The 139,733-nt window shown below is 49.7% G+C and overlaps 5 protein-coding genes, 2 non-coding genes and 2 pseudogenes across 11 annotated transcripts; 3 read left to right on the plus strand and 6 right to left on the minus strand.

The window, feature by feature from the left end:
- Window positions 1-16,134: 16,134 nt before the first annotated feature.
- Window positions 16,135-29,702, minus strand: ACRBP (acrosin binding protein). The gene is made up of 10 exons (XM_049772036.1): window positions 29,482-29,702; window positions 28,961-29,176; window positions 28,717-28,811; window positions 28,187-28,301; window positions 23,629-24,082; window positions 22,295-22,427; window positions 18,437-18,616; window positions 18,164-18,331; window positions 16,987-17,070; window positions 16,135-16,257 (listed from the first exon to the last, which is right to left on the minus strand). Exons 1-10 carry the CDS (start codon window positions 29,522-29,524, stop codon window positions 16,135-16,137), a joined length of 1,611 nt encoding a protein of 536 aa, XP_049627993.1. The 5' UTR covers window positions 29,525-29,702.
- A 625-nt stretch (window positions 29,703-30,327) lies between these two features.
- Window positions 30,328-44,730, minus strand: ING4 (inhibitor of growth family member 4). 3 transcript variants are annotated; one of them, XM_049772082.1, is made up of 8 exons: window positions 44,674-44,730; window positions 35,703-35,774; window positions 32,609-32,775; window positions 32,309-32,423; window positions 31,999-32,104; window positions 31,414-31,561; window positions 31,097-31,158; window positions 30,328-30,986 (listed from the first exon to the last, which is right to left on the minus strand). In XM_049772082.1, exons 1-8 carry the CDS (start codon window positions 44,708-44,710, stop codon window positions 30,947-30,949), a joined length of 747 nt encoding a protein of 248 aa, XP_049628039.1. In that variant the 5' UTR covers window positions 44,711-44,730; the 3' UTR covers window positions 30,328-30,946. The 3 variants fall into 3 exon arrangements, 2 of the variants coding, with proteins under 2 accessions (XP_049628039.1, XP_049628038.1); XR_007494866.1 differs by having other exon boundaries at window positions 31,414-31,452; window positions 31,999-32,423; XM_049772081.1 differs by having other exon boundaries at window positions 31,999-32,423.
- Window positions 39,856-39,962, plus strand: LOC126008359 (U6 spliceosomal RNA). The gene has a single exon (XR_007495693.1). It is a non-coding gene; the product is annotated as a U6 spliceosomal RNA (small nuclear RNA).
- Window positions 44,731-49,098: 4,368 nt separating the features above from the next.
- Window positions 49,099-73,817, minus strand: ZNF384 (zinc finger protein 384). Of its 3 annotated transcripts, XM_049772015.1 has the most exons (11): window positions 73,081-73,817; window positions 62,142-62,212; window positions 61,280-61,517; window positions 60,936-60,983; window positions 60,338-60,704; window positions 59,382-59,474; window positions 55,476-55,700; window positions 54,547-54,729; window positions 53,127-53,205; window positions 51,495-51,653; window positions 49,099-49,542 (listed from the first exon to the last, which is right to left on the minus strand). In XM_049772015.1, exons 2-11 carry the CDS (start codon window positions 62,205-62,207, stop codon window positions 49,144-49,146), a joined length of 1,857 nt encoding a protein of 618 aa, XP_049627972.1. In that variant the 5' UTR covers window positions 62,208-62,212; window positions 73,081-73,817; the 3' UTR covers window positions 49,099-49,143. The 3 variants fall into 3 exon arrangements, with proteins under 3 accessions (XP_049627972.1, XP_049627970.1, XP_049627971.1); XM_049772013.1 differs by lacking the exon at window positions 59,382-59,474 and having other exon boundaries at window positions 73,081-73,814; XM_049772014.1 differs by lacking the exons at window positions 54,547-54,729; window positions 59,382-59,474 and having other exon boundaries at window positions 73,081-73,814.
- Window positions 73,818-83,824: 10,007 nt separating this feature from the next.
- PIANP (PILR alpha associated neural protein) lies at window positions 83,825-90,904 on the minus strand. Its single transcript, XM_049772096.1, has 6 exons — window positions 90,668-90,904; window positions 88,443-88,510; window positions 87,667-88,178; window positions 86,489-86,570; window positions 84,634-84,855; window positions 83,825-84,445 (listed from the first exon to the last, which is right to left on the minus strand). Exons 2-6 carry the CDS (start codon window positions 88,463-88,465, stop codon window positions 84,424-84,426), a joined length of 861 nt encoding a protein of 286 aa, XP_049628053.1. The 5' UTR covers window positions 88,466-88,510; window positions 90,668-90,904; the 3' UTR covers window positions 83,825-84,423.
- Window positions 90,905-100,883: 9,979 nt separating this feature from the next.
- LOC126008117 (uncharacterized) lies at window positions 100,884-101,001 on the minus strand (annotated as a pseudogene).
- A 17,394-nt stretch (window positions 101,002-118,395) lies between these two features.
- On the plus strand, window positions 118,396-118,797 carry LOC126006654 (protein transport protein Sec61 subunit gamma-like; annotated as a pseudogene).
- A 2,537-nt stretch (window positions 118,798-121,334) lies between these two features.
- On the plus strand, window positions 121,335-131,062 carry COPS7A (COP9 signalosome subunit 7A). The gene is made up of 8 exons (XM_049772104.1): window positions 121,335-121,444; window positions 121,980-122,197; window positions 125,705-125,780; window positions 126,118-126,206; window positions 128,355-128,557; window positions 130,369-130,474; window positions 130,644-130,795; window positions 130,953-131,062. The coding sequence occupies exons 2-8, from the start codon at window positions 122,036-122,038 to the stop codon at window positions 130,990-130,992; spliced, it is 828 nt and encodes a 275-aa protein (XP_049628061.1). The 5' UTR covers window positions 121,335-121,444; window positions 121,980-122,035; the 3' UTR covers window positions 130,993-131,062.
- Window positions 127,550-127,656, minus strand: LOC126008309 (U6 spliceosomal RNA). The gene has a single exon (XR_007495646.1). It is a non-coding gene; the product is annotated as a U6 spliceosomal RNA (small nuclear RNA).
- Window positions 131,063-139,733: the final 8,671 nt, after the last annotated feature.

Here is a 139,733-nt window from a genome sequence, read left to right on the forward strand (position 1 = left end):
TATTATATGCATATAATTTATATATGCATAATATCCATCTTGCATTGTGACCTACAAAGCTCCTTTCTGATACTGACCTACAAAGCTCATTTCTAATCATTTACTGCCTCAGTCCCAACCATTATTTCCCCCATTTACCCATGTAGGTGCAGCTCATGACATGAAGCTCATCACATAGAGTGATGAGTGCAGTTAGAGAAATAACAACACTGAAAACTATCATAACAATGTGAATGAGGGGCCGGGCGGTGGCGCTAAAGGTAAGGTGCCTGCCTTGCCTGCGCTAGCCTTGGACAGACCGCGGTTCGATCCCCCAGTGTCCCATATGGTCCCCCAAGAAGCCAGGAGCAACTTCTGAGCGCATAGCCAGGAGTAACCCCTGAGCGTTCACCGGGTGTGGCCCAAAAACCAAAAAAAAAAAAACGTGAATGAATGAGGGAAATAGAAAGCCTGTCTTGAGTACAGGTGTGGGTGGGGTGGGGAGGAGGGAGATCTGGGAAATTGGTGGTGGGAATCTTGCACTGGTGAAGGGGGGTGTTCTTTTTTTTTTTTTTTTTTTTGGTTTTTGGGCCACACCCTGTGACGCTCAGGGGTTACTCCTGGCTATGCGCTCAGAAGTTGCTCCTGGCTTCTTGGGGGACCATATGGGACGCCGGGGGATCGAACCGCGGTCCGTCCTAGGCTAGCGCAGGCAAGGCAGGCACCTTACCTCCAGCGCCACCGCCCGGCCCCAGAAGGGGGGTGTTCTTTACATGACTGTAATCATACAATTACAATCATATTTGTAATCATGGTGTTTAAATAAAGATAATTTATTAAAAAAAAAGAAAAATATCTTCATGCAGATGCTTCCCTAAACAAATGGGGACAGGAACAGAGTGGGAGGCTCTTCTAGTCCCCCCGCCCCCAACAGTTTTCTTGTCCAGCCACAATCTAGCCAGGTTCTGCCAGGCAAATGGAGACTCTAGACTGAACCTTCTCAAGTAGTAATTTGTGATTCTTTTTTTTAGTTTTGTTTCTTTTTTGCCAGAGGCCACACCTAGCAGTGCTCAAGAGTTACTCCTGGGGTTGGAGAGATGGCACAGAGGTAGGGTGTTTGCCTTGCATGCAGAAGGATGATGGTTCGAATCCCGGCATCCCATATGGTTCCCTGAGCCTGCCTGGAGTGATTTTTGAATGTAGAGCCAGGAGGAACCCCTGAGCACTGCTGGTGTGACCCCTCCCCAAAAAAGGAGTTACTCCTGGCTCTGCACTCAGAAATCACTCTTGGTGGTCTTGGGAGACCATATGGGATGCCAGGGATTGAACCCAGGTTGGCCATGTGCAAGGCAAATGCTGTACTATTATTGCTCTGGCCCCAAGTTATTTGTTAGATTTTTGTTTGTTTGTTTTGGTTATTCCTGTGATGCTCAAGTGTTATTCCTAGTTCTACAGGAATTACTTATTTCTGGTGGGTTCAGGGGATCATATGGGATGCCATGCTTATGCGCAAGTCCAAAGCCCTACCTCCTCACTGTATCACTATCAATTACCCCACTATCACTCCAGCCCCTTACCTCCTGTAATTATCTCTCTGGCCCCTTACTGCTATGGCTTCCTTGTATTTGTTGGTCTACAACTGGGTTTCATCCAAAATAAAGATTTTTCTCTACTTACCCTCTTGTTCTACATGTCAAAAGCCTACCTGGGTAGGACTGGCTCAAGGGAGGTCTTTTGTCCTTGCTTCCCTGCAGGATGCTTAATAAAAACTGCGTTCTGTGGGAAGCTTGCACTCTCTTGATCCATGAAGCTGAAAGCTTCTCGACCACATGTGCTTCACTCTCTCAAGCTTGTCCTAGTTTATTTTCTGTGGCAACCCTCTGCTCCAGACCCATTTTTCCAGGGTGGAATTACAGTGTGTCGAGCCCAATACCATAACTCAGTTCTTTGGTTTGTTCGTTTGTTTTTGTTTTGGGGTCACACCCAGCAATGACACTCCTGGCTCTGTGCTCAGAAATCATTTCTGGCAGGCTTGGGGGACCATATGGGATGCCGGGGATCGAACGTGGGGTCCATCCAGACTTTGCCATTTGCAAGGCAAATGCCCTACCACTGTGCTATTGCTCTGGCCCCCGTAACTCAGTTTTTATCCCACAAAACAACTTCACACTCATTAGGCAGTAGCTAATGAGTACCAAGTAAGGTGCCCATTCATCTCCTGATCCCTGGTAACCTCTATTCAAGTCTCTGTCGCTCTGAATGTCTCTCTGTGACCACTTCTGACTGAACTCAGATGTCAACCTTCCTTTTGTGCTTGGCCAGTTTCACTTAGCATGAAATTTTCAAGGGGATCAGAGTGATTGAATAGTGGTAGGGCGCTTGCCTTGCACACAGCTGATCTGGGTTTGATCTCCAGCATTATGTTTTTGTTTTGTTTTGTTTTTTTGTTTTTTTGGGCCACACCCTGTGACGCTCAGGGGTTACTCCTGGCTATGCGCTCAGAAGTTGCTCCTGGCTTCTTGGGGGACCATATGGGACGCCAGGGGATCGAACCGCAGTCCGTCCTAGGCTAGCGCAGGCAAGGCAGGCACCTTACCTCCAGCGCCACCGCCCGGCCCCTATCTCCAGCATTATGTATGGTCCCCTAAACCCTTTCAGAAGTAATCCGAGTGCAGAGCCCTGAATAAACCCCAAGTACATCCATGTGTGTCCTAAAAAAAAAAAAAAAAAAAAAAAGCTGAGCAAATATTTTAGCAAGTACCAGATCTGCATTCTCTTTATGGCTGATTAATATAATACCTCGTCTATCTTCACTGCTTTTTCTTGACTCATACATACGTCAATGGCTACTAGGCCAGTCTACCTTTTGGCCATTGGGAATAAAGCTATAAACATGGTATCCAGGGACCAGAGAGAGAGAGAAAGATAGTATGGCAGGTAGGGTGCTTATCTTGCATACAGCTGACCTGTTTAAATCTCTAGCATCACATCTCAGGAACAACTTGGTTCTTCAAGTCAGGAGTAATTTGTTTATTTATTCATTTATTTTTTTGGTTTTGGGATCACACCCGGCAGTGCTCACGGGTTACTCCTGGCTCTACACTCAGGAATTGCTCCTGGCAGGCTCGGGGGACCATGCGGGATGCCGGGATTTGAACCATCGTCCTTCTACATGCAAGGCAAATGCCTTACCTCCATGCTATCTCTCCAGCCCCAGGAGTAATTTCTGAGCACAGAGTCAGGAGCTGGCCCTGAGCATCCCCAAGTTGAATCCAAAACAAAACTAATAACTCCAACAATGTAGTATTCCAAAGCATCTTTGCATAAGTGCTGTCCAAAAAACATGACTCAAGGATCTTGATGTCTCAGTACTGCCTGCAGAACCAAGTTAAAGTTCTGGAATTCTATCAGAGGGTGTCTTGAGTGTCTGGGTGTTTTGTTTGTTTGTTTGGAGACCACACCTAGCTGTGCTCAGAGCTTACTCCTAGCCCTGCACTCAGGAATCACTCTTGGCCATGCTCAGGGGTGCCAGGGATCAAATTCAATTTGGCTGTGAACAAGGCAAACAACCTCCCTGCTGTCCTATCTCTCCAGACCCTCTTGAATATCCGTTGTGTTGGTGGTTTATATTCCCTTCAGCCACAGCTATAGATAGCAAAGAGGCATTAGAGAACGTTCTGTGGGAATGAAAACCATTTCCTCTGCATGTTTCAACAGCAAGAATGGTCTGAGATGGGCTTCTGCATGTTGAGAAGCGAGTGAATCAGGTTTTCTTCCTGACACATACTTGGCCTCCCATTTGGTCCTTTTGCTCCAGCTGCATAGATTGACCCCATTTGTGCACATATGTGGCCTGGCATGACTCTGCTTTTGCATGAGCTGCTTCTGCAGCATAGATTATCCTTTGTCTCCTTCCCCAGGGCCACATTCTGAATGTCAAAGGACCCTGGGAAACATTTTCTTGTCCCTACTTCTTCTTCTTCTTCTTCTTTTTTTTTTTTTTTTTGGTTTTGGTTTTGGGCCACATCCGGTGACAGCACTCAGAGGTTACTTCTGGCTCTGTGCTCAGAAATTGCTCCTGGCAGGTTCGGAGGAGCATAGGGGATGTCGGGTTTCTGTCCTGGATTGGCTGCGTTCAAGGCAAATGACCGGCCCCTGATTATCATTTTAAACAGAAAAGAAACAGAAGCTTGAGCACCCAGAGTGTGAGGATGCACACAGGACTTCTGGGCTCAGAAATCTAAGATATCCTGGGTGGCTTTTCCAGAGTAAGGAGAAGGCTTTGAAAGGGCTGCTGAATGGGTTTTATCATCTCTCCCAGATACCTGATAGAGAGGTTTTGCTTCATTGGTCCAGTTAACACATCTTTGGGTAATCCATTTTTTTTTTTAATTTTTTGGGCTCAAGGGTTCCTCCTGGCTCTGTACTCAGAAATCAGGCATGGTACTGCTCAGGAGACCATATGGGATGTCAGGAATGGAACCTAGGTTGGCCACACGCAAGGTTAGTGCCCTACCGGCTGTGCTATCACTTCAGCCCAAGTAATCCATTTTCTTCTCCCTTTCCAAATTTCCCCTTTTATAGTAGGAGAGACCAAACCTGACGATACTCAGTGGCTACTCCAAGCTTGGTGCTTGGGGGCTGCCTCTGGTGGTGACCAGGGACCATACAGTGCCTGGAAAGAAAACAGGGTCCCGCCCTTTGAGCCATCTCACCAACCTTTCCTTTCCCTTTTTGGGTTTCTTTTTGAGCCACACTTGGCTATGCTCAGGATTTACTTCTGGTGGAGCTCGGGGCACTATATGGGGTGCTGGAGATTGAAACCGAGGTCAGCTGAGTGCAAGGCAAGCTCCTACACTCTGTCCTACCTCTGGCCCCTTCCTTTCCTATTTTGAATGGAAGTGGCAATGCCTGATAACATCATGGATGTTTCCTTGTGCATCCCTGGAAATTGTAACACTGGCAGGAGCAGCTCCTCAGTGAGAGGCCCCAGCCTTGAGCAAACTGACCTACACAGCCAATAAGTAAGTATTGATGCCAGTGAAACCCTGGCTGCTCTGAGCACTGCTTTGGAGCCCCTATATAATAATTGATTAATTATGCTAAAAATGCAAGGCTCATCAATTCTAGGGGGCCAGGAACAATTCTAGGGGACTCAGCAAACAGGAGCACATGCTTTTTATGTAGGAACCCTGAATTCACATGGGCCCCTGCTGCCACAGTCCCCAGCACGGTGCCAGGAATAGCCCCCCAAGCAGTGTCTTCTGTGGCCCCCAAACATATGAGTAAAAGCTCATCCACCCATTACCATTCAATTGCTTCCTTTAACTCCACACCCACATACTTCCTCCCAACTATTAACCACAAATTGGTTTATCTCCAAGTTAGTTTCTTTTTCTTTTCTTTCTTTCTTTCTTTCTTTCTTTCTTTCTTTCTTTCTTTCATTCTTTTCTTTCTTTCTTCTCTTTCTTTCTTTCTTTCTTTCTTTCTTTCTTTCTTTCTTTCTTTCTTTCTTTCTTTCTCTTTCTTTCTTTCTTTCTTTCTTTCTTTCTTTCTTTCTTCCTTCTTCTTTCTTCTTTCTTTCTTCTTTCTTTCTTTCCTTTCTTTCTTTCTTTCTTTCTTTCTTTCTTTCTTTCTTTCTTTCTTTTCTTTCTTTCTTTCTTTCTTTCTTCTTTCTTTCTTTCTTTCTTTCTCTTTCTTCTTCTTTTCTTTTCTTTCTTTCTTCTTTCTTTCTTTCTTTCTTCTTTCTTTTTCTTTTTTTTTTGTGGTTTTTGGGTCACACCCGGCAGTGCTCAGGGGTTACTCCTGGCTCCATGCTCAGAAATTGCTCCTGGCAGGCACGGGGGACCATATGGGACGCTGGGATTCGAACCGGTGACCTCTTGCATGAAAGGCAAACGCCTTACCTCCATGCTATCTCTCCAGCCCCTCTTTCTTTTTCTTTCTTTCTTTCTTTCTTTCTTCTTCTTTCTTTCTTTCTTTCTTCTTTCTTTCTTCTTTTTCTTTTCTTCTTTTTCTTTCTTTCTTTCTTTCTTTCTTTCTTTCTTCTTTCTTCTTTCTTCTCTTTCTTTCTTTCTTTCTTTTTCTTTCTTCTTTCTTCTCTTTCTTTCTTCTTCTTTCTTTTTTCTTTCTTTCTTTTCTTTCTTTCTTTCTTTTCTTTCTTTTTCTTTCTTTCTTTCTTTCTTTCTTTCTTTCTTTCTTTCTTTCTTTTCTTTTTCTTTCTTTCTTCTTTCTTTCTCTTTCTTTCTTTCTTTCTTTCTTTCTTTCTTTCTTTCTTCTTTCTTTCTTCTTCTCTTCTGTCTTTCTTTCTCTCTCTCTTTCTTTCTTTCTCTCTCTTTCTTTCTCTCTCTCTCTCTTTCTTTCTTTCTTCTCTTTCTTTTCTTTCTTTCTTTTTTCTTCTTTCTTTCTTTCTTTCTTTCTTTCTTCTTTCTTTCTTTTTCTTTCTCTCTCTCTTTCTCTCTCTTTCTTTCTTTCGTTCTTTCTTCTTTCTTTCTTTCTTTCTTTCTTTCTTTCTTTCTTTCTTTCTTTCTTTTCTTTCTTCTTTCTTTCTTTTCTTTCTTTCTTTCTTTCTTTCTTTCTTTTTTTTTTTGTTTGTTTTTGGGCCACACCCGGTGAACGCTCAGGGGTTACTCCTGGCTATGCGCTCAGAAGTCGCTCCTGGCTTGGGGGGGACCATATGGGACGCTGGGGGGATCGAATCGCAGTCCATCCAAGGCTAGCGCAGGCAAGGCAGGCACCTTACCCTCTAGCGCCACCAGCCGCGGCCCCCATCTTTCTTTCTTTCTTTTGGTGTTTGGGCCACACCTGCTGACACTCAGGGGTTACTCTTAGCTATGCGCTCAGAAATTGCTCCTGGCTTTGGGGACCATATGGGATGCCAGGGATTGAACCCGGGTCTGTCCTAGGTCAGCTGCGTGCAAGGCAAACGCTCTACTGCTGTGCTATCGCTCCGGTCCCTTCTTTTCGTTTTGTTTTTTTTTCACTAGTTCCTGTTTTCTCTCTAGACCACATAGGACTGAGATCCTTTGAGGCTAGTCTTTCTCCACCTAACTTAACTCAATGCTCTCCAGCTCTGCTGACCATGTTGCAGCCAATTTTCTCCTCTTTCAAACAGTGGGGACACCAGATCTTACCCACCACGATGCCCTTCTTCCGATGTTCCCTGTTGGGGTGGAAGATAGCACAGTACTTCGGATCATGTCTGCAATCATCTGACCTGGATTCGATTTCTGGCATTAATTTTGGTCTCCTGAGTACCACTGAGTGTGGCCCTGGAGACCCCCCATGCTGCCAGGATGACCCGATATCTCCAGATTGCTGAGCCCAAACTTCAGGCCACATCCTGAAGCACATTGAACAAGACCACACAACTGCCCAAGAATTGCTGATGGATGGGGCCGGAGCGGTGGCACTAGAGGTAAGGCATCTGCCTTGCAAGTGCTAGCTTAGGACTGACCACAGTTGGATCCCAGTGTCCCATATGATCCCCCCCCCAAGCCAGGAGTGATTTCTAAGCACATAGCCAGGAGTAACCCTGAATGTCAATGGGTGTGCCCCAAAACAAACAAAAAAAGAATTGCTGATGGAGCTCACACACTTCCTGAGCACACACTTGGGATGTCCGTAAACCCTCGAAAATGAGGATTTTTTCCATTGCTGACACCAGAGATAGTATGGGGACTAAGGCTCTTGCCTTTCCTTGTGTGCAGCTGACCCCAGTTTGATCCCTGGCACCAACTTCTGGTTCCTCTAACAGTTGCCAGGAATGACCCTGAGTCACTCACAGTAAGACCCAAGCACCACTGGATGTGACCCCAAACATATAAACACACCCCAAATTTCCTCTTGTGTGCTTATAGTCTGTGGCTTTGAAATCCTCAGGCAGGGAGTTGAGGTTTAATAGCTGGGCATCCACCAGGCAAGCAAGAAAGGGGCATTTTGAGGCCATTCCAGTGACTACGTGTGGGGAATCTGTGCACATGTAGCCAATAAGGGAGCACCGCCAGGAAGTAGGTAACCCCCCCATAAACTCTGTTATAAACGGGGATTCCATTTCAACAGAGAAACCACAGTGGGGGAGAAACCATTATTGCTACGGGGGCTGCTGATTTTTTTATTCCATCTCCCCACCTTGGATGGGAGCTTCCGGCACGTGGACCCCTCACTCTGCCACTATTTTCTACCCTAGCAACTCAACATTCGTAGTCAAGACTCTGGTCTTGACTGTGACCTCCTGTGGCCTCCTGGCAGAAATCTCCATGTCCATCCTTACCTCCCTGCCAAGCCCCCACATATCCTGTAACTATTATGTAACCTCTCTGCCATCACTCCAATCTCTACCCGTCACATTCCTGTCCTGTTCCCATGTCTACCTATTTTTATTTCTTTTTAATTTCTTTTTTTTCCAGTTAATCCTAAATTGTAGTGCATCTTTTATACTTTTTCTTTTTTTTTTTTAACACCACCCATCACCAGTGCAATATTCCCATCACCAATGTCCCAAGTCTCCCTCCTCCCCACCCGACCCCCGCCTGTACTCTAAACAGGTTCTCAATTTCCCTCATACATTCTCATTATTAGGACAGTTCAAATGTAGTTATTTATCCAACTAAACTCATCACTCTTTGTGATGAGCTTCCTGAGGTGAGCTGGAACTTCCAGCTCTTTTCTCTTTTGTGTCTGAAAGTTATTATTGCAAGAATGTCTTTCATTTTTCTTAAAACCCATAAATGTGTGAGACCATTCTGCGTTTTTCTCTCTCTCTCTGACTTATGTCTAGCTTTGTTCGTAAAACACCATGTATGTCCCTTATGCGGCCACTCTAGAAACAGGTAGCATAAATGTTTCAGAAAAGATTCACGTCACCACCCACATCTTTTTTTTTTTTTTTTGGTTTTTGGGCCACACCCAGTAATGCTCAGGGGTTACTCCTGGCTATGTGCTCAGAAGTTACTCCTGGCTTGGGGGACCATATGGGACACCGGGGGATCGAACCGCGGTCCGTCCAAGGTTAGCGCAGGCAAGGCAGGCACCTTACCTTTAGCGCCACCGCCCGGCCCCGTCACCCCCAATCTTAAGGTCTATCCATCATTCCATCCAGTTAGAAGGCACAGACTGGACACTTAAAGAGGGACATCTTCCAAGACTCCTCCCCACCCCCCAAGTCTTTCAGTCACCAAAGTTTCTATGGCTGACAAACCCACAACTCACCATGCTTCTGCCCAAGTGCCCCAAAGCGACCTGTCTCCCATGGCTTCCTTGAGAGTGGCCCAAGCTGAACACTCAGAGCTCCAGGCCCGGGCTCTGCTCCCCACTCCTTCTGGCTGCCCCCTGGGGGGGAGTCTCTGTCACTGGAGCTGCTTGGGCATGGTGCCAGGACAGATGGCAAGGATAGGGACAACTGCTAAGAAGGAGGCGAAGAGGAATCTGAAGGAGGGACTCAGGGCATGAGGGAAGGGTGGATTCCCAATTGGCGGGGTCCCCTTTCCCCCTAATCCTGGAGGAAAAGTTTAGGCTGGGAGTAGGGGGAGGATTTAGGCAATTTAGGAAGCAAAGGAACACTAGTTGCCCCTCCCCACAAAATAACCAAACACAAATGCCACTTTGCCACTTTTTCCCTCCTTGGCAGGGAGAAAATCAAATGGGACAGTAGCTCACAACAGTGTCTCCGACAAGAGCAAGTGACCCTGTGTTAGGGGCCCTTTTGGGGATAGGGCACTGTCCCTACCCTCTGCACTCATCTGTGGGAATGAAGAGCCTAAGGGACACAGAGCCAAGAAACTGATGTGTGTGCACAGTTCCCAGCCTCAGCACACCCAGGACAGAGAACTTACCGCTCCCAGCAGCTCCAGGCCTGCCCGCCAATGGGCCCTACAGAGGCTCTGGGTGTCTGTGTCTGAAATGCCCGAGCCAGGATTCTCATGATATGGGGCCTGGCCGACCTGTCCCATTGCCCTCTGAGCTGGGCTGGGTGCTGCTCAGTGCTGAGATAAGCTCAGATCTATTTCCTGCCACCCTCAAGAAGACAGAACGAGACAGAACGGTGGAGCCCATGATCCCCACCACAGGGCCTGCTCCTGGCACCTTCCCTCTGCTAAACATGCCTTGGGGAATAGTAGAGACAAGAACAGGTGATCTGGGACCGGAACAGGCTGGAGTGGGGACAGGGACCGAAGAAGAATCACTTCCTCCTTGTTTACTTTCCCTGCTCCCTGGATGCTTATGTCCCAGCCTTGCTTGCCCATTCATCCAGTGCCTTACTCTGTTTCCTTCTTCTCTGTCATCATCTTGCAGGCTTTAGGAGTGGAAGAAAAGCCCTTCAAATCTCTTCATCATCCTCACCCGGAAAAATCAGTTTTAGAACAGTGCCAGGTTCTTGTAGCTCTAAGCATGTGCCCCTGCACATGTGATGAGGTGCGGACTTCCCATGTGGCCCAAGTGCTAACAGCAGTGTGGCTGGGACAGGATGTGCCTCAGCCCACGGGCTGCTTCCTTCTACGGTCTCAGCCACCCTCAAACCCACTGTCAAGCCTCGGGAGCCGCCATTGAAAGCTGTGTGAGCTTTTCATGCCTTTCATGCAGCTGCCATGCGCTGCAGCCAGATCCAGGCTCAGCAGCTTCCCCTGAGTCTGGGCTGGCACAGGAGGGTCCCCCTGGTGATGAGGCCTCTCCTGGGCCTGAACCCAGCAGGGGAAAATGAGGGTGAGGCAACTCCAACACAGACCCCTGCTCACCACCTCCTGCAGGCCTGCCCCGCTTTCAGCCACCCAGATGCTACCAACCTCCTCCTTCCCCCACCTGGGGCCTGTCACTTCTGCTTTCCCAGCAGTCTCCTCCTCAGCCATCTCTCTCCCTCCCCTGCTATTGGGAACCTGTTGGCTCCTGACATTTCTTTCTGGGAAAAAGGCCAAACCGGGGGTGCTGAGAGATAGTAGAGCAGGCAGGCACTGGCCACGCTAACCCACATACAGTCCTTGAGTCCCACTAGATGCAGAGCCTTAAACATAACCAGGTGTGCCCCCAAACCAAATAAATAAAATAAAACCAAGCCAGACCCAAAGGGGCTTCCAGCTGGTTTCTCCCTTGGCCTCTATGGCCATCTACTGCCTGTGACTCCCCCATCCTCAGAGAACAGAGCCCATGAGATCAAGTCTCCTTAGGAGAAGGTGGCATCAGACCCACCCATAGACATGCAGGAGCCTTCCCTGGTTCTGAGAGTTCTGCTGCCTCAAAGAATCCCAGGGGCCTTCTGACCTCAGTGACCTCACTCTGAACTTGGGTGTCACTGGTACACCCCGACTCGACCCGGACCGCACCCTTTCTGCTGTCAGTTCGACCAAGGTGTGGCCTGTGTGACATCTGAGTTATGGGGTTTTGTTAGGAGGTGACCTGCAGGGTGGAGGCAGCTGAGGGCATGAGAGAGGCACCAAGCTGGGCTCCTGACTGGAGGGTTCCATTTCCCCTGAGTTGACCCTTTTTCCTCATTCTTTCCCCTATCACAGTTGATTGTGATCTCAGCCTGGATGAAAAGGGACTTTCAGGGGCCCGGAGAGAAAGCACAGCGGCGTTTGCCTTACAAGCAGCCGATCCAGGACCAAAGGTGGTTGGTTCGAATCCCGGTGTCCCATATGGTTCCCTGCTGCCGGGAAGCTATTTCTGAGCAGACAGCCAGGAGTAACCCCTGAGCATCGCCAGTGTGGCCCAAAAACCAAAAAAAAAAAAAAAAAGGGACTTTCATCCCATCAACAGTCCCCCAAACAAATGTGATACATGAGCCCTCATGGCTAGGATCTGGGGTCTCAGGCCTGCCAGCCTGTAAAACCATTTCCCCCTGGAGCCCCAGTTTTTGAAAGGCCAGGCCCTTCCTATCACTCAGGCCACATTCAAACCCAAGGGTCCTGAGCCAAGTCGAATCCTCTGAGCAGAACTTCCTAGGCGAGAATAAGGGTCTGGGAAACCCCTTCCTTGACACCTTGGCTCTTGTGACAGTGTAGCAGGGAGAATGCCCAGTGCCAGGAAGCTGGAGCTAAACCTCACTCCCTCCCTCCAGCGGAGAACCTGTTGGGGGGCTTCTTTGAGGCTGCCCCAAAAGGACCCTCCATGTGGCCCTGAAAAGCCCAGGCCTTGACATCATGACAGACACCAGGATGCTCAAGCATGAAACCCAGAATCTCTCTAAACACCTAGCATGGGGGTCCACATTTCTAAGAGGCCCTCTGGGGTACCTGCCACTGGGCTACCCTCAGGTGCTGGCTGTCTGTCTCCATAGCTCCATCTGAGACAGCAGATCTGCTTCAGGCTGCCCTTTGAACTTTAGACTACAGGCAAAGTTGCCAACTCCTAGACCCATTGTTCTCTCTCCACCCACACCCACCCCCCTAGCCTGGTCCCCCATTTCTAAATCAGGGCTCCTGTAAAAACCACCCACCTGTGAATTTCAAACCCTCCTCTGCCACCCGGTACCTGGGCTCTGTAGGCTCTGCCACAAGTGGAGTGCAGCTTCCTTATGCCAACTGCTCAGGGCTCAGGCTGGGTTGGTAGGACAAACTCTGGGTGTGGAGACACACCCCCAGGCTCCCAACAGGAAGTAGTGCCCGCTGTGGACGTCCCAGGCCAGCTGAGGAGGAACCTCAACAGATGATGACACTGACTCCAGGGCCCCCAGCCCAGCCAGCTCAGGATCCCGCCCCACTCACCCCTCAAGACTCAAACGCTCCCCAGTTTCCCCGGAAGCCACACCGGCACACCCACTGCTACTAGATGACTAAACTGCCCGTCCCAGATATTCTCACTAGTTCCCCCTGGGGGTCTCTTTGGGGTTCGGGCAGTTACGGGCGGTGGTTCTTTGTCTGCCACTCTGTGGTGTGTGGGCTTTCTGCCCACATCACAGCAGGCACGACTATGTGTTTCCTCTTTGTTCAGTCTAGTTCCCCTAGAACCTAGACTGGGATCTTGGGGCGGGATGGAGGAGAGTTGGGGAGAAAGCTAAGGGGTATCCCCTGCCTCCGGGGCCCTGGATGAGACACCTCGACTTGGCATCCGTGGGGCTGGCTCACTGTCTGGGCTTGGTTGGCCAAAGCGAGTTTCTGAGTGCTAAGTGAAAATAGTTAACAGATAATGTAGTCAAGTGAGTTCTGGAGCATTCCAGGACTTCTTGGAACATAAACTGACTTTCAAATACATATCACGGGGCCGGAGAGATAGCATGGAGGTAGGGCAAAGTTTGCCTTGCATGCAGAAGGACGGTGGTTCGAATCCCGGCATCCCATATGGTCCCCCGAACCTGCCAGGAGCAATTTCTGAGTGTAGAGCTAGGAGTAACCCCTGAGCGCTGCTGGGTGTGACCCAAAAACCAAAAAAAAAAAAATATATATATATATATATATATATATTACATTCCTATGGGCAATAAACACAGGAGTGCTTCTAGACTATTGATTTCTCTCTTTGAATTATTGTTGGGTTTGTTTGGGAGCCACACCCAGCAGTACTGTTTTGGGGTGTGGCCTGTTCCTGGCTCTGTGCCAGACAGTACTTAGGGGACCATATAAAGTGGTAGAGGTTGAACCAGGACCAGCTGTGTGAAAGCGCCTATGCCCTATTCGCGCTCTCTCTCTCTCTCTCTCTCTCTCTCTCTCTCTCTCTCTCTCTCGCCTCTCTCTCTCTTCTCTCTCTCTCTCTCATCGCCTCTCTCTCTCTCTCTCTCTCTCTCTCTCTCTCTCTCTCTCTCTCTCTCTCTCTCTCTCTCTCTCCCCCCCACCTAAATATATTGTGATTAAGGCTCAACTTTTCCTTAATACACTTAAAAAAAAAGAATCATGAACTTGATAGCACAGAGGTAGGACATTTGCCTTGCAAGCATCTGATGGACGGTGGTTAAAATCCATATGGTATCCCATATGGTCCCCTGAGCCTGCCAGGAGCGATTTCTGAGTGACACCGGTATGACCCAAAAATCAACCAAAAAATATGAATCAGCCAGAGTGATAGCACAGCGGTAGGGTGTTTGCCTTACAGGCAGCCAACCTGGGTTCGATTCCCAGCATCCCACATATGGTCCCCTGAGTCTGGCAGGAGTGATTTCTGAGCGCAGAGCCAGGAGTAACGCCAGAGCGCCACTGGGTGTGACTCAAAATTAAAAAAAAAAAAAGAATCATGCCTTGCATTCAGCATTCAGTTCGATTTGCAGCCCCCCCATATGGTCCTCAGTTTACTGCTAGGAATAATTCCTGAGTGAAGAGCTAAGAGCATTGCCTTGTGTGGTTTCAAAACAAATCAACAGGGGCCGGGAAGGTGGCGCTAGAGGTAAGGTGTCTGCCTTGCAAGCGCTAGCGTAGGACAGACCACGGTTCGATCCCCCGTGTCCCATATGGTCCCCCCAAGCCAGGGGCAACTTCTGAGCGCATAGCCAGGAGTAACCCCTGAGCGTCAAACAGGTGTGGCCCGAAAAAAAAGAAAACAAAAACAAACAAAAAAATCAAAAAAAATCAACAAATCAACAAAAAAATGTGAATCACTGTGAAAAGGCAGAGACAGGGGCCAGAGTGATAGCACAACAGTAGGTAGGGTGTTTGCCTCACATGCAGCTGACCCGTATTGTCCCCCAAACCTGCCAGGAGTAATTTCTGAGCGTAGAGCTAGGAGTAACCCTTGAACATTGCCGGGTGTGGCCCAAACACCAAAAAAGGAAAAGAAAAAGACACAGGCTAGAAAAATAATTGAGTAGGTGAGTACTTGGCCAAGTACAGTCTGATTCCCAGCATTCCAAGTGGTCCCCCAATAACTGCCAGGTGTAATTCCTAAGTTCAGAGCCAAGAGCAATCCCCTAGCACCACCAAAACATAAACAAAAGGCAGATATAGGAGCTGGAGAGGTAGTATAGGGCCTTTACCTTTCATACATTTGACCCATGTTCAACTCCAAGTAATCCCCCCATAGGGTCATCTGAGTGTCTACCTGGAGTGATGAGTGATGCCTTAGCTAGCTCTCTCTCTCTCTCTCTCTCTCTTTCTCTCTCTCTCCCTCTCTCTCTCTCTCTCTCTCTCTCTCTCTCCTCTCTCTCTCTCCCTCTCCTCTCTCTCTCTCTCTCTCTCTCTCTCTCTCACACACACACACACACACACACACACACACACACAAACACAGATGGGGTCCAGAACTATAGCATAGCAGTAAGGCGTTTTTGCCTTACTGACAGACCCAGGTCTGTCCTGGGTCCGATCCCTGGCATTCCATATGGTTCCCTGATTTCTGAGTGCATAGCCAGGAGTAACCCCTGAGCACCGCCAGGTGTGGCCCCCAAAACCGAAAACCAAAGGTAGAGATGATCCAGTTTTTCCATTTGTGCCCCAGAACACTTTTGGGACCTTCCCCAGAATTATTCAAGGACAGTGCTGATTGAGATTAAGGACAACCCTTGGAGCCGCCAGCCAAGTCATCTAGTGTGTAACAGGTTAGATGGAAATGTCCTGGCCTAGGCTTCCATCACTTGTTTTTCTGATAAAGTGAAAATTCTGGGCTTTTTTTTGGGGGGTGGGGTGGGGAGGAGGAAAAACAGGGCACATTTGATAGTACTCAAGACTTATTGTTGGCTCTGTGCTCAGGGTCATTTCTGGCAGTGCTTGGGGAGTCTCCATATGGAGTACCAGGGATTTGAAGTGGGGTTGATCACATACAAGGAAACACCATAGCCTCTGTCCTCTCACCCTTAAAATGCCAATTCTGCCCCATTTCCCTGGGCCTGTTCTTAGACATCAACTCCATCAGACTCTGGCCATTGTTCCCTAAAGAAGAACCATATGAGGTCTTCTCTCAAGCTACCTCTGAGTACGGCTGGATCTAGATAGAACCTAGATCAGGGGGAGCTCTGGAGGAAGCAGGTAGAGTCTCATGGGGCAGGGGGTGCTGCATGGCAAACCCAAGTAGGCCACATGAATTTAAAAAAAAATTTTTTTATATATATATAAAGATAGCCATTAGAAAAGATGGCCTTCCCATCCTTGATCTGGGGGCCAGGGGGGTTCTGCGGCTGCCTCTTGATCGAGGAAACATGGAGGCCCCCTCCCCAAGCAGGGTCAGCCCAGGAGCGAAGTGACAGATGAGGTCTCAGCTCGAAGGTGGAAAGGTGGGGTTTGGGGGCACCAGACGGAGCGCAGCTCATCCGGACTGGCCTAGCGTCAAGGTGCTGAACTCCTGGCTCCACCGCAGCACGATGTCCTCGCTCTTGTCTTGTGTCAGGACGCTATATGTCTCGTTCTGCAAACATCTCATGCGGGACACCTGCTCGGGGACAATTGTGGGCTTTGTCACGGGGAGAGAGCAGTTCCCAGTACCAGCGACCCAGGGGGCCTTGAGGGGAGCAGGAAACAGAGAAAGTGCATTGGGTAAAGGAAGAGGAGGAGGAAGAAGAGACCAGCCTGAGACTTCCAACCTCCTCTTCCCTCCACCCCAACACACTCTGAAGCTCAAGGTTATTCCTGAGGTGCTCTTTTTTTTGTTTGTTTATTTTTAGGCCACACCCCGGCGATGCTCGGGTGTTACTCCTGGCTCTGTGCTCTGAAATTGCTCCTGGCAGGCTCAGGGGACCATATGGGTTGCCGGGGATCAAACCAGGGTCCATCCTGAGTCAGCAGCGTGCAAAGCAAACGCCCTAACGCTGTGCTATCACTCTGCCCCTCCTGAAGTGCTCTTGAGGGTCCCTGTAAGTGCTCTTGAGGGTCCCTGTAATCTGCAGTACCCCTTGCTGGCCTCAAGAGTGGGAAAGTCTGTCCTGAGAAGCATCCAGAGAATTGCTCTGGCCCCAAACCCTGAAGCCCTTGCAGAAGGTTTTCGTTGGGAACTCATACCCTCTGGTGCTCAGGAGCTATTGCTAGTTCTGTGCTCAGGAGTAGCCCTTGTTAGGGCTCCAGGATTATATCCAGTGCCCTGCTCTGGTGTGCAGTGGGGATTTAATGTAGACCAGCCTGCCCTTTCCCCATAGAGGGTGGTGAGTAAGAAGAGGGATCTCACCTTTCTGTCCCGGTTTCTCATCAGACACTGTTGACTTTTAAAGGTGCAGAAGTTTGGGTACTGTATATAGTCTGTGTCACAGATCTAAGACAGGGGGAATGGACAGGGGGTCAGGAGCTGGCCTCGTACCAGGCTGACCCCAGTAGGATTCCTGGCTGTGCGGTGGATCCTATGAACTCCTCCAGGAGTGATCCCTGAGTTGTGACCACTTCTAGGGCAAAATGCTAATCTTACCTGATGGTCAGACCAGCCCACATCTGAGAGGGGTCTATGAAAGGTAACAAAGGGGTTGCTTGAGGGGTGTACGAGGGATTCAGCAAGAGATTCAGGAGGGCCTTCACCAGGGCAGCTGAAGGAGGCTGCTTAAAAGGTTAGCTTTGAAGCCATGTAAGACACACACCTGGTGGTTAGAGCCACACCTGGCCATGCTCAAGGGCTTACTCCTGGCATGCTCAAGGCTCTGTGCTCAAAAATCGCTCCTGGGGGCCGGAGTGATAGCATAGAGGGTACGATATTGGCCTTTCATGCAGCTGACCTGGATTCGATCCCCAGCATCCCATATGGTCTCGCAAACCTGCCAGGAGCAATTTCTTTTTTTTTTTTTTTTCCAGGCCACACCCGTTTGATGCTCAGGGGTTACTCCTGGCTATCTGCTCAGAAATCGCTCCGGGCAGGCTCTGGGGACCATATGGGATGCCAGGATACGAACCACCTACCGTCTGCATGCAAGGCAAACACCTTACCTCCATGCTATCTCTCCGGCCCCTGGAGGTCTTTCTTAAGCTGTGTACCCCATTCCTACTTGATTTCTCCTTGAGAAATCTAAGGGATGAGCCTGGCTCAGTAACACCAGGGAGTTTTGTGGGGAAGGGGGGATCAGGGGAGGGAGGGCAGTCATTTGGGGGCAAGGAGGAATAAAGTCGATTCCCGTAAGGAGGAAAAGTACTAGAAGATTCAGGCCAGGCAGAATTTTCTAGAATCTTTTCTCCCCTTCCAGGGCAGGCGAGCATGACATATTTTCTTTCTAGAAATGAGGTGAGGTGGCAGATGCTGCCTCATTGGCAAAGGCAAAAAGAAGACTTGGGGCAAAGGTGTTAGAAGTCAAGGCCTTTGCCCCAGCCTAGAGCCAAGGACTCAAATGAGGTATGTGTGTGTGGAGAGGGGGAAAGGCTCTGACCTTGGTGGGGAAATCCCCATCTTGGAAACTCAGGAACTCAGACTTGAGCCAGCCAGCCACTCGGGCATCTTCACAGCCCTTGGTGGCCAGCCGGGCGCACCAGAAGTCCATGCGGAGCCCACCATACATGTCCATCCCATAGAAGCGGCCGGACTGGGAGCTCCCAACCTGTGACACGGAGGATGGGGCCACAGGAGGGGATCAGAGGAGGGGGCCGTGCCTCTCTTGCTGCAGAATCCCTTTCCCTCTGCCCAGTCCTGCCCGGCTGCATACCTGGGTGCCGATGGACATGCTCTGTGACGTCAGCAAGGGGCTGATGAAGGGCGTCTTGTGGGACCTGTCACACTGCTGCCGCTGCAGGTTGGCCTCCGAGAGGCACTGCTCCAGCTTCAGGGAGCAGAAGGCGCAGAGGTCGCAGGAGGAGATGTGCCGCCGGCCAAGGTTGTCACAGACCTGTGCCAGGTGTGGGTAGAAAAGCCCAAATTGAGACATCTAGATGGCTTTGCAGGAAGAGTGGTTGAAAGCTCCCAGTCCTCCTCCCCAAAGGTGCCTCCAGACTTATTTTTATTTTTATTTTTGGGCCACACCCGCTGATGCTCAGGGGTTACTCCTGGCTCTGCACTCAGAAATTGCTCCTAGCAGGCTCGGGGACCATATGGGACTCCGGGGATCAAACCACGGTCTCCCCTAGGTCAGCCACGTGCAAGACAAATGCCCTACTGCCTGCACCACTGCTCCGGCCCTGCCTTCAGACTCTTACACACTTCTCTCTTCCTAGCTGACTTCTCTATTCCTGTTTGAACACCAACTCTCTGCAGGTGAAGCCCACATATATTTTTTGGGGGGTTGGGATAAGTTGGGGCCATACCCAGTAGTGCTCAAGGGCTCCTCCTGGCTCTGTATTCAGGAATCACTCCTGGCAGGACTTAGGGGACCATAGGTAGTGTGGGGGTCAAAAACGAGTTCAGCTGCATGCAAGAAAAATGCCTTCCCCACTGTACTACAATCTCTCTGGTACCTAAAGCCCACCTCTTTTTTGGTTTTGGTTTTGGTGTTTGGGACACACTGGTGATGCTTAGAAATCCCTGGCTCTTGGGGCCAGAGCAGTAGTGCAAGCAATAAGGCATCTGCCTTGTGCATGCTAGCCTAAGACGGACCACGGTTCGATCCCCTGGAGTTTCATATGGTCCCCCAAGCCAGGAGTGATTTCTGAGCACGTAGCCAGGAGTAACCCCTGAACGTCACTGGGTGTGGCCCCAAAACAAAAACAAAAATAGAAATCCCTGGCTCTGTGCTCAGGGATCACACTCCTGGCAGTGCTTGGGAAACCATATGGGATGCCTGAGATAGAACTGAGTTTTGCTGTGTGCAAGGCAAGTGCCCTACCAGGTATACTCTTCCTCTGGTCTCTTTTGATTTCCAAATTCTCAAGGCTAAGTCTCTGGTGGAGGCCTACCATGACCCTTGAGACTCTTTTTTTTTTTTTTTTTTTTGGTTTTTGGGCAGTGCTCAGGGTTGACTCCTGGCTATCTGCTCAGAAATAGCTCCTGGCAGGCACAGGGGACCATATGGGACACCAGGATTCAAACCAACCACCTTTGGTCCTGAATCGGCTGCTTGCAAGGCAAACGCCGCTGTGCTATCTCTCCGGGCCCGACCCTTGAGACTCTTGGAATGAAGATTCTTTTAGTCATTCCTCTCTAAGACCAAGGCTAATCTTGACAAAGAGCTGGTGTGGTGCTACAGAGTTGCCTAAGAGAACTGAGGTACTACCAAATCATACCACCTCATCTTTGTGATATGGAAACTTAAGACTGTGAGGCAAGAAAGTTTCTCCAAGGCATGTGCCCAAATCTCAATCAGGGAGCAGTCACACAGACCTTGACTGAACTTTCATTTTGGGGGGGGGGAGGGGGTCAATCTGGTGGCACTCAGGGGTTACTCCTGGCTCTGTGCTTAGAAATCACTCCTGGCAGGCTTGGGACCATATGGGATGCCAGGAATGGAACCCAGGTCTGTCCTGAGTTGGCCGCATGCAAGGCAAATGCCCTACCACTGTACTCTCTCTCTCTCTCTCTCTCCAGCCCCTGACTGAACTTTCTAAGTCCAAAATCTATACTCATCCTAAGTACCTGAGGGTGGAAATCCCCCAGGATCTAAGATGCTCAGCATGGAGAGACTATCACCAAAGAAGTTTTTTTTTTGGGGGGGGCACACCCAGTGATGTTCAGGGGTTACTCCTGGCTATGCACTAAGAAATTGTTCTTGGCTAGGGGGATCATAAGGGACAACAGGGATCGAACCCGGGTCTGTCCTGGGTCAGCCGCATGCAAGGCAAATGCCCTACTGCTATGCTATCACTCTGGCCCCACCAGAAAAGATCTTTTTTTTGTTTGTTTGTTTTGTTTTTGGGTCATACCCGGCAGTGCTCAGTGTTTACTCCTGGCTCTACGCTCAGAAATCGCTTCTGGCAGGCTCAGGGAACCATATGGAATGACGGGGTTCGAACCACCATCCTTCTGCATGCAAGGCAAACACCTTATCTCCATGCTATCTCTCTGGCCTCATTTTTTTTTTTTTGGCAGAAAAGACTTTGATGCGACAGCTCAATTCCATCTTCTTCACCCTAAGCTACAGCAGCACCTCACAACAGCCAAAATCTCTTACATCATCTTTTGTTCTTCTCCCAACAGCACATTCAATTGAATCATCACCATGCCTCAGGACCATAACTTGCTACTGAAACTCTTTTTCTTCCCAAATGAGCTACAAATGCTTCTGGCTATCCTTTGAAGTCCTCCCATGAGGACACTTACTTAGTTTGGGGTTTTTTTTTGGGGGGGTTCACATCCAGCAGTGCTCAGGAGTTACTCCTGGCTCTGCGCTCAGAAATCGCTCCTGGCAGGTTCAGGGACCATATGGAATGCCGGGATTTGAACCACCATCCACCCTGGTTGGCCATGTGTAGGCAAACAACCTACCACTGTGCTATCTCTCCCAACCCTGTTAGTTCTTTAGTTTGTTTTGTTTTGTTCTGTTTTTTTTTTTTTTTAGGCCACACACAGCAGAACTCAGGTATCACTCTTGGCAGGTTTGAGGAAACATATGGGATGTTGGGGATCAAGTCTGGGTGGGTGACATGCAAATGCCCTATATGCTATTTATTGCTCTGGCCCATATATATTATATATAATATAAATATATATATAAACTTTATTTATTGATTGGTTTTGGGGCCATACCCAGCAGCACTCAGAGGTCACTCCTGGCTCTACAGGCAGAAATAGCCCCTAGCAGGCTGGGGGGCCATATGGGATGCCAGAAATCAAACTGGGTCCCTCCTGGGTCAGCCAAATGCAAGGCAAATGCCCTATCACTGTGCTATCTCTCTGGCCCCACTGGCCCTTATAAGTTTTTTGACTTTAGTGCTCTTATTGCTCTACTTCAGGTAAAATAGGTTCCTTATTCCTTCGTTCAGGGGTTACTTCTGGTTCTGCACTCAGAAATTAGTCCTGGCAGGCTTGACCACATGGGATGCTGAGGACTGAATTGGGTGGGTCGCATGCAAGGCAAATGCCCTACCCACTGTGCTATCACTTCAGGCCCTGTTTTTTTTGTTTTGTTTTTGATTTTTGGGTCACACCAGGCAGCACTCAGAGGTTACTCCTGGCTCTATGCTCATAAATCACTCCTGGCAGGCTCAGGGGACCATATGGGATGCCGGGATTCAAACCACCGACCTAAGTAACACCCTATCGCTGTGCTATCTCTCCGGCTCCTGAGCCCTGTTCTTTTTTTTTTTGCAGGGGGAGGCCACTCCCGGTGGTGCTCAGGGGTTACTCCTGGCTGTCTGCTCAGAAATAGCTCCTGGCAGGCATGGGGGACCATATGGGACACCAACCACCTTTGATCCTGGATTGGCTGCTTGCAAGGCAAACGCCGCTGTGCTATCTCTCTGGGCCAGCCCTGTTCTTAATGGACTTAAAAATAAATCTCTCCAAGCCAGATAAATAGTAGAGGTATACATCTCAGGTTTTCTGTATCCTTAGCACACTGCCCACCAAGGTCTTCGCAGAGTTCTAGAGAAGGACCAAGAGAATCTGGACTGATTGAACAGCATGACAGGCATACCAGCTTTCCAAAACCAAGGTTCTCATCTTCCAAGTACCGCCAGGCCTTGGCTGTGGGGGTTATGATGCAGGTGTTCTCCATAATAGAATAGCACAAAGCCATCATCGAGTCCGAGTGGGGCATCTGCAGGAGGCTGCAAGAAGAGAGCACTGGCTGGGGGGTGGGCACAGCCAAAAGCCACATAAACTCCATCTCCTCTTTGCTTCTGGTCTAGATGCAGACTGGGCCTCTAAGGCCTCTACCCCTGATCCCCTCCTTTTCACAATTAGGTACTAAGGTCCTGAAAGAGGCAGCCACTCACTCAAAGTTGCCAGGACTTGGACAAACCATTCTTTTTTTTTTTTTTTTTGGTTTTTGGGCCACACCCGGTAATGCTCAGGGGTTACTCCTGGCTATGTGCTCAGAAGTTGCTCCTGGCTTGGGGGACCATATGGGACACTGGGGGATCGAACCGCGGTCCGTCCAAGGCTAGCGCAGGCAAGGCAGGCACCTTACCTTTAGTGCCACCGCCCGGCCCCACAAACCATTCTTTTTTTTGGGCCACACCTGGTGATGCTCAGGAGTTACTCCTGGCTATGCACTCAGAATTTGATCCTGGCTTGGGGGACCATATGGGATGCCAAGGGATGGAACTACGGTCTGTCCTAGGCCATTAGTGTGCAAGGAAAATGTCCTACTGTTGCATCACTGATCCAGCCCAAGCCATTCTTTTTTTTTTTTGGGTTTTAGGGCCACACCCAGCAGTGCTCAGAAGTTACTCCAGGCTCTGCACTCAGAAATCACTCCTGGCTCTGCACTCAGAAATCGCTCCTGGCAGGCACAGGGGATTATATGGGATGCTGGGATTCAAGCCACCATCTGTCCTGGGTTGGCTGTGTGCAAGGCAAATGCCCTATCACCCTCCAGCCCTAACAAGCCATTCTTACTTTTTTGTTTGTTTTGGGTCACACCCAGCAGCACTCAGGGGTTACTCCTGGTTCTTTGCTCAGAAATCACCCCTGGCCGGCTCAGGGAACCATATGGGATACCAGGATTCGAATCACTGTCCTTCTGCATGCAAGCCAAACGCGCTACCTCCATGCTATCTCTCCGGCCCCTAACATGCCATTCTTAATCTCAGGGAAATGGCTAATGCCAGATCCTTAAAGGAAAGAACAAATGCTTGGACAGGGCTTGTGCTAATGTTGGCACGGTCCCAGGAGGCAGGTAGCTGTGCCTGGAGCCAAGCACATCTGAGCAGAACCAGAGCCCAGAGCTGGGCCAGGGGGTGAATCCTCCACCCCACCTCCTGAGAAGCTGCAGGGGCATGTGGAAGTGGAGAGAACTGCCCATACCTGCCAGGGCTCTGGTTTTTCCAGATGGACTCCTCATCGTACAGTTCGCTCATTTCATCCAAGCCCTGAGCGGACCGAATGAGCTCCTGGATGTTCTCCATCATCAACGGGGTGGAGTCCACTTCCCGCGCCTGGGGTGTGAAGGTGAAAAGGTTGGAGGAGAGAGATTTGCTCAGGAGCCGGGCTTTGGTCTCTTCGTCTGTCTGTAGCCCATCCAGAGCAGCAATTCCAGCCTCTCCTGTCCCCATTCCTTCCTCCTCATATTCTTCTTCTTCCTGCTCCTCTTCCTCTTCTTGCTCCTGAGCCTTCTCCTGCTTGTACTTCTCTGTCGGGGTCTTCTGCTTATCCTCATGCCCTCCGTCCTTGCCTCCCAAGGACAAAGAGGACTGTAGCAACTCTTCCACATTGTTGTGGAGTCTCTCGGGCCACGGCTGGAAGACCTGGCGCTCGGTACCTACAGCATGGTTTGAGAAGGATCGAGAAAGATAATGCCAGGGGACATGCAGGCTTCTGACCCTGAATGGCTTTATACACACACACACACACACACACACACACACACACACACACGAAAGATAATGCCAGGGGACATGCAGGCTTCTGACCCTGAATGGCTTTATACACACACACACACACACACACACACACACACACACACACACACACACACACACACACACCCTCCAATGAGACCTATTCATATAGTCAAGTAGGAAAAACAGATATTAGGCTCAACTTTAACAACCAAACATTTTTAGGGCCACACCCATTGGTACTCAGGGGTTACTCCTGGTTCGGCACTCAGAAATTGCTCCTGGCAGGATAGGGGGACCATATGGGATGCCGGAGATCGATTCGGGTCCATCCGGGGTTGGCTGCATGCAAGGCAAACAACCTACCGGTGCGCTATCACTCTGGCCCCTTTTAACAACCAACTTAAAAAGGTTCCTGTTGGGGCCGGGTAGGTGGCGCTGGAGGTAAGGTGTCTGCCTTGCAAGCGCTAGCCAAGGAAGGACCGCGGTTCGATCCCCCGGCGTCCCATATGGTCCCCCCAAGCCAGGGGCGATTTCTGAGCACATAGCCAGGAGTAACCCCTGAGCGTCAAACGGGTGTGGCCCAAAAACCAAAAAAAAAAAAAAAAAAAAAAAAAAAAAAAAAAAAAAAAAGGTTCCTGTTGGGGCCGGGAGAGATAGCACAGTGGTGTTTGCCTTGCAAGCAGCCAATCCAGGACCTAAGGTGGTTGGTTCGAATCCCGGTGTCCCATATGGTCCCCCGTGCCTGCCAGGAGCGATTTCTGAGCAGACAGTCAGGAGTAACCCCTGAGCACTGCCGGGTGTGGCCCAAAAACCAAAAAAAAAAAAAAAAAAAAGGTTCCTGTTGGGTCAGAAAGATAGCATGGTGGTAAGGCGTTTGCCTGCGTGCAGGAGATCGGTGGTTCAAATCCCATATGGTCCCCTGAGCCTGCCAGGAGCGATTTCTGAGTGTAGAGCCAGGAGTATCCCGAGTGCTGCCGGGTGTGATCCAAAAACTAAAAACTAAAAAAAATAAATCTTTGAATTTTATTCAAATGAAACAATAAAAGAGAGTACGGAGAGATAGCATGGAGGGTAGGGCATTTGACCCCAAAAACCAAAACAAACAAACAAAATGAAGTTAAAAGATAAAAGTTATGGGGCCGAAGAGATAGCATGGAGTTGTAAGGCGTTTGCCTTACATAAAGGTCAGTGGGTTTAAATCCCAGCATCCCATATGGTCCTCCGAGCCTGCCAGGGAGTGATTTCTGAGCATAGAGCCAGGAGTAAACCCTGAGCGCTGACTGGTGTGACCCAAAAACCATAAAAATAAAAAAAAATAATAAAGTTATATTGGGGGCCGGGGAGATAGCTATGGAGATAAAGCGTTTGCCTTGCATGCAAAAGGACAGTGGTTCAAATCCCGCCATCCCATATGGTTCCCTGAGCCTGCCAGGAGTGATTTTCTGAGCGTAGAGGCCAAGAGTAACTCCTGAGCACTGCTGGGTGTAACCCAAAAACCAAAAAATAAAAAAAAAGTGGGGAGGCCGGAGAGATTAGCATGGAGGTAAGGTCTTTGCCTTGCATGCAGAAGGTTGGTGAGTTCGATCCCAGCATCCCATGTGGTCCCCCAAGCCTGCCAGAAGGTGATTTCTGAGCGAACGAGACCCCTCTCCCCAAGAAAAGTTATATTGGAGCCAGAGTACTAGGCACAGTATGTAGAGCATTTGCCTTGTACATGGCGTGACCCAGGATAAATGCAGGTTTGATCCCTAAGCATCCTATATGGGTCCCCTGAACCTGCCAGGAGGTGATTTCTGAGGGCAGAGCTGAGTAACCTCTAAGCACTGCCAGGTCTGACCCAAAAACAAAAAAAATCTAAGAAGGAAGAGAAAGAAAGAAAAGAAAGAAAGAAAGAGAGAGAGAGAGAAAGAAAGAGAGAAGAAAGAAAGAAAGAAAGAAAGAAAGAAAGGAAAGAAAGAAAGAAAGAAAGAAAGAAAAAAGAAGAAAGAAGAAAGAAAGATGAAAGAAAGAGAGAAAGAGAGAAAGAAAAAGAAAGAGAGAAAGAAAGAAAGAGAAGGTAAAAAAGAAGAGAAAGAGGGGGCCGGGAAGGTGGGCGCTAGAGGTTAAGGTGTCCTGCCTTGCAAGCGCTAGCGGACCGTGTGGTTCGATCCCCCGGCATCCCATATGGTCACCCCAAGCCAGGAGCGACTTCTGAGCACATAGCCAGGAGTAGCCCCTTCTGCGCATCAAACGGGGTGTGGCCCAAAAACCAAAAAAAAAAAAAGAAAGAGAAGGTAAAAAGAAAGAAAGCAGGTAAAAAGAAAGAAGGAAAGAAGCGGCTGGAAGGTGGTGCTAGAGGTAAGGTGTCTGCCCTTGCAAGCGGCTAGTGTAGGACGGACCACAGTTTGATCCCCTGGCCTCCCATATGGTCCCCCAAAGCCAGGGGCGATTCTGAGTGCATAGCCAGGAGTAACCCGCTGAGCGTCAAACGGGTGGTGGCCCAAAAACCAAAAAAAAAGAAAGAAGGAAAGAAGGAATGAAAAAAGAAAGAAAGAAAAGGTAAAAAGGAAGGGAAAGAAAAAGGAAAGAAAGAAAGAAAGAAAGAAAAGAAAGAAAGAAAGAGAAGAAAGAAAGAAAGAAAGAGAAAGAAAGAAAGAAAGAAAGAAAGAGAAAGGAAGGAAAGGAAGTGAAGGAAGGAAGGGAAGGAAGGAAGGAAGGAAAGAGATGGAAGGAAGGAAGAGGAAGGAAGGGAAGGAAGGAAGGAAGGAGGGGCGGGAGAGATAGCATGGAGGTAAAGCATTTCCCTTGCATGTAGAAGGTCGGTGGTTCAAATCCCGGCATCCCATATGGTCCACTGAGCCTGTCAGGAGCGATTTCTGAGCATAGAGTCAGGAATAACTCCTGAGCGCTGCCAGGTTTGACCCCCCCCAAAAAAAGGGGGGGGGCCAGAGAGATAGTATGGAGGTAAGGCATTTGACTTTAATGTAGAAGGTCATTGGTTCAAATCCCGGCATCCTATATGCTCCCCTGAGCCTGCCAGGACCAATTTCTTAGCGTGGAGCCAGGAGTAACCCCCTGAGCACTGCTGGATGTGACCCTCCCCCCAAAAATAATAAAATAAAATAAAAATAAAATAAAAAAGGAAAGGGGACTCTGCTGAATTGTGAGTCATGTCAGCGAATACTGGGGACAGGACCCCTAACTTGGCCTCAGAGAAGGTGGTTTTCCCCTCCAAGGACACAGCAAGCCCTCAAATATCCATCCATTCCTCATGCTGCTGGATGCCAAAGTTCCGAGGATCAATTTCCTAGGATTCTCTCCAAAGTCCTGAGGATCTCAAGGATCCCTAAAGGGTCAATTCCCCACTGGACTATTGTCCCTGCAGGGCTGAGATGCTCTCCCCATGTCTACCTGGGCTATCTCTGGGATTCCCCATTCCCCCACCCCTGAGATGTGCAGGAGAGGTTCAGGGGGCATGTCAGGGTCCCAGTAGGTGTGAGTGTGGAGTTGAGTGTGGGTAGTAATATGGGTGCAGGGGTGCCCTGTTTTGGAGGGCATCTGTCCTCTTCTGGGTCAATCAACCCGCTGCCGGGTGGGCTTCGCACCTTGGGATCCAAATTTCAATGGGAGGAACATGAATAAATACCATTTTCTTATTGCTAAGGGTGTCTGGCCTTTCTGGAAGCTTAGCAGTATTGGGGTACAGGTCCTTGCTCATTTCTTGCCATTAGTCAGTGGTCATGTGGTTTAATTATAGACAGCTCTGCACTTTTTTGGGAGGGGGGTACACAGGGATTACTCCTGGCTCTGCGTTCAGCAATCACTCCTGACAGGCCTCAAGAGACCACATGGGATTGAACCCAGGTTGATCGTGTTTAAGGCAAATGTCTTCCCTGCTGTGACCACTTCGTGAGGACGCACAGTCATTTCAGGCCCTGCTCACACCACAGTCCTTCCCGCTTTTCATCCATGGCTGCTTTAAGTCTTGGCTCTGGGGACTGAGGAAAGGGATACTGGGGAGGGGCCGATGGGGGGAGTGTTACCTGTGGTAAGGGAGGACGCAGTGGAAGACCCCATGGTGGTGGAAGCTTCAGCAGGGTCGGGCTCTTTACCAGAGTTAGGTGAGAGAATTGAGACAGGCTGGGAGCAGCGGACTCTCTGAGGAGAGAGGGCCAGAGTCACTCCCCCACTGGCGACTTCTCCAACTCAGTCCTCAATCCCCTATCCTGCCTGTCTCCTCTCTCAGGTTCGGGGCAGAAATGAAGGGACGTGGCCATTTGGTGGAATGCTCTAGACTAAAATAGGCCTTCCCTGCCAGCAAAATTCCATTTGTCTGGGCCACAAATGTGTGTCTCTTGTTTGGACTTGAAAGAAATCCCTGCCATGTTAGAAGTGGAAGTTTCTCGCTTCACTCAATGCCCAGTGGGTCCGGGTTTGAATGCAGGTCACTGAAGGGCACATGGCAGGTAGGGGTTTCTAAGGTTGGTCTTTCTAGAAGCTTCCCCGACTCCAATGCCATCTGCTTTCCCTCCGCCCTAAAGGCACCACATGTAGCCTCTGTCCTGGGCCTCACCTTGGCATAGTACTGGTGATTGGAGCAACGATACTGACAAAACTGACAGAAGGACTCAAACCAGGAGGCGTAAGGAAGGTCAGAGCAGACGGCTCCTGGCAAAGGGGAGGGTGGGGGAGAAAAGTGAATGCACCAGGCTGCATCTTCTCAGACGCTGGCTGGAAGGCTCCTGTGTCTGCAGAGGCCGCATGGGCCCAGCTCCAGGTGCCACCCACGCCTTCATCAGCCTCTCATCAGGCCTCACCATCAGGCACCAGGCCGTGGTTTTCATATTGGTCCAACTGGACGATGGTGGGGTTCCGGCAGCCCAGGGTGGCTCGGAGCCGGCACATGGTCTCTGCCTTCCAGCGGGGCTTAAACAGGTCGAAGAACTTTTCATACTCCGGATCGGAGAGAGGACTGCCTGGGGTAGCCGCAGGGGTCGAATCCTCGGCAGGCAGCGGAGGCAGGAGCAGTGCTGCTGGGGAGGGGGTACAGGGGGTGGACGTGTGGGTACAGAGGAATGGATGGACCTGACCAGCTCCATAACCGAAGCAGGCCTGGCCCACCCGGGGCTGGTGGGGAATTGGGTGTGTGCGAGGTGTGAGACCCAGGGATGCCGTGGGCTAGAAGTGGGGAGGCCAGGCCAGGCCAGGCCAGGTCTAAAGCAGGAGCAGAGGCGGGCCAAGTCCGAAGGGAGCCAGCCTAAGGGTCCAGGGCGGTCTCGGAAACTGCAAAGGCCCCGGGGAGGAAGGAGGAGCTGCTTTTGGGGGGAAACCGTCTCACCGGAGAGGAAGGAGAGAAGGAAGCTCGTAGCCTGCCTCCCCATGGCCCCGGACTGATCTGCCTGGCTTTGGCGTTTTCTCGACCGGAGCGGCCTCCAACGGGCCAAAGCCGCAGAGAGCCGGGGTGCCCGGCACGGGCTATGGGGGTGCAGCGGGGCGCGGGGCAACGTCACAAAGGGCAAAGGGCGTGGCCTCGAGCCTCGGGGGCGGGGCTCGAGAACTGTCATGGTCCCCAAGCCTCCTACCACTCAGCCCTGAGTTCATCGACCTTCATCACAGCTAGCCCAGTGCCACTGCCTGGCACCCCCGGGCGGTGCCCCTGCAAAGAGGGCCTTGTGCCTCCTGTAGACACCTCTTTTCCTGCCCGAGGGACCATCCTTCTGTGCTGTTTAGAGACTAGGGGTTCCTGGTGCTTGAGGGGGGGCTTCTGAAGCGGGCAGGCAGGTGGAGTTGTGGGGAACAAGGAGGGGCAACCTCTGGCTGAAAGGCCCAAAGGGAGGTCAGGTGAGGTGTGCCCCGGGTGCCAGGAAAAGGTTTGCACGTTTCCATGGGCGGCAAGCGGGACCCTCCATTGGCAATGGGGGAAAAAGACCGAGAACTCCAACTGCCTTCAACAGCTTCACGCTCCGTGTGAGACGAAACAGTGCGTATTTATGGGCAATGTTGCACCTGTGGTTCGTGGACAGACCCAATCGGGGTCCAACTGGGAAAACCTGGTCTGAAAAGTGCCCCGCAGCCTGCCCTGGATTTGCGAAGTAGGGTGCAGAGGGGGCCATCCTGGCTCCACAGCCTGCTCTCACTCTTGAGACCCCTAGTCTGAGAGTCTCCACAATAAACACAACAGGCCAACACGGATAGCTTTTATTCACCCTCTCCAACCCTCTCACGAGAGCCCAGCATCCCCTGTGGCCCCCCTCCCACTCGCTCACAAGGTCCTATCAACCTTTTGGCATGGGGATGGGGGTGGGGTGCCCCTTCTACTAAGATCGAAGCCCAGACAATCTGGGGGAGCCTCATGGAAAATGCAGGAAGTAATGAAGAAACTTGATCACATCAAAACCCCTTTCCTAGGGGCTGGAGGGTGGGGAGAAGGCTGGGGAGCGCCCGCTGGCCCGTATATACTACTGCCCCCTTTGTCCTTAAGTACAAAGCAGAGGGAGGAAAGAGGACCATCCCATCCCTTCAGGATACAGCACCAACCTCGGCATGGAGGCAGAAGGTCAGTGGACAAGACCACTTCCCTCTCAAGGGGTGAACTGAATGAGAGCACAAACTTAGTGGCTGGGGCACCCCCTGTGTTGGGGTGTGGCCGCAGCCTCAGCACCAGGAGTGGGGAGAGGGGCCAAGGCAGCACAGCCAGCGCTGTCCATCTCTCCCTGGACCACCTAGTCCAGCACAGGCTTTCCGCTCCCCGATAGCCAGGTGAGGGGATATGGAAGAGCTGTGGTGGAGTCCAAGGCCCTGATTTATTTCTTCTTTCTTTCTTGGGAGCAGCGTGGGCAAAACCTGAAACAGAGCAAGCCATACAGAAGAGGGAGGAAGTGAGTGGGTGGGAGAAAGTCCTGGGCTGGGGCTCCCGGTGGTCTGCTCAGATGCTCCCGCAGCTGCTCACTCACCATTTCCCCCGAGGCTTGGTTGTCAGCCCCACACAGGCAAAGTGGAACCACTCGATGGAACACTGGGAAAAGGAAAAGCCGAAGTCAGGCACTGGACTGGTAGAGGGAGGGTCGGGAGAGAAGGAAAGACCCTCCCTGCTCCCCAGGACTCCTTGCCCCAGATCTCTAGAGAATTCTCATATTCTGTCTCTCTGGAGAAACTGTGGCAGTGTGGAGGCAGCCGCTATGACCCTCATGCTCTTGTAGTGGGCCTCCAGAACAACCCTTCAGCAGAACGACCTCCCCCGCCCCCCAATTAAGGCAAAGTGGTTTCTCACATCAGGGTTGTCACAGCCAATCATCTCTCCATAGGAGACCTGGTGACAAAGGCAATAGGTGGGTTCGTTGGGATCCACAGGCATATCCAACACATCAGAGGGATGGACACTGCCAAAGGTCACTGAGGGCATCCCATACTCAGGACTTCTGCATGCCAAGAGGAAGAGAAATGTCATCTGCAGGAAGGGCGGCTGCCACTCTGCTTTGGGTTTTTCTCTCGGCTTGGGGGTCACACCTGGTGATGCTCAGGGTCTACTCCTGGCTCAGTACTCGGGGTCATTCCCAGCAGTGCTCAAGGGACCATGTGGTGCTGGGACTTGAACCCTGGGTCTCCTGCATGCAAGGCCTCCTCGCCAGCACTGGGAAGCCACCCCTTTAAACTCTCAAAAATGGGAGATGGTGGGAAGGGGAAGGGGGAGGGGGAGAGAGAGCAAATGATAGGGGGCTTAAGCAGCTCTCTGTCCATCTAGCACACCAGGGTGTGAAGGAGGAAGTTACTGTGGTGAAAGTGTCCAAGGACAGGCTTGAGGTAGGTGGCGGAGAACTCACTGGAACCTAGCAAAGTGCTCCCTGGCCCCACTTACGTGCGCACAAGTTTTAACTTTTTCTGGGTAGCCTTGGGGGCTTCTTCATCAGAGTTCTTTCCTTTGGAGCGGGCTCGGGCAGCCTTTTTCTCCTTCTGAGTCCGACCTAGGGCAGAGGGGAATGGCCGGAAGGCAGGGAGATGGCCAGCCAAGTTAAGTCCTCCTCCCTGCTCGCTGGCTCCAAGTCCGCCCTGAAGCCCTTCCCTCCTATCCCTCCTAACTGCAGCCATGCCAGCTCTGGGCACCAGTCGGTCTGTCGGTCCTCCTGAAGCTGGATCCCACTGCTCACAAGCCCCACCCCCCTCCTCACTCTTTTTGCCTTTGCTGGACGAGCTGTCATAATCACTCGACTCAATCTGTTTCTCCTTCAGGTCAGCCTCAAAACGGGCCAGGTCCGTGTCTAGTCGGCGAATGTGCTTGTCCACCTGGGTGGAAAGGAAGGAGAAGGGAGAAGTATAGGCTGGTTCTGGTAAAATAAGGAGAGGCAGGAGCAGACTTTACAGCTCGCCCAGACCCTCTCCCCCAACAATTTGCCATACAATTATAGGATGGGTCCAGGACCCAGAGGATTAGATGGGAGGAAGATAAGGAGCCAGGAACAGGGCCCTACCATCTCGTAGGTCTGCATGGCAAGCTGCACCTTGTCGTCACCAAATTCCTTGCACTTGCCATAGGCTTCCTGGATCTGTTTGAGAAGGGCCAGTTTTTCCTCTGAGCTCAGGCTGCGGGCGCTACTCATGTATTCGGTGGCCAACTTGTCGATTTCAGCCTTCAGGTCTGCAACACAGACAGAGGCCCGGTCACGATGGCCCCGGGCTGGCTGGCGAAACACGCTTCTTCCTCTTGCTTCTCCGGCCTTCTCCATCGACCATCAGGACCTTCCAACCAAAACGTACTTAAAGTTCACAGGTACCACGCCAGACACTTGGGAAAGCCAGACACATGGGAAATGCAACACTAGCAACAAGATTTGCTTTTAAGGTGCCTCCTGGAGCTGAAAATAGGGCTAAGGCTGCTGGAACCTAAACCATGGAAATGAAAGGAGTCCTTTAAAGACTGCACTAACAGGATGTGCGGGTGGTGGTGGTGTCCAAAGTTGCTTCTTTGCAAGAGGTACTGCTGCTTCAACCACCAATTCCATGTCTCCAGAGTTGATTGGTTTCTTCTCTCAGAAATAACCTGCCCAGCACTGAGTCCTACAACTCGGGTTGGCTCATCTGCTGGTGATGGTCTCTAGGTCTGCACAATTCTCATTTAAAATTAGACCTTAGGAGCCAGAGCAATAGTACAGAGGGGAAGGTGCTTGTCTTGTAAGTAGAAGGTGAGGGTTCAATACCCACAGGGTTCCCCAAGCACCAACAGCAGCGATTCCCTTAGTAAGAATAAGCCCTGAGGGGCCGGGAAGGTGGTGCTAGAGGTAAGGTGTCTGCCTTGCAAGCGTTAGCATGGGACGGACCGAGGTTCATCCCCCGGCGTCCCATATGGTGCCCCCAAGCCAGGGGGTGATTTCTGAGCGCATAGCCAGGAGTAACCCCTGAGCGTCAAACGGGTGTGGTCCAAAAACCAAAAAAAAAAAAAAAAAAAAGAATAAGCCCTGAGAACCACTGAACGTGGCAAAAAAAAAAAAAAAAAAAAAAAAAAAGATCTTAAATACACTCATCACAGATTTCCTTCCTGCCTCCTACTTCACTCATCATTTGCAACTTGCTTGTGGTTCCCATCACTTTATTTTTCTGCTCCTCTTAGCTACTGCTCCAGACATTTTAATAGTGGAAAGCTGGCGATGATGTTCCAAGATGCTGATGTCTACAGCCTAATTTTTGGTGGAATGTATACAAAACAGTGGAAAGAGACAAAGGTCTGACTACAACACACTGCAGCCACAGATAAGGGACAATCTGCGCACACACAGAATTCTATTCCATTCCTTATGCTCTGCTTCATTTGCGGTCCTTGGAGGAAACTGTGCAAGCCTACGGTTCAGCAATCTCCAGCTGGTTTTTCTGTGCCTCAATGTAAGAGCTCAAAGTACTGTGCAAAGAAAATAAGCGGGTTCTCAGTGTCTGGCAGGCAGGACTCAGGACTTTTCCATAATAATCCAGATTTTCATAACTTAGATTTGAGAGTCTACCACTCTGTCACCTCCTGAAGCATGGCTACCTAAGGATGAAAGATAAAACCTATCCATCTGGACTAGGAGACATAGTATAGCAGGTAAAGTACTTATCTCGCATGCAGTAAACCTAGGTTTGATTCCCAGTATCCCTTATGATCCCCCGAGCACCACCAGGAGATATTCCTGATTGTAGTCAGTCTTTGTAACTGAGCACTGTCAGTTGTGAACCACAAACAAACAAAACTCTATAAAAACTTTTAAGGGGATGCTGGAGCGAAAAGTACAGTGGTAGGGCATTTGTCTTGTACAGGGAAACCCAAGTTTGATCCCCGTCATCCCAGATGGTCCCTCAAGCCTGCCAGGAGTAATCTGAGTGCAGAACCTGGAGTAAACCCTGGGCACCACCAGCTGTGGCTTAAAATCTGAAGCCAAAACCAAACAAAAAAAAGCCCAAACTGAGTCTAAATTATGAGTTCTGTCATCTGTACATTCCGACATGCCTGAGATGAGGTTCCATTATCAGTACATCCCCGACCTGATGGAGAATACATTCCATCCTAATTACTGATGGGTCCTGTTATCTGGACAATTTGGTCTGTTCTATGTATATATTTCCTATTGACATATTTACGAGCAGAACTGTGCCTACACAAAAATGTCTATAAGCCAGGCCTTGAGTTTCAATAAACGGAATTGGATTCGAATTTAGCTGGAATCCTTTTCCCACCTTTGTCTATCTGTCTTTGTCTTTGTGTATACGTGATCCCCCTCCAAGAAAGAATAACCACATCTTAATTGGTGTCCCTGCAGGAAAGGGCACCCACAAACAGGATTGCCTTATAAGCAGTTGACCCAGGTTCAAACCCTGACATCCCACATGGTCCCTCAAGTGGAGATACCCTTGTGCACAGCCATGTGTGGTTCAAAAATCCAAAAATAAAATAAAAATAAAAATAAAAATGTCGGGGCCGGGCGGTGGCGCTGGAGGTAAGGTGCCTGCCTTGCCTGCGCTAGCCTAGGACGGACTGTGGTTCGATCCCCCGGCGTCCCATATGGTCCCCCAAGAAGCCAGGAGCAACTTCTGAGCACATAGCCAAGAGTAACCCCTGAGCGTCACAGGGTGTGGCCCAAAAACCAAAAAAAAAAAAAAAATGTCAGGAGAGGGGTCGGAGCAACAGTGCAGCAAGTAGGGCACATGCCTTGCACACAGTCAACCTGAGTTTGAATCCCAGAACCCCATATATAGTCACCTGAACCCACCAGGAGTTATCTCTGAGCTCAGAGCCAGGAATAAATCTGGAGTATCACTAGATGTTGCCCAAAACCAAGAACATCTTAAGAGATACAGCAGGTAGGATATTTTCCTTGCATACAGCTGATCTAAGTTCAATCTCTGACACTACATAAGGTCCTGAGTGCCATCAGGAGTGATTGCTGAGCAGAGAGTTAGGACTAAACTCTGAGCACTGCCCACCCTCCCCTCCCCCGAAAAAGCCAGTTTTCCAGATCAGACGATATGGTAACGAAACAGAAAAAGAAATGACCATGCATGTTCATAAGTCCTATCAACTCCTTTCTCTGTACATACCCTCTGTTCTTTGATCCAGGTCACGCATGAGCTGAAAGTTTCTCTGTAGTTCAAAGGGGAGGTTTTCAATACCTGGTGAGAAAGAGAGAAGCCAGGAATCAGTCTGGAATCACAGCTGGGAATCACAGGCTGTATAGATGCCTTTAAAGTACAGGCCCAAAAGAAGGATGACTTTTCCCTTCTCTGAGCCACTGGCTTTATTTGTGTCAGCATTTATCATTCCTACCTTAGAGGCCATGTCTGAGCCTTCCACAATCAAACTCTGCCATACCTAGTTTTCCTAGCCTGCACTGACAATATTCAATAAAGCACCATTTCCCCCCCTCATTTTGTGTGTGTGGTGTGACAGGTTTCAGACTCTGTTCTTGGGCACACAAAGTATGTGCTTTGCTGATGATCCTTGGACTTGACTTGCAAATATTTTCCAGGTATCTACCAACACACACAAGTATACACACAACCCACAATGTTCTTTTAAAAAATGCAAAGCATTGGGCCCGGAGACATAGCACAGCGGCGTTTGCCTTGCAAGCAGCCGATTCAGGACCAAAGGTGGTTGGTTCGAATCCCGGTGTCCCATATGGTCCCCCTCCCCATGCCTGCCAGGAGCTATTTCTGAGCAGACAGCCAGGAGTAACCCCTGAGCAACACTGGGTGTGGCCAAAAAAAAAAAAAAAAAAAAAAGCAAAGCATCAGGGCCGAAGCAGTGGTGCAGTGGTAGGGCGTTTGCCTTGCATGTGTTGACCTAGGACGAACCACAGTTTGATCCCGATGTGCCAGAGACAGGAGCGATTTCTGAGCTCAGAGCCAGGAGTACCCCTGAGCATCACTGGGTATAGCACAGAAACAAAAAACAAAAAAGCAAAGCATTGGGACCAAAGTGATAATACAGTGGGTAGGGTGTTTGATTCGCATGCAGCCAACCAGGTTCAACCCCTGGCATTCTAAATGGTCCCTGGAGCCTGCCAGGAATAGTTTTTGGGTTTTTTGGCTATCCATGGCGGCAGTCAGGTTACTCGACTCAGTGCTCAAAAATTACTCCTGGCAGTCTTGGGGACCATATGGGATGCCAGGGATAGAACTTGGTCAATCACATGCAAAAAAAAAAAAACAAAGCCATGGAGCTGGAGAGAGTCCAGTGGGACTTGCCTTGTCCAAGGGGCTTGCCTTGCATATAACTAACCCAAGTTTGAACTCCAGTATCCTATATGTTCCCCTGAGCACCACCAGAGCAATTCCTTAGTACAGAGTTAGAAGTTACCTCTAAGCACAGTCGGTGAGTTCCCCCACCCCCAAATACCAAAAGAAAAATGCAAATTCAGAGAGTGGTAGATAGTACAGTGAGCAGGATACTTGTTGTACATGTGACCAACCCAGGTACAATCCCCTACACCATGTAGGGTCTCCTGGGCCCCATCAGGAGTGATCCCTGTGTACAGAGCCAGAAGTAAGCCCTGAACACTGCCAGTTGTAGCCACAAAACAATGAAAAATGCAAATAGAATGAAACATTATTAGGAGCAGCACCATAAACCAGTGTCAGAAGTTATTTAAAAAGAAAAAGTGCCTGTCACAGAGTCAGGCTGGTGGATGGGAGGGAAACAGGTCACTGGAGGAAGGAAGTGGAAAGGTGAAAAAATTAAAAAAAAAACCATAAACAACATAAAACATTATGTCCCAAAATACTAAATGTCCAAAACTCAATCATGAATAACTGTAATTCATAGTGGCTTTAATATATACTTTATATATAACATTTAAAAATGCAAATCAGGGCCAGAGGCATAGTACAATGGGTAGGGCACTTATCTTGCACATAGTCAACCCATGTTCTATCCCTGGCACTCCATATGGTCGCCTGCCAGTAGTGATCCCTGAACGCATGGCCAGGAGTAAGCCCTGGACACTGCCAGGTGCAGCTCCTGAACCAACAATTGTTAAATAACAAAACTAAATTAGAAGTACAAATTTGGGGGAGAAACAGTACAACAGATACGGAACTTGCCTTGCACATTTACAATCTGGGTTTGATTCCTGGCACCCTCCAAGTTCTGCCAGGAATAGACCCTGAGTACAGCTGTTTGTGGCTCCAAAGCCAAAAAAACATTTTTTAAAAAGCAAACCTGGAGGGGCAGGCGTGGTGGCGCTAGAGGTAAGGTGTCTGCCTTGCCAGCGCTAGCCTAGGACAAACTGCGGTTCAATCCCCCGGCGTCCCACATGGTCCCCCAAGTCAGGAGCGACTTCTGAGTGCATAGCCAGGAGTAACCCCTGAACATTACCGGGTGTGGCCCAAAAACAAAAAAAAAAAAAAAAAAGCAAACCTGGGGGCCAAAAAGATAGCTTGATGTACCTGTTTTACATGTAGAGGTCAGAGTTCAACCCTCAGCACAATATGGTCCAATTAGCACTTCCAGGAGAGACTCAGAGCATCAACCTGAGAGTAGCCCGTAAGCACTGCCCCCAAACAAAAATGGAATGGAGATAGTATAAGGGTCAAGGCACTGGCCTTGCATATGACCAAACCCAGTTTGATCCCTAGCACATCTGGTCACTCAAGAATAACTGTCAGGAGTAAGCCTTGAGCAGCACTGGGTGTGACGTCAACCCACTCAACCCTGCTGTCCAAGCAGCAAATCTGGGCCAGGGATGTGGTTCAGGGATACAGCACACGCCTTGCATGTATAAGGCACTGGGCTCGATCCTCATCCCTCAGAGAAGCCAACCTGACCAAGTCACTTTCTAGAACCCTCCAGGTACTTCCTCTGACCCAGTGCACATCCTTTTCTACAAATCCTGTCCTTGATGGGCCAAAGCGATAGCATAGAGGTAAAGTGTTTGCTTGGCACGTGGCCAACACAAGATGAAAGGTGGTTCAGATCCCAAATCCCAGCATTCCATATGGTCCCTGAGCCTGCCAGGAGCAACTTCTTTTTTTTTTTTTTTTTTTTTTTTTTTTGGTTTTTGGGCCACACCCGGCATTGCTCAGGGGTTACTCCTGGCTGGCTGCTCAAAAATAGCTCCTGGCAGGCACGGGGGACCATATGGGACACCGGGATTCGAACCAACAACCTTTGGTCCTGGATCAGCTGCTTGCAAGGCAAATGCCGCTGTGCTATCTCTCTGGGCCCCAGGAGCGACTTCTGAGCACAGAGCCAGGAGTAACTCCTGAGCGAAGCTGGGTGTGACCCCTCCCCCAAAAAAAACCCAAATCCTGTCCTTGAGCATCTTATACCAACCTCAGCCTCCTCACATCCCTTCTTGCAATGGGCCAGCCTTGCCAGTGCTCTTGCTGCAGTTCAGTGTTTCGTGTGCTGTTCTGTCTGGAATGCAACATCCTGTCTTGCTCACAGCACCTCATCACTGTGCCTCTTGACCTATTCAATATCCTGTTCCTTCTCCAAAGTTCAGCTGCCACCCTGCACCCCCAAATTTCAACAAGATCCCTATATTGTGCTGTTCTTTATTTTTTATTTCAGCCACACTTGGTGACACTCAGGGGTTACTCCTGGCTATGCTCTCAGAAATCGCTCCTGGCTTGGGGGACCATATGGGACACGAGGGGGACGAAACCACGGTCCAGCCTAGGCTACTGCATGCAAGGCAATGCCTTATGGCTTGCAACACCGCTCTGGCCCCTGCTATTTTCTTCTAACTCTATGCTTTTTGACAGTGATTCAAGAGAATAATTAACCATCAATTATTTGCTGTCTCCCCCGCATTCAGAGGAGCTGGACGTATTTGTTAGTTCCCTAATAGAACTACGACAAGCATACAAGAGGGTTCCCCATTAAATACCTGAATATGAAGGTATAAGTACTTAAGTATCTCCCCTGCAAGAAAACTCTTCCCCGGACTCCCACTTGAAATTTGTTAAATGCCTCCAATGCTTTAAACTTTATTTATTTACTTTGGATTTTGGGCCACTCCTGGCTCTGAGCTCAAAAATCGCTCCTGGGGGCTGGAGCAGTGGCGCAAGCAGTAGGGCTTTCACCTTGCACTCGCTAACCTAGGACGAACCATGGTTTGATCCCCCAGCTTCCCATATGGTCTCCCAAGCCAGGAGCTATTTCTGAGTGCATAGCCAAGAGTAACCCCTGAGTGTCACTGGGTGTGGTCCAAAAAGCAAAAAAAAAAGAAAAAAAAAAAAGATCCTTGTGCTTGCTTCGGCAGCACATATACTAAAATTGGAATGATACAGAGAAGATTAGCATGGCCCCTGCACAAGGATGACATGCAAATTTGTGAAGCGTTCCACATTTAAAAAAAAATATCGCCCGTGGCAGGATCAGGGGACCATAGGGGATGCTGGGGATAGAACTGGGGTCCATCCTGCGTAGACCATGTGCAAGGCAAATGCACTACTGCTGTGCTATCTCTCTGGCCCCTGCTTTAAGCTTTAAATTCAGGTCTGCTATCACCAGTTTACTAAGACAAAGGCTGCCATTAGGGGCTGGAGAGAGAGCACAGCAGAAGGGCATTTTGCCTTGCCTAGGGCCAACCTGGGAGGGGTCCTGTTCAGATTCCAAGCATCCCATAGGGGTCCCCCAGCCTGCCAAGCGAGATTTCTTGCTTTTTTGCTTTTGTTTTTTGGGTTATACTTGGTAGTGCTCAGGGGTTACTCCTGGCTCTGCGCTCAGGAGTCACTCCTGACAGGCTCAGAGGACCATATGGGGTGCCAGGATTCGAACTGCGGTCCGTCCTGTGTTGGCTGCATGCAAGGCAAATACCTTACCGTTGTGCTATTGCTCCGGCCCAATTGAGATTTCTGATTTCTGAGTGCAGAGCCAGGAGTGGCCTCTGCTTACCGCTGGGTATGGCCCAAACACCAAACAATCAATAAAAAAAAATTTTTTTTTTAAAAAAAGCTGCCATTAGGGGCCGGAGAGATAGCACAGCAGTAGGGCATTTGTCTTGCATGCAGATTGACGGTGGTTCAAATCCTGGCATCCCATATGGTCCCCTGAGCCTGCCGGGTGTGACCCAAAAACCAAAAACCAAAAATAAATAAATAAAAAGCTGCCATTAGTTCTAAAAAATAAGTAGCAGTTGGCATCATCTTCTCTCACTGGAGAAATTTCTTCCTTTTGGGTTCCAACTCTCACTGCTTCTTGATCTTTTGGCTAAAATCAAGTGTAGGATTCCAAATCTCCTCAGGCAGCTTTTTTTTTTTTTTTTTTCCTCCATTTTTTTTTGGTTTTTGGATCACACCTGGCAACGCTCAGGGGTTACTCTTGGCTCTACGCTCAGAAATGGCTCCTGGCAGGCTTGGGGGACCATATGGGATGCCAGGATTCGAACCACCATCCTTCTGCATGCAAGGCGAATGCCTTACCTCCATGCTATCTCTCTGGCCCTATTAATGTCTCCGTGAGACTAACTTTCATTCTCTGCTTTTCTCACTTCTTAGCCCTCATTCAGGGGAGAGGGTGTTTACTTTACACACAGCCCTCCCAGGCTCAATGAATACCACAGCCACATTCCTATGCTTCTGTGTATGCTGATTAGTGGCACTTTCATTTATGGCGCTTGCTCCTAATATCCCTACGCTGTGATGAATAAACTGACGACCTCCTCCTTCTTCTCTCTTCCTCTCAGTGATTCTATAAGCTTTGTCCCAGTGGACAAAGAAACTCCCTAAGAAACTCTGAGATCAGACCCTCATCTCTGATCTGGTCTGTTACAGTAAGTGAAGACCCTCTACCAAGAGGAAGTGCCCATTTACTTTCTTACATAAAACTCACTCTTTTGGAGACAGAGTGACAGCATAACTGGTAGAGTTTGCCTTATAATGCAGTTGACCTGGGTTAGATCCCTGGCAACCCACACAGGTCCCTTAAGCCTGCCAGGAGCCATTTCTGAGTGCAGAGCCAAGAGTAACCCCTGAGCACCAAAAACAAAAAAGAAAAAAAAATAACCAAACCTCACTCTTTTTTGTGTTTTGTTTTTGTTTGTTTGTTTAGGGCCACACCCAGTGGGGCTCAGGGTGTGACCTACTCTTACTTCTACTCCTGGCTCTGTGCTCAGAAATCGTTCCTGGCAGGCACAGGGGTCCATATGGGATGCAGGGATTAGAAACACCTTTCATACTGAATGACTACATACAAGGCAAACACACTTTAGCTGTGTTATCTCTCCAGCCTCTTGTTTTTGGTTTTTAGGCCACACCCTTTGACTCTCCGAGGTTATTCCTGGCTCTGCACATAGAAATCGCTCCTGGCAGGCTTAGGGGACCATATGGGATGCCGGGGTTTCAAACTGGGGTACGTCCTGTGTTGGCCGCATGTAAATGCCCTACCGCTGTGCTATCACTCAGGCCTCGAAACCTCACTACTCTTTTAAAGTCATTCTTCCTGAGGATGGAGCAAGAGTACAGCAAGTAGGGTGCCTGCCTTGCATTCAGATAATCCCACTGCCTAACTGGGTCCCCCAATCACTCAGGAGCGATTCCAGAGTGCAAAACAAGGAGCCTGGAGCAGCTGGATGTTGCCAGAAAAAAAATTCTTCAGATAGTTACAATTTCTTTTACTATATTAAAGATAAAATAAACCACTTTTCTTTTTTTTCTAGGTTTAAATATGATACTTTTACTTTAATTTTTTGAAATAAGTACAAATTTACTTAATAAATACAAATGAATTATTACATTGTTCTTCAGGAGGACCTGGTTTATACATTTAACTTGCTCATTGTTTTTTGCCCAAACTTATTATAAAATATGGCATTTTATTTGAGTCAAATAAACATTATCTAAATGGAACTGAAAACTGTGAGAGCCCTAAATTTAAAAGTGGTTGTGGTGTAATGCCAGATGGATAGGTCACAATCTGACTTGACGAGATATTCTTCAATAAACTATTCCCATCCAACTTGGCCTCTACTACAGACTTTTTCTTTGAACTTGATCTCCTTTTTTTCCCTCTTTACAAATTAGCTAAATGGTCTGCATATAGCACGAATATTTCTTATTTTAACGTGCATTTTATTCTTATCAAATATCTGAAAATAATGAAAAAAACTAAGTTTCTTTAGCATTCAAGCAGTATTAGAATATATTTATAAATAAACCACTTTTTTTTTTTTTTTTTTTTTGGTTTTTGGGCCACACCCGGTAACACTCAGGGGTTACTCGTGGCTATGCGCTCAGAAGTTGCTCCTGGCTTGGGGGACCATATGGGACACCGGGGGATCAAACCGTGGTCTGTCCAAGTCCAAGGCTAGCGCAGGCTAGGCAGGCACCTTACCTTTAGCGCCACCGCCCAGCCCCATAAACCACTTTTCTAATTCCTTACTAAAGTGAAACCAACAGGGGTTGGAGAGACAGTACAATGGTTAGGGCACTTGCCTCGAATGCAGCAGATCTTGGTTCAATCCCCACAACGCATGTGGTTCTCCAATCACTGTCAACAGTGATTCTTTTTATTTTATTTTATTTTTTGGTTTTTGGGCCACACCCGGTAATGCTCAGGGGTTACTCCTGGCTATGAGCTCAGAAGTCACTCCTGGCTTGGGGGACCATATGGGACGCCGGGGGATCAAACCATGGTCCGTCCTAGGCTAGCGCTGGCAAGGCAGACACCTTACCTCTAGCGCCACCGGGCCAGCCCCTAACAGTGATTCTTGAATACAGCCAGAAGTAACCCCTGAGCACTGCCAAGTGGGGCCCCCAAACCCAAAACCATAAAAATAGCAACAAAAAGTGAGAAAATCAACAGAGGCTGGGCACAGCGGGCAAGGCATTTTTGTCTTTGCTCCCCTAAGCCCTGCCGGGAGTGATTCCTGAGCATTAAGCATTAAGTAAGCCCTGAACACCACTGGATCTGACCTCCAATCCAACAAAATAGTAAAAATAACACTTCCTTGGCCTTAAGAACTTTGCAAATTTAGTCCCTACCTCTTCGTGTCTCATATCCCAATCTCCCACCTCCCATCCCACACACTTAACTCTGACCTCTCCCCTGACCTTGACACTCCTAAGCCTGAAAGCTTCTGCAACTTGCTAGCTGATAAAAAAGAAAGTCACATCCCACTCCCTCCCAACATCTCACCCTCTGCAATGCTTCACCTCATCCCACGTGAAGGGGAGGCGCACAGGCCCTTGAAATGTCTCTCGATGGCCAACTGTCTTTTCCATTCATTTCTTTTTTGGTTTTTGGGTCACACCCGGCGGTGTTCAGGGGTTCCTCCAGCCTCTACACTCAGAAATCGCTCCTGGCAGGCTCAAGGGGGGGGGGACACTATGGGATGCCGGGATTCGAACCACGGTCCTTCTGCATGAAAGGCAAAAACGCCCTACCTCCATACTACATCTCTCGGGCCCCTCCACGAATTTTTGAGTTGTCACTCGTTCCATTTTGCAGCGAGTCCACCCACACAGTCTAGGGGGCCCTACGGACTGTGGCTGGGTCTCCCACATCCTGTTCCAGGGCAGAAGCTCAATGAATGAATAAATGAACAATACCAGCAACCAGACCCAGGGAAGAGCACCGGGGTGGGGGTGGGGGCAGTGGCAGCCTTGGGGGTGGGGAGGAGAGGGGGGAGGGCATCCGTGGCATAAGGAGAGACCCCAAGATTTCCACGTCGCTCACCCACCCCACTCCCCCCCCCAGCCCAGCCAGGGGCGTCTCTGGGGAGGAAGGACTCCGAATGACAGCTAGGGAGACTCGGATTCTGGGGCCTCCGGGGAGACTTAAAAGACGGGGGGACCCTGAGGCTGCAGATGCTGGGCCGGGCGAGGCCTAGACTGTCTCCCCAGCTCTGCCCAGGGGCTTGTAGACGACACCCCCAAAGCCAGGCCTCGCTCGGGCCTGCTGCCCCGCCCCCTCTCCTTGCACCGCCTTCAGCATTTCCTCGCGGAGCCCCTGAGGCTGAGGAACGGCGACCGGCTCACCCCCGGGCCTTTAGGGGGCCACAGATCTCCTCGGGCCCGACCCCACCTCCCTGAGCCCGGACGCCCTCTTGCAGCCGCCTCTTACTGTCCAGATAATGTTCCAAATACATCCCCGCAGCCATCTTGGAGCAAAACAAAGCGACTTCCGGTCTGTCCCGGAAGTGACGTCAGAAGACCGGGCCTGAAGCTTTTCTTGGCGTCGCGGCCGGGCATTTCCGCCCTAACTTGGACCACTTCCGCCCTCAGCCGCGTCTCCCTCCGGAAACTTTTTCCTTTCTCCTCGCTCGTTCCGGAAGCAAGCGCGCCTAAAGCCCTCTCGACCCACTTCCGCCCTGACATTCCAGGACGCGACTGAAGCAGGAGTGACGTCACTGGAGAGCTCCATTTTGCATTCTGCAACTCCCCCACTTCCAGAAAAAGAAAAAAATTGTGATCTGAAATAACGGGCAAGGGGAAAGGCCTTTTCTCTTCCAAGTTAGTATTTTTTCAAAATAAATATTCCTGTTCATCCACTGAATCCAAGTGGTGGGATTTTTTTTCCCAGGTAAGGCAGGAGTTGCAAGATTTAAACCTAGTCTTGCAAATCTAGCTTTGCAAGCTATAAAACCCTCCTTCTACCTGCTCACTTCACAGGAATACTGTCTCCCCAAACTAACCCATGTACCTATTTTTTGCGGTACAGGGGACCAAATCTAGGTTTCATGCATGGAAGGCATGCACTTGCCCACTGAGCCACATCCTCCCATTTTCTTTGTTTTAAATAGTTTTCATTCCTTAGAAACCTCCTTACAAATACAATTATAGTCCTTCTAGTTCTCCCCACCTTCAGGCCTTAAGGTCCTGACCTTTAATGCTCCAGTACCTGCTTACGTCGACGTGTGCATTCATGCACCAGCCTTGTGTTTTGTCTTTCTTTAGTCAAGCGTTTGTATGATGTCAATTAGTACCCAGGATTGAATGTTGGAACTGTCATTGTAAGTCAGATGTCACCCACTAACCTAGCCAGCTATAGTACAAAGAAAACTTTTTCCCTGGGCAGGGTGTTTACCTTGCACAAAGCCAACCTGGGTTTGATCCCCAGCAACCAAGAGTGGTCAAGAGTGATGGAGTGCAGAGCCAAGAGTAAGCCCTAAGCATTGCTAGGTAACTTAAAAAAAAGAAACCTTTTTAAAAAACAAAACTACTTTTCATCAGGTACTAATCAGGTTAAGTGCTGCTATCACGTTAGTGGTTGTAAGTTTGCATAGTGGTGTCTGAGTCTTTTGAAGACGGTTGTGACCTCTCACTCATTCTGTCACCTGGAGGTGGTATTTTTTAAAAATAGTGGCCAGTTCCTGTAATGTGGGTTCATTTATTCAGTGCTAGGGCTCACCAGAGCAATACCCGTGTGGGAGGATCTAACTCAGGGCTTCTCAGATGCTAAGCATGTTTTTTTTCTTTTATTTTTTATTTTTTTTTATTTTTGGGCCACACCCGGTAATGCTCAGGGGTTACTCCTGACTATGTGCTCAGAAGTAGCTCCTGGCTTGGGGGACCATATGGGACACCGGGGGATCGAACCGCGGTCCGTCCAAGGCTAGCGCAGGCAAGGCAGGCACCTTACCTTTAGCGCCACCGCCCGGCCCAAAACTACCTCCTCTTTTTTTGTTTTTTGTTTTCTTGGGCCACACCTGTTTGATGCTCAGGGGTTACTCCTGGCTAAGCGCTCAGAAATCGCCCCTGGCTTGGGGGGACCATATGGGACACCGGGGGATCGAACCGTGGTCCGTCCTACGCTAGCGCTTGCAAGGCAGACACCTTACCTCTAGTGCCACCTTCCCGGCCCCGTTTTTTTTCTCTTGAGCTAGGTCATACCTAAAAAGATTTTTAGTGAAGCCAAAATTTCATCCTGACAGAATTTAGATCAGTGGTTCTCAACCATGAAAATATACCCAGGTAGGGGCCTGAGAGACAGCATGGAGGTAAGGCATTTGCCTTTCAGGCAGGTCATCGGTTCGAATCCCAGCGTCCCATATGGTCCCCTGTGCCTGCCAGGAGCAATTCCTGAGCATGGAGCCAGGAGTAACCCCTGAGCACTGCTGGGTGTGACCCAAAAAGAAAAAATAGAAAAGAAAATATACCCAGGTGTTGTTGGGCTGCTGAAATTTCCTGCCAGTGAAAACGTGTTTGTGGCAGAACAAGTGACTCCTGAACCATATCAAGTGAAGCTCAACAACACTCCCTTTGACCACTGGTTATGCTAGACCACAAATCATTCCTAATTTCACTTGTCCCATCTAGAAAAGCTAAAAAAAAAAAAAAAAGTGATTTGTGACAAATAAGGAAGCTTAGGTTTCTGCTGAGCGGGTGGTAAGATCTAGCAGTAAAATCTGGGTGACTTCCTCTAAAATGCCCTGGATGAATAATTTCTGATCCTATGTCATATTCTGTTAAATGTATTTACCTCAGAATAGGATAGATTCTGGTTCTACCTGGGATTAGCTCTAAGGCTTTTTCAAGTGGGTGAGAAAGGGGAAGAGGCGGGGGAAGTTGCATATTCAAGAAGCCTATTGGTTACTCTTTAGATACCTGCACTCAGCCCTAGTTTAGGTAAGCATCATTTGGTAAAGATGATCCACTTACCCAGTAGTCCCACTGAGGGCAGATGTGGGAGCTTTGTCATCATCTTCTCCGTGCTTCAAGGTTTCTAATACTCAAAAATAAATTTTGGGAGCTGATCTCATCCAGTTTCCAAAAGTAGGTGATACTGCCCTCGCCCCCTAGGGGGCGTCTATGTACTGGCATCAAGAAAGTATTTTTATGGAGGACTTTTTTTTTAAGGCGTATAAACGACATAGGTCAAATAAATCTGGGGACCACTGATATAATCTCTTCCCTTTAAAGTGGAAGCATTTACACACCAATGCTGATGGAAGATCTGGGGTTTAACCCCACATTTCCTGTTTTACAACTCAGCACACTGTCCTGAATCATTGTTCCAATCTTGGTGATGGTTTCCCACTCCTGGTCACTCTAGTCTAGTGTCTAGTGTTTGAGCTCCAGTTCCCTGAAGGAATGTATTACAAACTAGAATGAGCTTGAAGCCACTGGTACTCATATAGGTCCTTTGAATAGACACCGTCCCACCTCTTTGACCGAGCCTCGCTCTTCTGTCCACACAAATGAAATCTTGCTCTCACATGATCCCCAGGACAGCGAATGCAGAGCCCCACAACCCCAGATCTCACATCAAAGCCCTCTTATGGTTGAACATCCAGCCTCAACAGCACCTCGTCATATAGCACTCATTCCTCACATACACACATTGGAATAAAACCGTCAACTGTCCTTAAACATCTCCCCGAAAAGCTTTTTCCCAGGCTCACATCAGCAGCTCCAACTGCCTCCAATCCTTTTACATGAATTTATTTCTATACAATGTTCTAAAAACACCCCCTTTGTTTGTACAGAAGGTTTTTTTTTTTTTTTCATTTTAAATTGCTTTCCAACAACTAGTTTCCTGGTTGCTCTTTTTTTTTCCTTTTCGCTTTTTGTCTGAAATCTATCATGATTAAAAAAAAAAAAAAAAGAACAAAATAAAATAAAAATGCCATTGGCCAGAAGACAGGGTGGGGGGGAAAAAGACAAAAATAAACATCAAATATGAAAATTCTCAGAGATAATGCATTTATAAACACAGAAATGGTTACAACAAAGATGGCCGTGATGAGTGGGCATATATATATTTATATATATTTATATATAAATCCAAGTCCGGCAACTGACCATGGCACCTCGGGAGCTAAGTCCAGTCCTCGTGTTTGCCCTGAACTCTCCCTTCTGTGTGGGGCTTCAGAAAGAACTAAAAGATTCCCCTGGCTCCCTACTCCCTAGGTTTAGGGATAGGGAGAGAGAGTCAACAGGGCTGTGGTGGGCAGGAAAGGGGAAAGGCTTCAAGAAAAACTAAAAGCCCTCCTTGTGAAGCTACCCCTTGACCATCTGGCAATCTCAGCCCTTGGCCCTCACAAATACAGGAGGCCTGAGGATCCACCCAGATCTCCCAGCAACAGGTAAGAAATGAAGTGAGACCATGGAAGGAAAGAAAAATGGCTCCCTAGGACTAGGGTGTGGGGGAAACTGCTATTCTTTCACAGGCAAGATGAGAGCAGGAAGCTGGCTACTCTGAGGGCTCCGTTCTCTGGTATGTGGAAGTGCCAGCCTCTTGTCTTCTCTCAGCCCAAACTTTTGAGGATTATGAGGAGAGGGTCAGTGCCCACACTGGAAGTTTCTATGAGGTCATAGCAAATCCCTCCCCTGAGCACCAAACCCCCATTTAAAAAAAAAAAAAAGCTATGTTTGGGAGGGAGGCGGCTGGAGAGCAGCACCAGCTCAACCTCTCACCGCCGACTAGGAGGGCTGAGGTTTCTTCTGAAGAGCTGAGAATCAGGATGGTGTCTCATGAAGGCTGTGGCCAAGGCCCATGGAGAAGGAGTCAAGGCCTGTGGAAGATGACCTTTCCCGCGGAAGGAACTGGAGCTCCTCTCCCCTCTTCCAGGGCGTGCGTTAGCACAGGTCTCTAGGAGCTGGCCAGGTGCTCCACCTGGATGGTGCTGGTGGTGACGGTGAGACAGATGTCCTTATGGTGCTCCGCCGTCTTGTATGGGGTCAGGTCAAAGGAACACGGGGGTGGAGGGTTGGGGTTACTGTCCCCACCACCCCCACCTTGGGGGGCTGCCCCAGGGGACTGGAAGTGCGGTGGCTGTGGTGGCTGTGGCGGCTGCTGCTGCTGCTGTTGCTGTTGCTGCTGCTGCTGCTGCTGTGAGGCCTGTGAGGCCTGAGCTTGAGCCTGGGCTTGGGCTTGAGCTTGGGCCTGAGCTTGAGCCTGGGCCACCGCTGCCGCTGCTGCCGCCGCCTGCACTTGCTGCTGGAGATCAGGAGGGTTGTGTTTGCGCATATGTTTCATAAGGTACGTTTCCTAAAGAAGATGGGGCAGGAATTAAAGGGTGAGTGAGAGAGAAGAGCTTACTTATAACCGGCAGCCTTTGCTCTTTGTTTGCTGACCAGAAGAGTCACTCCAGGGCCAGGGGCACATTCTCCAGAAGGGACACGTCTTAAGATGGACACAGGGGCAGAAAAGGAGATGGAGAACCTTGACTGCAGTGTGGCCATTCTCTGGCACAAGGAGAACCCTCATTTTCTCAGATATCTTTTTTTTTTTTTTTTTTTTTTTTTGGTTTTTGGGCCACACCCGTTTGACGCTCAGGGTTTACTCCTGGCTATGCGCTCAGAAATTGCCCCTGGCTTGGGGGGACCATATGGGACGCCGGGGGATCGAACCGCGGTCCGTTCCTTGGCTAGCACTTGCAAGGCAGACACCTTACCTCTAGCACCACCTTCCCGGCCCCATCAGATATCTTTTAAAACAGCACTTTTTTTGTTTTTGTTTTTGTTTTCCATCCAGGGGTGTCAGGATTACTCCTGGCTCTGTGCTCTGAAATCACCCCGGCTGGCTCGGGGGACCATATGGGATGCCAGGAATCAAACCACTGTCCGTCCTGGGTTGGCTGTGTGCAAGGCAAATGGCCTGCCGCTTTGCTATCTTTCCGGCCCCAATAGATCACATCTTTTTTTTTTTTTTCCTAAATGGTTTTTGGGTCATACCTGGCAGTGCTCAGGGGTTACTTCTGGCTCTGCGCTCAGAAATCGCTCCTGGCAGGCTCAGAGGACCATATGGAATGCTGGAATTCAAACCACTGTCTTTCTGCGTCTAAGGCAAATGCCTTACCGCTGTGCTATCTCTCCCGCTCCCCAATGGATCACATCATTTTTTTGGGGGGGGGCCCGACACCCGTTTGATGCTCAGGGGTTACTCCTTGCTATACGCTCAGAAATCGCCCCTGGCTTGGGGGGACCATTTGGGACACCAGGGGATCGAACCGCGTGGTCCGTCCTACGCTAGCGCCACCTTCCCGGCCCCCTAATGGATCACATCTTAATTAAAATGTTTTCCTCCTCAAATTTCAGGCTGCTGTACTGTTTTAAGTTGACGTAAAGAAGACTGTTCGGCAATCCCTAAAAGCTTAAGGGATCAAGCATTCTGTAAACATCCTCATCCATGGGTCATGGGGTTCATTTAATTTCTGTTCTCGGGGCGGAGAGATAGCACAGCAGCGTTTGCCTTGCAAGCAGCCGACCCAGGTTCGAATTCCGGTGTCCCATATAGTCCCCTGTGCCTGTGCCTGCCGGGAGCTATTTCTGAGCAGATAGCCAGGAATAATCCCTGAGCACTGCCGGGTGTGGCCCAAAAACCAAAAAAAAAATTGTTTTCTCACTTTTTATTTATTTTTTGGGAGGGCCACACCCAGCCATGTATGTCAGAAATTACTGGCTCTGTGTTCAGAAATTACTCCTGGAAGGCTCAGGGACATATGGGATGCCAAGAATAAAACCCAGGTCATCTGTGTATAAGGCAAATGATCTACCACTGTGTTATTGCTTTGGCCTCTCTTTTAAATAATTTTTTTTTTGGGGGGGGGAAGGACATACTTGACGATACTGCACTTAGAAATTACTCCTGGCAGTGCTCAGGATACCATATGGGATGCTGGGGATTGAACCGAGGTCATCCATATACAAGGCAAATGCCCTATTTGCTGTACTATATCACTCTGACCCTGTTCTACTCCTTTGGGGGGTGTTGTGGTATTCTGGGCCATACCCAGTAGCGCTCAGGGCACCACAGGGGGTGCTGGGATAGAAACTGGGTCAGCAGCATGCAAGTTCACTATGACCCCTATTTCTGTTCTCTTGACTGAGTTCAAGCTGGAACTAGGGAAGTAGCAGATTTCCAACATGGATCTTTGTCCGGGAAGTCGGGGTGGAGGGACTTCCAATCTTGTGTGCAGAGAGAGGGCAAGAAGCACTCACCGACGTATATGCCCGACTACAGATGGTGCAGGTGTACACCTTGGCATGCTTCACCGTATGCGTAGATAAGTGCACCTCTAGCGAGGCAGCGTCTGTATACGCCCGATGACAATTGTGGCACTTGAAGGGTTTGTCTTTGTTGTGCTGCCGTCTGTGGGACTGAAAAAATAAGGAGCGATCAGAGGTGTATTGTCCTCTTCCCCCTGCTGCCTCAACCTCTCTGGCACACTAAGATGAGTTTCAGGCTTCCTGGGTTCTGGATCCATCTGAAGGTGCCAGAAACGGTGCCCAGTGAGAAAGAGAGCTCAGGAGCTCCAGGCTAAAGGCAGCACTGGATCCACACAGCAGGCAGCAGCTCCTGAAAATTCCAGTGAACGGCTCTGCCTGGCTCTCAAAGTCAGGCCTGAGAGCTCACTAAGGAAGACCGAGCCTTTCACAGGATCCCACAAGACCAGAACTGTTTTTGTTTGGAACTACACCTGGCAGTGGCTCAGGAATCATTCCTGATGAGGTTCAGGGAACCATATGGGGTGCCAGGGATGGAACCCAGGTCAGCAGTGTGAAAGGCAAGCACCCCACCTGCAGAACTATCACTCTGGCTCCCCACCAAAAGTATTTTCAAATGGATGCCAGAGCAATATTGTAATGGGTAGGATGCTTGCCTGGTGTATGTCAGATCCAGGTTTAATCCCTAGCATCCCATATGGCCAGGTGTGGTCCCCCAAATAATTCAAAACAAAATTATTTTCAAAAAAAGCTCTTCCTTTTCATTTCATTTTCTCATGATTATATAGATATGACCAGCAGGTCATCTACAACAGGTTACAGCTGATGGGAGAACTGTGTCATTTCTTTCTTTCTTTTTCTTTTTTTTGGTTTTTGGGCCACACCCGGCGGTGCTCAGGGGTTACTCCTGGCTGTCTGCTCAGAAATAGCTCCTGGCAGGCACAGGGGGCCATATGGGACACCGGGATTCGAACCAACCACCTTTGGTCCTGGATCGGCTGCTTGCAAGGCAAATGCCGCTGTGCTATCTCTCCGGGCCCCAAACTATGTCATTTTTGAGGAAGCCAGACATTAAAGAAATGTCCACAAATGGAAAATGTCAATCTTCTCAGTTGGGGGTGGTAGTGGTGTTTCATAAATATTGCCATACAATACATTATCATACATGATACATGGAACAGTCTCTCCAGTTTCAGAATATCTAGAAAATGTCATTATTCACCTCAATCAGAGATCGTTAGGCTCCCCAATAATTAGTAAGCATCTGGTTTTGACTCTGGAGAAGCCCATGTCCTCTCTGTTTGTGGACCACACCCAGTAATGCTCGGGACTACTCCTGGCTCCACTCTCAAGAATCTCTCCTGGCAGTACTTAAAAGACCATATGAGTCGCCAGGGAACAAACCAGGGTCGGCAGCAGGAAAAGCCAGTGCCCTCCCCACTATACAATGGCTCCAGCCCCAACGGTGTCCTCTCGAACATAATTCTCTATCTCTCTATTCACATCTGAGTAAATTTCATTCGATAAAAGACTGTTTTTCTTAACCAAGAAAATAGAAAAAAGAGGAAGCATGTAAAGGGATTCCCTACAGTTGAGAAGGCTGCTAGTGGTACTGAGCCCATTTACCTGCAGGTTGGAGAGCTGGGTGAAGGCTTTCTCACACCCGGGGTGTGCACATTTATATGGTCTGTCCCCGGTGTGGATGCTGCACAGAACAAGAAAAGGAACAGGATGTCAGCAAGGCAGGGTGTCTCAGCAAGACCAGCTCCTAAGCAAACCTCAAGGCCGCTCACTTCTGCCTCCTGCAAGACAGTGGCCGCCTCTCTACAGAGGCAGGAGAGCCTGAGAGGGTCATAACCAAGGCACAGGCAGCCCATGACTGGGCAAGACACAGCAGCTCTGACAGTAACCACGCCTCAAGAATGTTCAGAAACACCAGGTGAGCACAGTGGGGAAAAGACACACAAAACACTGCCTCCCAGATCCCTGCCCTTCAGCCAGAAACCAGCCTCTTAGACCCGAGCATTGCTCCCAGAAAGTTCTGCTGTCAAAGAGAGGGAGAGTGATGCTAATTATGGAAAGCCGCCGTGATATTAATAACCCATGGAAACTCCTTGGGGCTTTAGCCACTGCATCCAAGTGACAGGAAATGCCTCATTTGGTGCCAGTTTCACCTCTTCCCCGAAAATTACAGGCCCACATTGGGGCTTGAGAGCCATCTTGGTGACCAAGTGCTTTTCCAGGCCTCGAAGAGAAAATCTTGACGTCTTGTCCCATGAGATCTTTCATGTCCTCTTCACAGAGCAAGATGTCTGCCCGCTCTGAGGGGGATTCTCGCATCCGGAAGCAGCTGGGGTATAAGACCCCTAGATTCCAGTTCCACCTGTGAAGCCACACAGGAGATCATCAGCTCTCCTGATTAGCAAGTTCTCTTTATCATCATTGTCACTCCAGGGTCAAGTGGAGACATCCTTAGGCGGCAGCAGCTCTTTTGTTCTCTAAGTGCCAGCTCTTTCCCATGTGTGACTTGTCTGGTTGGACTTGCAACTCTGGGCATCCCATGAAGCCTGGCTTGTGGCAGAAGGTGTCACTGGGCTAGTTAGTGCCCAGCCAGCAGCTGACATCAGGCCAGGTGCCCTCAAGAGCCAGAGGCTGCATCTTCTCTGTCTGATCCATGCCCCTGCTTTGGCATCAAGGAGAAAATCTTGCAAAACCAGGTGTTCAGGGAAGGAAGCAGGGGAAGAAAAGTTGGCTCTGTGTCCACTAAGTGTCTTCCTCCCCTAGATGGGAAGCCACCATCAACCGATTGCAGGTCCCCCAACACAGCATTGGCCCCAGATGGCATCTGTGGGATGTGTCCACTTGTGTTTCCGATCTTGACGCTTGTCCGTTCTGCCACGTGCCAGTCATGCTCTCCGCCAGCCAGGCCTCTCCTCCAGCCACGTCTCTCCCCCGCCCCCCGCATGCGGGCTGTTGTAAGTGTCCGGGGCGGGGGTGGGGAGGGCATGCCAGCAGGGCAGGGCCGCAGCCCGCCACTCTCCCTTACCGTGTGTGCTGCTGGAGGTGGGAGAGCTGGCGGAAGGCCTTCTGGCAGTAGGAACAGTTGTAGGGCTTGGCCCCCGAGTGGATACGAAGGTGCTGGGCCAGGTAGGAGGTGTTGGCGAAGGTCTTAGAGCAGTGCGGGCACTTGTGGGGCTTGATGGTCTCCGTGTGCAGCTTGGAGTGGATCCTGCCGGAGAGGAGAGGAGGGAAGGGGGAGGGAGGAGGAAGCAGTTCGACAGACACCGGGGGCTCAGCTCTCCGGCTGCTGGGTGAGAATGATGTTGCTTGACTGATGACATTCCCCCTCCTCCCTCCTCCCGAACCCTCTCCGGTCTGGAGAGGCTCACGCAGAGGACACTCAGAGAGAGCCAGGTCCGTGCTGATCTTAAGTCGATGGGCTAGGATGGCAGTGAGATGATGGCGAGCTGCAACCCGCAGCTCCTGGTAGGTAGCCTTAAAAGCATTCCGTGTGTCTCGGCAAGGCCCGGCAACCCTTGGCTAGTGGCTATGGTCACACACTCACCACAGCCATACCCTGCTTCCAAACAGTAATCTGAACCAACACAATACCGCCTGTGCCCGGGGGTCTGAAGTTGAAGGCACACCTTAGCTCTGAACTGAGGCTGGGAGTAAAAGCAGGGCCTGCTCTGCAGAAGATTTCCAAGCACAGACACAAAGAGAAACCACAGATAGCGTTCCACACTTTGGGCCTGAAGACCAGTTTTCCAGGCCCCACTTCACCCCTATTGGCCCCCTACGCTTGCCCCCCCCCCACCAACTGCTAGGATAAAGAAGAGTTTATTTTCCACAGTACAAGGGAGAGAATAGTTGAGGCTCCCGAATAGCAAGGGCAAAACACACAAAGGAGAAGAGAGAGAGAGAGAGAAAAGCAGCAGGGCTCGGAGGGGGCAGTGGAGGCAGGAGCAGCCTTACCGGGTGTGCTGTTGGAGGTGAGAGAGCTGGCGGAAGGATTTCTCACAGAAGTTACAGTTGTAGGGCTTGGCCCCCGAGTGGATGCGGATGTGCTGGGCCAGGTAGGAGCTGTTGGCGAAGGTCTTGGAACAATGCGGGCACTTGTGGGGCTTGGTCTCCGTGTGGGACTTGGAGTGGATCTGCATCTCCGACTTGGAGTAGAATGTCAGTGAGCACATCCGGCACCTGGGCCAAGCAGGCACGGGTTAGACCCTCTCGCCACTGAGAAGGCCTGGCTGAACCCTCTCCCCACCCACCACACCAACCCTCGTGGCAGAGAAGCCAATCTATCTGAGTTCTCGCCTATGCCAGTGGCAAGGAGACCCTCTTAGGAGAAGGGTCTCTATTTTGTCCTCGGAAGCTTCAGACACAGCCCAGCACACCAGCCATCATAAAGGTCTGCTGAATGACTGGATGATGCTCTCAGAGAGAGCAAGAATTCCCCACAGGGGAGGGAAATCAGATTTTGGGCTGAGCATGGATTGCAGGCAACAAGGAATATCGGCTAACTTCAGGTTCAAACTCGCCAAAGAATCCTGTTTCTCTATTTCCCACGGACTTTGCCTTCAGGACAAACCAACTAAGTTCCCTAGAATGACTTTCCTCTAGTCTCCTCAGAGTATTGCTTGCAGTAGAAGAGTTTCTATTTACTTTTCTGCCGGTAACTTCTAGAGGGACTGGGGTGTGAAAGTGTCAGAATGACATTTATGTCAGGCCTCCCCACTGCCTCCTGAGGTTTCACCGGCTACTCCCACCTCATTAGACCCACTTTCAAAGGAAACTATAAGAAGTAGGCTGTATCCCCAACAAAGGTTTGGGACTTGCAGAAACACTGAGCTTCCGTGCTAAACCTCCCCTTTCCCCTAGCAATGGAGTCAATAATATACTGTAGGTTGGTATCAATGGCATCTGAATGTACTTTTTCACTCATCCCCAGGGCTGCTAATCCTCCTTCCTGCTTCTGCCCCACAACAAAGAAGTGGCTCTGCATCTCTGACTTTGAGTAGAATGTTAACAAGGCACCTGAGAGGGAGAAGCCAGAACTATTCAGCGTTTATTGAGTAAAAATGTGTTGTTCTATGTGCACAGGAACCCTACAATTTTTTTTTTTTGGCCTAGTAGAGAGGGCAAGTCCCTCACCGCTAGGTCCCCCCTCAATTTATCATCACATAGATGAGGTAGGTGTGGGAGCTACGAGGGGCATAGGCATAGATCATCCCTGAAATTGTTCTGATCCCAGAAGAACTGTCATTGAAATCAGAGAGAACAAAAAAGACTACAGAGAGCTCTGAGTTCAGGCCAGTGATGAGCGACAAAAATATTGACATGCGTGAGATCCAGGGTTGATCCCCAGCACCAAAAACCACCAAAGAAAACAATGAAGTTCATGGGGGAAAAATTTCCTCTATGAGTAGCTACAGAGCAGCTAAAATTCCCACCACTGAGGCCACATCCAATTTCCCTAGCCAGGCAGGAACCCAGAAAGAAGCCTGATGGCATTTACCAGGCCCTGGCTGCTACCTGGGAGGCCAGTCACTGCAGAGGGTCAGGAATGGTGACCGTAAGGTGTCCAGGACACACACAGTCAGTGCCAGTCTAGCTACCTGGACTCTGCTGAGGCCTCAGTTATAGTCCTGCTCATCTATGCAAACCTCAACTCCAAGGCCTGTAGAACGGGAAGGTAAGTATGTTGATTTACACGCTCGGATGGCCAAAGATAAGCAAGCAAAGGGTGCGCTAATGGAATTGCATGTTAACTGCACCCATGCTAACAGATGTGAACTTGCTCCTCTAGCCTCATGCAAAGATCACAAACAAGGCATTTTTCTGTCACCTGGAGAGCTGTCTACTGAAGTTCAAAATAATGGCCTATGACTACTGAAATTTCTCAACATGAGTAACCAGACCCTCTCCCCATTGTACCCCATTTATGGAATTGCTAAAAGGAAACAAGCAACACAGAAAGAAAACTTTTCATCAGTGTCTCCAACCATAACAGACCACAGAACTTTAACTCCCAGAGCCGGCACAGAATGAAATGCTCACAAAACACTCCAACAAAGAAGATAATCTATACTGAGTGCTGCTGTTAATGGGCTGGACTTGGCCCGCACTGACCAGGCATCACACATTATTTCTACTCATCCCAACAGCTCAGCAGGTCCGACCCCAGTATTCCAGAGGAGCACAGCATTTAAGTGCTTTGCCAGAGGGCAGCTCTACACCACCTAGTTCCCCACCAAAGTCAGGCAAAGGCCCAGAATATGCAGCCGCTGACCACACCAAGGGTAACCGACTCGGAAGGGCTGAACTTCCAGTCGTTCCAACCCTGCAATTGTATGAAACTTATTAAAAGGAAAAGTCCTAGGGGCCGGAGAGATAGCATGGAGGTAAGGCGCTTGCCTTTCATGCAGAAGGTCATCAGTTCAAATCCCAGAGTCCCATATGGTCCCCCGTGCCTGCCAGGAGCAATTTCTGAGCATGGAGCCAGGAATAACCCCTGAGCACTGCCAGGTGTGACCCAAAAACAACAACAAAAAAAAAAAAAAAAAAAGGAAAAGTCCTTTCATGCAAAGTGTTGGCTGGGTGCCTGAGAAGAAATCCAACTTTGGAGCACTGTAGCAGTGGGCAGGGAGCATCAAAGGAGCACCCTGGGTCACTGGGTGCATCACTCCAGGGGTACCCTTCCATAAGTGGCACACCCCCTTGGAGACACGCAATGCAGTGACCTTTGCTACAATGACCGCTTTGAGTCATCCTACCATTTCTTTCCCGAAATGGCTTAAAAACCAATTCAAATCACATTTTCCTCTCCAAACATTGACTATGGTTCCTATGTACAGTTTACACTCAGGAACAAAGTGCCAGCAAAAGACACCCTCCCCAGCCCCCACAACTCACAGGCGTGGACTAATAGACGTGAACTACATACATAAACTGAGGTGGGTCAGACCTTCCGGTAATTCAAAAAACACCCCTGTAACTTTTCAAAGAAATCCTGTTCACCCTGAACACAAATCAGTACATCTCACACCTCAGACTCCTTTTCAGCAACCCAGGCAAGGAGCCTATTGCGTCCTAAGAGCTACGAAAGTCAAGTTTGGATCATGCATGCGTGTGTGAGACCCTGGGCTCTCAGCCTCCAGAACGCGCACACTAAAATCCAATTCTACTCCGTGAAAACCGTGAGGGTGGTTTAAGATCCCATCTCAGTTCCCTGCCACAGCATCAGTTACCTCTCCCCACACACAGGGCCTGGGAAATCCAGCAACAGTGTCCCTGTGGGTCCAGGGTAGATCAAAGGCACCTTGTCCACATGCATGGCCCCACAGAGCACTCAATGGAGCTCATCAGAGTGGCCGGCCTCCCTGTATGCAAATATCCACAAGTCCAAATTCCTACAAAGTCCATTTTAAGTCTATAAAATGATTCGTGCAAAAAAAAAAAATGCCTTTAAATGAATCAAACTGATCAAGTACCTTCATAATATGAACTTATGTAAACATTTTTTTCCAGGAGACTTTTATTGTATAAAGTGGGAGGACACCTGCAATAATAAAGCTGCGACGAACTTTTAGATGATGAGCTGCAATTCTGCAGTGCTCAATACTTTCTGCACAGCAACACTCCCCACCATGCTCACGGACAAAGAGGGACTCAAACACCTGTGGTGGTTGTGGCTACTCTCTTTGGCACAAGGTGTACAGCAGAAACAAAAGATGAGTGATAAAAGCTAGTCTAGTTCTTAATCTCTTCCAACCTTTGCCATCTCCTACATACTCCCAACGACTGAGGGGCAGACACAGAATTCTCCCCATTTTGCAGATGAGGAAACTGAGGCCCAGAGAGGGGGGAGAAAGGACTTGCCCAGGGTCACACAGCAAATTCGTGGTGGAGCCGGGAACTGAATCCATGAGCCCAAGGCTCTGTCCATTTCCTGTGGCGCAGTTCCCTTCGCTCCTAAAATGGGAACAACATGGCCCATCTCGGTACACTAAGGACAGATCCCATCTCCCAGCCATGCACACCTGCCCCTGTCCGTGTCAGAGCTATGACAGTGGGCAACCCAAGCTGATGGCTGGGCACAAACTTCCCAAACCCGGAAGGGCCCCTTGATATAGTTCAAAGGAATTCAGAGAGATCCAAGGTGCCAGGGGTCAGAAATGGGCTTAGGGCGTTATTCCTGTGTGGTACCACATGCAAATATGCATCTAATGCTGGATGGCAATCTACGGCTTCGAAGGAGTGGAGACCCAGAATCACTCCCAGGGATGAGAAAGTGAGCGAACAGTCGGTGTCAAAGTGTCTATTCCACAGAGGGAAAAGGAAGGGGTCCGAAATCCTCCCACAGCCTCAACCATGCAGGGTCAGGCCCGAGAGCCAATATGTGGAACTGGAGGGGGAGGGGGTTCGGATCCGGGGCTGCTTGGGTAGATGTGTCAGGAAGACGATGGAAAAGGGAGAAAGGAGGCGACAAAGGATCCAGAGACTGATGTCTCGAACCCCACCCAAAGCCTTAGGACAAGCAAGAAACTTGGTTGTTCAAAGACAAAAGTCAATGCTGACAAACCCCACCAAAAGGAAGGGGTAAAATGGGGCGGCAAAGAAAAAAAAAAGAAAAAGAAAAGGGGGCGGCACTAGAGAAGTGACCCTGCACGCCTGTCCCTCCACACAACACAACACAGCATAGCATGGCACAACACCTGACATGCAAACAGACGTGAGGCGGAGCGTGAGGAGCCGAGCAGGGGCCAGGGTGGGCCACCCTGGGTGAAGGTGGTTTCGAGGTGAGCCACCTGGGCCAGCCTGGCCCTGAGCCTTACCTGTAGGTCTTGCCGTCCTTCTGGTGGTCGTCGTCATCCTCCGGGGAGAGGACATAAGGGTCGTTCATCTCCGGTAGCCCCGACTCCAGCATCCGCTTCTTTTTGCGACCACGAGGGGGCTTGGGAGCCACATTGGTAACTGTGCCACCGCCGCCACCACCACCTCCACCACCTCCGCCACCACCTCCACCACCTTCCTCCGTGAGGGTGGAGGCAACCTTCTTGGAGAGGTCTGGGACCACCTGCAGGGCTTGTGAGCCCGGGGGGAGGGCTGAGACAATCATGGGAGCCGAAATGGGGAAGGTCTGAGCTGATGAGGCGGTGGTCACAAGGGAGCCTGAGGGGGACGTGATTACCAAACCAGGACCTAGGATGGGAGAGAAACTAAATGGCATCAAGCTGTCTGTAGAGCCTCATCACTTCCCCAGAATCACTGTCCCTGAACCCCACCCTGCCCCGCCTCGGACCTCCCCCAGCTCAGAGTATGGAGGGAGAAAGAGAGTTTGATAGAGAGACAAGAGAGAGGAAACCCCAAACCCTGAAGATACAGAACACTCTCCTAGCCCCCCACCCCAAGTCTAGTAATAGTGAGATTTACCCCGCGATTGACTCCCTTCTCTTCTCCACCTCTGAGAACACGAGACTCCTTGATTCAGAGAAGGAAAGAATGTCACCTCCTCAAAGGTAGGGACCACATCTTCTATTTCTTTATATCCCCCACAATGCCTAGTGCATTGCGAGGAACATGCATGATAGGCTCAAAACATTGCTATATGCGTAAGGCACGACAGGCACTTGCTCAAAACGCTGATGGAGGGAATCAAGCACACAGCCCGCGCTCCCTCCCCCTCCAGCTCCCTGCAGTCCACAGCACCCTCTAGCCTGGGGCACTGATCGTGGAAGATCAATACCTCAGTTCGGGAGAAAGGCAGAGTCGCTCACCTGCTGTCATCAGGCCACTGGACGGCACGGGGACCACAGTGATGTTCTGCGTAACAGACGCCTGGCTATGTGGGGTCAGCTGGTCGGACTTGGACTCAGTGTCCATGCTGATGCCCGAAGGCAGGGACACTGAGGCAGGCACTGTCAGCAGGGTGGGGTAGTGGGGTGGAGCCAGCCCGCAGCCCTTCTCTGGCAATAGCTGATCCTTCATCTTGTTGATAAACATCGTGTTTTCAATCTAGAAGAGAAGGGGAGGAGAATGGGCTTCTCAGGGAGAGGAGGGTCTGGCCATTTCCCTACATCCTTTGTGCCGTCTGACCTCTCTGGAATGACAAGACCCAGGTTGTTCCTACAGGCATGCCTCTAAGACACTGCAGGGTCGGCTCCAGACCACTGCCACAGAGCAAACGTCATCATGAGACAGTGAGGGACACCATTTCTATGGCTGCCTAGAGCATGTCCAAGTCACAGTTACTGCGTCTGTGGTCCACTATATGTGCAACTGCAATGCTAGGTCTGAGGGGGGAAAATGTACATACCTCACTTCAAATGTGTTTTAGGGCTTAAAAGGGCTAACCGCTGAATGTTCCATGAGTGGGAATCTTTTGCTGGTACAGAGTCTTGTAAAATAGCAATTTATCTGCGAGGAGCAGTAAAGCGGAGAGCCAGCAAGCCAGGTGTGCCTACATCTTTGGGCTTACAGATCGAAGCCAAGAGAGAAATTCTACAAAACTGTCCCCTGCGGGAGGCGGCTGGGCTAGCACATGGTGGGTCTGGCTCCACTTTCCACAGGGCTGGAACTTCCTACTCAGAATCAGAAGAGGACACCACGGAGTCAAGCAGAAAGACAAGCACCACCTACCTGTCCTGAGACTGTGGGGATAGAAGGCCAGAAGTACGGGTTAGAATTGAAGTGAGATTCTTCCATTCTACCTGAAGAAAGAGAGAGAGACCACAGGGCACTCAGCACTGAGTTGGAAGCAGGGGTGGCGAGGGAGACAGGGCGGCGGGAACCTGACTGCAGCTGAGGCTTGCGAAGCAAGACCTGGGCTAAAGCGACAGTACAGCGGGGAGGGTGCCTGCCTTGCACGCAGCTGACCCAGATTTGATCCACGGCATCCCATTTGGTCTTGTGAGCCCTACTAAGAGTGATCCCTGAGCACAGAACCAAGAGTAAACCCTGAATACTGTTGGGTGTGGCCCAAAACCCAATCCTCCAAAAAAGAAAAAGAGAGCCGAGCACCCGTCGTTAGTTTTTTTTAGTCAAAACCACTTGGCATTGGCTTCCCAGCCAGCCAGAGTTGAGTCTGGTGAAGAGATGGGCAAAGAATTTCCACATTAGGGGGCTGGAGCAATACACAACAGGTAGGTGTTTGCTTTGCACACGCTTGACCTGGGTTCAATTCTGGAATCCCATATGGTCCCCTGAGCCTGCCAGAAGTAATTTCTGAGTGCAAAGCCAAGCTTTGCTGCTGGGTGTGGCCCAAAAACTAACCCCCCACCCCAAAAAATGTTTAGAATTCCCTCTCTGTGTCCAAAGAGAGTACAGCAGGGAAGGTGCTTGCTTTGCACAAAGCCGATCCTTGATCCCCTGCACTCCATCCCCAGCTCTATCAGGAGTCATCGCTAAAAGCAGAACCAGGAGAAAGCCCTGGGCACTACTGGGTTTAACCCAAAAACAAGAGTTCCTGCCAACATATCTATAGTTTTGTGGAGCCTGAAAAGATTCTGGGACAGAATACAAGTCCCAGGGAATAGTTAAAGAACAAAGTTGGCAAGATTAGTGAGATCAAAGGGTTTGTTCTGATCACAAGAAACTACCTGGGTAGTTTGGGACTTTGAGACTGTATCCCAGAGTCCTAGACCATCCAAGGTATTGCAGTGGGTACCAAGCATCTTGGAGTGACTCAGTTTCAAAAAAGAATCTAGGGGCCGGAGTGATAGCATAGTGCTAGGGCGTTTGCCTTGCATACTTCCTACCCGGATTTGATCGGGGTACTGACGAGTAACCCACCCCTCAGTGCCACTGGGTGTGGCCCCAAAACAAAAAATAAATAAATAAAAATAAAAAGAGAATACAAAGGGTAAGGAGCTTGCTTTGCATGCAGCTGACCCACGCTGAATCAGCTGCATGATCCAGCACCACCCGAGTGATCCCTGAGTAGAGTCAGGAATAAGGACTAACCTGGGTATGGCTCAAATAACAGTGGGGTGGGGGTGGGGGACATACAGTCAGGTAGAGAGTTGAAAGGACTAGCACAAGCCCTGCATGCAAGGAGGCAGCTTCAGGCCCCAGCAATCCCCAGCACAGCACGTGGTCTTCCGAACACAGCTGGGAGAGAGTCCCACCTACCAGCAGAGAGTTGCACCTGAGCACCAGCTGAGTGTGGCCCCAAACCAAAATCCAGCAATTTAATCAAAGAAAGAAAATCAAAATTTCTTTTCTTCTACAGCACCAGAAGCTTCCCAGATTTCTAACCCAGCACAGGGCCCGGGAGAGCCAGAGACACAGAGACTTGGCACTCCCTGGGTATGGGACTCCTACTTTGCCTTTCTCAAATGCTTTTGTGTTCTTCACTGGACAAGACTACAAAATAAACTTTGGAGTGAGTGAGAGGCCAGAACAGTGACCTTCTCAGAACCATGTGGGGAAAGGATAAGGAGAATAGAAGCCCCAACACTTGTTTCATCCTGATTTCTGCCCCTCCATCACTTCTTCTAGCAGGGCTGAATCAGCAGGACGTCTGTCAAGAGCAGCTTCCCCAAATCCAAGGGGCAGCAGAGGCCTCAATGGACTGAGCACATGCTTTGTGGGCAGGAGGTCGGGGTTCAGTTCCCAGAACCCTGTATGATCCCCAACACTGTCTGAAGTAACCCCCTGAGCACTGAGTCAGGGCTAGACGCTGAGCAACTCTGGGTATGACTCAAACAAACAAGACAAAAAAGGAGTGAGCGAGCAAGTGAGCAAGAGATAGAACAAGAGAGAGAGTGTGAAAGAGAGAGTCTGCTAGAGAGGCAATGGGGGGCAGGGATGGGAGATGGGAGAGAAACTGGGGATACCGGTACTGGGAAATGAACACTGGTAAAGGGATGGGTGTCGGAACATTATATGACTGAAACTCAGCTTTCAACAACTTTTTAAACTCTGTTTCATGGGGATTTAATCATATAAATAAATAAACCACCACCACCCCCCAAAAAGGAAGAAAAATAAATACATACATACATAAATACATAAATAAATAAGTAAAACCAAAACTTACTCCACCAAATCCCTGTCTAGGAAAGTCTGGTGAAGCAACATGACTGGCGGAACAGGGAACAGGGAAAAACTAGAAAAGAAACTATCAGCTGGTGGTGCCTCCCTGAATCCACAGCAACCTAGCTTCAGGTGAGGAAGCCCCTGAAGGGCCTGCTGAAAGCCAAAAATGCTCCAAGGTAGACAGCAGAGATGATAAGAGCTGAAGAGGAGCCAAGGCAAAGAGCTAGGCTTCCAGCTGCCAGTAAAGAAACAGGAAAGATGTCCCGCAGGGGAATCCAAAACAGCCACACAGTCTACTCCTGTCCTCACAGTCTCATCACTATTCTTGGTTTTATTAAAACAGTCAGTTTTCGGGGGCCAGAGCAGTGGTGCAAGCGGTAGGGCATTTGCCTTGCACGTCCTAACCTAAGACGGACCGCGCGGTTCGATTCCCCGGCATCCCATATGGTCCCCCAAGCCAGGAGCAATTTCTAAGCACATAGCCAGGAATAATCCCTGAGTGTCACCGGGTGTGGCCCAAAGAAAAAGAAAAGAAAAGAAAAATAAATGGAAAAGTCATTCTGTGCCCATCTGGGTTCTTCAGAGGTTAGTCAAACCATCAAATAACCATTAGGGGACCAGAGCGGCGGCACAGCAGTAAGGTGTTTGCCTTGCACATCCTAACCTAGGACAGACCTCGAGGTTTGATCCCCGCGTCCCATATGGTCCCCCAAACCAGGAGCGATTTCTGATGCATAGCCAGGAGTAATCCCTGAGTGTCACCGGGTGTGGCCCAAAAACCAAACAAACAAACAAACAAAAATAAAAACGTGGGGCCGGCGAGGTGGCGCTAGAGGTAAGGTGTCTGCCTTGCAAGCGCTAGCCAAGGAAAGGACCACGGTTCGATCCCCCGGTGTCCCATATAGTCCCCCCAAGCCAGGGGCAATTTCTGAGCGCGTAGCTAGGAGTAACCCCTGAGCATCTAACAGGTGTGGCCCGAAAAACCAAAAAAAAAAAATAAAATAAAAACGGCCAAGTTTCATTCATAACGTGGAGAAACAAAACTGCACTTCAGCTTTTTTTTTTTTTTTTCACTGAGAAGGAGCAAAGGAGAGGTAAGGAAAGCCTCAAGTCAGATACTGACAGTTGTGCACAAGGGCTCAAGGTAAAGGACTGGATCCTGAGCCATTGTATGAGTGCTTGCCCTGCACACAGCCAACTCAGGTTTGATTCCGAAATCCCATATGGTACTCAAGCACCGCCAAGCGTAATTCCTACATGTAGAGTCAGGAGTATCCCTGAGCATCACTGAGTGTAGCCCAAAACCACCAAAAAATTTTACAAGGAGTAAAGGAGGAGCTGGAGCAATAGCACAACAGTAGGCCATTTGCCTTGCACGTGGGTGACTCAGAATGGACCTGGGTCCAATCCCTGGTGTCCCATATGGTCCCCCAAGCCAAGAGCGATTTCTGAGCGTATAGCCAGGAGTAACCCTGAACGTCACTGGGTGTGGCCCAAAATAAATAAATAAATAGATAAATAAAAAGAGTAAAGGATTTAAGACCAATACCAGGCAACTTCTGCTCCTCATTTATAAAACAGTGAAAGCAGCCCAGCCCAGATCAGCCAGCTAACCTGTTTCATTCCAGCAATTTCTAGTGCAGCCTCAGGTTCCGCCTTAGGCAAGAGTAATCAAGACTAAATCAGATCATGGCTAAAGAAGATCTAATATCACCAAGCTTTGAAATGCCCAGCTCAAAGTCAGGTATCAGCAATGGGAGCCTGTGAGGATGGAGGGGTCCTAGTCTCTCTCACACAGCCTCCTTAAACGAGCAATTCCACTGAACTGAAGGGTAGTGTGGTCTGTACACAGTGGTTATAAAAATATTGCTGGGGGAGCCAAAGCAGTAGCACAGCTATAGGACATTTGCCCAGCAAGTGGCTAGATTCAATCTCTGCCATCCCATACAGACCTGAGTCTGCCAGGAGTAATCCCTGAGCAGAGCCAGGATTAAGTATTGAGCTGGGTATAGCCCAGAAACACAACCCCCCAAAAAATAGTGTGAGGAACAGAACCCAAGCTGGGTAAAATGAGATTGACACAAATGGTGATAGCATGGAGGTAGGGCATTTGCCATGCGTGCAGAAGGATGGTGGTTCGAATCCTGACATCCCATATGATTCCCCAAGCTTGCCAGGAGTGATTTCTGGGTGTAGAGCCAGAAGTAACCCCTGAGCGCTGTCGGATGTGATCCCCCCCCAAAAAAAATGGTGATCTATGGTGGAAATAAGGGGGAGAGCGGCGAGAGAGATAATGGTAGGGAACTTGCCCTGTATGCAGCCAATCAACCCAGGTTTAATCCTCTGCATTCCCTTTGGTCCCCTGAGCACTGCCAGGAGTAATTCCTGAGTGAAGAGCCAGGAGGTACCCTTAAGCATCATCAGGTGTGTCCTCTTGCCCTTCCCAAAGAAATAAAAGTAGAGAAGAAGGTAGAGAAAAGAAAAGATGTAATACAACTTATCCCCTGCTTGAGAGTCAAGGAAGTAAACGAGTTCCGATGTGAAAACTGAGGAGGAACTGAGAGTCTGAAAGTAAGAAATGCCCGAGACCATTCCTGTGAAGATGCACCCACTCTGCAAAATGATCCCACCCCATTATAAGGTCCAACAAGGGGTTCTGGTAGAGTTCCCTGGAAATATTCCCTGGAGTAAAAGGAAAGGACGTACAAAGGGATGTGGCAGGCTGCTCTGGCGGTCATCCTGCACCATGAGCAGTCAGTCACTGTCCTCAATGCTCCCCTTCTCAGTCCCTCAGACGATCCCATCATCCGACCCATACAGCCATTCTCTCAAGCAATATGTAACTCCCACATGTGAAAGAGGGAAACTGATGCCAAGTCAAACAAGAAATAACTGCACCGAGATACCAAGGGACAAGTCTAGGGCAGGGCTCAGCCAAGACCACACAAAGGTCCAAACTCATCTGGGAACTAACACTTGGGAAAGTAGCTGGCTGTCCTTTACACACTTCCTGGTAAACGATGGTTCTGAAGGCAGCAAAAGGCTGCACAAAAGTCTGCTCTCCCACACTATCCACAGCCACTAAGAGCAGAATTAGGAGTCTAGGAAAAGAAAGGTATCGGATAGGCTGAAGAGAGGCCCCTGTTTCCTAGGACATCCACATCAGCCCTGTTTTGCTTTGTCGGGGAGCGGGGGGGGGGGGGGGGGGGGGGGGCGGGGGGGGTAGGGGGAGAATCCTTACATCCATGCCCACACAGGGGATACTCTGTGTTCAGTGAAGCTCAGAGGAAAATACATACAGTACCAGGAATCAAACCTGGGTGTCCCGCAAGCAAAGCTCACACTCAAATGGTTGAACCATCTCTCCAGCCCTGTTTTGGTTCTTAAAGAGGACATAGCTGAAGATCAGAACTACTATTGAGGTCCTAGGCCAAACCACACCTGGCATGCAGGGCTCCTGAAGATTGCCCCAAAGTGGGACAGGTGGAAACTACCCTTCAACCAACCAAAAGCAGTAGCAGCTGGCAACGTGGTACCGAGAAATACCATACCACCATTAAAACTCATGATCAGGGAGACAGCACAGTGGTGTCTTGCCTTGCAGAAGATCAACTTAGGTTTGATCCTGGCACCCCATATACCTGTCCCCTAAACCTGCCAGCAGTGATTCCTAACTACAAAGTCAAGAATAAGGGCCCGGAGAGATAGCACAGCAGCGTTTGCCTTGCAAGCAGCCGATCCAGGACCAAAGGTGGTTGGTTCGAATCCCGGTGTCCCATATGGTCCCCCGTGCCTGCCAGGAGCTATTTCTGAGCAGACAGCCAGGAGTAACCCCTGAGCACTGCCGGGTGTGACCCAAAAAAACAAAACAAAAAAACAAAAAAAAAAAAAAAAAAAAACAAAAAAAAAACAAAACAAAGAATAAACCCAGACACTGCCAGGCATAGCCCAAAACAACAGAAAAAAAAAAAATAAAACCAATCCTGGGTTGGAGTGATACCACAGTGGGTAGGGAGTTTGCCTTGCACGTTGCCTATCCAGGACTAACCCAGGTTCGATGCCTGGCATCCCAGATGGTCCCTGGAGCCTGCCAGGAGTGATTTCTTTTTTTCTGTTTGTTTTTGTTTTTGGGCCACACCCGGCGGTGCTCAGGGGTTACTCCTGGCTGTCTGCTCAGAAATAGCTCCTGGCAGGCACAGGGGACCATATGGGACACCAGGATTCGAACCAACCACCTTTGGTCCTGGATCAGCTGCTTGCAAGGCAAACACCACTGTGCTATCTCTCCGGGCCCAGTTTACTGAGTTTTTACTACTTGTCTGGGAACTCAAGATTGCCAAGCCATTGGTGCAGCCAAGTTGGGGAGAGCATCCCACACACTGGAGAAGGAACAGAGGCTTTGTACACTGCAGCCAGGTTTCAATCTCAGGGACTGAGACCATATTCTCCATCGAGGACCCCAGGGAATGAACCCTGTGCACTAGTCCAGGAATAAACTCACCTGCACCACCAGACCAACAATTTTGGTCCAAAACCGAACCTCAAACTCAAAGAAGCCCAGTGATATTAAGAGAAAACAGGGGCCGGGTAGGTGGCGCTGGAGGTAAGGTGTCTGCCTTGCAAGCGCTAGCCAAGGAAGGACCGCGGTTCGATCCCCCGGCGTCCCATATGGTCCCCCCAAGCCAGGGGCGATTTCTGAGCACATAGCCAGGAGTAACCCCTGAGCGTCAAATGGGTGTGGCCCAAAAAACCAAAAAAAAAAAAAAAAAAAAAAAGAGAAAACATCATGTTGATGCCAAGGTCCAATTATGCTAATCAGGCCCTTTGTGTGTTTTGTTTTAGTTTCTTTTAGACCACACCTGGCTGCCACACCTCAGCATTCAGAAATCACTCCTTGCAGGCCTGAGGGAATATCTGAGATGCCAGGGATCAAACCCAGGTCAGCTGTGTGCAAGGCAAATACCTACCCACTGTGCTATGGCTCCAGCCGCAACAACCCCTCTTTTTTTTTATTAAATCAGGAAAGGAGCCGAAGTGACAGTACTGTGGGAGGGCAGTCACCTTGCACAAAGCAGACCTGGGTTTGATCCCAGGCATACCACATGGTCCTTTGAGCCTGGTCAAGAGTGATTCCTGAGTGCAGAGCCAGGAGCAACCCTTAAGCATTGCCAATTGTGGCTTAAAAAAAAAAAGAAAAAAGAAAACTCAACCAACAAACCAAACAAACAAACAAATAGACTGAGAAGGGGAAGGTTTCATTCTAGCTCCAAAGCACAAAGGAGGAGGAAAGAACTGGGTGGAAAGAACGTTGAAGACCAAAAATCTAGGATCTAATTGTTATGTTTTGTTTTTGTGGTTTTTGGGTCACACCCGGCAGTGCTCAGGGGTTATTCCTGGCTCCATGCTCAGAAATTGCTCCTGGCAGGCACAGGGGACCATATGGAACGCTGGGATTCGAACTGATGACCTTCTGCATGAAAGGCAAACGTATTACCTTCATGCTATCTCTCCGGCCCCTAGGATCTAATTGTATCCCCACCATTGCCCCGTCTTTAAATGGTCTCTTCAAAAAAAAAAAAAAAAAAGAGGGTTGGGGCTAGAGAGATAGCATGGAGTTAAGGCATTTGCCTGGCATGCAGAAGGATGGTGGTTCGAATCCCGGCATCTCATATGGTCCCCTGAGCCTGCCAGGAATGATTTCTGAGCATAAAGCCAGGAGTAGCTCCTGAGCGCTGCTGAGTGTGACCCCCCCCCAAAAAAAGAGAGAGAGGGTTAGTATTAAGGTGGACAGTACATTTCTTTCAGGAGGTTTAAGAAATGATATATTCCTTTTATAATCAAAAGAAATCATGGGACCGGAGAGATAGCATGGAGGTAAGGCGTTTGCCTTTCATGCAGAAGGATGGTAGTTCAAATCCCGGCATCCCATGTGGTCCCCCATGCCGGCCAGGAGCGATTTCTGAGCGTGGAGCCAGGAGTGACCTCATAGCGTTCCGGGTGTGACCCAAAAACCAAAACCAAAAACAAAAACAAAAAAAACTAGGAGACACTGAGGAAGTGAAGATAAAAGATAAAGTCATTTCCAGAAAATACACTGTGGGGCTGAAGAGATAGCATGGAGATAAGGTGTTTGCCTTACATACAGAAGGATGGTGGAATCCTGGCATTCCAAATGGTCCCCCAAGCCTGCCGGGGCGATTTCTGAGAGTAGAGCCTGGAGTGGCCCCTCAGCGCTGCCGGGTGTGACCCAAAAACCAAAAAAAAAAACAAAAAAAAAAAACAAAACAAAACAGAAAATACACCGGGAGGAATGGACCCATGGGCATTCACCTATCCTTCTACAGTGCAAGCCATGGTCCAGCTATCAAGTAATAAAGGGTCCACAGGCTCCCACAGGTGGCTTGAGCAGACTTGGTAAAATTCATCACCTCCTTCCCAGCATCACCTTTTACTGCTTCTTCAAATAAAGTGTGATTTCCTTTTTTCTCAAACAAGTAACACTCTATAAAAACAATCAACTTTTGGGGCCGGAGAGATAGCGCAGCAGTAGGGCATTTGCCTTAGACGCTGAAGGATGGTGGTTCGAATCCTGGCATTCTATATGGTCCCCCAGAGCCTGCCAGGAGCAAAGGAACGATTTCTGAGCGTAGAGCCAGGAGTAACCCCTGAGCAGGGCCGGGTGTGACCCAAAAATCAAAAAAAAAAAAAAAAAAATCAACTTTTGACAAATCCAGATATCTTTGGACCAACCAAATTCCATAGCTAGAAACAGGAAAGTAGGATCCAAGATTACTGGAATCTAATCATAAATCCTCTATCATTGAATGACTGAATTACTTAAATCTTTGCTTAGCTTCTCTTTGGAACCTGTGGTCAAGGGATGGAAAAGGCACAAGAAAGCAAAAACAAAAACAAAAAAAGGTGCTCAAAGTGCTACTAAAAGGAAGACAGAAATGCTTCCAATTGATGAGAACTATTAATGACGATTAGTGGCAATTATATAAAGACCACATAATTACAAAGAAACTAACCCAAAATATCAGATCTATAGCCTCTAGCTTTGTACTCATCCAGGATAAAAATAACAAGAGATGAAAAGATTGAAAGAGAGACAAGAACAAATCAACTCAAGATTGTCCCACAGAGCTGGGACCTTCCATCCACTGGGAAAACACACTTCAGAACACACCACTGTGAAAGGCTGCAGTATCACTGAATGTCTTGAAGTAAAGAAACACGTAAGAAAAACACACACACACACACACATAAGAAGACTGTTTCTGGGGCCAGAGTGATAGCACAGCAGTAGGGTGTCTGCCTTGCACATAGAAAACCCGGGATGGATCTGGGTTCAATCCCTGGCATCCTATATGGTTCTCCAAGCCTGCTAGGAGCAATTTCTGAGTGCAGAGCCATAAGTAACCCCTGAGCATCACCAGGTGTGGCCCAAAAGCAAAAAAATGAAAAAAGAAGACTGTTCCTTCAGGAAAATAACCTTTACCGTTATTTCAGGAAAGTAACATTTTGTCTGAGGCCCTAAGAACATCCAAGAAGGACCACCCATTCCAATAGACTTTCAACTCAGGGGAGGGTCCGCTTCCCAAATAACTCAGAAAAGTATTGTTCCCATTGTACAGGCCCAAACATACCAAAAAAGACCACACCAGCACCATACAGCTGACAAGTTGGGCCTAGACATTACTAAAAGTCAAGATAAGACCAGCAGAGTGACTCCTGCCTATTCCACTAAAAAGGATTTTGTGACCAGGCGGGGAATGAGCAAGGCTGGGGTTGGGGGTATTTGCACCTAATATTTAATCACCAACTTGGTTCAGAAACCTGGAGGTAAATGATACAGCTAACAAATCAGTGTGGTTCTTCGGAGCCACCTCTCAGATAGCACACTGTACTCTCCAAATCTGTGGGCCAGAGACTCGGTCATTTTCAGACTACTGCCAGCCTCAGACTTGGAATTCTGCCAAAGCTCCTACTCAGGTCCCTTTCATCCACTTTGCTTCCAACAACCCACGGTCTGATTTTGCCTAGAGAGTTCACCCTACCACCTCAGTTTCCAAGAACCCTGTATCACAGAACCAATAATGAGGACAGACCCACTGCTAAAACAGCAATGCTAAGGCATGCACACACACCATCTACCCTCAACTCAACAGACTGGATCCCAATACAGAAAAGAAACTCAGTGCCACCAGGGTTGCCCACATGCCTCCCAGGCAGATGAGACTTCTGTGAACAGAATGCCACATTAGCCAGGGAGCTTTATTTGAGCATTTTTAACTTCATCCTTCAGCAGGAGCAGAAGGTAATGAGTAAAGCACCAACTTTTTACACACAAACTTCCTGGACAACCTCATGTGGTAAAGGGGAAAGTTTTGGTTTTCCCACCCACAGCAAACACCAGTACTGCATCCACTCTAACTTGAAGAAAATTTGGTGCCACTGACCAAAGGCAGCCCATTTCGATGAGGGCCCCATTTCTCGCCCACAACCCACAAAAGCCATTCACTCAAAATCGTCTTACCCTCTCTCTCTCTTCCTCCTGTCGTCTTATTCCTTCTCCTTTCCAGGGCTCCTGAACTTTCTGTAAACAAATGTTCTGGGTTACAGGGGCCAGTAAGGGCGTGGGCAACCAGACAAACAGTGAAGAACTTCTGGAATTCTTGGGACTTTCAGCAGGTCTTGGAAAGCAGGCAGGTAGGCATGCAGGCCAGGCCCCACAATCAACACAATCCAAAGGTACACACGGGAGGGTCAGATCTGGGGTGTGCAGGGAGGGTCACCCTCTGCGTGGATGCAAGGGCAAATCAATTCAATTCCCAGAAACTAAGATGTAGAACTCTGATCGCCAAGATTTCAGGGGTCCGCTTCTGAGCTCAGCCAACCTAAATCCTCATTCCCCAGGGCCACAAGTCAGGGGGCCCCCCAAGGGTCAGAAGGCATTAAGAGTCTGAAGAAGTATAGGATCCCCGCCCCCTTTGAGGAGGCGCTCAGAAGGCAGTAATAAAATCTAGGGGGGCTGCTGCACCAGCTTGGGGTGTCAGGCCCAGTGCCAGCTAGTTAAGTTCAGGCCCAGCCACTTCCTCTGGCCTTCCCCCCTACTTCTATCTACTACTGGGCACTTGGCTGCTGCCTTTTACAGGCCAAGGCCCTGCAACAAGAAAATCCCTCCCTCGCCTGCACAGGGAGAGGGAAAGGGGGACTGCCTCTCAATAAAGGGGGGGGACCCCAGCTGTCCCCCCTAAAAAAAAAACTCCTTCCCACCCTTGACACCTTGCCTCAGACAGAGCCTGCTCAGGCTAGCGTCCCCGACCCACCCAGCCCTGCCTCCAGAGCCCCTATTTTGGGGGCGGCCCTCCTGGGAGCTGAACTCTGCCACCCACCAGACATACAGACAGACACCCGCCCCCTGCCCCCCCATTCCTCCCCCTCGCCCGCTCCTGCGCAGCCACTTCCGGTTCCGGGACGGGTCCGCGCGTGCGCACACAGTCGCACCGTGGGCTCCCCCTCTCCCCCCCCCAAGGAAAGGGGAGGGGGCGAGGGCGCAAGACTCACCCGGCGGCGGCGGCGGCGGCGCCAGAGCCAGAGCGCGTGGCTGGGACAGGAGGGGGCCGAGTAAGGATCGGGGAGGATCCCGAGGGACGCGGGCTGAGCCGCTCGCACACCCCCACAGCAGCACGGAAGGCGCGCGAGACACCCGTGGGTGGCCCCCTCCCTCCCGCCCGCCCGCTCGGCAGACTCACCCGGAAGTGGTGCTGCCTGCCTGTCCGCTCGCGCGCCCGGGAAACCCGACTGCGCCTGCGCGGGAAAGCCCACTTCCGGTCGCGCTGCTCTAGGCGAGAGCACCGGAAACGAATGGAGGGGTGGAAAGGGAAAAAGGGAGGGAAACCGTGCAAGGGGCGGGGGAAGGTCGAGGGAAAAGGTGTGTGTGTGGAAGAAATGCAAAGGTCGAGTCACTTCCGGGAGCGGCCCGAAGCACATCCGGCGGCGCGGCGGGCTCGCCCGAGCCCGAGTGAGCGACTCGGGGCGGAAGTTGCGATCGAGTCGGGGCGGAAGTTGCTTTTCCGCTCGCTAGCGAGCGAACTCGGGGCGGAAGTGACGTCACTTCTGGGCGGAAGTTGAAGGTGGGAAACTGCTGCTAAGGGCCCCGGCCTGGTGGAGCTTCTGAAGCCAGGGAGGGTTGCAGGGGCTTCCGGAAAGGATTTCTGGGGAAGTGCGGTGGGGGGTGGGAAGGCCGGAGACTGATGAATTTTTTTTGTTTTGGTTTGGTTTGGGTTTTGTTTGTTTGTTTTTGGGTCACACCCAGCAGCGCTCAGGGGTTCCTCCTGGCTCTGCTCAGAAATAGCTCCTGGCAGGCCTGGGGGACCACATGGGATGCTGGATTCGAACCACCGAACTTCTGTATGCAAGGCAAACGCTCTACCTCCATGCTATCTCTCTGGCCCGAGATTGATGAATTAATTATGCATCAAAGGGAAAGGGGGTCGAGGTAGCCTTGGGGTGTGATTTTTTTTTTTTTTAAGGAAACGTGGGGCCTTTGCTTTCAAGCCTAGTGGCTGAAAGCACTAACGAAGTTGCCATTCGTTTCTCAAGAAGGTCTGGGTTTTTGGCGATGCATCAAAGGAGAAGGATATGTCTGAGGTCCCTGCTTAGACCCAGAGAGTAACAAAAAATTTAAAAACATTTAAAATAGGGCCCGGAGAGATAGCACAGCAGCATTTGCCTGGCAAGCAGCCGATCCAGGACCAAAGGTGGTTGGTTCGAATCCTGGTGTGCCATATGGATCACCGTGCCTGCCAGGAGCTATTCCTAAGCAGACAGCCAGGAGTAACCCTAGCGACGCCGGGTGTGGCCCAAAAAAGAAAAAGAAAAAAATTTAAAATAGGGGGGCCCGGAGAGATAGCACAGCCATAGGGCGTTTGCCTTGCACACAGATGATCCTGACGGTGGTTCGAGTCCTGGCATCCCATATGGTCCCCGAGCCTGCCAGGAGTAATTTCTGAGCACAGAGCAGGAGGCTACTGGGTGTGACCCCTCCAAAATATATAATATATATGTATGTATAAAAATTTTAAAAATTGGGCCCGGAGAGATAGCACAGCGGCGTTTGCCTTGCAAGCAGCCGATCCAGGACCAAAGGTGGTTGGTTCGAATCCCGGTGTCCCATATGGTCCCCCGAGCCTGCCAGGAGCTATTTCTGAGCAGACAGCCAGGAGGAATCCCTGAGCAATGCCGGGTGTGGCCCAAAAAACAAAAGAAAAAAATTTAAAATAGGGGGGGCCCCCGGAGAGATAGCACAGCCATAGGGCGTTTGCCTTGCACACAGATGATCCTGACGGTGGTTCGAGTCCCGGCATCTCATATGGTCCCCGAGCCTGCCAGGAGTAATTTCTGAGCAGGAGGCTATCGGGTGACTCCTCCAAAATATATAATATATTTGTATATATATATATATATATATACACATCCCATCCCATATGGTCCCATACATCCCATATGGTCCTCGGAGCCTGATTTCTTTTTTTTTTTTTGGTTTTTGGGGTTACTCCTGTCCATGCGCTCAGAAGTTGCTCCTGGCTTCTTGGGGGGACCATATGGGACACCGGGGGATCGAACCGCGGTCCGTCCTAGGCTAGTGCAGGCAAGGCAGGCACCTTACCTCCAGCGCCACCGCCTGGCCCCCGGAGCCTGATTTCTGAGCAAAGAGCTAGGAGTAACCATTGAGCATTGCTGGGTGTGGTCAAAAAAAAAAAAAAAAAAACAACCAAAAAATACCTTTCGGCCATCAAATTTCGATTTATTTCCCTTGGCCACACCCTTCTACTTAATCTCATTGCTTTGATTTTTACTGTGTTTGTTCCTCCACTTCTGTCTTTTCACAAGCTTTATTTTTGGTTTTATTTGGCTTGTGGTGCTGCTGGGATGGACACCGTACAACCTGTTTTCCTTTTTTATTTTTATTTTATATTTTTGGTTTTTCAGTCACACAGGGCAGGGATCAGGGTTTCCTGGCTTTGCGCTCAGAAATTGCTCCTGGTTGGGCCGGGCGCTGGTGGCGCTAGAGGTAAGGTGTCTGCCTTGCCTGCGCTAGCCTTGGACGGAACGTTCGATCCCCTGGCGTCCCATATGGTCCCCCAAGCCAGGAGCAACTTCTGAGCGCATAGCCAGGAGTAACCCCTGAGCGTCTGTCTGTACTGGGTTGGCCACTGGCTACATGCAAGGCAAACGCCCTACCGCTGTGATATCACTCTGAGGGCCCACCCCCACCCCATTTTTTTTTAAATCTAGCACTCCTCCTTCCCTGATCTGCTGAACCGGTAATTAGGAATAAGACTATTATAGGTCAGCTGAAGCAAGGTCTTAAATTTGGCACTTTATAACTGGTAAAGTCTGTTGCAGTTAACCGTACCTCTTGCAGAAAGCCTTCCCTGATTTCCCAAATGTTTCCTTTTTCTGGATTCTGGCAGATTCTAGTATGCACCTTTCTGTTGCTGTTTAAGTAAAATAGCTTTATTTAGGGGATATGCTTAGGAGAAAGACTCTGGAATCTCTAAGTGAGAATGTAGACCTTTGCAGGAAAAAGCAAGGGTACCCCTAAATGCTAAAGAAAGGAATTGCATAGCTCAATTTAGGATGGAGGTAACCTCAAGATGAGAACTTGTGACACTATGCAGAGTTGGGGATTTTGAGGGAAGGGAAAACACATAAAGCTACACTCAGGGCTTCTTCATAGCTTTGCACTCAGGATCACTTCTGCCCTTAATTAGAAGACCTGGGCAGGTGAGATAGCATGGAGGGAGGAGAGCGTTTGCCTTGCATGCAGAAAGACGGTGGTTCGAATCCCAGCATTCCATATGGTCCCCCGAGCCTGCCAGGAGCGATTTCTGAGCATAGAGCCAGGAGTAACTCCTGAGCGCTGCCGGGTGTGACCCAAAAAACAACAAAAAAAAAAAAAAATTAGGAGACCAGAAGTAGTACTACTGTGGACCATCAGATCAATTAGGTGTAAGTTAAGCACTTTAACCCCTGTACTATCACTCCAAAGTGTTATCCCACTCTGCAAAGTGGCAAAGTTCCTATCTTGGGGTTATCTCCATCTTAAATTGAGCTATACAATTCCTTTCTTTAGCATTTAAGGGTACCCTTGCAGAGTTGAGGGTTTTGAAGGGAGGGATAACACATCAAGCTGCACTCAGGGCTTCTGCATAGCTTTGTACTCAGGATCACTTAAAAAAATAAAAAGCTTTATTGGGGCCGGAGAGATAGAATGGAGAGCAGGGGTCTCAAACTCGAAGCCCGTGGGCCGTTTGCGGCCCTCCATACAACATTTTGTGACCCTGCCCTAGAGGAATCTTTTTTTTGTTTTGTTTTGTTTTAGTTGTTTGGATCACACTGACTTTGCCTCCTGCGGCCCCCAGTTAAATTGAGTTTGAGGCCCCTGAGTGCCTTTCATGCAGAAAGTCATTGGTTCAAATCCTGGCATCCCATATGGTCCCCTGAGCCTGCCAGAGCGATTTCTGAGCGTGGAGTCAGAAACCAGGAGGAACCTCTGAACTCTGAACGTTGCCGGATTTGACCCAAAAACCAAAAAAAAAAAAAAAAAAAAAAAAAAGCTTTATTGATTCATTGATTGATTGGTTTCTGGGCCACACCCACTGGAGCTCAGGGATCCTCCTGGCTCTGGACTCAGAAATCACCACTGGCAGGCTGGGGGACCATATGGGATGGCAGGAATCGAACTGGGTCCCTCCAGAGTTGGCCGCATGCAAGGCAAATGCCCTACACTGTGCTATCTCTCTGGCCCCTCAGGATCACTTCTGACCTTGATTAGGAGACCAGAAGTGGTACTGGGGACCAACAGATCAATTAGTTGTAAGTTAAGCACCTTAACCCCTGTACTATCTATCACTCCAACTGTAGTTGGTTTATAGGGTTTCCCCCACAATACTCAGCTTCAGGGGATGCTATACAGCCACAAACAGCCACTCGGCCTGGATGCTTGAGTCCCATCAGCCCACAAGGCCACTTGAGAGCTGCCCCTGAGGTCCATTTAATCTGCAACATTGCAGAAACTGGTCACCACCGCCTGAGTGCTCAAGGAGCCGAGGGATTGCCCTTTGCAGTCAAGAGAGGCAGTTCAGTTTCCTGGTTTGTCCTCCATCTATCTAGGTAAATTGCCAGTAGGGGATTGAACTAGTAAAGTCTAGGAATATGGGGCTAGAGACACAGTACAGTAGTTAAGGCACCTGCCTTGTTTGTGGCCGACTTGGGTTCTATCCCCAGCACCCCATGTGGTTCCTCAAGCCCCACCAGAGCCAAGAATAAGCCCTGAGCACTGCCAAAAACAAGTCAGGGAATCTGAGAAAGGAGGAAAAGAGAGGAGAGAGAAACTTTTCAAATGAGAACACAGACTTCTCCAAAGCAAAGAGAGCCAAAGGCACGCGCCCCCCCTCCCCGAAAGTCAAAGAACAGAATGACACATCCCAAGCTGAAATACCATAGATAATTCCTCAGCAAGACTATCTGCTCATCAGAGAAGAGCCTGGTGCCAACATGGTGACACCCCAATATAGCTGAGCATCTGGGGTAGAATAAATGCTATTTGAGTTCATGAATCCCACAGTGACCAAGCTCCCTTGACTTCTTTTTTTTTTTCCTCTCAGCTCCTAAAACTCTAGGTCCATGGAAGCAGAATTGACCCATCAAGGGGGACCGGAGAGATAGCATGGAGGTAAGGCATTTGCCTTGCATGCATAAGGATGGTGGTTCGAACCCTGGCATCCCATATGGTCCCTGAGCCTGCCAGGAGCAATTTTTTTTTTTTTTTTGGGTTTTGGGCCACACCCAGTAACGCTCAGGGGTTACTCCTGGCTATGTGCTCAGAAGTTGCTCCTGGCTTGGGGGACCATATGGGACACCGGGGGATCGAACCGCGGTCCGTCCAAGGCTAGCGCAGGCAAGGCAGGCACCTTACCTTTAGCGCCACCGCCCGGCCCCCAATTTTTTTTTTTTTTTTTTGGTTTTTGGGTCACACCCGGTGACACTCAGGGGTTACTCCTGGCTATGCGCTCAGAAGTCGCTCCTGGCTTGGGGGACCATATGGGAAACCGGGGGATCAAACCATGGTCCATCCAAGGCTAGCGCAGGCAAGGCAGGCACCTTACTTCTAGCGCCACCGCCCGGCCCCCTAGGAGCAATTTCTAAGCGTAGAGCCAGGAGTAATCCCTGAGTGCTGCTGGGTATGACCCCCCCACACACACCAAAAAAAAAAAAAAAAAGAATTGACCCTCCTAGAAACAGTAGGTGGCTCCTTGCTTTGAGAGTAACAGATTTAATAGATAACATGTTCATATTTTGGGAGCCATACCAATACAGTGAGTAGGGCATTTGCCTTGCAGATGTCTGGCTCAGGTTTAATCCTCGGCATCCCATATGGTTCCCTTGCCCACCAGGGGAGTAGACAAAAACAAACAAGGTATCTTGAAAAATCGGAGCAATAGCACATCAGGTAAAGCATTCGCCTTGTACACTTAGCACCTAATTGTACACCTAATTGCTGACCTAGGTTCAATTCCCAGCATCCCCTGTGCCTGCCAAGAGTAATTTCTGAGCATAGAGCCAGGAGTAACATCTAAGTGCCACTAAATATGCCCCCCACCGCCAAAAAAAAAAAAAAAAAAGTATCTTGAGACTAGAGGGATAAAAAGGATAAAGCACTTGCCTTGCATAGAGCAAAATTTGATTTGATCTTGAGCACCTTCTAAGAATCATCAGGAATGAGGAGTGCTTAGACACAGAATCAGGAGTAGCCCCTAAACACCACTGGGTTTCTTGTGGCTCTGTTTTCAGGAATTACTCCTGGTAGTGCTCTAGGGACCATATGGGATGCCAGGGATTGAACCCAGGTCAGCTATGTGCAAGGCAAATGCCCTACCCACTGTACTATATCTCTCCAGACCCTTTTCGTTTTTTGTTTTTTTTGTTTTGTTTTGTTTTGGTTTTGGTTTTTTGGGCCACACCCGGCGTTGCTCAGCGGTGACTCCTGGCTATATGCTCAGAAATAGCTCCTGGCAGGCATGGGGGACCATATGGGACATTGGGATTCGAACCAACCACCTTTGGTCCTGGATCGGCTGCTTGTAAGGCAAGCGCCGCTGTGCTAACCCTCTGGGCCCCCCTTTTCGTTTTTTAATTTTTTTTTAACCACTTCTTAGGGCTCTCAGCCAAATTTGCTTTCATTAAGTAACAATTGGCTAAGCTGAAGTTCTGGTGGAATCAAGCTGTCCCACTGTATAGGTCAGACACGACCAAGAGATACCCACCTGGAGCCTGAGCAATAGCACAGTGGAGAGGGCACTTGCCACGTACATACTCAGATCCAGGTTTGATCCCTGGCATCCCATATGGTCTCGAGTCTCACCAGGAATGATTCCTGAGCACAGAGCTAGGAATAACCCCAACACTGCCTTTGTGGGCTGCGGGAGAGATGTGAGAGCAATATCATCACTTCAGTGAGGATGCTCTGCTCATCCCTCACCCAGTTACCCTTCAGTGGCTCCCGGCCTCCTCCGCGTCTCCCTGCTGTCTTCTGGGCTCCAGCCTTGGATGGAAGTTTGAAGTGCTTTGAACTGGAGAAAAGTGTGAGGGAGAGAAATGTGTACCCCCAGGGGAAGACGGCTGTTAATTTTAGCCTGGCTCGCTCCTTCCATCCTGAATCACTCCACACCCCACACCCAGAGCTCTGCTTGGGAGCACCCCTCCTCCTCAGGGCTTCCCCCTTCCTGGGATGGTTTCAGCCACACCGGTGAATGTTCCAGAAAAAGGCTGGGCAGTGGTGTCCCCAGCACCAGGGGAGTGAAGAGCACAGAGATGGCAGGAGATGCAGGTTTGGTCTGGCTCTGGCTGTGATTGTGCCACTGTGGCCTCCTCTTGAGGACCTCCAAGGTCCCCTGGTCCTCATGTGAAGCCCTCAGAAGAGAACTGGGAAGGGGTGTGGAGCTGCTATCCACTGTCTCCCAACTCGAGCAGCTCAGGGCACCACCACTAAGGGCGAGCGGGCCAGTTCACAGAGGACTCAGACACAAGGGCATGGCTTTGCTCTCCTCTGCCACCTGACTTTCCAGCAGGACGGAGGGCATCTGGGGAGAGGGAAGCGATGAGGACTTCCAGTGTCTTGCTGGTGTCTTTTAATGTATTTAAATTTAGAGGCACAGCAGTCTAATCAGGGAATAATTAATTCCCTCTTCATTAGGGGCCTTCATGTGTGCCTCCTGCATATGGATGAGCTGTGGGGTCACACTGTCCCCTGGAGACAAGGCGGCAGTGCAAAGTGATGGGGTGCAGCCAGCTCCCCTGGCCCCTCTCCTGGCACCACCACCCCCCACAAGCCATCCCTGCCCCATCTGTCCCTCACTGCCCCAGCCAGCCCCTCTCCTTCACCCTCAAGTTCCATCCACCCTGCCCGGCTCCCTTCTCCCTTATGGCTCTGCACTAGGGATCACGAATCCCTGTGCCCACTCCCGCTGTGTGGAGCCCCCCTCCCCTAAGATTGTCTGCCTGATTCCTTTGCTCCAGGTGCTTCCTCACCCCGGGATGCTGCGACACTGCTTCTCCGCCACCATTGATCTCTCATGTGAGGAGTCTGACACCCCAAGTGTACCTGCCGCCCCCTTCGGGCACCTCACTCGCTGTGCCGGGGACACAGCCACACTGGCTCCCTCGGTGACTCTTCCCCCACCCACACCTGTCATCCACACTTCCTGACACGTGTACGCTGCTGCTCTGAACTGCAAGGACAAACACCCACCAGACCAGGCCCCCAGATTGGCCCGTTGCTGTCCAGGTTCCTCCCCTCCTTGGGAGCAAGCAGGGACCCTGAGGGGGTGGGAAAGAAATAGATGGTTCCCATGGCAACAGAGCCATGAGCAGAGGGGCTCTGAGGAGGCTGAAGCCCAGCTAGATAGAGTTGGGGGGCTCAGGAATGATGGATCCCAGTCTGAGTTCCTTCCCCCTGACACATACCCCTTGATTCTACCAGCAGAGAGCCAGCAACGTGGGGGCAGTTAATGAGAGCAAACGGCAGGGTGGCCCAGTTTTGGGGGTGCAGCTGAAGGTGGGGGACGGAAGGGTACTAGCAAGGCTGCCTTGCTCTCCATTGCTCCTGTGCCTCTTCTTTCCCCTTCACCTGCCTCTGTCTCCTCAGCATGCCCCACTCCCTTCCTTCTCCAGTGGCCGCCATGGCCTGGCCTTCTGGAATTTCCCCATTTTCTCCGTCTGCTATTTTGACCCTTCAGCACCAAGTAGAGCGAGCGGACAGGCCTCGCTTGCACTATCTCTTGCTCCAGCCGCTGCTCTTGGTCAGGACTGTGCCCTTCAGTTCCTCCAGCCTTCTTCTCTCTTGCATTCAGTCCCCAGAGCCCAAGACCCCTACACACACACACACACACACACACACACACACACACACACACACACACACACACGACCCCTACACACACACACACATACACTGCCACCCCAGCTCAGAACAGGCTTGGGGGGCTGGCGTGGTGGTGCTAGAGGTAAGGTGCCTGCCTTGCCTGCGCTAGCGTAGGACGGACCGAGGTTCAATCCCCTGGTGTCCCATATGGTCCCCCAAGAAGCCAGGAGTGGTTTCTGAGTGCATAGCCAGGAGTAACCCCTGAGTGTTACCGGGTGTGGCCCGAAAAATAAACCCCCCCAAAAAAAGAAAAAGAACAGGCTTGGGACAGGAAACAATGGCCACTCTTCCCCCCTCCAACCCAATTCCCCTCTTTTTCTCTCTCTGGGTGGCCTAGGACGACTCTTCCTCCACAGAACTGGGTATCTTGCAAAGGCTTTATTTGAAAAGTTTGAAACTTACATCCCACAAGAATTCAAGATTATCACCACAAGAAGAGAGAATACAAAAATATATATCACAGCATAGGAGCCAGGTGAGAGGAAGGAGGAAGGAAGCGGCAGGGAGGGGCAGGGGGAAGAGAGGAGGGAGGGAGGGTAGGGCCCCCCCAGGAGGGGGGATGTGGAGGCAGCGCTCTGATGGCCTTGAACCAGCTGAGTCCAGTCCCCAGCAGCCTAAGTGGAGTTAAGGGGGGGGGGGGTCCTTAAGGGAGGCGGGAAAGTAGGGGGACTGGCTCAGGGGTTCCGAATTCCAGAGAGTGACACACACAGACAGCCTGGACAGAGGAGACTGACAGGGGGAGGAGAGGGCAAAGGGGAGCCCCTTTCTCATGTAGTGCAGCAGGCTACTCCCCAACACCAGTAGTAGGGGGAGGGAGGTGGGGCTTTGGGGCCTCACTACCCTCCATTCCCACAGGGGAGCCCTCAGGGTAATGACAGCGCCCCTGAAATGGGATGTGGTGGGGGGAGACAGGAAACAGGCCAGGGGATGGGCCAATGATGGGGGAACTGGAAGACCCCCCCCCAGCTCGCCTCCCACCCACCTCTGGGAGCCGCATGCAGGGGCCACGGAAGCTGGATGAGGGGGTGTTCATGAGCCACATGAGCACGACACGTGACACCAGGACAAAGGGGAAGGATGGCGGCCCTGGGGACCCCTACCCCCGTGGGATGTGCTGTGGACAGGATGCAGGCGACCTCAGGTCATGGCCAGAGGGGTGCGATGGCCTGGAGTGTGCAAGGCTTGAATGTGCAGGGGGGGGGCAGAGCCACAGAGGTGAGGCTGCCAGAAGGGGAGGGATAAGATGGCCAGGGTGGCCAGTGGGTGTGGGGAGACACAGGATGATCAGTCATCCCTGCTCCCACAGCTGCTCCACCCTCTGTGGGACAGGTGGCTGTGCTGCCCCCCTTTGGCCTCCTGCTTGGCAGCACCCCAACTTTGAGAGGGGTGTCACAGGTTCACCAGGGGAATCCTGAAGGGATGAGGGAAAGGGCAGTTAAGGAGACGGGGTCCCAGCTAAGCCTGTTCGCTCCACGAACAGAGGAGGGTCCCTGCCCCCCAAGAGGAGACCCCACGGCCTGTCTCCCCCCCCAGCAAAGAGCATCCCCCAAGCACAGCCCCCCCAATACTGCCCTCCCAGCCCTTGACCCCAGCCCTCACCGGTTCAACTGGAAGGCTGGCGCCCCCTTGGGCTGCGGTAGCCCAGGCCGGGATCCACCTCGGGGCTCCTCGTGGTCAGGGGTAGGGGTGGGTGAGTCCCCAAAGGCCCCCAGCACAGTGACCCCCGCGGGGGACAGGTCTGTGAGCGGCTGCTGGCTCTCCTCCTGCCTCAGGGCTCCCTGCTGTCCTGAGGGCCTGCGCCGCTTCTGACTGCGGTCCCAGCTGGGGTGCAGGAAGGAAGCAAGAAAGGGCGCTCAGATCCCCCCAGAAGCACCCCATCCATCCAGGGCCTGCAGTGCCACTCTCACACATGCACCCATCCTGCCCCATCCGACTCCAGTAAAACTGGCCCTGAAGGAAGGCATATCCCCAATCTCTGTGTTCTTGAGGGATCAGAAAACCCCTTTAACAACTACTTCTTGCACCCCACGGGCTAGAAAGCACCGATTTAGGGCTGGAGAGAGGACTGTAGTTAGGGCACCTGAGGGCTGTGCAACTGACTGGAGTTCGATCCCGGGTTCAATCCCCAGGACCTGTGGTCCCCAAACCCTAATCCTGCAAGGAGTGATCCCTAAACACAGGGCCAGATGTAAGTCTGGCACGGTAGGGATGGGAGGTGCAGCCCCAAAACAAAGCAAACAAACCTAAAACCCAAAAAGCACAGGCCTAAACCAGTAGCATTTGGGGCCTGAGAGTTCAAAAGGTTCTGCATGTTCTACATGCAAGAGGCCCGGGTTTGAGTACCCCACCCTTAACCGATATTATATGAGTGTCCCTGCCTCCCACTACCACCAGGAACAATCCTCAGGCACTGAGCTGGAAGTAACCCCTGAGACCTGCCAGTGGGGGCCCTAAAAATCAAAGTAATAAAAATAAATTTTAAGGAGCCGTAGTGAAAACACAGCAGGTAGGGCGTTTGCTTTGCATGAGGCTGACCCAGGTTCAATCTCTTGCATCACATATGATCCTCTGAGCCTGCCAGGAATGATTTCGGAGCACAGAGCCAGAAGTAACCCCTGAGCACCACCAGGTTTGACTCAAAACAACAAACAAACAAAAATATTTAAGATCTGATGGTCGGGGCCTGAGAGATAGTACAGCAGTAGGGTGTTTGCCTTGCATGTGGCCAACCTGGGAGGGACCTGGTTTATTTCCCAGCATCCCCGATGGTCCCCCAACCTGCTGGGGGCAATTTCTGAGTGCAGAAGCCAGGAGTAGCCCCTGATAGCTGCTGGGTGTGGCCCCAAAACCAACCAACCAACCAATCAATCTATAAAGTTTAAAAAAAAAAGATCTGATGGTCTTCAACTACTGGCTCACAGACTGCTGGTAGAAAAAAAAAAAGTCAAAACCCTCCAGGTCTGATCCAGACCCACAGAATGAATAGCTAATCTCCCCCCACCCCATAGATACTGCCCTCTGCCCCAGAACTGTCCCCTTCCTGGTTGGGTCCAAAGGAGCCATTTCTCTCCTCAGCAGGCACCCAGAAAAGGTTAGCTCCAGTTCACAGTGAGCTAACGACCCGCATCCCTGGGCCTAAGGATCCTCTCAGGAAAGTGTGAAAGACCAAGTGACCTGTTATTAAATGCCTGTACAGAAAGCTCCAAATCTTCCCCCCAGTTCCCCCAGCAGCTCTTAGCAGGGGGAAGCCACAGACTATGGGTCTATTTTCTCAATCTTGGGAAAACACAGAACCTCAAAATCCTCAACTCTCCAGGCACCCCCTAGCACTCCGGGAAGAAATTTGCCTTGAACTAGTCACTTCCAGAACTGCTGCCTTTGCTCTTTCACCCCTTCTGTGCCTCTACACTCTCCCCCCCCCCCACATCCAGTCCCCACCCCAGCACCCCCTTACCAGAACTTGAAGATAATGCCAGTGGCTACCAGTACGATGATGATGGAGATGGTAATAGTGACATACAGCTGGGGGTCCACACCTGGGGTGATGGGGAGAAAGTCTTAGGAGAGGCTGAGTAGGAGAAGTCAAGGGGACTGGGGTGAGATCAGGCTGAGGTTTCCGGAAGTGCCAGCAATGCCCTCTGGCCCCACAGTGCCTGACTATTCCTGTAGCTCTGCAGCTTACGGCTCCTCTGGTTCTTAGTACTGCAGATTGTCCTGCCAAATCATCCCAACCCCGGATCAGTGGTTTTCTCCTAGAAAGCAGGCGTTGTGGTGATAGTGACACCATGTGGGACCAGGAATGGAACCCAGTTCTTCTGCATACAAGGCCTGCACTCCAGCTTGCTGAGCCCTCTCTCCTGGCCTCTGCAACTAGGTGATGAAGAAGGAACCCTTCCTTCTCTCTGCCCAGAATCCTGAGGGTGGCAAAGTCTATCTCTGTTCTGGAGGTGAGGCCCGGGGTCAGAGTTATGTCTATTTTGTTTTGGTTTTGCGTTACACCCAGTGGCACTCAGGGTTACTCCTGCTCTATGCTCAGAGATCGCTCCTGGCAGGCTCGGGGGACCATATGGGATGCTGGGGATAGAACCCAGCTTCGTCCCAGGTCATCCATGTGCAAGGCAAGCACTCTTCCCCTGTGCCAGGAGTCCTCAAACTTTTTAAACAGGGGGCCAGTTCACTGTCCCTCAGACCATTGGAGGGTCTGACTATATAGTAAAAACAAAACTTATGAATGAATTCTTATGCACACTGCATATATCTTATTTTGCAATGAAGAAACAAAACAGATACAAATACAATATGTGGCCCTCGGGCCATAGTTTGAGGACCACTGTGGCCTGTGCTATCTCTCAGGCCCATCAGAGCTATGTCTGAATTGCTCCTACTCCACTTTGGGGGTTCATTCCTGGCAGAAGCCAGGACCTGGAGTGGAAGCTGGTTTCTTTCCTAAGGCACACATGTGCTCGCCATCAGGATGCAAAGGACCTCAGTAGCCCTGACTGTGGAGGAGAGGCTTCAGGAGAGAAGGCTCAGAGAAAGCTGTGGAAGGAGCTTGGATGGGGAGGGGGGTACCCTTCATCTCCAACAACCATCCCACACACCCCAACCTCCCCTCCCACTTCTCCCACTCACCTTCCCCAGGGACCCCGAACAGAAAGGGCCTCAGTGTGGCAGGTGCCTCTCCGAGGATGAGCCCATCACCGTCACCTCGCATGGAGTCGGAGTTGGGGTGCGGAGTGGCCAGCCCGTGTGGGGCCGCAAAGCCATAGTCGTGGGGCAGAAAACCAGGATTCGCAGAGTTGGGGTCTCCACCATCATCTCGGGACACAGTAGGGCCCCAGACGATGGCCCAGGGGTACTGGGAGGAGGGCGGCCCTTCCTCAAAGCCCGAAGGGGTGGCAGGGGGTGCGGTGCCTGGCAGACTCTGCCTCCGCGATCTGGGGACCCGAGGGGAGCGGCTGGGTGGGGGAGCCCGCTCCCACACGCACACGTGGCGTGGGGCCGAGGGGCCTCCTCGGGCACAGGGGGGTCGGGCCGGGGTTGGGGGGGTGCGTGGGGAGGAGGAAGAGCCAAGAGTGGGCAGGGGAAGGGGTAAGAGCAAGAGCGGCCAGAGGGGGAGCAGACGGGAGAGCAGGAGCACAGGCCTGTGGGGGAAAGAGAGAAGGCAAGGGGTGAGCCCAGCCCTAATCTGGTGGGCTGACAAGAGAGTCTGGCTGCTAGCAGGCCGGGACTGCTGTTCCCCAGGCATCTCTGCCAGAGTTGAGGGGCCCTGGGCAGCCTCTGGCCTCCTTTCCCCGACTCCTAAGTGTCTTGCCCTCTGGAATGCAAGACCCATGTATGGGCCTTAGAAATAAAAGAGCTAGACCCAAGGGGGTAGCCACTGGCTCCCATGGCAGCACCCAACTTACCACATCCTGGACTCCATGTCCATAGAGAGCGTCCTCGCCTCAGTCACGTCACAAATGCTCAGCCCTTACTGTGGAAGAAAGGGGGTGGGCATCACACCCCAAGTCTGCCCTGAGCACCTCTCCAACCACACAGTCACCATTTTGCCCCATCTCCCCATTACTACGGAGGAATTTCTGCTCAGGAGCAGGCTTTTTTGAGTTTGGGGGAGTGTTCCCAGAGAGTCCCCCCACTTCAAGCCCCCTACCTGGCTGCAACTCCCCAAATCTCTATCACCACCACCACCCCCCCACTCCCAGGTCGACTCTCACTTCTGCTTCCTCCCTTCTCACTTCCTCTGCCCACAGCTCCAAGCTTTTCTTGGATCTTAAATTAGAGTCAAGAACCTTGTGATTCCTTGAGCACCTACCACGGCAAGGGAAGGAGTCTGGGAGTGGGGGGGGAGGGAGGGAAGGGCAAATCAATCAGAGAAGAAGGGGGGGCCCTACATGCACAAGGGACCACAGAGCCCCGCCTGCCCTTCCCAAAGCCCCACGTGTAGTGCCAGGTCTTGCTCTCGTGATGGGCCCCCAAGAATGTGATTGGCCCAGGAACCTTATCTCTGGAGGAGATGGAGGGATGAGGAGAGAGAGAGAGAGAGAGAGAGAGAGAGAGAGAGAGAGAGAGAGAGAGAGAGAGAGAGAGAGAGAGAGAGAGAGAGAGAGAGAGAGAGAGAGAGAGAGACACACAGACACACACACACAAAGAGAGAGGTGGGTGGCAGGAAAAACTACAGAGGAGCATCCCGCTGGCTGTTTATCTCCAGATGGGCACTGAGGGAGGTGGCAGTGGGCAGAGCCCCCACCTCCCCCAACTTTGAGGATCCCTGGGGGGCAGTGATGTGGGAGGGGCTGCAGGCTAGGGTTTGGAAAAGGAATAGTTTGTTCCTCGCAGGAGGGTGGTGAATGAGAGCCAGGCCTGAGGAAAGGAGAAACCCAAACCCAAAGGCCTATATTCTTGGATGCTTAAATCTAATCTGCACAGCCGAGTTCTTCTTGGGGGTGGGGGGTCAAATAGGGGAAGAGATGGGGAGCCACGGCGGCATGAAAGGATGAAGGTGGAGCTAGCTAGGGAAGGTGGGATTCGGAGACAAGACCGCAGGGAACCTCAAGGCCCAGTGGTCCCCACCGGCACAGAGATGGGAACTAGGGAAAAGAGATGGGGTGGGGGGGCTGGCTGGTCAGTCGAGGAATACGAGGGAGGCCAGGGCGCTGGGCTGAGATGAGATGGAGAAAAATAAAAACGGTCAGGAAGGAAGGGGAGTGGGAAAACGGTCAGGAAGGAAGGGGAGTGGGTGCGGGGGGTCCCGGGTGGGCACAGAGGCAGAAGTGGGAATGGGGCTGCGGTTGGAGAGAGGGGGGCAAGCAGGGGTGAGGCGGGATGGGCGGAGAAGGAGCAGGGCAGGAGACTGGGGGGAGAATGGCGGGGAGGAGATGGGGGGCTGCAGACGCTGGCGGCTAAGATGGAGGAGTTGAGAAGTATTTCTGGGAACCTGCGGGGAGCAGGGCAGCGGTGGGAGCCGGGGCAGAGGGAGGGAGGAGGCGTGTGGAAGCCAAGAAGCAGCGGTGCAAGGCTGGCAGGGGCGTCGATGACTCCAGGACTTACTTGCCTCTGGGGCCTTATGCATCCAGGCCCCCCCCCCAAAAAAAAACACATACACACAACATCAGCTCCAGCCCCTGCGCCCCTCTGTGCCACCCCCTCCTGGAAGCCCTGCAGTCCCCAGGCTGGCGTGCCATGCCACCTCCCATCTACTTGCTCTCCACCGACCTGTTGTGTGCGCAGAAGGAAGATGAGCTGGGTGTGGGGTGCGGGGCGGGGGACCTGGGGTTTGGGGGGGGGGGGCTCCTTGCCTCGGCCTAGCCTCTCATCCCATCCCATCCCACCCCTCCCACAGGCCCGCAAGACCCAGACAGGGATGAGGGGCGCGCGGGATGGATGCGGGGAGCAAGGAGGGAGAGCAGGGGAGAAGCGTTTTTTGGGGGGTGTCGCTGTCCGCGCAGAATGATGGGGCGCAGGGATGGGGCGCGGAGAGCGCGCGCGGGAAGGAGCGGTGGGGGGTTGCGGGCTGGATGGAGCCCAGGGGCGTCGCGGGGAGAGGCCTGGGGGGGTGGTGGGCGAGCCGTGGGAAGGGCAGGGCCCAGTTCCCACGCGTGGGGTGGGGCGCGCGGGGGTCCCCGACACTCACCTGCATGTGCCGCACGGCGCGACAGCTGCAGACGCGCGGGATTGCACGAGTCTGGGGGGTCGTGGGAGCGGGTGGGGTACGGGGCATGGTCGTGGGTGGATCGGGGGTTCGTGCGTGGGGCGCTGGAGGGGAGGAGAGGGCGGGCGCCCAGGGCGCTAGCGGGCGATGCTCGCTCGGCTCGGTTCGGCTGGGCTCGGCTCAGCTGCGTGGCCGCTGCTGCGAACGAACGAACGAACGCGGGTCTCCGCCTCTCCTCCCGCCTGTAGGCCACGCACGCTTTAACCCTCCTGCTGCCACGCCAGCAGGAGTCGAACCCAGCTCCGGCCCAGGCCCAGGTGTCGGGGTGCAGAGGGCTGGGCTTTCCCCAAGCCCGTCACTCGCAAACCACAGCCATCCCTTCCATCCCTGTCTTGTTTCTGAGATGTCTGAGTCACCTATTCTCAGTGCCCCCAACTTTTGCAGCTTTTGGTGGAGTATGGGGGTACCAGGGAAATACCTGGCACCAGCCTCGACCTCCTATTCCACCCTGGGAATAGGGTGTCCACTGCAAAATGGAACCCGAATTGTCTTTCCAATCAAATCAGGTTACTCAGCTTTTCTAGTGCTAGAAGCTATGGGAAAAAAAACCCAAGCTCCCCCTGCTGTGACTTTCAGGGCCTTGTGGCACCAGATTCCTAGGCCTTAGTCGCCCTAGACCTGAGCTAATGTTCCTAGAGGAGAAACACCTGCCACAGGGCCTTTGCGTCTCTGTGTCACTGGCATGATCCTCACGCTTTTTCACAATGACTCATGTTTTCATAAAAATCACATCACCAGGGCCGGAGAGATAGCATAGAGGTAGGGCGTTTGCCTTTCCATGTAGAAGGACAGTGGTTCAAATCCCTGGCATCCCATATGATCCCCGAGCCTGCCAGGAGCGATTTCTGAGCGTAGAGAGCCAGGAGTAACCCCTGAGCGCTGCTGGGTGTGACCCCCCCCTCAAAAAAAATCGCATCACCATCTATTATCGCTTTCCCTGACCTCTATAAATAGTAGCCTAAGGGCTGGAAGGGAGTGGGGGGGCTTTCACCGCTCTCCCCTTATCTTCCCATCCCATCCCTTTCTGTCACACAACCCTGCAGTTTTCTGATGGCCCTTCTTTAAACCTTTACACTCTTAATTTTTTTCCTTCGCCTTTCTCTGGCTTTTCCTTCTCTGTCTTGACCTCTAATGTCAGCACTTCCTGGGGTTTAGTCCTTGGTCCTCTCTCCACAAGCTCAGTTCAGTGATGTCATCCACTCCCAGGGCTTAAATACTATGTAAATGTCAGTGAGTCCTAAATTTATATCGCGTTCCAGACTCATTTATCCAGCAGCTTCCTTGACATCTCCATTGGGTGCCTAATAGCCATGCGAAGCCAATGTGGCAAAAAAATAGATATCTTGAATTTCTCCCCACACCCATCCTTTTCTCTGCAGTGCCCCCACCCCCCAAATCCTGGGACATGTCCATTCTGAGTTGTTCAGGCTAAAAGCCCAGAAGAATTCCTTCCTCTCTTTCTCTTTTCTCACTGGCTTCGCTCTAAATCCTATTCACCAACAAGTCTTTGGTGCTCCAAATCTAAAATATATTCCTGGGGCCAGAGTAATAGCATAGTGGCCTTGTACAAGGCCAACCCAGGTTTGATCTCCGGCATCCCATATGGTCCCCTGAATTCACCAAGACTAATTTCTGAGTGCACAGCCAGGAGTAACCCCTGAAAGCCACCAGGTATGACCCCAAAACAAACATATATATATATATATATATATATATATATATATTTCTGTATATTTTGGGGGGCTGGTAGGTGCAGGTAAGCTATTTATTTGCCTTGCATGCACACGACCCTGGTTCCAGCAATACATGCCTGCTCTAGTCTCCCATCCCACCCCCAAAGCATTGCCAGGTGTAACCCAAGAAATATCCCCAGGGCACTGTAGAAATGGACAAGTCTTACCCTAAGGCAAAGTTATGTAGAAGATAGAGGATGGGGTAACTTGGCACTACCAGATATGACCCTGATGATCTCCAAGCACCAATCTCGTGGCCCTGGATATCCCTGGCAGGGAGAGAATTGTCAAGAGGGGTCCCTGAGTCTCCTGAGTATTGCTTGGAGGAGCCTTTAAAATAGTTTTCCTGACACACCACATTTCTTTTTTTTTTATTTTGTTGCTGTAATTGTTCAGGGACCACATTTAGCATTCTTTTTTGGGGAGGAGGGTGCACAGCAAACAGTACTCAGAGCTTACTCCTGATTCTGTGCTCAGAGATCTCTCCTACTGGGCGGCAAGGCAAGCACTCTACTACCCATTGTACTAGCATCAACCCCACACCCCCACCCAAGGTCACAATTAATGTTTGAAATATTCGAATTCATTCTCTGAACACCAATGTACTCAAGTCTGCTGCCCATTCCCATGCTCTGCTCAATCCCATTTTCCCTCTGGCCATTCAGTTGTTTCATCAATAGATTCCATTGTCTTTCCAATTCCTCATTCTCAGCATTATCCTCATGTTTTGTTGTTGTTTTGGGGGCCACACCCAATGATGCTCAGGGGTTATGCCTGGCAGTGCTCAAGAGAACCATATGGGATGCCTGGGATCAGAACTCTCAGCCATGTGCAAAGCAAACACCCTACCCACTGTGTTTTTATGCTTTTATCTCTGGCTCCAACCGAATTATCTACTGTTTGTTTATTTTTGCTCTCTCTCTCTCTCGCTCTCTCTCTCTCTCTCTCTCTCTCTCTCTCTCTCTCTCTCTCTCTCTCTCTCTCTCTCTCTCTCTCTCTCTCTCTCCCTCTCTCTGTCTCTCACCAAAATATCATTTGTCTTGGGCCAGATCGATATAGTACAATGGGGAGGGTGTTTGCTTTGCAGTGGGGTTCATCTCCCAGCATCCCACATGCCCCCCCCCTCCAGCACCTCCAGGAGTCATTCCTGAGCTCAGAGCCAAGAGTACTGCTGGATATGTCCCCAAAACAAAACAGAACAAAAATGTCATTTGTCTTGTTCACAGAGCTTTCCCATAGCACTTGCCCGTTGGGTAATGAATGACTCCGTGTTGTCACACATTGAGGGCTCAGTGAACTTCCCCTGGGACACCCCCCCCAACTCAGTCCTGCCCAGGGTTTGACCCTCCTCGTGCTTCTCCTCTGCTCCCCACCTGCCTTCTCTCCCTCTCTGCTTGCCCTCCCTGCTCTGGCCGGTGCCCAGACTTTTGGCTCTGCCTGGGTGCACACCAGCTCCATAACTCGCCCTTCATGCCCCCCCCCCCTTTGTTATTACTGTCATTAGTTTGGCACTCCTGCCTGCCTCCCTTAAAGAAGCCCACTGCTCTGCCTGCATCTGCAGCGGCTGACTTTCCTGCTGCGGAGTCCCTGACAGCAAAGTGAGGTCAGAACTCCTGGCTGGCACTGTCCTTGCCAGTCTCCCAGTGGCAGCATAAGGTTGGGATGCCTCGGGCAGGAACTAATCAGTTGCGTCTAGATCACCGGTGCCTGGATTTCAGCCAGGGTGCTAAATGTTGAGGACAGGAGGTAAAGGGGACTCCTTGGGCAAATGTGTCCTAGAGTGTCTTGTCCTAAATACTGGGCATCACTCACAGTTATTAGTAATTGGCCATTAGGGGCTGGAGAGATACCATGGAGGTAAGGCATTTGTCTTGCATGCAGAAAGATGGTGGTTTGAATCCCGGCATCCCATATGGTCCCCGGATCCTGCCAGGAGCAATTTCTGAGCATAGGCCAGGAGTAACCCCTGAGTGGCATCGAGTGTGACCCAAAAAAAAAAACCCAAAAAATAATTGGCCATTATTTCTGGCGATCAGTTTGGGGAGAGGACTGCTAAGCAGCACTAGGAAGTCTGGGGGATCCTTGGTTCAGTGCAAGGGTTTGAGCCATGCTGGGGGCCTTTCAGGGCCATAGCCAGTGAGGCTCAGGGGAACATTTGGTGGCAGGAATAAAACTTGGATGTGGTATTTGCTCAGGTTGAACCCTAACCATTGCACTATCTCCTAGCCTGCTTGTGGTCTCTTTAATTTCATGGTGTGTTTATTTTTTTTTCTTCCATTTCTTGCATTCAGTGGGTGATTTTTTTTAACCACATCTGGCAGTGCCAGGGCTTACTCCTGGCTTTGTGCTCTGAAATCACTCATGGGGTGCTAGGATTGAACCCGGTTCAACCAAATGCAAGACAAGTGTCTTCATCCCTGTATTATTTATCTCTTCAGGACTCCTGTGGTCATTTTTGGGGGGTGGGGCACAGCCAGTCATGCTCAGGGGTTACACCTGACTCTGCTCTCAGAAATCAGTGCTGCTGGGCTTGGGGGTCTGTTAATGGAACATGTAGTGGAGCTATTGCTTCAAAATGAGGGTCTGATGTTACACAGGCCTGGAAGCAAACGTTGACGCAGGAAATATCCACAGTGAAGAGGTACAAGAATGGGTTCAGGAAATCCAGTGCTCAAGCAAGGAATTCAACCACCCAAGTTTTCTGCTCCTACAATGGAAGGAACTCAGCTCAGTGGAAGAAGACCGAAGAATGAGTCTCTGCCTTCCTTCCTCAGACCCCTACTTTTATTGGCAAGATTCAGGTCCCACCCTAGGGTGGGAGAAGAATACCAAGTAAGGAATAATCCAATATTACTATTAAAGTACAATTATTTATTAGGGTAGGATCAGTAACCCAACCTGGGTCCATATGGAATGCCAGAGATTGAACATGGGTCTGTCCCGGGTCACTTGCATCCAAGGCAAACGCCCCACCACTGTGCTATCACTCTGACCACTGCCCCACCTCTTGTGGTCTAATTCATTTTTTTTTTTTACTTTGTGGGGGCTCACCTAGAAGTACTTAGTCTACTCCCCTTGCAGTGCTTAAGGAGTGCCTCCCAATGATACTGGGAGGAATATAAAGTGCTGATCATCAAGCCTGTTAGGCTCTTGGGGCAAACCTTGTGCTCCCACTGTGAGCTGTTTCTCCAAACCTTCCCCACCCCTTTTCTTTGGTCCGGCAGCGCTCAGGGGTTACTCCTGGATCTATGCTCAGAAATAGCTCCTGGCAGGCTTGGGGGATCCTATGGGATGCCAGGGATCTAATCTGGGTCTGTCCTGGGTCAGACGTATGCAAGGCAAATAAATTACCCATATGTTGTCACTCTGACCCCTCAGCCCCTATTTATTCTAGTCTTGACCCAGGCATTCTTTTTGGGTTTTGTTGTTGTTGTTGTTGCTTGTTTATTTGTTTGTTGTTGCTTTTTGCCACACTCAGCAGTACTCAGGCCTGTTCCTGGCTTTATTGACTAGGGATCATTCTTGGTGGGCTTGGGAAACCATATGTGCCACCAAAATTGACTCCAGCCACATGCAGGGTAAGAAACATCCTGCTAACTCTCTACCCCTCTCAGACATCCTTTCAACAGCTATTTTGTTTTGTTTTGGGGGATCATATCTTACAGTGCTCAAATCTTATTCCTGACAAGCTCAGGGGATCATGTAAGGTGCCGGGATTGAACCCAAGTCAGCCACATGCAAGGCAAACACCCTACCTGCTGTACTATCACTCCAGCCCTGACTCAACCACCTTTTTTTGTTTTCTTGGGTTTGGGGCCATAATGACAGTACTTAGCAGTTACTCCTGACTCTCTTCTCAGAAATTTCCCCTGGAAGACTCAGGGGACCATATGGGATGCCGGGGATAGAGCTTGGGTCTGCTACCTGCAAGGCAAATTTCCTACCTGCTGTGCTATCACTCTGACCCCTCAACAGCTATTTTCTTTAATGCATTCTACATGGTGGAGACTATCATAGCCTGGGTGAGCTAGAACCATCATTATATCCATGTGGAACTTAGGCTCGTAGTGTGGGAGTGGACGATAGTGTCACAATTGTGACTCGATATTGATGAATCTTCCCAAATTTCATAGCCTTGGGCCAGAACGATAACACAGCAGTAAGTAAGTAAGTAAGTAAGTAAGTAAGTAAGTAAGTAAGTAAGTAAGTAAGTAAGCAAGCAAGCAAGCAACAAGCAAGCAAGCAAGCAAGCCTTGCACACTGCCAACACAGGACAAACCTCAGGTTGAATCCCAGCATCCCATAAGGTCCCCTGAGCCTGCCAGGAGTGACTTCTGAGTGCAGAGTCAGGAGTAACTCCTGAGCACCACTGGGTCTAACCCAAAAACAAAAACAAGCAAACAAACAAACAAAAAATACCACCACCACCACCAACAAAAAAAAAAACAAGTTCCACAGCCTCAGGTTTGGCTCTGTTTTTGTGGTAGGAGTGTAGTGGTTTGGGTTCACTTATCAGTACTTAAGGATTACTCTGTGCTTGGAGATTACTCCCCAAACAGTACTCAGGAGGCAGTATAAGGTGGAACCCAGGCTTCCAGCAAAGCCTGTACTCCAGCCCACTCTGGCTCCCATTGTCACAATTTTTCATTACCTCTGAGTTCTTTGGAGATCCCCAGTACTGGTCCATGTTAATTTGTTTCCTGTTCAAAAATTTAAGTGTGACAGGTCCAGAGCCATAGTACAGCGGGTAGGATGATTGCCTTGCACACAACTGACCTGGGTTAGATCTCAGGCACCAAAAATGGTTGTCCCCTCACCCAACTCCCACCCCCCAGTCTTCCAGGAATGAACCTCCTCCCAGAGCTCAGAGTCAGGAGTAAGTCCTGAGTACAGCTGGGTGTAAGCCAAGAAAAAAAAAATGAAATCCAGCAGGTAGGGAATTCATCTTGCATAGGTTCGCTCCATATGGTCCACATTACTGCCAGGAGTAATCCCCAAGCCCCCTCCGGATGTAGCCCAAAAACCAAAATAAATAAATTAAAAAATCCAAGTGATCCTTGAGTGCAAACAAAACAAAACAAAAACCCTGGGCCGGAGTGATAGCACAGCACTAAGGCGTTAGCTTTGCACATGATTGACCCAGGAAGGACCTGGGCTCAATCCCCGGCACCCCCTATGGTCCCCTGAGCTTGCCAGGAGTGATTTCTGAGTATAGAGCCAGGAGTCACCCTGCTGTGTGTGGCCCAACACCCCCCAAAAAAAAGAAAAGGAAAAAGAAAAACCCATTGTGAGGCCAGAGTGAAAGCACAGTGGGTATGGCATTTGCTGTGTATGTGGCTGAGTGCCTTCAATCTCAGCATCCCATATGGCCTCCCAACCACAAACAGGATTAATTCCTGATTGCAGAGCCAGGAGTAAACCCTGAGTCTTATCTGGGATGGCCCAAAAACAAAAATAAAGGAAGAAAAAGGGGGGAAAAAAAAAAGGAAGGCAGTGGCGCTAGGAACGCCTTTCCTCCATGCTATCTCTCCAGCCCCAAGGTGTCTGTCTTGCCTGCGCTAGCCTAAGACAAATCACAGTTCGATTCCCCCAGCGTCCCATATGGTCCCCAAGCCAGAAGTGATTTCTGAGTGCATAGCCAGGAGTAACCCCTGAGCATCACTGGGTGTGGTCTAAAAACAAAACAAAAAAATATAAAAACCTGGGGCCAGAACGATAGCACATTGGTAGGGCCTGCACCTGGCCTACCCAGGATGAATCTGAGTTCTATCCCCAGCATCTCATATGGTCCCCCTAGCTTGGAGCGATTTCTGAGCGCATAGCCAGGAGTAATCCCTGAGCATCACTGGGTGTGGCCTAAAAACCAAAACAAAAAGAAAATATAAAAACCTGGGGCCAGAACGATAGCACATTGGTAGGGCCTGCACCTGGCCTACCCAGGATGAATCTGAGTTCTATCCCCAGCATCTCATATGGTCCCCCAAGCTTGGAGCGATTTCTGAGTGCATAGCCAGGAGTAATCCCTGAGCGTCACTGGGTGTGGTCCAAAGCCCCCCCTCACAAAAAAGAAAAAAAAAAAACATCAAAGTCCCTCTGTGGAGCACACCTTATGCTCAATTGGTTTGCTGCTTATCTGAGAAAAATCACAGCAGACAGAACACTTACACCACATCAATCCTCTCCTCAGTTGGGGCATCCCAAGCCTTTCAGCCACCCATATCATCACTCTAGCACTCTAGCACTGCAACCCTCCATGCCAGCGACCCTCCCAGCTATGTAGATTATAGCATGCAAGCACCTTGTGCTTTTTCCAGCTTAAAACAAATGCTTCTTTCTACACCTTATCCTGCAGCATTATTAGCTCCTTTTTGTTTTTTGGTCACACTAGGCGGCATGGGGACCATGTGGGATGCCGGGATTTGAACTATTCTTCTTGGTCGGCTGTGTGCAAAACAAATGCCCTACCCCTATGCTATCTCTCCGGCCCCTAATTAACCCTTTTCTGCATATTTCTCAATTTTTTAAAATTTTATTGATGGTTGATTGATTGGTTTTGGTGCCACACTGGCAGCACTCAAGGGTTACTCCTGGCCTTGCACTCAGAAATCGCCCTGGTAGGCTGCGGGACCTTTTGGGATGTCGGGAATCAAAATGGGTCCTGCCCAGGTCAGCCACATGCAAGGCAAACACTCCACCGATCTCTCTCTTGTTTAGTTTTTGGGACACAGTTTGCAATGCTCTCAGGGTTTACTCCTGTCTCTACGTAGACTCAGGAATCCTGATGTTGCTTGAGTGACCATATAGGTTGCCAGGGATAAAACTTGGGTCTACCCTCTGCATCTTTTTTTTTTTTTTTTTGGTCACATCTGGCCACACTCAGGGCTACTCCTTGGCTGTGCACTCAGAAATTGCGCCTGGCAGGCTCTAGGGACCATATGGGATGCTGGGATTCGGACCACTCTATCCTGGATTGGCTGCTTGCAAGGTAAATGCCCTACCACTGTGCTATCTCTCCACCCTCACCCCACCCCCGCATCTTTTTAAACATCTTCAGAAGACGTTTTAGCCGTCATCACTGCAGTTTCCCATGCCTTCTTTTTTTTTTTTTTTTTTTTTTTTTTTTGATTTTCGGGTCACACCCTGCAGACTCGGGTTACTCTTGGCTCTACGTCAAGAAATCGCTTTTGGCAAGCTCGGGGTCCATATGGGATGCCAGAATTCCGTCCTTCTGCATTCAAGGCAAACGCTTACCTCCTTGCTATTTCTCTAGCCCCTTCCCATGCCTTCTTTCATGTTCTTCAACTTAAACTATTTTTTGGCGACACCCAGCAGTACTCAGGAGTTACTCCTGGCTCTGCGCTCAGAAATCACTCCTGGCAGGCTAGGGGAACCAGATGGGATGCTGGGGATTGAACCCGGTCAGCCACATGTCAGGCAAATACCCTATCTGCTGTGCTATCCGGCTGATCCTGAAACAAAACAAAACAAACACAAACACTTTTTTTGCCTTTCAGGTCACCCATAATTCTGAATTGGTAAGATTGTCCCATGTACAAAACATTTATATATACGAAAGGTACATAGTGAGTTTCCTCTGTGCCTGATCTTTTTTTTTTCCCACCCCTGCCTGATCTTTTAAATTTTTTTGTTTGTTTTTGTTTTTGGGTCATACCCGGCAGCGCTCAGGGGTCCTCCTGGCTCTATGCTCAGAAATCACTCCTGGCAGGCTCCGGGAACCACATGGGATGCCAGGATTCAAACCACCGTCCTTCTGTTTGCAAGGCAAAGGCCCTACCTCCAAGCTATCTCTCCGGCCCCTATTTCTACATCTTCCTCATTTGTAACTTATTTGAACATAGTATTCATTTCTTTCTGTATATACAAGCAAACAGTAATATACAAAATTATTTTTCAGTTTTTGGGCCACTCCTGATGGTGCTCAGGACTTGCTCCTGTCTCTGTGCTCAGAGATTGTTCCTAGCACTGGTCTGAAGAACATGGGGATTTGGAGATCAAACCTAGGTCAACCTGTGTAAGATAAGTGCTGAAACTACTATACTATTTCTCTGGCCCCAGTAATTTGGCCCCAGTAATCCTGTGCTCAGGATTTACTCATAGGAGGGTTAAGAGAAACCTGACAGGGTGTCAGGGATTGAGCGCAGGTTGGCCAAGTGTAAAGCAAGTGCCCATCTGCTGTACTACTTCTCTAGCACTAGTAATATCAATTACTATTTTCCCCATAATATAAAAAATTATTATTTTTCTCTGTAAAAGTTGGCATCTTAGCAAGTTATGGGGATTGTTGGACTTGTTTCCTTGGCCCCCAGATGCACCAATAATACCTTGTGGCATTGTCCCCCTTTTGCATAAGCACATTAAAATGGGAATTTATTTTTCTTTTTTTAAGCCTACAGCACCCAGTATTCCCAGGCGGTCTCCCATCCAAGTACTAACCAGGCCTGACCCTGCTTAGCTTCCAAGGTCAGACGAGATGGGGGCGTTCAGGGTGATATGGCCTTAGACAGGGAAAATATCACATATGCAAACAAGTTCTTATCTAATAGAGATAGGAACACAAATTTTGTAATGCAGTGGGGCCTTACACCCTTAACATGGTCATAATGACTTGGCTCAGGCCTCCTAAGAATGGGCATTGCCCATACACCCCTGCACCATGGATACCATCTACAGAAACAACCGCAATTGTCTATAACATCATCAGGAAGCAAACCTCTACCAGGGAAGACCCTATCATTGTCCTGGCATCTACTTCCTCCAAAGAGGGTTCTCAACCCCCAGACGATTTTTTTTTTTTTTTTTTTTTTTTGGTTTTTGGGCCACACCCGGTGACGCTCAGGGGTTACTCCTGGCTATGCTCTCAGAAGTCGCTCCTGGCTTGGGGGACCATATGGGACGCTGGGGGATCGAACCGCGGTCCGTCCTAGGCTAGCGCAGGCAAGGCAGGCACCTTACCTCCAGCGCCACCACCCGGCCCAACCCCCGACAATTTAGCAACAGCAACAACCTGCTTGCAGGGCAGGGCTCTCCGCATTGCCCTCTAATGGAGGTAGTTAGAGGACACTCAACATCATCCTAACTTCAATAAAGGAGATGCCCAGAAACCAGAATCTTTAACTACAGAAACCTGAAACCAACAACAGCGAATGTGGAAAAAAATTTTACCGGCCCATCAGAGAATGACTCAGGGGTTGGACAACCTAGTATGCCTGGAGCCCAGAGTCGGTCTTACGCCAGAAAATTTCAGGGGTAAGGTCTCCTGATATTTAGTTCATTTCCCCCATATTTTGCTGGGCCTATGCAAACAACAACAATTGCCACTCACACCGTTTTTACTGTATTTTTTTTAACTCATCCTTTTAAAAAAGAAGAGCTTATTAAACTTTTTCTAGTGCTTTAATGAGTTCACTGGTGATTCAATAATTTTCAAAAATATACTGGCTACTGAATTTTTTCTTTCCTTTCTCTTCCATCTCTTTAGTTTTTCTTTTAATTTTCTTTTTTTTTTTTTTTTTTTGGTTTTTGGGCCACACCCGGTAATGCTCAGGGGTTACTCCTGGCTATGTGCTCAGAAGTTGCTCCTGGCTTGGGGGACCATATGGGACACCGGGGGATCGAACCGCGGTCCATCCAAGGCTAGCACAGGCAAGGCAGGCACCTTACCTTTAGCGCCACCGCCCGGCCCCTTAATTTTCTATTTTTTAATCATATTACTTTTGATCTTCTTGAAACAAATATATTATTATGATCAGTTATGTCAACTACATGATGCATTTTCTTTAAACAAATAAAACATGTTAAATTAAAAAAATGAAAAAAAAGTTGGCATCTTGGAAGTTGGAGCAATAGCACAGCGGTAGGGCGTTTGCCATGCTTGCCACTGACCCAGGACGGACTTGGGTTCGATTCCCAAAATCTCATATGGTTCCCCAAGCCTGTCAGGAGCTATTTCTTTTATGTTTGTTTTAATTTGTTTTTGGGTCACACCTGGTGGTTCTCAGGGGTTACTCCTGGCTCTGTGCTCAGAAATCGCCCCTGGCAGGTTCAGGGAACCAAATGGAATGCCGGATTCAAACCACCATCAGTTCTGAATCTGCCACATGCAAGGCAAACACCCTACCACTATGCTATCTTTCCGGCCCCAGGAACTATTTCTGAGCACAAAGCCAGGAGTAACCCCTGAGTGCCACTGGGTTTGGCTCAAAAACAAATAAACAAAAAGTTGCATCTTGGGTAAACAATTCTATCTTTCCTTTCTTCTAGATAACCCCTCTGAGCTACCCCTGGTGGTGCTCAGGGACTACCCCCAGCCAGCACCCAGGGTCCAGCATGCAACAATCCTTTGATTGTTCCTCTTCAGTTCCTTCTCTTCTACTTTTTCTTTTTTGTGGCAGGCTGGATCCTTTTGTTGTTGTTGTTGTTGTTGTTTTGGGGGTCACACCCAGCGGCACTCACGGTTACTCCTGGCTCTGAGCTCAGAAAATGCTCCTGCCAGGCATGGAGGGACCATATGGGATGCCGGGATTCAAACCACCCAAGATCAGCTGCTTGTAATGCAAACGCCCTACCGCTGTGCTATCTCTCTGGCCCCATGGCTGGATCCTTGGGAGTTACATAAGACTCTGGTGCTCTGGGGTTAACCTTGATGGCACTCAAGGAACCAGTCAGAGCTGTGAATCAAATCAGGCTTTGCCACATGCAAGGCAAGTGACTTAACCCTTGTACCATCCCTCCAATTCTCACTTGATAGTTTTTTTTCCTCCTTATGCTGGAGATGGAACCCAGGGCCTCACAAATGCCAGACAAATGCTCTACCGCTGAAGTACATTTCCAGCCCTCTCAAAACTTTTTTTTAAGTTTTTGGGTCACACCTGTAGGCACTCAGGGGTTACTCCTGGCTCTGCACTCAGAAATTGCTCCTGGCTGGCTTGGAGGACCATATGTGGAATGCCCGGATCAAACTAGGGTCTGTCCTGTGTTGGCTGTGTGCAAGGCAAATGCCCTACCGCTGTGCTATCGCTCTGGCCCCTAGAATAATATTCTTTCTTATTTGTTTGTTTTTGGGTCACACCCGGTGACCCTCAGGGGTTACTCCTGACTATGCGCTCAGAAATCGCTCCTGGCTTGGGGGACCATATGGGACGCCAGGGGATCGAACTGTGGTCTGTCCTAGGTCAGCTGCATGCAAGGCAAACACCCTACTGCTGTGCCACCACTCCGGCCCAGAGAATAATATTCCTTTTTTTTTTTTTTTTTATACTTTTTTTTTTGGGCCACACCCATTTGACGCTCAGGGGTTACTCCTGGCCATGAGCTCAGAAATCGCCCCTGGCTTGGGGAGACCATATGGGACGCCGGGGATCGAACCGTGGTCCGTCCTACGCTAGCGCTTGTAAGGCAGACACCTTACCTCTAGCGCCACCTTCCGGGCCCCAGAGAATAATATTCTAATTATCCTACTACCCTTTTTTTTGGAAGGCAAAGACTCCAGTCATTGAATACAGGGCTCCACACATACAAGGGAAGCATCCTTAAACTAAATGCAGTTAATAAAGGTAGCCACTGCAAAAAAAAAAAGGGGGGGGGAAGCATCCTATCACTATAAGCCACATCTGGCTCCATCACTCTTGCTCCCAAACTATTCAAACTCCTTTTGTCAAGGTTTCCTGTGATTTCAATGTTTGGAAGTGTTTATTGTTGTTGTTTCTTTTATTTATTTTTAGTATAGTTTTGGTTTGGGGCCACACCCTACCATGTTCAGGAGTTAATCCTGGCTCTGCACTCAGAAATTAATCTTGGGAGGCATGGATCAATAGCACAGCAAACAGGGCACTAGCCTTGCACCTGCCCAGCTCAGGTTTGATCCCCAGCATCCCATATGGTTCCCCTAGCAGATTTATGGAGATATATGGAGCACAGAACCAGGAATAACCATCCCCTGAGCACTACCAGGGATGGCACCCAAACGAACAAAAAAATAACAACAAAGCAACCCCCCTAAAAAAGAAGTTACTCCTGGAATGCTGGGAATCAAACACAGGTCCACTATGTGCTAGGCCAGTGGTTGGCAACCTGCGGCTTGCGAGCCACATGTGGCTCTTTACACTTTTAATTTGGCTCTTCTGTGTGCCGGCAGCTGCTCCAGGAGTCAGGACTCTGCTCCTAGTCTCTGTCAGTGTGCGCCCTGTGTGGCTCTCAAAATAAATTTCAATCGTGGTTTTGGCGAGATTTGGCTCAGTTGGAAAAAAAGTTTGCTGACCACTATGACTAGGCAAACACTCTACCCTATTTGTTGTGCGATTTGTTGTTGTTGTGGTGGTGGTGGTGGTTTTTGGTCACACCCGGCAGTGCTCAGGGGTTTTTCCTGGCTCCGTGCTCAGAAATTGCTCCTGGCAGGCACGGGGGACCATATGGGATGCCGGGATTAGAACCGATGACCTTCTGCATGAAAGGTAAATGCCTTACGTCCATGCTATCTCTCCGGCCCCTGTTATTGTTTTTAAGTGAAGCAAGTGAAGCGAGGGATAGTTTTTGTTGAAACTCATTTTAAAAGGTGTGAGGGGAGTGCTGGAGTGATAGCACAGCACGTAGGGCATTTGCTTTGTATGCAGTGGACATGGGTTCAATCCCCAGCATCCTATATAGTCCTCTGAGCCTGCCGGGAGAGATTTCTTTTTTGGGGAGGTGGGCTGGGCCATACCCAGTGGTGCTCAGGGGTTACTCCTAGCTTACTGCTCAGAAATCGCTCCTGGCAGGCACAGGGGACCATATGGGATGCCGGGATTCAAACCACCGTTGGTTCTGGGTAGGCCACTTGCAAGGCAAACACCCTACCACTGTGCTATCTCTTCGGCCCCATGGAGAGATTTCTGAATTCAGAACCAGGAGTAATCACTAAGAGCCACGGGTGTGGTACCCACAAAAAAAAAAAAATGTGAGCGGAGAGAGAGGGATGGGGGAGGAGAGAGAGAGGGAGAGAAGAGAGGAGAGTAAGCCTTGAACATTTTATTTATTTTTTTTTGTTTTGTTTTTTTTGGTTTTTGGGCCACACCCGGCGGTGCTCAGGGGTTACTCCTGGCTGTCTGCTCAGAAACAGCTCCTGACAGGCACGGGGGACCATATGGGACACCGGGATTCGAACCAACCACCTTTAGTCCTAGATCGGCTACTTGCAAGGCAAACACCGCTGTGCTATCTCTCCGGGCCCTTCTCTCTTTTTCTTCTTCAACTCACAAGTAAGGGCCGGAGAGATAGCATGGAGGTAGAGTGTTTGCCTTGCACGTAGAAGGACGGTGGTTCAAATTCTGGCATCCCATATGGTTTCCTGAGTCTGCCAGGAGCAATTTCTGAGCATAGAGCCAGGAGAAACCCCTGAGCACTGCTGGGTGTGATCCAAAACAAAACAAAACAAAAAAATCAACTCACAAGTAAACTCTTCACAGGGTCAAAGATAGTATAGCAGGTAGGGTGCTTGCCTTGCACACTACAGACCCAGGTTTGATCCCTGGCAGCACATATAGTCCCCTGAGCTCTGCCAGGAGTGATATCTGAGCATTGAACCAGGAGAAAACCCTAAGCACAGCCAAAACCTAAAATAAATATTTAGATAAATAAATAAAGAACCAGAGTGGTAGTACAGTAGGTAGGATGCACATGGCCGGTCTAGGTTTCAGTCCCTGACATCCCAAAACTCCCCAAGCTCCGCAAACCCACCAAGAATAATTCTGGAGGAATCCGAGAAATAGTACAGTAGGGAGAGCACTTTCTTTTGCTGACCCCAGCATCCCTGAGCACCATAAGGAGAAATTCTTTTCTTTTTTGAGGGGGGGGCATATTTGGTGGCACTCAGTGGTTACTTCTGGCTCTGCACTCAGAAATCACTTCTGGCAGGCTCGGGGGTCATATGGGATCCTGGGGATCATACCCATGTTGGTTGCATGCAAAACTAATGCCCTATCTGCTGTGCTATCATTTTGGTCCCACAGGATTAATACCTTTTTTTTGTTTTGTTTTGTTTTTGTTTGTTTGTTTTTGGGCCATACCCGGCAGTGCTCAGGGGTTACTCCTGGCTGTCTGCTCAGAAATAGCTCCTGGCAGGCACAGGGGACCATATGGGACACCAGGATTCGAACCAACCACCTTTGGTCCTGGATCGGCTGCTTGCAAGGCAAACGCCGCTGTGCTATCTCTCCGGCCCCCCCCCTTTTTTTTTTTTTGCTTTTTGGGCCACACCCTGTGATGCTTAAGGGTTAGTCCTGGCTTTGTTCTCAGAAATCACTCCTGGCTTGGGGGACCATATGGGATGCCAAGGATTTGAACCGTGGTCCATCCTAGGCTAGCGCCTGCAAGGTAAATGCTCTACCTCTCTGGCCCCAAGGATTAATTCTTTTTTTGTTTGTTTGTTTGTTTTGTTTTTTGTTTTTGGGTCACACCCGGCTATGCTCAGGGGTTACTCCTGGCTGTCTGCTCAGAAATAGCTCCTGGCAGGCACGGGGGACCATATGGGACACCGGGATTCGAACCAACCACCTTTTGGTCCTGGATCGGCTGCTTGCAAGGCAAACACCGCTGTGCTATATCTCCGGGCCAGGATTAATTCTTGAGGGCAAAAGCAGAAGTAACTCCTGAGCACCACTGGGTGTGAGCAAAAAAGAATAAATAAAATAAAATAAAATTCCTGTTTGGAGGCTAGAGCTAGAGAGATGTTCAGTAGATATGGTCCTTGCCTTGCATGTGGCTAACCCAGGATTTTTGTTTGTTTTGTTTTTATTTTTTATTTATTTATTTTTTTTTTTTTGGTTTTTGGGCCACACCCGGTAACGCTCAGGGGTTACTCCTGGCTATGCGCTCAGAAGTTGCTCCTGGCTTGGGGGACCATATGGGACACCGGGGGATCGAACCGCGGTCTGTCCAAGGCTAGCGCAGGCAAGGCAGGCACCTTACCTTTAGCGCCACCGCCTGGCCTTGTTTTTATTTTTTGAATTCACACCCTGTAGCATTCAGGGGTTACTCCTGGCTCTGCACTTAGAAATCACACTGGCAGGCTCGGGGGACCATATGGGATGCCAGGATTCGAACCACTGTCCGTCCTGAATCAGCTGCATGCACGGCAAATGCCCTATCACTGTGCTATCTCTCCAGCCCTAACCCAGGTTTGATCCTCAGCATCATTCAGCCTCCCCGAACACTGCCAAGAATGATCCCAAAGTCATGAGTAAACCCTGAACACAGGCATAACAGGGTGTGCACCAAAAACAAAGAACAATATCTGTTCCCTGATTACCTTGGAAGAGTAAGTTTTGGGGCAGCAGAGAAAGTACAGGGGTAGGGTGCTTCCCTTGCATGTGGCTGTCCAAGGGTGGATCCCTGTCATCCTTTGTAATCCCTGAGCACCACCAGGAGTAAATCCTAAATGCAGAGCCAGGAGTAATCCCTGAACACTGCCAGTGCCAATGTTTGTGGTCCCCAAACAAAAAGAGATGCTTCCTTATTACCCTCTATAAAGTAGGAAAGTTATTTTCTGCATTTTTCCTTCCCTCTATTCTTGTTTTGGTTTTTCTTTTCGCACCACGTGTTTCTTCCGAATATTATGAAAGTATGTATTGCCCGAATCTTTCCCCAAATGTTCATATCAAGAGACACGTTTATCTTTAGGCTCTGTGGTTGGAACAATACCTGACACTATGACGTGCTCCATGTAGACTTTTTGAATCATTGCTGAATATTTTATTCTGTGTCTATTTTATATTTTATTTTTATTCTGTGTCTATTAATCATGTTCTCTAGCTTTGTTTTAGTACCTCTTTTTTTTTTCTATATTTAGCATTAAAAACAGCACCTGGCATAACAGCTTTGAACATAACTGGCACTTAGTAACATGGGAATGAATGACTGTTAGATTTTGGGTTCGGTTTTAGTTGAGTTCTCTCCCATTCCCCAGTTGGAGATCTTTGAAGTTTGTTACAGGGGGAGTGAGTGGGTGGACGGGGTGGGGTGGGTGGTTTGGAGTCTACACTCAGTAGTGCTCAGTGAAAATTTCTGGCTCTGGGCTCAGGGTCACTCCTGGCATTGCTTAGGGGAGCAAATGCAGTGCTGGGGTTTGAACTAGAGTTAGGTACATGCAAGGCAACTGAGGTTCAAACCAGTGTCAGAGCCATGCAAACAACTGCCTTGACTTTGGTGCTCTCTCTGGACTTTTGTTTTGTTGTTGTTTTTTTTTGGGGGGGGGGGGCACACCCGTTTAATGCTCAGGGGTTACTCCTGGCTAAGCACTCAGAATTTGCCCCTGGCTTGGAACGCCGGGGGATCGAACCCCGGTCCTTCCTTGGCTAGTGCTTGCTAGGCAGACACCTTGTAAATTATCTGGGCTGTTAAATCCTTTGTTGGGTATTTGTGAATTCACGAACAGTCCCCAGAATGAGAAGTTATTTCCCATCCCCTTGTCCCCTTTCGGGGGGAGACCTTGGTAATATTTATCCACAGCAAATAATAATCCACACAGACAAGAAGGATAGGGTGTAAAAGATTGGGCAAAGAGAGCGAGAGAATCTTCTTGTAGCCTGTAGCTTTCGCAAAAGGACCCCTCTCCCCTCTCCATCAAGCTATTTATTGCCAACTCCACAGCGCCCCCACCTGGAAGGGCTAGGTGGGGCAATAGTCACAGAACAATCCTAAGGAAATACTTTTATATAAAACAATTCCAAGAATAATCTTTTTTTTTTTTTTTGGTTTTTGGGTCACACCAGGCAGTGCTCAGGGGTTATTCCTGGCTCCAGGCTCAGAAATTGCTCCTGGCAGGCACGGGGGACCATATGGGACGCCGGGATTCGAACCGATGACCTCCTGCATGAAAGGCAAACGCTTTACCTCCATACTATCTCTCCGGCCCCCCAAGAATAATCTTTTTTTTTTTTTTTTTTTTTTTTTTTTTTGGTTTTTTGGGTCACACCTGGCAGTGCTCAGGGGTTATTCCTGGCTCCAGGCTCAGAAATTGCTCCTGGCAGGCACAGGGGACCATATGGGGCGCCGGGATTCGAACCGATGACCTCCTGCATGAAAGGCAAACGCCTTACCTCCATGCTATCTCTCCGGCCCCCCCAAGAATAATCTTATGGAAACTTTTTCATATACTACAACAACACCTTACCTCTAGCGCCACCTCACTGGCCCCAAACTCTTTTTTTTTTTTTTTTTTTTGTGGTTTTTGGGTCACACCCGGCAGTGCTCAGGGGTTATTCCTGGCTCCAGGCTCAGAAATTGCTCCTGGCAGGCACGGGGGACCATATGGGGCGCCGGGATTCGAACCGATGACCTCCTGCATGATGGGCAAATGCCTTACCTCCATGCTATCTCTCCGGCCCCCCAAACTCTTTTTTTGGGGGGTACAGAGAGGGAATTTGGGCAACACCAATTGGTGTGCTCAGGGGTTATTCCTGGCACGGTTCTCAGAAATGACGAAGCTTGAGTGACAGGAATTGAGGTGGATTTGGCTGCATGCCTTATCTCCTGTACTATCATTCGTGCCTGTGTTTCAGGTCCTTATTTATACAGGTAGAAAGAGGTGGGGGGACCGGAATGATAGTACAGTGGTAGGGCGTTTTCCTTGCACTCGGCTGACCCAGGACGGACCTTGTTTCCATCCCAGGTGTCCCATATGGTAACCCAAGCTGGGAGCGATTTCTGAGCACAGAGCCAGGAGTAACCTCTGAGTGTCACCGAGTTTGGCCTAAAAACCAATAAAATAAAAATAAATATAAATTAAAAAAAGAAAGAGAGAGGTGGGGGGATTTGAAACTTCTAACTTGCAGAAAGACCCAAAAGCAGGGCCGGAGAGAAAGCATGGAGGTAGGTCATTTGCCTTGCATGCAGAAGGACAGTGGTTCGAATCCCAGCATCCCATATGGTCTCCCGAGCCTGCCAGGAGCAATTTCTGAAAGTAGAGCCAAGTGTAATTCCTGAGTACTGCCGGATGTGACCCCCCAAAAATAAAAAAGACCCCAAAGCAATTCCTTTCAATAAATGAAGCTGAAACAACTATTTATGAAAAAAAGAAGAAGGGGCCATAGAGGGAGAGTATGACTCAAGTTCAGTCTTCAGAACCCCATATGGTCTTCTGAGCATAACAAGTGTATGCCATGAGTGCCAGTGGGTTTGCTTGCCCACCCCCAAAATAAAAAGAAGAAGAAAGGGAGGGAGGAAAGATAGAAGATTGGAGGGAGGAAAGGAACCTGGGATGTGACTCACGAGCAAAATTTATGCCTTCATGCTTGACTTGGGTTTAATTCCTGATATAGCTAATACAATGTTTTTCAGTATAAAACCATGGGCCTGGATATATGACTCAGCACTTGCCTCACATGTACGAACATCTCCTCCCTGACAGTGCCACCTCTCTGAGGATGACTACTGAGGCACTGCCAGTACAAGTGTGCAATTCCTGTGGGACCCCCAGTGTCAGCCCAATTCCGAGTGCAACCCTTGGACATCACAGCAACAACGATGTAAGAGTGAAGGGCAGGGGGCGGAGTGATTGCACATTAGGGATTGTGCTTGCCTTCTGTGTGGCTGACTTGGGTTCGATCCCCAGTATGCCAAGGAGTCATGCAAGCACTGCCAGGAGTGATCCTGAATGCAGAGCCAGGAATAACCCCTAAGCACTGCCGGGTATAGTCCAATAACAACAGCAACAACAACAACAACAACAAAAGCAGGGGACAGAGGGATAATACTGCAGGTTGAGCTCTTGCCTTGCATGTGGCAGACCTGGGTTTGATCTCCGGCATCCCATATGCTCCCCTGAGCCTGCCAGGAGTGATTCCTGAGCACAGAGCCAGGAAGTAACCCGTGAGCACTGTTGGGTGTGGCCCAAAAGACAAACACACACACACACACACACAAACAGGGGCAGGGGGAGAGGAATGACAGAAATGCTTTTTGTTTTGTTTTGTTTTCAGAAATGCTTTCTTGGGGAAAAAATATGGACACTGTATACTCTTTTGATTTGTTTTGTTCTGTGCCACAGCTGGCAATACTTAGGAATTACTCATGGCTCTGCATTCAGGAATTACTCCCAGTGGAGCTTGGAAGACCATATGGGAATGCTAGGGAGTGAAACCAGGTCCACCGAGTGCAAGTTAAGCACCCTCCTTCTTACTATCAGCCTCTCTGAGACACTGCTAACTGGAGGTCCAGTGGGATGATGCGAAGAACTGGAGCATACGCTTTGCAGGTGGGCTCCCAGATTCAGTACCCAGCACCACACTAGCCCCTAAGCACTTCTGAACATGTCCTGCCCATAGTCAAAAACTCTGAATTCAAAGAGGTACTAAATAGCTCAAAAGGGTTATGCCATGTAATAGCTCATGTCAGTAAGTCTGAATTCAAGCCCGGTTCTGTGTGGCCCCACCCCAGCCCCAAGAGGTGTTATATGGTGGCTCTTGAGCATTGTGGTGCCCCAAACACCATCATGGTAGCTCAAGCACTGGACTATCAGGTCCACATTGCTAGGTTAAATGTCTCTGGAGTGTTTTTGGTTTTTGGGCCACACCCGGCGTTGCTCAGGAGTTACTCCTGGCTGGCTGCTCAGAAATAGTTCCTGGCAGGCACGGGGGACCATATGGGACACCGGGATTCGAACCAACCACCTTTGGTCCTGGATCGGCTGCTTGCATGGCAAAAGCCGCTGTGCTATCTCTCCGGGCCCCCAGAAGTGATTCTTTTTTTTTTTTTTTTGGTTTTTGGACCACACCCGGTGACGCTCAGGGGTTACTCCTGGCTATGCGCTCAGATGTCGCTCCTGGCTTGGGGGACCATATGGGACGCTGGGGGATCGAACCGAGGTCCATCCTAGGCTAGCGCAGGCAAGGCAGGCACCTTACCTCTTGCGCCACCGCCCGGCCCTCTTTTTTTTTTTTTTTTTGGTTTTTGGGCCACACCCGTTTAACGCTCAGGGGTTACTCCTGGCTATGCGCTCAGAAATCGCCCCTGGCTTGGGGAGACCATATGAGACGCCAGGGGATCGAACCACGGTAGGTCCTACGCTAGAGCTTGCAAGGCAGATACCTTACCTTTAGCGCCACCTTCCCGGCCCCACAGAAGTGGTTCTTAAGTGCAGAGCCAAGAGTGAGCTCAGAGCATCACTGATATAACCCCAACTTCTCAAAAACCCTCCTGTTTGGGACAGGATCACAGCTTAGAGGTCTGAGGGACATATAAGACAAAAGTAAAGACCCATGGGGGGCTGGGGACTGGAGAGAGAGCATGGACGTGGGGCATTTGCCTTCCATGCACAAGGATGGTGGTTCGAATCCCAGCATCCCATATGTCCCCTGAGCCTGCCAGGAGCAACTTCTGAGCACAGAGCCAGGAGTAACCCCTGCTGCCGAGTGTGACCCCCCCCCCAAAATAGACTCATAGGGGCCAGAGAGATAGCATAGTGGTAAGGCATTTGCCTTTCACGCGGCCAAACCAGGACAGAATTGGATTCTGTGGGGCATTTGCCTTGCATGCACAAGGATGGTGGCTTGAATCCCAGCATCCCATAGGTCCCCAAGCCTGCCAGAAGCAATTTCTGAGTGCAGAACCTTGAGCACTGCTGGATGTGGCCAAAAAATAAATAAATACTCATGTTTGGGGGCCAGAACAAACGAGTAAGGTATTTGCCTTGTACATGGCCAACCAACCCAAGTTTGTGTCTGGTACCTCATGTTGTTCCCTGGCCCACCAGAAGTGATCCCTGAGCACAGAGACAGGAGTAAGCACTGAGTATCACCAGGTGTGTCGACCCATCAAAAAAAAACAATGAAGACCCACGCTTAATCCTGGTTACCACACAGTGAGTACCACCGGAAATAACCCTGAGTATCTCAAGAATGACTTTGGTATCTTCCAGCAGCAGTCCGTGACCACATCTTATCACAGGGATCTAGATTTAAACTGTCTGGTCTTTTTGGATGATCATCTCTGGAAAAGGCTCCTGGGCTTCCTGAGCACTGCTGGAAGGACCGTCACCCCAACAAAGAAAACTTCTGGTTTTTTGTTTGTTTGTTTGTTTGAGGTCACACCTGGCAATGCTAGAGTTCTCCTAGCTCTGTACTATATATACATTCTGTACTATTACTCTGACCCCTAAAGAAAACTTCGGAGCACAAACACCTATAGATAGAGGGCCTGGGTATGTGGCCCTGAGATAGAATTTCTGCTTTACAGACGTAAGATCACCAGTTGATCCCCAGCACTGCCCCGAATGCTGAGTGTGATCCATTCCAGCAACATGGCCCTTGTGATCTACAGCACACCAGGGACCTAAAAGAGAAAAGCAGGAGAGGAACTTTCAGCAGGGGGATATTTACAACAGGTTTGTTGTTTCAAAGTGCCAAAACTTGTAAAGGAACGTGCTGTTCTTTGGTGGCTGAATGGAGAAAAAAGCTGTTACATGCAAACAATAAAATACTTCTCTGCTTGAAAAGAAAATGAGTCTTTCATGCCTTGACAAGACCAGGAAAAAACTTAAAGTTAAAGAAGATAGGGGCAGGAGAGGTGATAGTACAGCTGGTAGGCCCTTATCTTGCATGCAGTTGACCTAAGTTTGATCCCCAGCACTGCCTGGAGTGATTTCTGAGTACAGGGCCAGGAGTAATCCTTGTGCATCACTGGGTGTGGCCCCCTCAAACAAAAGCAAAACAAAAAAAAAAAAAGAAGACAAACTGTGGGGTCAAGGAGGAACCTTAGTGGTCAAACATTTGTTTTGCATGTGTGAGGCCCTGGGTTCAAGCCCTAGTACCACCACCAACAATAACAACAAAATGGAACTAAAGCTATATTGTGTTTAATTCCACTTACATGACAGCGTGGAAAAAGCAGAACTAGGGATGCAATAAAAAGATTCGTAGTTGTGGGGCCAGAGTGATAGCACATTGGGGGGGGGGCGTTTGCCTTGCAAACTGCTGACCCAGGACAGACCCAGGTTTGATCCCTGGCATCCTATATGGTCCACCAAGTCTGCCAGGAACGATTTCTGAGCACAGAGCCAGGGGTAACCCCTGACCATCACCAAGTGTGGCAAAAGAAAAAAAAAAAAAACAGTAGTTTCAAGGTAAGGGATGGTTGAGTGTGATTAATTCCACAAGCCATCCAGAGGGGAATGGGGAAGAGGGTCTGGAGCAGTGCTGTGGCAGAAAATATTCCAAACCAGGCTGGAGATGAAACACAATCCTGGGGTCCTTTTAACTATGTGGAGTGAAAGGTAAAAGCATGAGGGCCTGCAGTATTGATTGAGAAGACAGGACCGTCCCCATGGGTAGAGTATAGGGCGAAGATCCTATAATGTTCTTCCCACTCAGGTGGATTTCTGATATGTAAAAGAGGAAGCCATGGGGCCGGAGAGATAGCATGGAGGTAAGGCGTTTGCCTTTCATGCAGGAGGTCATCGGTTCGAATCCCGGCGCCCCATATGGTCCCCTGTGCCTGCCAGGAGCAATTTCTGAGCCTGGAGCCAGGAATAACCCCTGAGCACTGCCAGGTGTGACCCAAAAACCAAAAAAAAAAAAAAAAAAAAAAAAAAAAAAAGGAAGCCATATGGTTGAGAGTGAAGTCTGATATACCCTAACAGTTTAGGGTGAAAGATGATTAGTCCAACAGTTGAAGATAGAGATCACTAAGCAGAGCACAGAGGATTTTTAGAGAAGTGGAAATATACTGTCCCATGGCTGAGTTTCATTAGACAATTTCTAAATCCAAATGTATATAACCAGGGCCAACACTTAGGTAAATTATGGGCTTTGGGTGATTGTGATGTGGCAACACAGGTTCAGTCTTGGAAAAACAATGAGAACTGGGACCAGAGCAATAGCCATCCTCGGTTTGATCGCTAGCACCCCAAAGAGTCCCTTGAGGCTGCCAGAAATGATTCCTGAGTGCAGAGGCAGGAGTAAACCTGGTGTGTGCACCCCCCCTCCAAAAAAAGAAAGAGGGCCCAGAGAGATAGCACAGCGGCATTTGCCTTGCAAGCAGCCGATCCAGGACCAAAGGTGGTTGGTTCGAATCCCGGTGTCCCATATGGTCCCCCGTGCCTGCCAGGAGCTATTTCTGAGCAGACAGCCAGGAGTAACCCCTGAGCACCGCCGGGTGTGGCCCAAAAACCAAAAAAAAAAAAAAAAAAAAAAAAAAAAAAAAAAGAAATAAAAAAGAAAAAAAAGAAAAAAGAAAGAAAAAAAAGGAAACCGGTGTTGTCTCCTTTCTCATTATTTTTAATTTTTATTTCTTTTTATTTTACTTTACCTGATTTTGGGGCCACACCTAATGGTGCTCAAGAGATATTCCCATTTTGTTTTGTTTTCTTTTTTTGAGGAGGAGGTCACATCTATATTGCTCAGGGGCTACTTCTAACTCTAAACTCAGAAATCACTCCTGGCTGTGCTCAGGGAACCATATGGGATGCCTGTGATGGAATACAGGTTGACTATGTGCAAGGTAAATACTTTCTCCACAGTAATATTGCTCTCTATTTCCAATTTTGTACTTAGGGATCCCTCCTTCTGGTGTTCAGGGGTTCATGCTGTAGGGGGATTAAACTAGGGCTCCAGGATGCAAAGCATCTGCTCTAGTCCTTGGGGCTCCAAATCTCTCTTTTCTCTTTCTACACATCCCAGAACCTTTCCCCACTACTTTTATTTTTGTTTGTTTGGCTTTGGGCCACATCTGGAGGCGTTCAGGGTTTACTCTTGACTCTGAACTCAGAAATCGCTCTTGGAAGGCTCGGGGACCATATGGGATATCAGGAATCGAATCCAGGTCTGTCCCTGGTCGGCAGCATACAAGGCCCTACTACATACAAATGCCCTACCACTGTGCTATCACTCTGCACCCCCCACATTTTTTTTTTTTTTTTTGGATTTTGGGCCACACCCAGTAACGCTCAGGGGTTACTCCTGGCTATGTGCTCAGAAGTTGCTCCTGGCTTGGGGGACCATATGGGACACCGGGGGATCGAACCGCGGTCCATCCAAGGTTAGCGCAGGCAAGGCAGGCACCTTACCTTTAGCGCCACCGCCCAGCCCCCCCCCCACATTTTTTTTTCATTTTAATTGTAGTTGGGTTTCAGTCATATAAAGAACACACCCCATTCACCAGTGCAATGTTCCCATCACCAATGTCCCCCATTTTCCTTCTCCTGCCTGTATTTGAGACAGATAGGCATTCTAATTTTAATTCTCTCATTCATCAACATTGTTATGATAGTTGTCAGTGTAGTTATTTCTCTAACTGCACTCACCACTCTTTGTGGTGAGCTTCATATTGTGAGCTGGTCCTTCCAGCTCTCACTCATCTCTATTGTCTTTGGGCATTGTTATAGTAATGTCTTTAATTAAAAAAAAAAACCCGGGGCCAGGCGGTGGCGCTAGAGGTAAGGTGCCTGCCTTGCCTGCCCTAGCCTTGGATGGACCGCAGTTCGATCCCCCAGCATCCCATATGGTCCCCCAAGCCAGGAGCGACTTCTGAGCGCATAGCCAGGAGTAACCCCTGAGCGTCACTGGGTGTGGCCCAAAAACAAAAACAAACAAACAAACAAACAAAAACCCCAAAGGGTGATTATTCTGTATCTATCTCTCTCCCTTTGACTTATTTCATTCAGCATAATAGGCTCCATGTCTATCTATGTATAGGAAAATTTTTTTTTTTTTTTTTTTTTTTTTGGTTTTTGGGCCACACCCGTTTGATGCTCAGGGGTTACTCCTGGCTATGTGCTCAGAAATCGCCCCTGGCTTGGGGGGACCATATGGGACGCCGGGGGATCGAACCACGGTCCGTTCCTTGGTAGCGCTTACAAGGCAGACACCTTATCTCTAGCGCCACCTTCCCGGCCCCATATAGGAAAATTTTATGACTTCACCTCTCCTGAAAACTGCATAATATTCTATTGTGTATATGTACCACAGTTTCTTTAGCCAATCATCAGTTGAAGGGCATCTTGGTTGTTTCCAGAGTCTATCTATTGTAAATAGCGCTGAAATGAATATAGGTGTGAGGAAGGCATTTTTGTATTGTGTTTTTGTGTTCCTAGGATTTATCCTTAGAAGTGGTATAGCTGGATTATATGAGACCTCCATTTCTTTTTTTGTTTTTAGGTCACACCCGGCAGCCCTCAGGGGGGTCACTCTGCCAGGCTCAGGGGACCATATGGAATGCTGAGATTCGAACCAGGGTCTGTCCTGTGTTGGCCATGTGCAAGGTAAATGCCTTACCATTGTGCTATCGCTCTGGCCCTCCGCTTCTTTTTTTTTTTTGTGTGTGAGGGGTCTGCACACCTGGCAGTTCTCAGAGCTTACGCATGGTTCTGCACTCAGGAATCATTCTTTTCAGGTTCAGGGAACGATATGGAATACCAGGTATTGAACCCAGGTCAGTCACTGCAAGGCAAACGTTCTACCTGCTGTACTAATACTCTGGTCCCTCTTTTTTTTTTTGGGGGGGGTGTCACACCCAGTGGCACTTAGGGGTTACTCCTGTGCTCAGAAGTCGCTCCTGGCAGGCATGGAAGATCATATGGGATGCTGGATTCGAACCACTGTCCATTCTGGATCAGCTGTGTGAAAGGCAAATGGTCTATTGCTATACTCTCTCTGGCCCCTTTCTAAACTCTTCTTTTAATTTTCTATAATAAACTAAACCATGTAGACCACAGCATACTAGTTCTATGGTTTCTGCTTCATTTTTGTTTCTACTGTATTTTCTCCTATCCATTATTAATAATTACTTACCTTCCCTGGAGTTAGTTTTTTTCATCTGATAAATGGAAACAATAGATCGCGGCCAATTTCAAATGAATTAAGTAAAGCTCTTATTTCAGAGGTCTTCACAACCTTAAGCTTTGAGCTTAGAACATGTGTTTAGGTCCCTGGAGGGAGTCCCGGCTGGGTGACAGTTTTTCAAACAGACATCATGGATCAGGTAATGCAGTTTGTTGAGCAGTTTGTGGAGGACTCAATTCGCCTGGTTAAAAGATGCACCAAATCTGATAGAAAAGAATTCTAGAAGATTGCAATGGCAACAGCAATAGGATTTGCTATAATGGGATTTATTGGCTTTTTTGCGAAAATGATCCATATCCCTATTAATAACATCATTGTTGGTGGCTGAATACCTTTACGGAAGAATGTTTTCCATCTTGGAGACTCATGAAGATATGAGACTTGGAGAAGAAGAGTTGGAGTAAAAATTTGCCTATATATTTTGTTTTTCCCTTTTTGTTCTTCCAAGGTGTTTTCTATTTCTAAATTTAAATAATTTCAAAATAAAAAAGAACGTGTTTAGAACAAAAGTTAATTACAAATTCAGTTTTGTATAACTTCACAAGTAGCTTCTGTAAGCTTGATATGAGGTATAAACAAACAAAAAATACTGGTATTTATTTCCAAAAGTATCACTGCCAAGTAGAAAGTGATTTCTGGCTTTAAAAGATCTGGGTTTCAAGCAAATCCTTGAACTCTAATGATCCTCAATTTCTTCATCTATAAAATTAAGATAACATATGTCTTGACGTAGAATTTCTTCCCCTCTCTGGATTAAGCAGCAATGCATGAGAAAGTGCTTGTGATCAAAATAGTGTTCTGAAGTCATCCTAGTGAATAGATGTAAGAATTCAATGAGACAGGGCCAGAGAGATAGCATGGAGGTAAGGCATTTGCCTTTCATGCAGAAGGACGGTGGTTCGAATCCCGGCACCCCATATGCTCCCCTGAGCCTGCCAGGAGCGATTTCTGAGCATAAAGCCAGGAGTAACTCCTGAGCGTTGCCGGGTGTGACCCCCCCCCCAAATAATTCAATGAGACAAAAATGTTAAAGTTTGGGTCAGAGTAATAATAAAGTGGCTAGGCACATGGCGGATCCAGGCACCTCATAAAGTGCCTTAAGCACAACTAGGAATGATCCCTGATTTCGGTGCCAGAAATAAACCCTGCACAAGCCAGATATGGCCCACAAACAAAAAAGTTTAAGCTTCCTGGTCAATAGTAAGTTCTCAGTGTATGTTGGTTTCTATTATTTGCTTTACTTTTCTGTTGCAGAAATTCTTACCAAGAGCCAGTGAAAAACCAAGTGACATACTCTGTAAAGAGGGGGAACTCAGATTCAGTTATGCTGTTAGATCTCCAAAGAGCTCCTGCTCCAAAGGCTGGACCCCAAACAAAAGTAGGAACTTTATTTTGTAGAATTCTGATAGAGATGGGGTACTTGCAGGAGGCTGGCAGAGGAGTATGGAACAGGGGGTGGGCGGGCGGGCGGGCAAGGCAAAAAAAAAAAAGGAGTATTGAAGAAAAAAAAAATTCCCAGTTAAGTTTTTTGCAAAGCAGGGTCTGGACAACCTTCAGGACATAAGCACATTTGGAGGATCTTCCCCATTTACCAAGTTTACCAAGCAAGACATTTAACAATTCCAGGCATCTCATATACATTCCAGGACTCTGTCCTTTCTCCCCATGGCAGCTCTTGCTCTCTAGTGTTAGCCTGCTTGAAATGTGATAGGGGGTCTAAATCCTTTGCTACTCAAAAAAACAGGAAGAAACTGGCTTGTGGCTCAGTGATTAAAAGGTGAAGTAAAAGCAGTCTGTCTTATGCCAATAAACTTCTGGGGTGAGGCCTTTTTGTAATCAGGTCAAGGATTTTTTTTTTTTTTCATTTTCTCCATTTTTCTGGACCTATGCAAACATTGGCGATTGCCACTATCACACCTTTACTATTTTTTTTTTTTTACTCTTATCCTTTAAGGAAAAAAAATACAACTTACTGAACTTAAAAACAAATTACTGTAGTAGAATGCCTGTCTCGAATACAGGCAGGGGATGGAAAGGGGCTAGGGGGTAATGTTGCACTGGTGAAGGGGGGTGTTCTGGTTATGACTGTAACCCAAATATGATCATGTTACTTAAATAAAAAATATTTAATAAAAAAAAAGGTGAAGTAAAAGCCCCAACAACGTGAGGTCCACGTTCAACGCTGGGCACCACGAAAGAAGAGAAAAGGGTGGTTTCCCAGTATTTTGGTTTTTACCACTCAGGTGCTGTTGGTAAACGAAACATCAATATATTTTTCCACATCCTTTTATTTTTGTTTTTTTTTTTTTTTTTTTTTTTGGTTTTTGGGCCACACCCTGTGATGCTCAGGGGTTACTCCTGGCTATGCGCTCAGAAGTTGCTCCTGGCTTCTTGGGGGACTATATGGGACGCCGGGGGATCGAACCGTGATCCGTCCTAGGCTAGCGCAGGCACCTTACCTCCAGCGCCACCGCCCGGCCCCTTATTTTTGTTTGTTTGCTTTTTATTTTCTTTTGGGGATCTCACCACCTGGCGATGCTCAAGGATTAATCTTGGTGCATGCAAGGCAAGCACCCTCCCTACCTGCTGTACTCTCTCTTTAGCCCCTTTTTTTCCACACCTATTTATTTATTTATTTATTTATTTATTTAATTTTTTTGGGGTCACACCCATTGACGCTTGGGGTTTACTCCTGGCTCTGCGCTCAGAAATTGCTCCTGGCTTGGGGGGAAGGAAACCATATGGGACGCCGGGGGAATCGAACTCAGGTCCGTTTTAGGTTAGCTGCGTGCAAGACAAAAGCCCTACTGCTAGTGCCACCGCTCCGGCCTCCCTCCCCAGAAAAACCAATAAAGTTTTATTGAAACAAAACAGAAACGCCCGCCGGCCCTCAACAACCAATCGGAAGAGAAAACCCGCGTGTGACGAGAGGGCACTTCGTCCAATGGGAGGGCAGGACGGGGACCGCCCCGCCCCCAAACGGTCTGGGCCACAGCGGAAGTGCGGGCGGAAGTCGGTCATAGAGTTTTCGTGGCCAGAGCGGCCCCGTTTGGGAGGCGGCCGGCAAAGCTGGGAAACAGCTGCCGGAGGTGACGGAGCTGCGGCCCCGCCTGGTGCGGGTGGAAGAGGGAAGCTTCCAGGTAGCGGCCCGCAGAGTCGGACCCGGGGTACGACGGGGCAAGGCAGTCGGCGGGCGGCCACGGTGTCCGGGCGGCCTCTTTAAGGGAGGGGGCGGAGCTGCGGAGTCACGTGATCTGGTTGGTGGGCGGTGCTAGCTGGATCACGTGATCTTGGAATGGGGCGGGTCTATGGGAGGTCACGTGGTTTGAGGGGAGGGGTGGGCTGGGGAGGCCTTCAGTCTCCAGTCATGGTTAGGGTGGACCCTATGGGACTCCCTTCATACCTTTCCCTCCAAGGCTTTCCATGTCATCAAGTTCAGTGGGCTGCACTTCGGGGTGTCCAGGGTGGGCTTGGCAGCCTCCATGTTCACTGTCTTCTGCCCACTGTCTTCTCTCCAAAGTACCCCTATATGGAAGATCACCTAGATTCCAGACTCCATCGCATCTGCTGACTTCCAAAGGGGACTGACTCCCCACCTCAGCCCCCCTCTGTGCTTCCCAGCCTTCCAGAGGTCAAAAGGCATCTCTTAGCAGCTTCCCATCCTCTCTCCTTGCAGCTCCAGGCTTCCTGAGCCCAAGCACCAAGCACCACCACCCCCCAGCCAGCTCGCTATGAGCGCCGAGGTGAAGGTGACAGGGCAGAACCAGGAGCAATTTCTGCTCTTGGCCAAGTCGGCCAAAGGGGCAGCGCTGGCTACACTCGTCCACCAGGTGCTGGAGGCCCCTGGCGTCTACGTGTTTGGGGAACTGCTGGATATGCCTAATGTTAGAGAGGTGGGTTCTTGGCCTTGGGGTTTGTAGCTACCACCAAAGGGAAGCAGTGGAGCCCAAGTTTTGAGCTTGAAAAGGGGTGGGCAGGCCCTCCGAGATTCTGTAGTCCCGTAATCATTTCTTTGAACAACCACAAAACACCCACCTGAGGATGATTAACAGACTGCTTGCTGGAGGAAGTGTGCACGTCCACACTTAAGTTGCCTTCTGGAAGTGAAAGATCTGTGAAATCTAGTCATTTCTCATTGCCATTTAAAATAGGACGCTGGGCTCTAGCCTGTCTCCACAATTGTAATAACTGTGAGTAATAGTATCACTTTTATTTTAGGGCCCGAGTTTTCTCTTTAAAGCTTTACCTCTAAACTACTATTCCCCCATCCCAGTAATCTCTATGGACTTTTCTTCCTGTTTCTCACCAAAATCAAGTATAAAATCCTGAGTATGGGGGCTGGAGAGATAGCATGTTGTAAGGCGTTTGCCTTTCATGCAGAAGGACAGTGGTTCAAATCCCAGCATCCCACGTGGTCCCCCAAGCCTGCCAGGAGCGATTTCTGAGCGTGGAGCCAGGAGTGACTCCTGAGCACTGCCGGGTGTGACCCAAAAACCAAAATAATAATAATAATAATAATAATAAATAACTAAATAAATAATTAAATCCTGAGTATGGAAGCAGCTAAGAGAATCATTTAGTGGTTGCCTAGTAGACTAGACATTATGTTCTGCAAGAATTTATACCAATCCTTCTCTTTAGAGTGTTTTTCTAAATTTTTTTTTTTTTGTATTTGGGCCACACCCGGCGTTGCTCAGGGGTTACTCCTGGCTGTCTGCTCAGAAATAGCTCCTGGCTGGCAGGCACGGGGGATCATATGGGACACCGGGATTCGAACCAACCACCTTTGGTCCTGGATCGGCTGCTTGCAAGGCAAACACCGCTGTGCTATCTCTCCAGGCCCTCTAAATTTTTTTTTGAGCCACGCTCAGCAGTGTTTGGAGTTTTCTCCTGACTCCACTCAGAGATCCTTTCTGGTCAAAGGGCCATCTGAGGTGCGTGTATATGTGTGTTTCAGTTTCCATTCTGGGGGCAACATTGCTTAGGGAAGCACATTTATGCTGAAGAGGGAATCAGGGCCTCATATATGCTAGGAATGTGTTTCTCCACTTGAGCCACATCCTCTGCCCCAGTGTTGTTTAAAATTCAGGGTGCTACCGGGTGTGGCCCCAAAACCAAAAAAAGTAAAAACCAAATAAAATCCAGGTTGGAGGAGTTGGTTCAAAAAGCTAATGTGTGATTTGTGTCCTGGAGGCCCAACTTTGAGGCCCAAGTTTAATCCCCAGTAATGGTGCTTACCCCTCTAACACTGCCAAAAGCAACCCCAGGACCCAGAGCTGGGAGTAATCCTTAAGCCGCATGTGGCTTCTGGCCAAAATAAATGCTGCTCTTTGCCTCTTATCATTATTTTGTATACTGTGGCTCTTTGCCAAGTTTGGATTTTGTTCTGCTGCTTCTCAGGAGGGACCTCTGAGGAGAGATCTCCGAGTGTGTAGTCCCACCCCCAGGCTGTGTCATCCTGTCTCCCCTCCCTCGGAAACAACTGCACGGGTGGGGAGGTGGGAGGGACAACGACGACCATGTGTCACATATTGGGTCACATCTTGCCATGAGTTCTTAGTGTGGAAGTCGCAGCACACCCTCACCTCTGCAGGATTTTTATCTTCACTCAAAATGGCAAAATAGATTATTGTTAAAATTATATGCTTTTGTGTGAGTGTGTCTGTTTTGACAGGTCACTGCATGATGTGGCTCTCTGACTCTCACAGTTTAAAATTTTGGCTCTTTGTGTTGAACTTGTTCGCCACCCCTGCCTTAAGCACTTCTAGGTATGACCCTCAAGCAAAAAAAGAAAGGAATAAAATCTCAGGGTGGATGATGGTGCTGAAAAGACACACTTGCCTTGCAATGTGACTGACCTGATCCCCTGAGTACCACCAGGTGTCATTCCTGAGTGCAAAGCCAGGACATAAGCCATGAGCATTGCCAGGTGTGACCCATCAACAAAAAGAATCCCAGAGTAGATGGGTGACTCATACATTTGCCACCAACTTGAGATGCTGCAACAATGATATGTGGACAAAATTCAGTTTTTTTTTGTTTTTTTTGTTTTTTTGTGGTTTTTGGGTCACACCCGGCAGTGCTCAGGGGTTACTCCTGGCTCCATGCTCAGAAATTGCTCCTGGCAGGCACAGGGGACCATATGGGACGCCGGGATTCGAACCGATGACCTTCTGCATGAAAGGCAAACACCTTACCTCCATGCTATCTCTCCGGCCCCCAAAATTCAGTTTTTAAGGGTCTGTGATTGAGTCTTGGAACCACTCTGAAATGGGCATAAGGGTAGTCTGCCTTCCCCTCTCTGCAACAGAGCTAAGAGTTCATCAATGTGAAGATAGGCACCATTTTGGGGGTGCCCCTTTAGCATTCATCTGAGAATACCAGAAAAGTACCAGACAGTGCTTACCCACTCAAACCTTATGTCCCACTTGCAGAGACCAGATGAATGGTTATACCTGCAGGAATCCAGTAATTTTTTTTCTTTATTCAGAGTGCTGTGAGACCCACATAGGTTATCAGAGTCTAGATCTATAATCTGTCAGAAAGATATTCTTAGGTAGCCACCTCAAGCAGTGCTGAATTGAGTAAATGTCAGAGTGATTGAGTACAAGGCCCAGTGAGCTGCCAAGTAGACAAAAGAAATTCACAGTGGCTGAGCCATAGCACAGCTGGTAGGGCATTTGCCTCGCACATGGTCAACCCAGGTTCGATCCCCGGCATTCCATATGGTCCCCCCATCCTGTCAGTAATAACCCCTGAGACCATTGGGTGTGGCCCCAAAATAAACCAAAAAGAAACTCATGGGCAGCAGTCTGGGCCACATTCTGATCCCAAACAGCACAATGTGTTGTGTCTGTAACAGCCCAAACACTTGGCAGACCCTCGGCTCTGAATTTCAGGGAGACATATGGAGGAAAGGGCTTTGTTGGGGCAGATGATGGAAACCAGTAGGCTTACAGACCCATTTGAAAACCTGTATATAGGACAAGGATCTCATGATATTTGTGATATTTCTGCCAGTCTGATTTAAGTCAGCCAGCTAATTTTTTTTAAATCACCTGTGTAGAGCTGATGAAGCAGCCCCTGAGTGAAGGCACTTGCCTTGCATGCTGCCAACCCAGATTTGAATCCTGATCAGGTCCTCTTGAGTACCACTAGGAGTGCTCCCTGAGCATTGCCAGGTGTGACCCCAAAACAAAACCAAGAAACCACTGGGATAGCCAAAGGCCTGGAGGCATTAAGGGTGTCCTGGAGATGAGCAAAGGCAGTGAGCTACTTTGGTGCCCTGGGAGAAGTAATGCCAGAGGAAAGTGAAGTTCAAAACAAGGAAGGCTGGAGGGGGCTGGAAAGGGGTGCGGTGGTGGATGCCTGCTTCTCACTGCTGTATCCCTCTTTTGCAGCTGGCCGAGAGTGACTTTGCCTCCACATTCCGGCTACTCACTGTGTTTGCCTATGGCACCTATTCGGACTACCTGGGTAACTGGAGGGGCTGGAGCTCTGGAGTGGGGCGATGGGAGAGGGCACTTTCCAGAGGGGCTCAGGGAACATTCTAGGGAGAAACCCAACTTTGATCCTTGAGATCCCTGAGGTTGGCGCTGGAAAGATAATGCAGTAGGATGGGCACCTGCCTTGCAATGCAATGGACCCAGGTTCGATTCCCATCACCTCCTTGGTTGGCCCTGTGCCCCCACCTGAGGACAGCTGGGTATGGCCCCCTCAAATTAAGGCATGAATTGGCATGGAAGTTTAAGTAAAGAAGAGATGAGTGGGATAGGTTAAGTCAAGGTTCCTTAGCTTTGTCCTTTCTTCCTAGCCGAGGCCCGAAACCTTCCTTCACTTACGGAAGCTCAGAAGAATAAGCTTCGGCACCTGTCGGTGGTCACGCTGGCTGCCAAAGTCAAGGTGAGTGACCTTTGGCCCAGGCCGGAATCAGGGCAGCACCTTTTTGGCCCCAGAACAGTCTTTGCCCACCACACCGCTTCTGCCTCCTCCACTTGGCCCTCCTACATTCATTTCTAAAGTCCTTGTCCAAGCAGCAAGACTCCACTTTCTTTTTTCCTTTCCAATCATTTGAAATTCTGAGTAAAACATCTTTTGTGTTTGGGGTCAAAATAGCAATGGAGTGGGGCCGGAGAGATAGCACAGCTGTAGGGCATGTGACTTGTATGCAGCCAAATAGTGGTTCGAATCCTGGTATCCCATATGGTCCCCCAAGCCTGCCAGGAGCGATTTCTGAGTGCAGAACCAGAATTAACTCCTGAGCATCGTTGGGTGTAACCCCAAGACAAAAATAAAACCAAACAAACAAACAAACAAAAAAAGAATAGCAATGTAGAATCAGAGAAATAATAGAGCAGGTAAGGCCCTCACCTTGCATACAGCTGACCTGAGTTCATTGCCGTCATCCCATATGGTCTGCTGAGTACTTGTGATTGCATGAGCATTGCTGGGTGTGTCTCAAAAGCAAAAATCCACAAAATAGCAACTGTGGGGCCGGAGCAATAGAGCAGCAGTTGGGTGTTTGCCTTGCACTCGGCTAGCCTAGGACAGGACTAGGTCCGATCCCCGGTGTCCCACATGGTCGCCCAAGCCAGGAGTGATTTCTGAGCACAGAGCCAGGAGTAACCCCTGAGTGTCACTGGGTGTGGCCCCCCCAAAAAGAACCAAAAAAAAAATAGCAATTGGGGTCCAAAGAGAGAGTCCAGTATTTTTTTTTTTGTTTTGTTTTTGGGCCACACCCGGCGGTGCTCAGGGGTTACTCCTGGCTGTCTGCTCAGAAATAGCTCCTGGCAGGCACAGGGGACCATATGGGACACTGGGATTCGAACCAGCCACCTTTGGTCCTGGATCGGCTGCTTGCAAGGCAAACGCTGCTGTGCTATCTCTCCGGGCCCGAGAGTCCAGTAGTTTAAGATTCTTGCCTTGCACACTGCTGACCTGGGTTCAGTTCTTTTTTGTTTGTTTGTTTTTGGGTCACACCAGTTTGATGCTCAGGGGTTACTCTTGGCTATGCGCTCAGAAATCGCCCCTGTCTTGGGGGAAACATATGGGATGCCAGGGGATTGAACTGAGGTCCATCCTACGCTAGTGCTTGTAAGGCAGACACCTTACCTCTAGCGCCACCTTCCCGGCCCCTGGGTTCAGTTCTTGGCATACCACTGGTTACCCTGAGCACTGCCAGGAAGTGATTGCTAAGTTCAGAGTCAGGAGTAAGCACATCCCCTTCTCTTTTTTTTTTTTTTTTTTTAAATATGGAACGCTTCACGAATTTGCGTATCATCCTTGCGCAGGGGCCATGCTAATCTTCTCTGTATCGTTCCAATTTTAGTATATGTGCTGCCGAAGCGAGCACACATCCCCTTCTCATATGTGCGCCCCTACCCCCAAACAAAACAAAACAGCAGGGATGGGAGGCTGAGAGACAGTCCAGGAGTTAAAGCTGGCATGTGGCCAACTCGGTGCAATTCCTGGCACCACATCAGGTGTCTTCCTGCCCAGCACTACCAGGAGTGACCCCTGAGCAGCATTGGGTGTGACCCCAAAATAATACAGGAGCTTCCATATGTGTGACTGATGTTGGGAGTTGAGCAAGGCAAACACCATACTTATCCACTGTACTATCTCCCGCTCAGGTTGTTACATCTTTTTGGTTTTGTTTTTGGTATTTTTGTTTGGTTTTGATTTGGGGGTCACACCCAGAGGCACTCAGGGGTTACTCCTGCCCTGTGCTCAGAAGTTGCTCCTGACAGGCCCGGGGGACCATATGGGATGCCAGGATTCAAACCACCGTTTGTTCGAATCAGCTGTGTGCAACGCAAATCTCCTATTGCTGTGCTATCTCTTCAGCCCCAAGTTGATTTACATTTTTTTGAAGCGGGAATGCCCCGCATCCATAAGGCCTTGGAGCCGGCCTCTTAGAGGACATGAGCAGAGAAAGACTGGCAGGCGGAGGGAGGCAGGCAGGAGAAGCCAGGACAGGGGCAAGGGAGTGAGGAGGCCCCACAGCCTGCCCACCCTCCTGCCCCCCCCCCCCCCCCCCCGTGGCTGCAGTGCATCCCCTACGCAGTGCTGCTGGAAGCCCTGGACCTGCGCAACGTGAGGCAGCTGGAGGACCTGGTCATCGAGGCCATGTACGCTGATGTGCTCCGCGGCTCCCTCGACCAGCGCAACCAGCGGCTGGAAGTCGACTACTGCATCGGCCGGGACATCCAGCGCCAGGACCTCAGCGCCATCATCCAGACCCTGCAGGAGTGGTGAGACTCGGGCATGTCCCCATCCAGTCTCCTCTCACCCCCAAAAGGGAGGGGTGCTGTGAAGTGAGGGGCAGGAGATGCCGCCCGGTTCTGGGCCTAGGAGCTGGGATTCAAGAGGCTCACGGAGAATCCTTGTCCTCCTAGACTCTCGCAGTGGTCCTCAAACTTTTTATTTTTTAATTTTTTGGTTTTTGGGTCACACTCGGCAGTGCTCAGCATTTACTCCTGGCTCTGTGCTCAGAAATAGTTCCTGGCAGGCTCGGGGGACCATATGGGATGATGGGATTCGAACCAGTGACCTTCTGCATGAAAGGCAAACGCCTTACTTCCATGCTCTCTCTCCGGCCCCGGTCCTCAAACTTTTTTAAACGGGGCCAGTTCACTGTCCCTCAGACCATTGGAGGGCCGGACTATAGTAAAAACAAAAACTGTGAACAAATTCTTATGCACACTGCAAATATCTTATTTTGAAGTGAAGAAACAAATTGGGAGCACATACAATTTGTGGCCTGCAGGCCGTAGTTTGAGGACCACTGTTAGAGGTGCAGGCTGGAGAAAGGCAGAGGAGGCAGAAGGTGCAACCTGTGGCAATGTAGCTCCTGGGCTGGCATCTTTTCATCAGCCCTTTGGTCTGTAACCAGTATTTGCCACAATCATAAGGGTCCCCCCCCCCCCCCGGCTCCTCCTCTTCTCTCCATTTCTATCTAACCCGCACTTTTTTTTTTTTTTTTGTAATTTTTTTTTTTTTTTTTGGTTTTTTTTGGGCCACACCCGGCGTTGCTCAGGGGTTACTCCTGGCTGTGTGCTCAGAAGTAGCTCCTGGCAGGCACGGGGGACCATATGGGACACCGGGATTCGAACCAACCACCTTTGGTCCTGAATTGGCTGTTTGCAAGGCAAACGCCGCTGTGCTATCTCTCCGGGCCCTTTTTTTTGTAATTTTTGTATTTTTTTGGTATTTTTGTGTTTTGGGGCCAAAACCTGCGGTGTTCAGGGTCTACTCCTGGCTCTGTGCTCAGAAATCACCCCTGGCAGGGTCGGGGGACCTTATGGGATGCTGGGAATCGAACCCAGGTCCTTCCTGGGTCTGGGTCAGCTGGGTACAAGGCAAACTCCCTACAGCTGTGTTATTCTCTGGCCCCTGACTCTTTAGCATCTCTTACCCCATTGTGCTTTCTCTTCTGGCTCCCATCCTGTGTGCACTCCATGCTCTTTTTTAGGTGGGGTGGGGGAGGCCCAGGAACCCCTCCTGGACTTGCTTGGCCATCTAGGCCTGAGGGGCTGAGACTCTAGAGCTGCAGAGGCCTGCAGTACCAGGGATTCCCCAAGCCACCCTGACTGTGCTGGGGGTCCCACACCCGACAATGGAACCAGGGGGTCATCCTCCAGCAAGGCAAGCACCTTTCCAGGAAAGCCCTGCCTGCCTTTCCTCTTTGACCCATTCTTTTTTTTTTTTTTTTTTTTTTTTGGTTTTTGGTTTTTGGGTCACACCCAGCAGCGCTCAGGGGTCACTCCTGACTCTACGCTCAGAAATTGCTCCTGGCAGGCACGGGGGACTATATGGGATGCCAGGATTCGAACCACCGTCCTGCATTCAAGGCAAACACCCTACCTCCATGCTATCTCTCCGGTCCCATCTTCGACCCATTCTTTCCCTCTCATCTCCTGCTGTGATCAACCTTTGCCTCCTCAAAGTTTGGTGGCAGCTGGGTTTCCAGGCAAGGGGACCATCCAGAATGTCTGTTTCTCATGAGTGCAGGATCACACCCCGCCCCAGCCCCCCACCGATGCTTGTCTCTTGGTTCCCGCAGGTGTGTGGGCTGTGAGGCAGTGCTGTCAGGCATCGAGGAGCAGGTGAGCCGAGCCAACCAGTACAAGGAGCAGCAGCTGGGTCTCAGGCAGCAGATCGAGAGTGAGGTAAGCCAGCAGGGGAGCAGGGTGGGCCGAGCCCCTCCAGCTTGAGCCCTACGCTCTGGCCCAGAGGGCTGGGACAGTGGCTGGAGCTGACAGACAAGCTGAGCAAGGACTCTGAGATTCTGGAAGCTTCCTTGACCATTCCCTACTGTCTCTCCTTCCCTGTATGTAGGTCGCCAACCTTAAAAAAACCATTAAAGTGACAACTGCAGCTGCCGCTGCCGCCACATCTCAAGACCCCGAGCAGCACCTGACCGAGCTGCGGGAACCAGCCCCTGGCACTAACCAGCGTCAGCCCAGCAAAAAGGCCTCCAAGGGCAAGGGGTGAGGCTGTGGGGCAGGACCCGCTTGCTTCTGGGGTACCCCACTTTTCCTTCAGCACCTGGGCTGCCTGTACTTGTGTGCAGGATGGGGGGCACAGGGCAAAGGGCTCCTACATACTCCCTCCCCCTCTCCCTCTCCCTTTTTCCCCCCTTGCCAGGCTCCGCGGGAGTGCCAAGATTTGGTCCAAGTCGAACTGAAGAGATTGTCGTTTCCACCATGGGGATATGGGCTTCCATGGACCTGCCTGCCCACCCCGGAAGAGTCGCATTGCCTCCTGGTACCCCAGGCCAGCTGATATTTCTGGGTTCCTTCACCTTCCTCCTTCTCCCCACCCCGAGCATAGCTGTTCTCTTAGACTGGAGACAAGTAGAGGTCATGTTTGTGTTGGCACTTTCCGTCCTACTTGACTCTCTCATTTGGCCCACTGGTGCCCTCCCCGCCATGCTCTCTGCCGAGTTTCTGCCTGTCACTCATGCCTACCGAGGAGGTGGGGCTGTTCCGTCTGCAGCATAACCTCATCCCAGCCCGCATGCCTGCTCCCCAGCTTGCTCCAGCCTCTGGCCTATCTGGGTCGTATCTGAAGAGCCATCCAGTGCCGCCTTAGACACACCCCGAGTCGTCAGGAGCTGTGTGCCACCCTCAAGTCGAGAATTCTTCCCACCACAGTTGTTGTCTTCCTCGGTTCTCTCTTTCCTTTTGCTCCTGGGGGTGCTGTCACTGTCAGAGAAAGCTCTTCCATTCCCCCTCCCCCACCCAACCCCAGGAAGGGCGACCCACTGTTTCTTGAAATTACTGGAACCTGGTTCTTCCTTGGCTAACTTGAAGAAGCCCAGCGGCAATCCAAGAAGAGTTTCTCAATACGTCCTCTCGTGAGTTTGATGGGGAAAGGAAGAGGACAAAGATTGTATTCAAAAGAAAAAACGGGGGGCCGGAGAGATAGCACAGCGGTAGGGCGTTTGCCTTGCACGCAGCTGATCCAAGACGGACGGTGGTTCTAATCCCGGCTTCCCATGTGGTCCCCTGAGCCTGCCAGGAGTGATTTCTGAGCATAGAGCCAGGAGTAACCCCTGAGTGCTGCCGGGTCTGACCCAAAAACCAAAAAAAAAAAAGATAACAAAGTGTGTGTGTGTAAATATGTATACACACACACACACACACACTTACACACACACATGCGTCTATATATAATGTGACACAGAAATAAATCTATGAGAAGTCTATGTTCAAACATGCCCTGAACCGGATATCTTGTCTTTGATGGTTATGGGTGGGAAAAAAGCTCATTTCCAGTCCATTCAAAAGCCTAGTTTTAGGGAGGGAAAATCAGAGATTTAGGTAATGAATCCTGATCTAGCAGCCTGGAGACATGATACCCAAGCTGTGTGGCTTTAGACAGTTCGCTTTGGATTTTTGTTTGTTTTTTGGGCCACACCTGGTGGCGCTCGGGTTACTCCTGGTTCTGTGCTCAGTCACCACTGGCAGACTTGGGGGATCATAATGGGATGCTGGGAATTGAACCCGAGTCATCTATATGCAAGGCAAACATCCTCCTGCTGTGCTATCACTCTGGCCCAGTTTGCTTTGGACAATCATCCACACACGTTCAGGTGCAGTAGATTCTAGGCCGGGATTATGGCTCCAATGATAGAACACATGTTTCATTAGCATGTGTGCGAGGACAATAGTTCCATCCCCAGCATCACATTTCCCCTTTCCTAGTACCACTGCGTATGTCTTCTATTGGAATAAGGGCCAGATGGGCTGGAGAGATAGCATGGAGGTAGGCCGTTTGCCTTGCATGCAGAAGGTAGGTGGTTCAAATTCTGGCATCCCATATGGTCCCCTGAGCTTGCCAGGAGCGATTTCTGAGCATAGAGCCAGGAGTAACCCCTGAGCACTGCCGGGTGTGACTCAAAAACCAAAAAAAAAAAAGAAAAGAAGAGCCAGAGAGATGATATAGAGGGTGAAGCACTTCCCTTGACTGCAGCTGACCCAGGTTCAGTTCCTGGCACCATATATGTGGTAAGCACCGCCGGGAATGATGGTCAAGCTTAAAGCTAGAAGTGAGCTCTGACCACCACCAAATGTGGCCCAGAACCAAGGATAATGGGCCAGAGTAGGCCAAAGAGACAGCACAGCGGTAGGGCGTTTACCTTGCACGTAGCTGATGTGAACAGACAGTTCAAATACTGCCATCCCATATGATCCCCTGTGCCTGCCAGGAGCAGCTTCTGAGCACAGAGCCAATAGTAACCCCTGAGCACTGCTGAGTGTGACCCAGAAAGGCAAAACCAAACAAAAGGGCCAGAGTTATAGTAAAGCCAGGCCAGTAGGGCACTCATCTTACATGCAACTGACCAGGATTGGCTCCCCAATACCATATAAGGTTCCAGGGTCCAGCCAGCAGTGAGCTCTGAGCACAGAGCCAGTAGTTAGCTGTCAGTATCCCTAGATGGTCCCCCTCCTCTCAGAAAAAGTCCTTGGGCTGGAGAGATAGCATGGAGGTAAGGCATTTGCCTTGCATACAGAGGTCAATGGTTCGAGGTCGGTGGTTCAAATTCTGGCATCCCATATGATCCCCTGAGCCTGCCGGGAGCAATTTCTGAGCATAGAGCCAGGAGTAATCCCTGAGTGCTGCCAGGTGTGACCCAAAAACCAAAAGAAAAAGTTTGGGCCGGAGAGATAGCACAGCAGTAGGGCCTTTGCCTTGCACATGGCCGACCTAGGAGACTATAGTTCAAAGCCCAGCATCCCATATGGTCCCCTGATCTTGCCAGGGGCCATTTCTCGGCACAGAGTCACCCTAAGCATCACTGGGTGTGGCCCAAAAACCAAAAAAAAAAAAAAAGTCTTTGAAATTAAAAGCATCAATTGGACATATGTAAATCTTTTTTGTAGTATTTGGTCAGTATTTTATCATCCTATTAAGGAGAGATTAGAAATTCTTTGTTGGGCCAGAGCAGTGGCTCAAGGGGTAAGGCATCTATCTGCCTTGCCTCCGCTAGCCTAGGATGGACCTCGGTTCGATCCCCAGTGTCTCATATGGTCCCCCAAGCCAGGAATAAGTTCTGAGTGCATAGCCAGGAGTAACCCCAAGCGTCACCAGGTGTGGCCCAAAAAGCAAAATAAATAATTTGTTGGGACCAAAGCATAGCACTGGTTAAGGCTCTAGCCTTGCATGCGGCTGACCCGGGTTCGATCTCTGGCATCTCATACGGTCTCCTGAGAACCTCTAGGAGTGATTCCTGATCATCGCTGAGTGTGACCCAATCCCCCCCCCAATTATTTTTTTCTCAGGTTAGTGTCCCAACGTGGAGGGCTAGAAAGGAGCTTAGAGGAGTAAATTCTTACAGTTTAGTGCTGTGTGACAAACCACCCTAAAACAGCCTATGTCGGGAATGGAGAGATGGTTCAGCACGCTTCCCTTGCATGTGGCCAACCTGAGTTCAATCCCCAGTATCCATTGGGTCCCCTGAGCCTGGCTGGGTGTGGTCCAAAACCAAAGAAACTATATTTAATCTCCATTTCTGTGGTGCACTGAGTTGCTCCCACGCCTCTCACACTGCTTGAGTGCTAGGGCCTCATTCCTGCAAGTGCACATGGAAGAAGAGCCTGTTTCAAGCTGCCTCCTCTAGTGACAAGTCCGTGTCCATCATTCATCAGAGGTGACCCAGGCAGCCTTTTTTTTTTTTTTTTTTTTTTTTTTTTTTAATCAGAGCAAGATGCCTGACAGGCCGAGTCTCCAAGAACACCCAATTAGAGATTAGCGTCCCAGGAGTTTTCCAATCAGAGAAGAGATACTCCCACTGCATCAACAAATTTATCCAATCAGAGAATAGCTTCCTCCACATCAGCATGGTCACCCAACCAGAGAATAGGTGCCCTTCCTTTTTTTTTATAGAGGGACCAGTGGAATGCTGGGACCAAATCCAGCAGTTGTGATGGGGCGCCTATTCTTGACTTTGCTCAGGAGTGACCTCTAGCAGGGCTCAGAGAACCGACTATGGTGCTGGATTTGAACTAGAGTCGGTGAGATATAAGGCAAAAATACCTTATTCTCTGTACTCTTTACCCCCCTTCCAGTCCCCACTTTTACAAGGCCAGTCTAACGACCACTAGGAGGCAGGGAGGGACCAGCTAAACCACATCAGCTGTTTGCACCAGGCTATGTTTCGGGAAACCTTCAGCATCGGAATTGCTGGGAATGGAAAATCAAGATAGGCATCATTTCAGAGCTTCGATATGACTTGCCAGCACTGTATAAATTTCATTAAAAAAAAAAAACTGTGGACACTGAAATGGACTTAATTCGGTTTTCTTTTTAAGTCTTCCAAAACAGAAATGAATTAAATTTTTTGAGTTTTTTTTTTTTTTTTGGTTTTGGTTTTGGGTCACACCCGGAGGCACTCAGAGGTTACTCCTGGCTCTGTGCTTAGAAACCATATGGGATGCTGGCGTCTATCCTGTGCTGGTTGCGTGCAAGGCAGGCGCCGTACTGCTGTGCCCTGCAAGGTTCCCCCAGCTGTGAATGCAGCTGCAGAGTGGGCCCCTGGCCGCTGGATGGCGCACAGGCCGGGCTCATGCAAACCGGACCAGGGCACCCAAATTTGAGAGATGAAACTAGTGGATCCTGGTGCTAAGGATGGCAGGTGAACCTGGGCCTCACTCTCTCCACCAAGCAAACGTCTCCTCAAAGGGCTTTCACAAGGCCCTGCGTCTCCAGATATTAAAAAATATCTGCAGTCCAACCTGAAATTACATAGCACACAAGAAATAGTTTTTTTTTTGTTTTGTTTGGGAGCCACATCTGTACTCCTTGTTCTGCTCTCAGAAATCGCTCCTGGCAGGTTCCAGGGACTGTATGGGATGCTGGGGAGAATCCAACCCTGGTCAGCCGCATGCAAGGCAAACACCCTGCCTGCTGTGCTAGCAATTCAGCTCCACAAAGAATTCTTTAGTGGAAAGAACAAGCCCCCAAATGAGCCAGGTGTTTGAATTTAGTTTGGTTGGTTGGTTTTGGGGCCACACCCGGCCACCCGGTGACACTCAGGGGTTACTCCTGTCTCTGTGCTCAGAAATCGCTCCTTATGGGATGTTGGAAATAGAACCCGGGTCCTTCCCAGGGTAGGCTGTATGCAAGGCAAATGCCCTACCGCTGTGCTATCTCTCCAGCCCTGTTTGTTTGTTTGTTTGTTTTGTTTTTTAGGTCATACCATGTAATACTGAAGGGCTACTCTACATTCAAGAATCGCTCTGGGGCCTGGAGAGATAGCACAGCGGAGTTTGCCTTGCAAGCAGCCGATCCAGGACCAAAGGTGGTTGGTTGAATCCCAGTGTCCCCATATGGTCCCCCGTGCCTGCCAGGAGCTATTTCTGAGCAGACAGCCAGGAGTAACCCTAACCCCTGAGCAACGACGGGTGTGGCCCAAAAACCAAAAAAAAAAAAAATCACTCTGGCAGGCTTGGGGGACCATATGGGATACAGGGGATCGAACCACGGTCATCAGCTTGCAAGTCAAGTAATAATGACAAGTAATAATAACCGTTTGTTAGTATTGCTCTGGCCCTGAGGTGTTTGAATTTAAAGACTTCCCGGGGCGGGAGAGATAGCATGGAGGTAAAGCGCTTGCCTTTCATGCAAAAGGTCATCAGTTCGAATCCCGGAGTCCCATATGGTCCCCGGTGCCTGCCAGGAGCAATTTCTGAGCATGGAGCCAGGAATAACCCCTGAGCACTGCTGGGTGTGACCCAAAACCACAAAAAAAAAAAAAAAAAAAGACTTCCCAACACTTGGTATAACCAGACTGGAAGAGAAAAGATGCCCTGAAATAGATTTGTTGAAACAAAGACATATTGTTAAAAAAAAAAAAAAAAAGATGGGCCGGAGAGATAGCACAGCAGCCTTTGCCTTGCAAGCAGCCGATCCAGGACCAAAGATGGTTGGTTAGAATCCCGGTGTCCCATATGGTCCCCCGTGCCTGCCAGGAGCTATTTCTGAGCAGACAGCCAGGAGTAACCCCTGAGCACCGCCGGGTGTGGCCCAAAGACAAAAAAAAAACAAAAACTAAAAAAAAGATATCAACAAAGAAAGGATAAAAAGGACCGGAAGAGAGGCCTGAGTGATGGAGCTAGAGGTAAGTCATTTGCCTTGCAAGCTCTATCCTAGGATGGACCATGGTTTGATCCCCTGGTATACCATATGGTCTCCCCAAGCCAGGGGCGATTTCTGAGCACATAGCCAGGAGTAACCCCTGAGCGTCACCGGGTGTGGTTAAAAAAAAAAAAAGGACCGGAAGAGGGACATTTTAGAACTGAAAAATAGCAGTTACCAAATTAAATATTTATTGGATGAGTTTAAGACTGCCTAGAACTGACAGAGGACTTTGAAGGTTGGGTCAATAAAAATTGTGCAACCTAAATGAAGGACAACAAAGAAAGATTAAATTAAAAAAAATAGTCCTTCAGGGATGAAATGGGGAAGAATAATACCAAAAGATTTTAAATTCCTATGAAGAGTTCCCAGAGGTGAGGAGAAAAAGCATAAAGCAGAAAATATTTTTATTCTCCCTTCCCCCAGAAAAATTAATATGTTATGGGGGCCAGAGAGATAGTTCAAGGGTTAAGGTGCTTGTGTTGTACGCAGTTGACCCAGATTTGATTCCCAGGCAGCACCAAGGGATTGGACACTCATGAGCATAGAGCCAGGAATAGCCCCTGAGCATGGCCAGGAATAGCTTAACTCCCCGCATCCCCTCCAAATAAAAAAAGGATAGCATAAAAATAATTTGTTTTAGGTTTTATTGGGGGTTCATTCTTGTATTTGCATTCAGATAATGCTCCTGGCAGTGCTCAGGGGACTTGATGGGATGCCAGGAATAAAACCTGCGTCAGGAGAGTGCAAGAAAAGTGTCCTCCCCACTGTACTATCTCTTTAGAAGTACATGAAATGGGTCTCAAGTAGACAACTTATGGGCTGGAGTGATAGCACAGCAGTAGGATGTTTGTCTTACACACGGTCAAACTGGAATGGACCCAGGTTCAATCCCTAGAATCTCATATGGTCTCCCAAGCCTGGAGTGATTTCTGAGCACAGAGCCAGGAGTAACCCCTGAGTGCTGCCGGATGTGGCCCCAAAAGAAAACAAAAGGGCAAATAGATAACTTACATGTGTCCCCAAAATAACTCCCCTCATATGAAAAAGTAAATAAATACATTATAGGATTTCGTTATCTGTACCTCTGAAAGAACAAAACTATAACAATGAAGAACTAATCAGGGGCCAGAGTGTGGCGCAAGTGGTAGGGTGTTTGCCTTGCATGCAGCTAACCTAGGACAGACTGCTATTCGATCCCCCAGCATCCCATATGGTCCTCAAACCTAAGAGTGATTTCTGAGCGCATAGCCAGAAGTAATCCCTGAGCGTCACCAGGTATGGCCCAAATACCAAAAGGAAAAAAAGAACTAATCAATATTGGCAGGTGTTAGGCTAGGAGGAAGGTGTGCGCAGCAGGAGAGGCTGAAGAGAAAATGCACAATGGGTAGGGCACTTGCCTTGCCCATGGCTGATTTAGGTTTGATTCCCAGCATCACTGTTGTCCCTGATCCTCATCTCTGAACACAGAACCAGGAGTCATCCCTGAATACTAAAGTATGTGACTCAAAAAAAAAAAAAAAAGTCATCATTATCAGAATTATCAGAGAAAATCAAATTCTCATATCAGTGAGAATAGTGCATATCAAAAAATTAAAACAGGATGGGGCCAGAGTGATCGCACAGCGGTAGGGCCTTTGCCTTGCATGCTGCCAACCCAGGATGGATGCGGGTTTGATCCTCAGCATCTCATATGGTCCCCGAGCCTGCCAAGAGTGACCCCTGAGAACCACCAGGTGTGGCCCTCCCGCCCCCCCCCAAAAAAAACACAAAAAAATTAGAAATAGGCCTGAGTGATAGAAAAAGCAGGTAGGGCATTTGCCCTGCATACAGGCTACCTGAGTTCAATCCCTGGCATCCCATATGTTTCCCCAAACACCACCATGAGTGATCCCTGAGTGCGAAGCCAGGAGTAAGTCCTAAACACCACAGTTGTATCCCAAAAACAAACATATGAACATGAAAACAACAAATGTTGGTGGGTATGTAGTAAAAGAGGAATTCTCATGCACTACTAGTGGGATGCTATAAAACCCTGGGGAAAGCAGTCTGGATCTTTTTCAAAATCCTAAGAAAAGGGTTAGGGTGTAGGTACTTGCCCTGTATGCGGCTGCCCCAGGTTCAATCTTCAGCATCCCACATGGTTCCATGGGCACCACCAAGTGTAACTCCTGAGTGCAGAGCCAGGAGTAGCCTCTAAGCACCTCAGGGTATGGCTCAAAAACAAAAACAGGGCTGGAGTGGTGGTGCATGCGATAAGGCGTCTGCCTTGCTCACGCTATCCCCTGGTGTCCCATAGGGTCCCCCCAAGCCAGGAGCGATTTCTGAGCACATAGCCAGGAGTAACCCTTGAGTGTCACTGGGGTGGCTGAAAAAAAAAAAAACAAACAAGCAAAACATACACCAAACCAAATCAAAACAACAAAACCCTACCCAGGGGCTAGAGCAGGGGTCTCACACTCAATTTACCTGGGGGCCACAGGAGGCAAAGTCAGGATGAGGCAGGGCCGCATAAGGGATTTCGCTTACTGAATATTCGTAATAAAAATCGCATTAGTAAGAAAAAAAATTGCAAAAAATCGCATTCAACATTTGCATACCCCGAACGGAACTGCTCGGGGTATGTGAATGTTGAATGCGATTTTTTTCTTACTAATGTGATTTTTTTGCGATTATTCGGTAATAATCGCGAATACTGCCACGGGCCACAAAATGTTGTACGGAGGGCCACAAACAGCCCGCGGGCCGTGAGTTTGAGACCCCTGGGCTAGAGGGATACTATAATGG

Source organism: Suncus etruscus, chromosome 4 (assembly GCF_024139225.1).
Source record: "Suncus etruscus isolate mSunEtr1 chromosome 4, mSunEtr1.pri.cur, whole genome shotgun sequence".
NCBI lineage: Eukaryota > Metazoa > Chordata > Mammalia > Eulipotyphla > Soricidae > Suncus > Suncus etruscus.

Bases quoted from the DNA above. Each gene is read 5' to 3' on its own strand.
- ACRBP (XM_049772036.1), bottom strand. From the start codon at position 29,524: ATGGGGAGGCAGGCTACGAGCTTCCTTCTCTCCTTCCTCTCCG. The intron at 24,083-28,186 runs GTAACACTCCCC...ACCATGCTGTAG, and splicing joins TGCGTCCTCCCTTACCACAG to GTACCGAGCGCCAGGTCTTC. The intron at 22,428-23,628 runs GTATGGGCAGTT...CTCTTCTTGCAG, and splicing joins AAAAACCAGAGCCCTGGCAG to CCTCCTGCAGATGCCCCACT.
- ING4 (XM_049772081.1), bottom strand. From the start codon at position 44,710: ATGGCTGCGGGGATGTATTTGGAACATTATCTGGACA. The intron at 31,159-31,413 runs GTGAGAAACCAC...TCCTTTTCCCAG, and splicing joins TTGGCTGTGACAACCCTGAT to TGTTCCATCGAGTGGTTCCA. The intron at 30,987-31,096 runs GTGAGTGAGCAG...GCTCTGTTTCAG, and splicing joins ACCAAGCCTCGGGGGAAATG to GTTTTGCCCACGCTGCTCCC.
- ZNF384 (XM_049772015.1), bottom strand. From the start codon at position 62,207: ATGGAAGAATCTCACTTCAATTCTAACCCGTACTTCTGGCCTTCTATC. The intron at 55,701-59,381 runs GCAAGTCCTTTC...TGCTTGGCCCAG, and splicing joins AATTTGCTGTGTGACCCTGG to GTGCCGGATGTGCTCACTGA. The intron at 54,730-55,475 runs GTAAGGCTGCTC...CCTCTCCGGCAG, and splicing joins CACCTCCAACAGCACACCCG to GATCCACTCCAAGCTGCACA.
- PIANP (XM_049772096.1), bottom strand. From the start codon at position 88,465: ATGGACATGGAGTCCAGGATGTG. The intron at 88,179-88,442 runs GTAAGTTGGGTG...TTTCCCCCACAG, and splicing joins GACATGGAGTCCAGGATGTG to GCCTGTGCTCCTGCTCTCCC. The intron at 84,856-86,488 runs GTAAGGGGGTGC...CCTGCACCCCAG, and splicing joins GGCATTATCTTCAAGTTCTG to CTGGGACCGCAGTCAGAAGC.
- COPS7A (XM_049772104.1), top strand. From the start codon at position 122,036: ATGAGCGCCGAGGTGAAGGTGACAGGGCAGAACCAGGAGCAATTTCTG. The intron at 128,558-130,368 runs GTGAGACTCGGG...TGGTTCCCGCAG, and splicing joins ATCCAGACCCTGCAGGAGTG to GTGTGTGGGCTGTGAGGCAG. The intron at 130,475-130,643 runs GTAAGCCAGCAG...CCCTGTATGTAG, and splicing joins GGCAGCAGATCGAGAGTGAG to GTCGCCAACCTTAAAAAAAC.